Source organism: Aristolochia californica, unplaced genomic scaffold, assembly GCF_029961685.1.
Source record: "Aristolochia californica isolate CCGP_79_NKW_82.1479 unplaced genomic scaffold, dmAriCali1.0.hap1 SCAF_8, whole genome shotgun sequence".
In the NCBI taxonomy this organism is placed as follows: Eukaryota; Viridiplantae; Streptophyta; class Magnoliopsida; order Piperales; family Aristolochiaceae; genus Aristolochia; species Aristolochia californica.
The window spans coordinates 7091667-7235845 of NW_027182279.1; the positions used below are offsets into that span (position 1 = coordinate 7091667).

Genomic DNA, 144179 nt, shown 5'->3' on the forward strand with positions numbered 1-144179 from the left:
AGTCATCACACGAGCTGACATGAGTTGGAAGATGTGATGCACGAGATGGAATTAGTTGGAAGATTTGAAGATCAAGTGGAACCCACAAAGATAACCCCGAGCAGGTATCCTTATTACATGAGTAACAAGAGTGTTTTTTTTTCTTTCTCCCTCTCTCTGTTTTTTTTTCTTTCTCCCTCTTTCACATTGCTCAAAATTTCAGTAAAGGGTCCTAAATTCAACATGGTATCAGAGCATCAAATTTAGGATCCCCACGTCAAAAGGAATGCTCTACGAAGTTATGATCAAAACTAATAGAAGGCTCTTTGTGAAGCAAGATTGAAGCTCATGAGATAAGTTTTTTTATTATTCTTATTATTAATTCATGCTACTGGTTTTCGGATTTAGAAGATGGTTTAGAGATGACTTTATGGTTGTCTTCACCTTATGAGATTATTGAGATTTATGCATCTCGAATTAGAAAAGTTACCTAGGCAGTTTTGTCGGTTTTGAATTTTTTTTTATTGAAAACCAGTTTATGTTGAGATTTTATGCATAAAAAAAGTCATAATTTTGTGGGAAAAAGATTTCCTGTTAAAGAAGATTGGTATTGAGCCTATTATGAGTGGTTATTTATTCATTGGATTTCAGAAATATGATTACTTAGCTTCTATGCTAATCCTCTCCATTAACCGAGTTGGTTGAAGAACTCTACTTTTTTTTTATTATTTGTTGGAGAATTTTTTTACATTGAATTACCTATTATGGCCGAAGAAAACATGGGTAACAAGAGTGATATACTCAGAATTACTACTATACCCTTGTGAAGGGTATCAAATTTCATGAGCTGGTCCACATCGGTTCGCCAATTTCTTATAAAAAAGGACCTACTTGGTCATCTCACCAAACTTGGACCACCTATTGATGAAGAAGATATTTCTTATAATAAGTGGTTAAAAAATGATACTTTGGTTATTAGTTGGCTCATCAACAACATGGAAGAACATGTCTCCCACAATTTTATTCATCTTGATAATGCTAAACAAATTTGGGAAACATGTGCTAAGTTGTACTCTAGCTCCGACAACTTACACATGCCATATGATAGTCTCCAAAGAATGTTCAACACTAAACAAAGAAAAAATATCCATGAATATTTGGCTCATTTTAGAGTTCTTCAAGAATGGAAAATAGCTCAACCTACCTCCACGGATGTCTCTATCCAAGATAAGCAGAAAGAAGCCTTAGTAATTTCCATTTGCCTTACAAACATTAAACCATATCTTGAAGTTGCTAAAATTCAACTTCTTAGAGCCTCTATTATTCCCACTTTTTATGATGTATGTGCCACATTACTCCGTATTCCAGACACTTCTTCTTCTATTACTGAAGTATCATCCGCTATGTACTCCAGGTATAGGGGAACATCATCCGACTATGGCCGAGGTCGTGGAAGAAATTATAAAGGAGGATGAAGAAGAGGTGGAAGGAATGGTTTTTTCAGAAAAGATGGCAAGGAATGCACTCAATGTGGGAGATATGGCCACACCATAGATAAGTGCTATTATAGGGAATGCACTCACTGTGGAAATTATGGCCACACTATAGAGACATGTTATAGATTCCATGGCAAACCGGATTGGATGAAGGCTAATCAATCCTTAGTAAGTGAAAAAAAGGAGGACCAATCTACCACATCAACAGAAAAGAAAACCCTTACCAATGATGAGTGTGACTTATTCCAGAAAATGAAAGAAATTGATGGTTTCTTCTCCATGTTGCTCCCCAACTACTGCTGCCACCACCGCTTCAAGTATGCTATCTGGCTCCTCTTCATCCTGGATAATTGACTCAGAGGCCTCTGAGCATCTCACAGGTAACAAAAATCTACTACACTCAGTTTCTCCTTGCTCCCACATAAATTTGTTACCATAGCTGACGACTCTCAAACTAAAGTTCTAGTGAAAGGATGCACTTCTGTTACACCATCACTTCTGCTCACATATATTCTTTTGTTCCTACTTTTCCCTTGAATCTTTTATCTGTTAGTCAACTCACAAAATATTTTAATTGCTCCATTACCTTCTCACCCACTTCTTGTGTGTTTTAGGATCTTATAACAAAGCAGGTGATTGGTGGAGGCCGTGAACAAACTACCTTGACGTGCCTAAAATAAATGCCGTTTCAACCAGTGAAATTGAGACAAATCTATGGCACAATCGGTTGGGACATTCATCTGCACAATCTCTTCATCGTCTTTTTCCTACTCTTAAAGAAAGGTCAAAGTTAAATTGTGAAGTCTATCAACTAAGCAAACACCAGAGGACTACATACTCACCTTGTCCAGAACTTAAAAGTGTTACTCCTTTTTCATTAATTCATACAGATGTATGGGGACCCTTGAGCGTCTCAAATATTTCCCGAGTCATGTACTTTGTTAAATTTATTGATGACTTTACTCGTACCACATAGTTATTTCTCTTTAAAGAACATTCTGAAATACCATCCATATTTAAATCCTTTTATGCTATGGTACTCACTCAGTTTGGTCAGAAAATAAAAGTACTTCGGTTTGATAATGCCAAATAATATACTTCCAAAGACCTTGACTCTTTTTGTCAAGAGAATGGCAAACATTGTGTGCCTACACCCTTCAACAAAATGGTGTAGAAGAACAGAAGAACCGTCATCTTCTTGAGGTAGCTAGCAGTTTACTGTATACCATGAAAGTCCCATACTTTTATTGGTCGCATGCCATCCTTACTGCATGATTTCTGATAAATAGGCTAACCTTTTCCGTTCTTGATTATAAATCCCCATAAAACTTATTGTTTCTAGATGGTGATCCTTTTTCACTTCCTTTGAAAGTCTTCAGTTGTCAATGTTTTGTTTGTATTACCTCCCCAAAATATAGTAAACTTCATCCCAAATCTGTCAAGTGTATCTTGTTAGGATACTCTTGCACACAAAAAGGTTTTATTTTCTATAATCTCACTCTCCAAAGGTTACTTGTGTCTAGGGATGTAATTTTTTTTTAAGATTCTTCATATTACTCTGACAATGCTCCTCCATGTCTATCTTTAGTACCAGCTTCTCCTCGATTGGTTATGTGTTGTGCTACAGAATTTGTGCAACCCTCAAACACAGTGGCTGACACCTCACCTACTGAGTTTATGGATCCCACCGAGGTAAGTCCATCTTCTCCTATTGTTTTTGGCCCACAATATGATATTTGTTCCATTGCCTTGCAAAAAGAACCCAAAACTTGCACTAGATCCTCTACTTCTCACCTCATATCCAATTTTGTGTCTCACCATCGTTTATCTCCTTTATGTTGTCAATTTCTTTCATCTATCTCCTTCATATCAGTTCCACAGTCCTATCAGGAGGCTCTCAAACATCCAAGGTGGAAGGTGTTAATGGACGAAGAAATGCAGACACACTATGAAAATCTGACATGGGCTCTTGTTCCTCTTCCATCAGATAAGGAACTTGTTGGTTATAAGTGGGTTTTTACTGTGAAACACAATTTGGATGGGTGTATTGCTCGCCTTATTGCTAAAGGCTATACACAGTGTTATGGAATTGATTGTGAGGAAACATTCTCTCTGGTGGCCAAAATGAACTCGGTACGTATTTTATTATTTTTGGCTGCTAATTCTTCTTGGCAGGCATATCAACTTGATGTGAAAAATTATTTTCTTAATGCGGATTTAAATAAAGAAATTTATATACAATAACCACCTGGATTTGTGGTTGAGGGCGAGTTGGTATGTCGATTGAAGAAATCTCTTTATGGACTGAAACAGTCTCCTTGTGCATGGTTTGATAAATTTAGCCAAGTACTCATACATGTAGGATTTCACAGATGTTCTATATATCACTCCGTATTTATTAAAAGACACACCCAAAGGCAATGAGATTTTGGTAGTATATATTGATGATATTGTCTTATCCGTAGTGATCCTAAGGGTATTCAGGAAACCAAAGAAAAGATATGTGCAGAATTCAAGACAAAAGATCTTAAACTACTTAAATATTTTCTAGGTATTGAAGTACTACAGTCCAAACATGGAATTGTACTATCTCAAAGGAAGTATGTCCTTGATCTACTAGAGGAGATAGGAATGTTGCGGTGTAGACCAGTGGAAACCCCTATGGACTCAAATACAAAATTATTTGCAGGTACTGGAGCAGATGTGGATATTGGAAAATATCAAGTCATTTATCTTTGTGTAACAAGGTTGGATATATCATATGTATTAAGTGTGGTGAGTCAATATATGCACAAGCCACAACACAATCACTTACAAGCACTAGAAAGGATATGGCGATATTTGAAAGGAGCTCCAAGAAGAGGGCTTCTCTATAAGAACCATGGTCACTTCAACATAGAAGGATGCTCAGATGTAGACTGGGTTGGATCCCCGGATGACAAAAAATCTATTTCAGGATATTGTATAGTGGTTGGAAGGAACTTGGTTAAATGGAGAAGCAAGACGTAGAATATAGTTGCAAGGTCTAGTGCAGAAGCAGAATACAGAGCCATGTTACACACAGTTAGTGAGCTTCTATGGAACATATCCCTTCTCAATAAACTGGGATTCTATAAGGAAGCTCCTATGAATCTATATTGTGATAATCAGGCAGTAATACATATCACATCAAATCCGGTCTTCCATGAGAGAACAAAGCACATCGAAGTAGACTGCCATTTTATACGAGAAAAATTCCAAACCAGCATATTATCTCTCAAACATATATCTTCACAAAGCCAAGTTGCAGACATTCTTACCAAACTAGTCACTCATAAGATCTTGTCCACCATCTGCAGCAAGTTGGGCATTTACGATGTTTTCTCACCCCCAACTTGAGAGGGAGTTACAATGTGGGACCCACCATGGTTGCATGAGATGATGGACCCACCATGAGAACATGAGATGACATGATGAGTCATCACACGAGCTGGCATGAGTTGGACAATGTGATAGACGAGCTGGAATGAGTTGGAAGATTTGAAGATCAAGTGGGACCCAAAAATATAACCACGAGCTGGTATCCTTATCACATGAGTTGGAAGATCAAGTGGGACCACAATGATAACCATGAGCTGGCATCTTTATCATATGATCACATCCTCATAGAAAAGTTTTAGTTTTAGTTTGAGTTATGTCAGTCTTCTAATTATGTTGAGTTATTTTATTATGATAGACTTATCTTTAAGAGTTATAATTTGGATGTAATTAGGAGAATGATAGTTTAATTGTACTTGGACTCTACTACTTTCCTCTACTATAAATAGAGGTTCTTGAACTCGAATTAATAATAAGAAAGTGAAGTAGTTCTCCACTTCTCTCTCGTGAAGACTTCCTCCCTTCTCTCTCTCTCTCTCTCTCTCTCTCTCTCTCTCTCACCTTGCTCGAGATTTCAGTAAAGGGGTCCTAAATTCAACAGTAGCATATGTCATAAGTGTGGTTAGTCAATACATGCATAAACCACAAGTTATTCACAAGCAAGCTCTGGAGAAGATTCTTTGATATTTAAAAGGAGCTCCAAGCAAGGGACTTCTATATAAATATCACGGTCACATAAACATTGAAGGATTTGTGCACGCAGATTGGGCTAGAAGACTTGATGACAGGAAGTCGACTTTTGGGTATTACACTTTAGTTGGAGGGAACTTGGTTATATGTAAGAGTAAAAAGCAGAATGTGGTTGCAAGATCCAGTATTGAAGCAGAATACAGGGCTATGGCACAAGCAGTCAGTGAGCTTTTATGGATCAAATCTCTCCTTACTGAATTAGGGTTCCACAAAAAGACTCTTATGGAACTCTATGGTGACAACCAGACAACCATCCACTTTATATCAAATCCGTCATCCATGAGAGAAGAAAATATATTGAGATAGATTGCCATTTCACATGCGAAAATTTTTAAGTTGGCATTATATCTCTCAAACATGTTTTATCTCAAGGACAAACAAAAAATATACTCATAAAGCTGGTCACATCCAAGATGCAAACCACTATATGTAGCAAGCTGGAAATTTATGATGTTTTCTCTCCCCCAGCTTGAGGAGTATTGAAAGATGTTACCCATGTATAGTGGCAATGATGTTAAATGTCTTTATTTCTTGTCCGTTTTCCTCCCTTCTTAGGGTAAAAAGGTGTTGATGTAATTAGTAATTTTTAAGATGTACAATGCCATAAATACATGTTGAGAGGGAGGATTAGGAATCACTTAACATAATCCTTCTTCCCCTCCTCCTCTCGCACTCACTCTTGGCCGACCCTTTTCTCCTTTCACTCAAGCACCTCTTCCTTCTCTCTTAACCTAGTTCATTTACTACAAACCTCATTTGATCCAAAATCTAACAAAAGAAATAAAAATTCTAGAAAGAAAGTATGATCCCAATATCGACTAATTTATGTGACAAATAACTTAATCAATAATATAGAAGGACAATAATCATAAGAAAATAAAAATGAGAAGTTAAAACCAAAAAAATAATTTTTATATAATTTTGAGAATGTTAGACTAGGGTTTCATATTTGAGTGGTTTAAGAAAAAGGAGAAGAAGAGGGAAGAAGTAGAAGAAGAAAGAAGAAGTAGAAGAAAAGAAGAGGAGCTGAAGTAGGAGGGAGGAGTGGCATTACACAAGGAAGAAGAGTAGCTCGAGTCTCAACCTCACCACATCATGATGTTTTACTTATAATCATGGGTAGTGTTGAAGAGCAAATAGGGAAGAGTCTTACATGACTCTCACAATAAGAAGTCTTACAAAGCCAAAATTATTATGGAAGCAGGTCTTACAAAAGAGTTTCAGTTTAAAGGTGTTTAAGTTATGTTAGTCTTCTATTTATGTTGAGTTATTTAAGTATCTTTAAGTGTTAGATTTTGGGTGTAATTGGAAAACAGATAGTTTAATAGTAATTGGACTCTACTACTTTCCTCTATTACAAATAGGAGTTCATGTACTCTGATTACAACAAGTAAATGAAGTTTTAATGTTTTCCATAAATTCAAAATTGTATCAGAGCAGGTTCTGTGAGTTGACTCGGTCAACCCATAAAAATAATGTGATCCTTTTCTGATTTATTATCTCTAGCAGTTTAGGTTTGTATTTATCATTTTTCTCTCTTTTTGGTCCCTATACCCATTGTTTTCTTTGCATTTTCAACTCTATAATGAGTTTTTCATATTGCATATTATATTTTGACAGAAATATATTTGAGGCTACTTTCTAACAAAAAAATAATTTTTGAAATCAGAGTTTTATACAAAGAGAAATAAATATTTAAAGCAGAAAATATCAGATTCCAAGAGAGGTTCGAGCAACAACAAAAAACTTCAACTTTTGAGCTATTTTATGCTATCAAGAACTAGACTTTATATGGATAATTATATATGAAAAGAAATATCTATATGTTTTTTTATTACTTATTCAACCAATTCTCGATCTGAGTTTTTTATATGTAGATATTGATCTTGGAAGTGTCAATGGTCATGCTAGCAAAAGGAGAAAGAGTACTTAGTTCAGCCATATTACAAAACTAAAATCTATCAAATTATTTATCTTAAAAGAAGTATATTTTATGAAGATAAGTTAAACTTGGATGAAATTTATTTAAGTCTAGTTTCATAAGGATAAATTTTCATATCAATTTGATCTATATTTAAGGATATATTCGCATTGGAAGAATCAAAGGTCATGATGGTATCCTGTTGCATTGAAAAATCCGAATTTAAGCCGAATTTTTTGTGTCACTTTTGGAGTTTCTGTTATTGATCAACAATATCAGGAAAATACTCACTTACCCCTTTTTTTGTGTCACCTTTCTCCTACCATCTTTTTTTGACTTTCACATACCCCTTTAGGCCAACCTCTTCTGTCTTCTTTCAATTGGTTTACCTTTTTATATATATGGGTGTTTTAAGTCCATTGAGACTTTTTATTGGTACCCGTGGGTCTTCTATCACAGTCCTGTGAATCACATGCATTACCCAATTTAGTGATTATTATCACTATATTTTTTCAAAATCCTTTGAGTTTGGTTTCAACTTGTGTTTTAGCACCCATTTTTACCTTTTGAGAATCTATGTTCAATGTCGTACTTATCCTTGGGACACCATGATGGAGGAGATTTTTACTACATCTATTTAATTGTTTCAAGCTGAGATCACTACCATTATCTCCCAACTTGAAGGGGAAAAGTAGAAGAAGAAGCACAAGAAAGAGGTATTTTATTCCATATGTTGTGGTAATTTTTATGTGACCAAAATATTCAAGAAAAGGAGAGCACAAAAGACAAAGTTTTTGCCTCTATGAAGAATTGTATTTGTGAAGATTTTTTTTTTGCAAAATAAAATTGAAGACCCAAAATCCTTTTCATTGCAAGCTAAAGTTATAAACTCCAGCTTGAGGAGGAGTATCAAAGAGTTAATATGAAAGATTCTTACATGACTTTCACAATAAGAAGTCTTACAGAGCTAAAATTATTATGGATGCAAGTCTTCAGTTTAAAGGTGTTTTAGTTATGTTAGTGTTCTATTTTATGTTGAGTTATTTAATTATGCTAGAACTTATCTTTAAGTGTTAGAGTTTGGGTGTAATTGGGACAAAGGTAGTTTAATTGTAATTGGACTCTACTACTTTCCTCTATTACAAATAGGGGTTCATGTACTTTGATTACAACAAGTCAACGAAGTTTTTTTTCTTTTCCAAAAATTCAACAGGTAGAAGCCCTAATACATAGTAAAGATAAAAGAGAACTTAAAGAACTTAAGTAGTTACAAGGTATACCTCAATCATTTAATTACATGATATGTCATTATTGCTTCTTCAATACTCCCCCTCAAGTTGGTGCAAAAATATCACACATACCAAGTTTTGTATAAGTAGTACCAAATGGTCCCGTTACAATGCCTTTTATGAAAATATTTAGTTGAGTTTATGAAGGAATATATTTCATAGATATGACACAAACTTCTAGTTTCTCTTGAACAAAATGACAATCAATTTCAATGTGTTTTGTTCTTTCATGAAAAACCGTATTGGCCACAATATGAATAGTTGATTGGTTGTCATAGTGAAGTTGCATGGGTTTGGTTATTGGAAACCCAAGTTTTGGCGTTAGGGCCCTAAACCACTACAACTCACTATATGTGCTATGGCCCTATATTTTGATTCCACTTTGGATCTAGCTACCACACTCTGTTTTTGCTTCTCAAAGTGACCAAGATACCTCCAACAATGGCGTAATGACTTGAAGTGGAATTTTTGTCATCAAAGGAGCTAGCCCAGTCTGCATCTACAAATCCTCCAATATTGGTGTGTCTATGATATTTATATAATACATTTTGACCTGAATTTTTCTTTAGATACCAAAGGATTTTTTCTAGTGCCAACCATTGAGATTATTGCGGTTGATGTATAAACTGACTAATAACATTGACCAAGTAAGAGATGTCCGGTCTTGTAGCTATGAGATAAATAAGTTTTCCAACCAATCGTTGAAATTTTCTAACATTTACATTATCATCGAAATTCGGCACATAACATTTGGTTCTTTAGGAGTGTCAATCAGCTTACATCTAAGAATGTACTTCGATTGATAAAAAAAAAAAAAAACTATGCCATGGCTAGATTGAAGAACTTTTATATCGAGAAAATATTTTAACAAACCAAGATTTGTGGTTTGAAACACATTATCCAAATTCTCCTTAACTTTTTGAATGTCCAAGGAATCGCTTCTTGTGATGATAATCTCATCTATATAAATGGCCATAAGTATCATGCCCCATATTTAATTTTTAGTATCATACGGAATGATCACTTCACATAATTTAATACCAAGTTTTACCACAACTTTGTTAAATTAATCAAACCAAGCAAGACGGGATTGTTTCAACACATAAGTTACCTTTCTAAGGCAACATACTGTTATGAACACAATAACATTATTATTTTACTTTATTTTATTTCAGTTTTAGGCCACATGGGTATTTTTGGATTAATTTATTTATAAGGGTATTTTTATAATATTTTATTTATAGGGATATTTTTGTAATATTTTTTATTAAACCCTAACAGGGTGAACCCTATTTAAGGGGTAAGAGTAAAGAGAAAGACAAACATTGAGAATTAGGTTAAATCTACCGTAAACAGGCTTGAGATCACCTTCTTGATCACGAGGTTAGGGTTTTCCTCAAAAACCCACATATTCTCTCATCCTCCATTGATCTTCGTTTTCCCCATCTCTTTCTACTATCCCTACAGTAATGTATGAAAGACCCGTAACCCGTGACAGATCCCAGATCCTCCCAAAGAATCCTTGTGTTAGATCCAGGACCGTAACAACTGGTATCAGAGTTGAAACACAATAGGTTATTCCCCAGAAGAATGGATGGCAATGCACAGAGAAATATCCTAGAAGAATGGATGGTGATGCACAGAGAAATCAAAGAAATACGGTGGATCAGTATTGAAGAGAAAAAAATACAAGAATGGCGTGCATCCTACGTGAAACATTTTCTTGTGAGGAAGCAACTGGCTCCTGCAAAAAAGGTCACGCGATGAGATGAGGGACAACCAGCCGAGTCCAGACGGCACGCCCACACGCCCACCACACAGCTCCAGCACAAGAGAAGGCAATGCACATACGGCAGAGGAAGCACGTATGGCAGCCATTCAAGTTTGGGAAGCAACGCCAGCAAGCCTAGCGCACAAGGCCGAGCCAGTCGCACGCAAGGCAGAGCACCAACAGACGTGTAGTGGCGGGTCAAAATGGGGTTACATGCGGCCAGGACTCTAAGCGCACGCGCGCAGCAAGGACTCCATGCAAGGCGCGCGGCAAGACTCCAGACGGGGAGCGTGGCAAGACTCTAGGCGGGGCGCCCGCAGGACTCCAGGTGGTGCACGCGGCAAGAGTCCAGGCGGGGCGCCAACAGGACTCCAGACAGGGCGCACGGCAAGACTCCACGCGGGGCGCCCGCAGGACTCCAGGCGGGGCGCGCGCGGCTAGGCGCCAGGAGACTCCAGAAGACTCCTGAAGGCACCAGAACGCGCCATAAGTGGAAATCTCTGGAACTAATGGAGTTTTCTGGGCACCTCTAGAAATTTATAGAGGTCAGGGACAACAACCAGGTTTCTAGGAATTTCTAGAGTCTTCTAAAGGCAAGGGAGGAGGCCTATAAATAGGAGGGGCCTCTCCCATTGTAAAGCATTCTTTGCATTCTTTGCTCTTCAAGTGTATAGAGAGTTTTAGCCTTCAATAGAGTTGAGCTTTTCCTTTCCATCTCTTTGATCTTTCCATTGTTCCTTTGTTTAGCAACATCGAGTGTGGGAGGTTGGGAAGAAGATCCGAGGCACAAGGAGGCTGACTAGTTCTTGGGAAGAGCTAGGCCGCACGGGGTAGATATTCCGCTTAGCTAGACGGACTTAGCCAAAATCTAACTGCGTGACAACTGGTATCAAAGCAGCATTTCCAACCATGGCATCCACAAGTGGCGATGTAGCAGCAAGAGGTATGGAGTCACCCTCTGAAAACAATGTACGTTTTTGCGATTTCGAGTCCAGACTTGCAAGCATGGAGGATCAGTTTTCAAGACTGGAAGAGTACATGAACGACATTGCACATGCACGGTTACCTGTCCTGGAATGGTTCCAAGGGTACGAGGACGACGTGCATAGTGCTATGGCCGTGATCCGAGCCGAAATTAAGAGGGTCGACGAAGAGGTCAAGACCATTGCGGGAGAAGTTCGGGCGAGGCTCACCCTATGCAAAAGAGCCCTTGCGAATGGAGGAGGTTCGCAAGGGGGTGCAAAGATCAAGATACCGGAGCCGAAAGCCTTCACTAGAAAATGCGACCCAAAGGTAATAGACAATTTCCTTTGGCAAGTGGAACAATATTTCAACACTTCGAAGTTGACCAATGAAGAAGCCAAAGTCAGCACTGCATCTATGTTCCTTGCGGAAGATGTTGTACTTTGGTGGAGGAGAAGGACTTCGGGCGAGCAAGGAGATGAAACGCCGGAGGAAACATGGGAGGGCTTCAAGAGAGAACTCCGACGCCATTTCTTTCTGAAGGACGTAGACTACCAAGCTCGGAAGGAGTTGCGTGCCCTCAGACAAAAAGGTACGATCCGAGAATACGTCCAAGCTTTCACTTCTCTTATGCTCTGCATTCCTCGTATGTCCGACGAGGATATGCTCTTTTCCTTTCTGGTCGGGCTAAAGCCTTGGGCTGAGACCGAACTTCGTAGAAGGGAGGTAAAGTCCTTGGCTGCAGCCATAGCCACGGCTGAAAAGTTGACCGAGTACGAGCAAAAGTCGAAGGACAATGCTACTCGGCTAAGCAAGGACAACAGCTACAACGGCCAGAAAAAGAAGAAGAAGCCAGAGAAAGAAAGGGAAAGGACCGAACCCAGTGACACCCGCCACACCAACAACAACAAGAAGGATGACAAAGGTAAGTCCTTCAAACGCCCTCTTAAATGTTTCATTTGCGAAGTGGAGCACATGGCAAGAGATTGCCCCAAGAAGAAATTGTTAAATGCTACCCAATTCGAGAGCGAAAAAGAGGAACCGCAGATGGGGGCGCTATCCTTGCTCAATGTTGTTCGTTCGAAGGAGCCAAAAGCGAGTGTCAAAGAGGCAAGGCTGAACCGCAATCTTCTCTACTTGGATGTCATATCAATGGATTCCAAGTTAAGGCCATGGTAGACACAGGGGCTACTCACAATTTCGTCTCGGAAGAGGAAGCGAGGCGTCTGAAGCTCAAGGCTACAAGAGATAGCAGCAGAATGAAAGCCGTGAATTCTGCAGCCAGGGAAGTCTCAGGGGTAGCAAAGGCCATGTCTGCCAATGTTGGAGAATGGGGTGGGAAGTTGGACTTCACCATCGTACCCATGGATCACTTCAAGGTCATTCTCGGCATGGACTTCCTCACAACTTGTAAGGCTTTCATTTTACCATCATTAGGCGTAGTAGGAATTCTCGACGAGGGAGGGGCTTATATGATCAATGGTTTCAAAACCAATGTAACCGAAAATATTAAATCAATCAACGCCCTCCAGCTTAAGTGGGGTCTTAAGTAGGGCTATTCCACCTACTTAGCGGCCTTCTGTGAGGTGAAAGAAGACGTGGCCCAAGTGATTCCCAAGGAGATGACGGGAGTCCTGAACGAGTTCAAGGATGTCATGCCAAAAGAGTTACCCCCTTGTTTGCCACCAAGAAGGGGAGTGGATCATAAGATCGAGCTAGAACCTGGAGTGAAACCACCCTCAAAAGCCCCTTACCGCATGGCACCTAAGGAGTTGGAGGAGTTGAGGAAGCAACTAGGCGAGCTGCTTGAAGCGGGGTTCATTCAGCCATCCAAGGCTCCTTACGGGGCACCAGTCTTATTTCAGTGCAAGAAAGATGGTTCTATGCGCCTATGCATCGACTACAGAGCTTTGAACAAGATCACCATCAAGAACAAGTACCCCATACCATTAATTGCCGATCTATTCGACCAGCTCAGAGATGCTCGAGTCTTCACAAAACTTGACTTGAGTGGCTACTATCAAGTCAGAATTGCGGAAGGAGACGAACCGAAGACGACTTGTGTCACCAGGTACGGATCATACGAATTCCTTGTGATGCCATTCGGTTTAACTAACGCAACAGCCACGTTTTGTATGCTTATGAATGAGGTCTTCAAAGCGTTCCTAGACAAGTTCGTGGTAGTGTATTTAGATGACATTGTCATCTTGAGCCGCACAATGGAGGAGCACTTATAACACTTGCGTGAAGTGTTTCGAGTCCTGCGGGAGAACTCCTTGTTCGTGAAGAAGGAGAAGTGCTCCTTTGGCCTAAAGGAGGTGTCATTCCTTGGCCATTGGATTGGAGGAGGTCGCATTTAGATGGACGAGGTGAAACTGCAAGCCATCAGAGAATGGACTGAGCCAACCAAGGTAAGAGAACTCCGTAGTTTCCTTGGTTTGGCTAACTACTATCGCAAGTTCATCAAGGGGTTCTCAGCCTTAGCGGCTCCCTTAACGGACCTCCTGAAGAAGGCGCAAAAGTGGCACTGGACGGACAAGTGCCAACGTGCTTTCGAGTCACTCAAGCAAGCCATGATGGAGGGACCCGTCTTCCAGCTTGCGGATTTCAGCAAAGCGTTCCAGGTGCATACGGACGCATCCGACTTCACGATTGGAGGTGTCTTGGAGCAGGATGGCCATCCCATTGCCTACGAGAGTCGGAAGCTGAACGAGACAGAGCAGCAGTATACAGTCCAAGAGAGGGAGATGACCGCTGTAGTGCACTGCTTGCGCACATGGCGCCACTATTTGCTCGGGTCAAAGTTCGTCGTTCGAACGGACAATGTGGCATCAAGCTACTTCCTCATGCAGAAGAAGTTATCCCCTAAGCAAGCAAGATGACAAGATTTCTTGGCGGAATTCGATTTCGAGATGTTATATAAGTCAGGAAAGACGAACGCGGTGGCGGACACCTTGAGCCGGAGGGCAGACCATACAACCCCTATGGAGGCGGGCATAATACTTGGTGACGACTCCAACACTACTTCTCGTTTGCAAGGTGTTGCAGCTATCAGCCAAGTAAGTATCCCTATCCTTGATCGAATTCGAGCTGGCCTACGAACGGACACGCAGGCCTACAATCTTGTGCAGTCAGCAGCACTTGGAGAAACTCGGTGGTTTTGGTTGGAGGATGGTCTACTTAAAACCAATGGGGGCAGACTATATGTTCCAAAGCACGACAACCTGCGGAGGGACCTATTGCGGGAGTGCCACGATACCCTTTGGGCTGGCCATCTGGGTAAAAAACGAACCCTAACACTGGTGTCTAGGCAGTACTTCTGGCCAAACATGGAGCAGGATGTGGAAGAGTTCGTTCGCACCTGCTTGGTGTGCCAACAAGACAAGGTAGAGCAGAGAAGACCCGGAGGACTCCTGGACCCGTTGCCGATACCCGAAAGACCATGGGAATCTGTCTCCATGGACTTCATTTCTGGCCTTCGCAAGAGAAATGGCTTAGGCTCGATTCTCGTCGTGGTAGACAGGTTCAACAAATACGGGACGTTCATTCTAGTCTCCAACAATTGCACCGCCAAAGAAGCTGCTTGGGCCTTCATGGCCCATGTGGTTAAACATTGGGGAGTGCCGACCACGATTATTAGTGACCAAGATCCACGGTTCACAGGTAAATTCTGGACAAAATTATTAAAGTTGTTGGGCACAACTTTGAATTTTTCTACTAGCTTCCACCCTCAGACCGACGGACAGACTGAGCGGGTGAATGCTTTGTTGGAGCAATATTGGCGTCATTTTGTTGATGCAAATCAGAAAAACTGGCCAGAGTTGCTAGATCTGGCCCAGTTTTCTTACAATCAGCAGCAAAGCGAGTCAACCGGACATAGTCCATTTGAACTCACAACCGGGCGCCAACCGTCTATGCCAATGAGCATCATTCTAGACGTATCTGGAAAAAGCCCAGCGGCACACCAATTTGCCAAATGCTGGAAGGAGAAGCAAGAGATGGCCAGGGTCTGTCTTCACCGTGCAGCACGGAAGATGAAGAAGTATGCGGACTTGAAAAGGCGAGCAGTAGAGTTCAAGGTAGGCGACCTTGTCTTGATCAAGATGCAGACAGAACAATTCCGATCCCTACGCACCAAGAACAAGGGTCTCATCAAAAGGTATGAATGACCTTTTCCTATCACCAAACGCATTGGGAAGCTTGCATACCAAGTCCAACTACCAAATAGGCTTAGGATACACAATGTCTTTCATGTGAGCAACCATAAGCCCTACAACAAAGACCCCGACCCGGGACATGTTATTCCTCCCCGACCACCCATTGATGTAACTACAACCTTTGAGCGGCACGTAGATTACATCATAGCCGACCGACAGTTAAGCCAAAGGGGGAGACCACGACTGACAGAGTACCTCGTCAAGTGGAGGGGCCTTCCAGAAAGCGAAGCAACATAACATGAGGCAGCGGAGCTATGGCAATTCGAACCAGCGGTGTTGGCATACCGTGATGGCACGCAGACGAGGACGTCTGCATTATGGCGGTGGGAGTATGAGACGAGGGGCAACCAACCGAGTCCAGACGGCACGCCCACCACATAGCTCCAGCACAAGAGAAGGCAATGCGCACACAGCAGAGGAAGTGCGTATGGCAGCCATTCAAGTTTGGGACGCAACGCCAGCAAGCCTAGCGCACAAAGCCAAGCCAGTCGCACGCAAGGCAGCGCACCAACAGACACACAGAGGCAGGTCAAAATGAGGTTATGTGCGGCCAGGACTCCAAGCGCACGCGTGCAGCAAGGACTCCATGCAAGGCGCGCGGCAAGACTCCGGACGGGGCATGCGGCAAGACTCCAGGCGGGGCACACGGCAAGACTCCAGGTGGGGCGCCAGTAGGACTCCAGACGGGGGGCGCAACAAGACTCCACGCGGGGCGCGCGCGGCCAGGCGCCAGGAGACTCCAGAAGACTCCTGAAGGCACCAGAATGCCCCAGAAGTGGAAATCTCTAGAACTAAGGAGTTTTCTGGGCAAGGGACAACAACCAGGTTTCTAGGAATTTCTAGAGCCTTCTAAAGGCAAGGGAGGAGGCCTAGTCTCTCCCATTGTAAAACATTCTTGAGCATTCTTTGCATTCTTTGTTCTTCAAGTGTATAGAGAGTTTTAGCCTTCAATAGAGTTAAATTTTTCTCTTCTATCTCTTTGGTCTTTCTATTGTCCCTTTGTTTGGCAACATCGAATGTGAGAGGTTGGGAAGAAGATCCGAGGCACACAAGGAAGCTGACTAGTTCTTGGGAAAAGCTAGGCCGCACGGGGTAGATATTCTTCTTGGTTAGACGGACTTAGCCAAAATCTAGCCGCATGACAAACGACCTTAAGTATCCGACCATGAAATATACGCACAAGCGTAGGTAAGAGAAGCTATCTGAGACGGGCAGAGCGGGCAACGGCCAGAAAATTCAAAGATGCTTTTGTTTCTGTACCCGCCGACGTCCCTGCAGAAGTGGCAGACGCTGTTTTGGACGAGCAGAAATGCTATGCCTCGGAAACTCGGAAACTTTCAAAATTTCCCCGTAGGGAGCCGCACAGCGGGCACCAAGATTTGGGGCATTCGGTAGGGTTTTCTGTCAAAACGTTATCGATGGCCGACGATACTGGTGCGACCCCAAATTCAACTACGGGGGCCTTAAAAATCTCCAAGAAGGACCTTGGAAATCAGAAATAGGAGGGGTATGGGAATCGGTAAGGGTTGATTTGGGTTCATCCTCAACAAACCCCTCCTCACGGCCAGCAAAAGCGATTCGTCCGACAAGGAGGTGTTTCCGAGAGCCCTCGGACTCGAAAAATACCCAAGAGGCGAAGCCCCAAAGGCCTGCCCTTCACCACCGGTCACAAAGGAGGTTCCGTTGGCCCCTTAAAAAAAAAACCCCGGTGGGATTCGACTTCCGGCCACCACCTCCCACTGGCAATCCACCTCTCGGCAGAAGAGAGCAAACACTTGTTCCAAATTGGGGAGGGGGGGGGGGGGGGTAAGGGGCTTTGTTTTTCTGTGGATGAGCACAGTACTGTGCGGATGCGAATCTTCGAATTGTAGCTGTGTGGTTTAATTTTCTTGATCCCTTGTATGCTGTTCGGCCACGAACTTCAATTTCGAATTTTTTTCCTGGTGAGTTTCTGTTCTGGGAAGCAGAGAAACACATCCGGCATCGTCTTGGCAAACTTACAGTTGGTGTGTATGAATTTCGAGAGGGAAATTTTCTGGGGATGCCGGGATACATGGAAATTTTTTTTGGGGACCTCTGAATATTTTTTTGGGGTAGTTGGAACGACTGCAAAGCTCCATCGACCACGCACACAATGGTGATGCGGAGAATATTGTTCCAGATGGGGCAATTGTGGCAATCACAGATCTTCAACAGCACATGTATTTTGCGGTTGACGCAGGGGAAAGCAAGTATCGTTTAGTGGGTGTAGTTCATTATTCTCTTTTTTCGGTGCGGTATCAAATTCAGAGGAAGTGGTGATCACAAGCCTTGTGGTTTTCCTTGATATCATTATATGCAAAGAATTACAAAGGGGACTCATTACGCTTGAACTTCAGCCCCAACTCATCTTTTGTTGATATCTCCAGCACTGATGATAAAAGGTGTGCTTGCTGGCTAGCATCTTCTTTTGAGCCCACTGGTTATATGGGTGATGTAATTGCAGTATTTGACTACCAGTCCTCTAAAAGGGCATTTTCCTCGTGAATCAGAAGAGTAACTATGTTGTTGCCTACCTTGATGGGGTTCCAGAGTTAGTGAAGAAGCCAGGGAACCCATTCAAGATGAAGGTGTTTGGTGAATTACCTTGGTCACAAGAAGTTGTGAGAATGTCTGCCTTCAAGGGTGACACTGGTGAAATATTTGAAACAGATCCTTCGGGAAATAACACTTACAAAGAGGTGTCTATGCTCTCTAAGTATTTTCCTCTGGTGGTGATTACATTTGATAAGGTTACTTTCACAGTCCATGATGAAGTTTCAGTGAATGATGAAGAGTTCTCACTACTTCAGGGGTGCATCAATAATTTTTATTCTATATTGCAACTCTCATCTTCAAAAGTCATGTCTATAAGCACCCTAACTACTGCACTTTATCACTTCGATGCACGGAAAGACTTTTGGAGGGAAATTGTTTCCCTAGTTCAAGCATGCATATTATACTGCAATAAGTTTGTGTTGCAAAAATCAGATGATGCCCGATGCAGACCATCTGTTAGCTTATATTTTGGGACGAACCAGGTGGACATATCTCTGCATGAGCTTTCCTTGGATATCCTGCTCTTTGTAGTTGGAAAATTGAATCTAGCTGGTCCATATGAAGTTCAAAGTTCAAAGATTTTTGCTAATAGCTGCAAGGTAGAAAATCATTCAGGAATTTCCCTTCTTTGCATTGTTGACAATAAGAAGGATTTTGTAGTTGCTGGAAGGCATTTTGCCTTTGTGTTCTTGAGGCATGCTCTATTAGCCAACCAGCCTCAAGAGAATGCAGGCTTGCTGTCTGTGTGACTTGCTGAACATGGAGCTTTTACAATGTCTCCGATTCAAGTCTCACTTGTAGATGCTCAAGTGTTTGCTTGGAGAACAAGGGTCATGTCCTTAAAAGATTCTAGAACAATTCCTGGACCGGTAATTGTGGTGGATATTTCAGGAAAAGCAGAGGAGGGGGTATCAATTGTAGTCTCACCAATGATTACAAAGTGGATTTCCCATGGAGGTTCGTTTATGCCGGCCACAAGAAACAGAAGCTGAGTCCGCTTCTGTTTTGGTTGAGAATGGGGACACAATTGATGACTCAATGGCAATGTTTGATGCTTTAGGCCTATCTGGAGGCTAAAAAAAGGCAATCATGTCTTTAAGTCTTGGGAACTTCCTCTTATCATTTAGGCCTGAGATCCTTGAATGTTTAGCACAATCTGAAGGAATGGTTAGAAGCTCATAAAGGTGGAAAAGCCATTCGTCTTTCTGCAATATTTGACAAATTAAATTTCAAACTGCAGAGGGCCTTTAGTATGGCTACAGTCAAATCTTCTTTCAGCACTACACACTGTTTCATTAGTATTTCAGGTCAATCTTTCAGTAAACTCCATTTTCTGATTCAAACCCTTAGCAGAGATGTGCCTCTTAGACAGCCTAAGAAATTTGGAGATACATCAGATAAAACATCGCAGCCAGTGGCATTACATGAACAGAAAGAAATCTTCATGCTTCCCACAGTTCAGCTCACCAATCTCTTGCAGTTGGAGATACTTGTGGTTTTAACCGAGAACTCTGCTAAAGGACTTGACTTGATTGGCAAACAGGCAGCCATTACTTGTGGATCAAGTGCATATTTATATGCAAATCCTGCCTTGATAAAAATCACAATTACTTTGAACGAATTGAATTTATCGTCCAACCTTGTATGTAGTGGGGATTGTGTGAAGAAGTTAAACAAACACAAATCAGATGTTCGTTATTTGGATATGGAATTCGAGTCTCATCAAGTTGCTTCTACCAAAAGAGGAACAGGCATAGGCTTTCTTTTAGGTGATGTTGTAGCAGCCCAAGGTGCCTTCCAGTATTTTGGCCTTAAGGAGGCCCAGGTGCCTCTCATTTTTCTACAACAAGAAGAGGGCCAGAAATTCCTCAAAGCAAAGTTGGAGCCTGATCACATTGCTTCTTGGTTGAAAGCATACACGGAAGGTAAACTTGAGCCATTCAGAAATTCAGAGCCTATTCCAGACTTTAATAGTGACCCAGTCAAAGTTGTTGTTGCTGATAGACTCCATGAGATGGTTCTAAACTCCGGGAAAAATGTTTTGTTGGAGTTTTAAGCACCGGGGTGTGGGCATTGCAAGGCTCTAGTACCTATACTGGATGAAGTGGTTGTCTCCTTGCAAAATGTCAAGGATGTTGTTATTGCCAAAATTGATGCCACTGCGTATAATATCCCAACTGGTGCCTTTGATGCGAAGGGCTACCCTACTTTGTACTTCTTGTCCTCCAGTGGCACAGTATCAAATTACTAGGGTAACAGATCAACGGCAGATATTATTGACTTCATTTAACAGAATAGAGATCTGGCTATAGAACAAGATGTTGCCACAACCCTACTTTCGAGTTTGAGGGCAAGCTCGTTCTTCCAGGGGGTGTAATGTTATGAACACAATAACATTAGTATTTTACTTTATTTTACTTCAGTTTTAGGCCATAGGGGTAATTTTGGATTAATTTATTTATAGGAGTATTTTTATAATATTTTATTTATAGGGATATTTTAGTAATATTTTATATTAAACCCTAACAGGGTGAACCCTATTTAAGGGGTAAGAGTAATGAGAAAGACAAGTATTGAGAATTAGGTTAAATCTAGCGTAAACAAGTTTGAGATCACCTTCTTGATCTCGAGGTTAGGGTTTTCCTAAAAAACCCTCGTATTCTCTCATCTTCCATTGATCTTCGTCTTCCCCATGTCTTCCTACTATCCCTACAGTAATGCATGGAAGACTCGTAACCCGTGGCAGATCCTAGATCCTCCCAAAGAATCCTTGTGTCAGATCCGGGACCGTAACACATACTTTCTCCCCCCCTCAACCACATAAGCAGATGGTTGAATCATGTAGACTTCCTTCGACAAGTCACCATAAAGGAAGGTCTTTTGAACATAGAGTTGAAAATCTTGCCCTTTGAAATTATCGACAAGGGATATGAGAACACATAATGAATTTCACTTAACCATTGGTGAGAAAGTTTCATCATAATCAATACTATATGATTGAGTACACCCCTTGGCCAGTAACTGTGCTTTATATTGAGCAATTGTTCCATCTGAATTATATTTTAAGGTAAACACCCATTTGCAGCCCACTGGTTTTTTGTGGATGGAAAACACTTAAATCTCAAGTGTTATTCTCATATAGTGCTTGCATCTCCTCGTCTATGGCAGCTTGCCACCTTGGATCACTTTGAAGCTTTTTTATAAGAGGTATGTAAACGAGAAGAAGTCAAGACTTCCAAAAAGGCGCAAAGGGATGAGAGGTAGAGAACAATAGGTCTAGTGTCATATGGTGGGCAAACACAATAGGAGAAGATGAAAGGAAACTTACCTCAAGTCCATTAGAGGACTCCATAGGAGAGTGATCAGCAATGGGAGTGGAGATCTTAGTGGGCTGGTCATCATGTAGAATAGGTTAATTTGGTGGAATAAAAGGTCTTGGTAACCTTGTGAAAGACTCGAAACCAAACAAAGAAACACTAAAGTAGAAGGGTTGTTCTTAAAAAAAGTGACAACTATTGAAGTAAATACTTTTCATAGGCAGAGAATACTAAACATACCCTTTTTGAGCTTTAGAGTAACCAAGGAAGATGTGTTTAACAACTTTAGGACTGAACTTATTTGGATATATAAAGTGTTATGAAAAAATAAAAACATGAAAAAGATCAAACACATTAGGAGTAACAAAAAGGAAGATAGATTTGCAAATGACCTAGAGAATGGTGTTTGACTTTGTAAAACACTAGATGACATCTGATTAATAAGAAAATTAGTAAGAACTGCATAAGGCCAATAATACTGAGGAATATTCATGGATAACATAATAGTTCGTGCAACCTCAAAAGGATGCATATTCTTCCTTTCAGACACACCATTTTGATGAGAGGTGTAAACACAAGAAGATTGATGAATAATGACCTTCTTTTGACACGAGGACTAAATCTAAGAAGATAAATACTCCTTGGCATTATGTGATCTAAAAATCTGAATCTTCTTGTTAAATTGATTTTCAACCATAACACAAAAAGATTAAAAGATAGATAATTTTTTTTATCTATCCTTCATTAAATAGAGCCTAGTCAGTCTGGAATAATCATCCACAAAAATCACCAAATTACTTAGATTAGAAAATATTTATATATGAGCAGGTTCTCAAACATCAAATTAAACTAAAGAAAAAAAAATGGAAGCTACTTTATCTTGCCTAGGAAGAAACACAAAGCGGTGATGCTTCCCAAGCTCGCAACACTCATAACTTAACTGAGTAATAGATTTAAGTGAAGGAACCAATTTTTGTAAATTAGATAACATGGGATGACCAAGCCTATTATGTTTACTCTCTCATGGCCACTACCAATAACTTGTTTCATCGTGATCTCCTAAAAAACACAATGAGAGAAAAAAATATAACAAAATAGTTTGGTCAATTGACTAACTTACATGAGGCTTAATGGAAACTATGAAACAAATATAACTATTATTAACTAATAGTGAAGAGGATATATGAGAGTTATCGGTACCTTGAACTTTGCTTTGGGACCCACTTGTAATAGATACAAATCAATCTATAACACAAGGGGATAAGAAGGTTAAGACTTTACTAGTAAGGTGTTTAGAGGCGTTGGAATCAATGATCTAAGGTGATAAACTAGACATAAAATAAGAGAATACGTATACTTGTGGTAGCAATAGTGGTTCTATGTGTATTTGAAAGAGCAACCATTAATGTCTTGAGCTTCTGTAAGAAACCACAATCCACCTTTGTGAAAGTTACTTGCCCTTTAAAAGGCCTATTTACTAGTTTATGTGGTTGATGTGGATACATGATTACTCTTTTAAAAATCTGGTATCCCATGTATATTCTAGCACTTCTCAACTACATGGTTATTGAGGCCAGGAGAGTACACTTTCTATTTTGAGCATAATTTGAGGTAGTAATAGAATCACCACCTCTTCCTCGCCTTCTACCACCAAAATCGACCTCCTTTTCCTCATCCGTGACAATAGTTGTCATTCCCCCTACCTTGGGAGATTACGGTTGAGTGTTTTAAATGCTCTAACTAAGATGTAGGTTCTTTGTTTGGGATCCTGAGCATTGTTACACAAACATCATAAAAAACAAGGTTTGGAAGATGAGCGAAGTACCTAGTTTTTGTAACTTCAAAATAAAGCTTTAAGTTGGTAAGGAATATCATAGAAACCAGTGCTTCTCTTTGTCTTTCATGAGTTTCAATGTCAGTAGAATATGGTAGTGCAACTTTCTACTCTTGTAAGAGACCTCAAAATCTAGCAAAGTACTCATTAAGATTGTTACCTTGGTTTGTCATATATATCCCTTAGAAATATTATAAATTTTTTGAAGATTATCAGGAGGGGAATATAACTTAAAAGAAGTATCCCAAACATCTTTAGTTGTATCTAAGTGAATAAAATTCTTAGCAACGGATTCATCCATGCTATTGACTAACCAGCTGACAACTAAAGTGTCTTCCTTCAACGACTTATGATAGGAAGAGTCATCTTCTTCAACAAGTGGTTGTGTCAAGTGCCGAACAAGATCTCTTATTATAAGAAACATTACAATAGATTGGGACCATAATAAATAATTTCTTAGCCCCTTTACTGGAATGCTAGTGATTCTTAGAAAATCATGTTCATTGAATTCAACATAGGAAGACGCAGCTTTTTGCGAACCTTCAGCTATTAGACAAGCCACAAAAAAAAAAAAAAAATGTTTTTCAATTGCTCAAGAGGAAGAAGAATAATACAATTAGATAACTAGAGAAACCATCTTGAGAAAACACAAGTGCTGAAATCAATTAGATGTATGAAATTCTAGCACTTGTAAGAAAGCTCAAGTGCATGAAAAACACCACAAATGAGTTATAGAATATAAAAACATAATAGCTGAAGCAAAAAACTTCACTGAATTATCCCTTTGATTCCCACAAAATTTAAAGCATGAAATATTGTTTAAAGACTTGGAATCAAGCAATTTCTCATCCAGCCATTAGCTTCAAACCCTAACTTAGAGTTTAATGACTATGAGATAATAACACTCCTTCAAATTCTAACAACTTGTGATTAGAATTTTGAAAGGAGTTTTCAAAAAATTTTAGGGTGATTTTGTGGCATCAATAACTACTAAACAAAAAACTCACTTTCAGCCCTCTTATAGGTATCAAAAACTAATTTTTTAACACTTGACTTGAGAGATTAACATGATTATTTTGATAACAAAAAATACACAAAAGGAACACCTTAACAAATTAGTTTAATTATAAGGTCTTGGTGGAATTTTTCAACACATTGTCACTTTAAAAATCAATGGATAACTCCACCCACCCATCACCCTCCCATTCTTTCCATGCTCTTTTGTATAACTTTATAGCAGCTTAAAAAAATCCTAGAATTTTTTCTGTGATACCATGTTAGATTCTAGGGTTCCATACTTGAAAGAGGAGAAAAAGAAGAGGGAAAAAATAGAAGAACAAAAGAGGAAAAGAGAGTTTAAGGAGAGAAGCTCTAGTGGGAGAGATGTTTTAGGCAATGAAAGAGAGGAGCTTGAGTATGAGCATCCCTTCGTCATGACGTCTTGTTTATAATCAAGGATAGAAACCCTAATGCATGGTAAAGATAAAAAAGGACATTAAAACACTTAGTAATTATAAATTGTGCCACTCGAAGTAAGCCTTCAAATTTTCCTAGCAATTTCGCCAATAAAAAAAATTAAGTTGCCCTTTGAACCCAATTAAGGTGTGTTGCACAAACATCGTTACCACATGGATAAGTTACTCGAGCATGTATGAGGGTCAACTTTTCAATTTCAAAGAGATAGCACACAAAGAAAATTTGGATCAACATCATAAACGTTTACTTTGCTAATGCTAGTTGATCAATGTAGGCTTACAACTTGATATGATGTCACCATAAAACCCAAAAACATAAGACTTGCATCCAATAGAATTTACTCCAATCATTTGCAAACGTTAATAGAGCGATATAATTTATTCCATCTTTTACCTTTAGTTTTTATAATTTTGAGCCAAAACCTAAACTGAAGAGAATCTATATTCAATGTTTGCAAATTGACTTTCCTTTGAATCTTTCTCTGACCTTTGTTGTAGTTGTTTCAAATGCATTGCAGAAAGAGTATAGTAATCAGAAGTTCAAAACCAGGACAACCTTTGCTGCTGCATTTTAAGTAATGTACACGTATAAATTCATGAGCGTTCTCCATTATTTGTCCTTAAATAATCTAAGTTTTTTGTGATAGGGTATAAATATAACATCATTTAAAGTACAGATTAAAAAAAAATTAAAGGGTTGGGGGGGGACTCACCCTAAAGCTAACGTAACATCCTGTTGGGTATCATATCAGAAATCTTGAAATCTAATATAGAAATAACAATTTTGAATCACTAATCATTAAAAACGTGGAAGATAGACTTGTCAATGTACATAGAGGATATTACCTCCATATACTCATAAAATTTCTACAATCAATAATGCTCTTTAAGCACAAGAAGAAGTATAAAAAAAAAAAAAAAAAAAAAAAGAGCCCCCATTATGAAGGTATCAAAGACATTTTGTTCATGATGCACAATATTTTGCCGAATAATTCAATTTTGTAGTAGCTAATTCTAGAAATTAATATTCCAATGAAAATATCATGCAACAAGAACCTAAAAAAGATATTAAACACATTTTCAAACTTTCCTCAAATTAGAAGAACTCCTTAGTTCCACCATATAGCACAAACCTCTCTTAGGTCTGCTTCTCTGCATGCATATTGCATAACTTTGAGTAGCTTTTCCCATTTGTCTGTTTTAAAACTAATCTCATTTTACAATAATTGAACATAAGACAAACACCAACACAAATGTCTCCTTATAAACAATAATTTCCTCCCGCTCAGCCTTCCTCCCCCAATTTTTTTCTCTCCTCTCCCTCTCGACCTCCGTCATAGAGCATGGGAGGCCGAGCCTCTGTCGCAGAGCCTCTCGGCCTCCCAGCCTCACTTCTCTCTTAGCCTCCCTCTCTTCTCCCTCTCGGTGTACCATCAGAGCTAAAGTTGAATAAATTCATTTAAGATGAAGGGGTTAATCTACAATGAACTTGAAATGAAGTAAAAAATTCAATTTATCTTAAATGAATTGTTTCAACTTCAACTCATCCTTGGGTGTTAGTATAGACAAGTCAAGTGCACTGGAAAATAGATTCCAATGTTAGTGCCCCTAAATGAAAAGTATGATATATACAAGAGAATGAGTAACCTTTTATAATATACTTAAATAGAACATATACCTAAACAGATAATTAACCAAAATAAACATGGTTACTACACTTATAAGTGATTTAATGTGTAGTATTAAAATATATTAATATCCTAATTAATGAAAAACTGTATTATATTACTTAATGATTATAGTTTATTATAAATTAACACAATAATTACGTGTGACTAGAATAAATTATTAAAAATAAATAAATAAATAAATAAATAAATAAAATAAGCGAATATAATAAATCAATAAATATTTTTTTAATAACATAAGATATGTTTTAACATTAAAAACCACTAATTTAATACAATAATTAAAATATTAATATAATATATATATTTATCAATAACATAATATATATTTTTATGTATTATTAATTAATAATATATTGTCACAAAATTTAAAACCATTAGTTTAATTAATCATAATAATGGGATAATTAAACCAAAACAATTTATCAAATATTTTTTTAACAATATTTTAATTATGACTATTAAATCACTAATTTAATATAGTAATTATAAAATGAATATATTAAATAAATAAAAGTAGTTATTTTATAAATAAAAAATAAAAAATTTTATTTTTATGATGATGGTTTATTTTTTCCTAACTTAGGAAAAATTAAACCATCGTCTTCCTCACGACACGTGTCGTCTTCCTCAGCGGCGGGGGACTACGGCGGGCTAGCAGACAACGGCGATGGAGGCGGCGGGCCAACGGGCAACGACAACAGAGGCGGCGCTCCGACGGTACGCCAAGAGAGAGAAGAGAGGGAGACCAAGAGAGAAGAGAAGTCGGGAGGCCTAGAGGCTCGGCCTCCCGTGCCAAGGGAGAAGAGGAAAAAAAAATTTCGCAAGGGAGGTGGGGGTGGGGACCGAGAGAGAGAGCAAAGCGCCCCCCACGCTTCAAGTGATTGATTCGGAAAACAGGTCCGAATCTAAACTCCCCCTTTTTTGCCTGAGTGAATGAATTGACATGATTCACTTGAAGTAGAATTCATTCTACACTAACCACTTAATCTAATGAACTAAGTAATACGCGAGTACCCCCACGATATGCAGTTTACATCAGCATTATCATTTAGTTAATCAGTTAGAATAAGGACAATTGGAATTTCAATAAACGCCAATAATTGACAACTGAATTGCTCACAAATTTGAGATGAAACCATTGCAAAACCCATTAAGCTGCTGTAATAACAATTTTGGTAAGAAAGCTTAAAGAAGGAAAAAAAACATAATGCAATGACTAATAACGATTTCAGGAAGAATTTCATCCAAAAGAGAGACAAATGCATGAATGAGCATTCAAATTTGAGCTAAACGTAATGTAGGAGTGAAACAAGAAAATGGCCAACACGCCCAGTACAAATTAATTATCAAGAAAGTGTAAATACATTTCTTTCCCCAAATCAATCCTCACCCACAATCATAAATTCACAAAGCTCAGACAAAGGAACATAAGTTGAATTACTTAAAAGGCTGAAAGAGAGCAATATAGTTGATGGTGTTGTTGTGTAGTGGAAATGAATAAAAAGATAATGGAATCAGGTCGTATAGCAACAAGAGAGCACAATCAGAAAAAAAGAATTGACAGAGATTGGAGCAACTTATATAGCAGGTTAACAGGGACGAATGGCAAGTGAGCAACGAAGGGCAAAAGTGTGAGCAATAAAGTTAGGGATTCTACTTTACCATTTTCGATGAAGGGGATAGGAAACCGGTTTCCCACTGTTTAAGCGATAAGTCAAACGAATTTTCCGATGTCTAAAACAGGTACAATGAAGGAAATTTTTGGTCAATTTTTTTTCTTTCGAAAGGTACTATATTCTTAATACAAACACACCCCAGAGCCACAAATATTTCTATAAGCTAATGTGCAGAGTCCAATTGTCCCAGTAATAAGGAGCAATAATGTATTCCCGGGGAGCCACTGACAATCTCTGGAGGAAGTAAAGTCACGAGAATTCTGCTATTTGTCATTGGGGGCGACTGGGATTTGGTGATCATCTCTAATTTGGAACTCAAAGAACTGGCTCCAAACTTACAAATGACCGAGTGTTACCTTCTTGAAAAACTGCAAATGTCAGCACCATAATGATGCCAGAGTTTGAGCTATGTTACATTGCATGTTCATCAAAAAACACTTGAAGGATAAGTAGCTGGAGAAAAAAGGTGAAACTGGAACGGCAACAAATCGAGCTCAAAACATTACGACTCAAAAAAAAAAAAAAAAAAACTGGTTGGTTCCCTTGTTGACTGAGGAAGCTGTACAAGTTTAGATAAATGGTCTAGCAGGGAATCGCCCTAATGACAAAGAGCAACAAAAGACATGCTATGAACATGTCCCAGTTCAATGATTGCGTCTGAGGACTGACAGGAAGCCTCCTGATGACTTTTCTCTGTGTCGATCCTCTCCCTCATCAGCTATCTGTAAAAAAACAAATCACAATTTACAATCCAGTACACAGATTATGGCTGACCAGATTTGAGTCTTGGATTTTCACCTCTTTTGCTATATGCTGTAGGATCTCTATGATTTCAGAGAAATCAGGTCTTGGAGTTGGGTCCTGCTGCCAACACCGTTCAAGAAGCTCAGCTAGCTTTGGATGTGTAAGCTTGGGAATAATAGGACGTAAACCCTGAAAACCAAAAAATAAGATTAGTTTTTTCCTTAAAAGTAATTACATGTGCGTCACAGATTACTTAAAATGCCACAAAAAATACAAGTTCACAAAGAATATCAAGATACTAAAGCATTAAGAAATTGAAGAATACAACTAAATTATAAAACTAAGGTTTATATCACATTGGAAGCATCACCACATTGACGTAAAAACATGAACAATTCTATATTGAACAATATATACCTAAATCAACAGGTCGATTGTTTGTGAAAATTATAGATTAATTAACATGCACGGTTTGAAAATAAATAAACAACTAAATTTCTATCAATAAAGCAATACCAACTTTTTTATAAAGACAAAAAGGCAATACGGACTTCAAAAACATTAAGTTCACAAAGCCAAGATCCCAAAGTGAGTACACATCTGGATATCCAACAACTAGGTCGAAAAGATGTTTATCGCAATTTGGTTGTGTTTGAATTGTAAGTCTGTTACATCGTGACAATATGTCCATTCAGGAATATAATAAAATAACAAGAGAAATAATGATCAGAAAAGTTCAGTTCCAAATCACAAAGCAGTCACTTGAGATAATTTTGTTGCACTTGAGAAAACACGATTTTTTCCGAGACATACGAAAGATTTGATAGTTAATAAACAAGAGTAAGAATCAATCTATAAATTATGAGATAAGACTAGCCGTTATACTGTGTCCATGTTCCAGTTGGAACAAGAAACATAGGAAATAAATCAAAGATAGAGGCACTATAAAATAGCTTTTATTGTTTTGTGGCAACTGCTCAATCTTTAAACTGCTGACTACTTTTTCCTGAAAACTTCTTGCTCAACCAGCATAATGATCAGAATAAAAAAGAATAGGACTGTTGAATTTAGGATCCCATAACAAGGTCCTCAACCAAGGTAGTGAAAGAGGAGAGGAAGAAAAGGAAGAGAAGACAGTTGGAACAAGAAACATAGGAAATAAATCAAAGATAGAGGCACTATAGAATAGCTTTTATTGTTTCGTGGCAACTGCTCAATCTTTAAACTGCTGACTACTTTTTCCTGAAAACTTCTTGCTCAACCAGCATAATGATCAGAATAAAAAAGAATAGGACTGTTGAATTTAGGATCCCATAACAAGGTCCTCAACCAAGGTAGTGAAAGAGGAGAGGAAGAAAAGGAAGAGAAGAAAGGAGAAGAGAGAAAGAAGAGAGAACTTGGCTAGCGAGATGGAGAGAGCTTGAAAGAGGAGACAATTCTAAGGACGAATTTGAGAGGGGAGGGGAGACTTAATAATCTACCCCATACCTTGAGCCTCTATTGATAATTGTAGAAGGAAGTTTACAATGACTACAATGCCCTTATGGTTATAAACTTTGAAAAACGAAAAGACATAAGTAAACACACGTCTTCTTAGATAATTACCTCTTGTGCCATCCTTATGAGAAGACATTTAAATTACCTCATTTGCCACCTCCTTGACGTAGGGAAGTACATTGATGCCACCTCGAGATGTCTTCAAACACTCCCCCTCGAGTTGGGGGAGAGAAAACATTGTAGATACCCAACTTACCGCATATAGTAGTTAAAATTTTGAATGTAATTAGTTTCGTAAGAATGTCTACCACCTACCCTTGTGATGAAACATGTTTGAGAAATAAGATACCATCTTGAAATTTCTCCTGTACAAAGTGCCAGTCTACCTCAATGTGTTTTGTCTTCTCGTGGAAGACAGGATTTGAGGTGATATGAAAAGCCGCCTGGTTGTCATAATATAATTCCATAGAAACTTCTTTATAGAATTCCAATTCAGTAAGAAGGGATTTGATCCATAAAAGCTCACTAACTGTGTGGGCCAGAACTTTGTATTCTACTTCTGCACTAGACCTCGCAACAGCATTCTGCTTTTTGCTTCTCCATGTAACCAGATTACCTCCAACTAAGGTACACTACTTGAACTGGACTTCCTGTTATCAGGTTATTCAACCTAATCTGATCTGAAAAACCTTCTATGTTGAAGTGGTCATGATTCTTATAGAGAAGCCCTTTCCCCGGAGTTCCTTTTAAATATCTCAGTATCCTCTCCAGGGCTTGCCAATGGGTAAGTTGCGGTTTGTGCACATACTGACTCACCACACTTACTGCATATGATAAATCTGGTTTGGTTACTATGAGGAAAATGAGGTTTCCCACAAACCTCTGATATTTACCTATATCAACATCTTCTGTAGAGCTCGCACATAGCATTGTGTTGGCATCCATTGGGGTGTCTATTGGTTGACACCTCATCATCCCTGTGTCCTCTAGTAAATCTAAAACATACTTTCATTGAGATAATATAATCTCATGTTTTGACTGGAATACCTCAATACCTAGAAAATATTTTAGAAGCCCAAGATCTTTTGTTTTAAATTATTTGCTTATCTCCTCTTTGACTTCTTTTATGCCGTCTACATCACTGCTGATTAAGACGATATCATTTACATAAACTGCTAGTAATACTTTTCCCTTTCAAGTATTTTTTACAAAGACATAATGATCTACTGAGCACGGGTTGAATCCAAACCGCAACATTCCTTGGCTAAATTTGTCAAACCAAGTCCGAGGAGACTATTTAAACCCATATAAAGACTTCCTCAATTTGCATAATGACTCCCCCTCAACCACAAAACATATATATATATATATATATATCTTCTTTAATGTCTCTATTCAAGAAGGCATTTTTTACATCCTATTAATATATCAGCCAAGAGGAATTAGCGGCTAGAGATAATAAGACGTGTGTCACGTTTAATTTAGCCATTGGGGAATATGTTTCCTCATAATCTACTTCATAACACTAAGTATACCCCTTGGCAATGAGTCAGGCTTTGAGGCGAGTAATAGAACCATCTGGATTGTGGTTGATAGTGAAAACCCATTTACTGACCATAGATTTCTTGTCGGGAGGAAGAGGAACTAATACCCAAGTCTGATTCTCATATAAGGCATAAGGCATGCATTTCTTCTTCCATGGCTACCTTCCATCCTAGATGTCTCAGAGCCTCCTGATATGACTGTGGAACAAATATGAAAGAAATAAATGCAAGAAATTGATAGCCTAAAAAAGATAATCAATGGTGAGAAACAAAAATGGATATAGGATGAGAAGTGGGCCTAGTGCAAGTCCGAGACTCTTTCTGTAGAGCTATGAGTCGAGTATCAAACTGTGGGACAAAAACAACAGGGAAAGATGGGCTTACCTCAGAAGGATCAGTAAACTCCACAGGTGTGGTGTTCACCAAGGCTTCAGGGGGCTATAGTAGATTTGCATCAAGTGGCACAACGGGCTTCGGAGCAATCTAAACTTATGAAAGACCCGGAGTAGCATATTTTGAAGAATAAAAAGATGTGTCCTAAAAAAAGGTAACATCCCTAGCAACAGTTAACTTCTGAAGAGGAGGATTATAACTGAGATAACCTCTTTGGGTACGAGAGTAACCCAAAATAATACACTTAAGAGACTGAGGTGCAAGCTTACTCTTCTGAGGGGATGTGATATGAACAAAGCATGTGCAGCCAAATACTGTCAAAGGAAGGGAGAAGGGGTCTTCAACTAGAAATAACAAGAGTAAGGGATTTATGGCTAAGTACTGAAGATGGTAGTCTATTAATAAGGAAGCATGCTATAAGAATGGCATGAAGTCAGTGTTAAATTGGGTCCAAGGCCCACCCAAAATGACTAGCCAAGGAAGTCTCTTTCCCAACTAATAAACTCAAGATCTTTGTACTCACTAATCCATATGGGACTATTCCTTAACACTTCCCCTCACGTGTAGACCCTCTTTTTGTCGCTCTACAAGTGGATAATTTAGGAGAAGGCATTTTAGGTGTAGACCCTCTTCTGTGGCTCTACAAGCGGATAGTTTAGGTGTAGGCCCTCTTTTGTGGCTCTACAAGTAGATAGTTTAGGTGTAGGCCCACATATGAGTACCTGCTCTAATACTATGTTGATTTTGAGGACTCTAGAATTTAGATGGAGAAAAATGAGAGAGACACCATTGGGAGAAAACTGGAGGAGAAGAGGTTATGGACTTGATTATCCTAACCCTTCCCCTAAAGCTCAATTTATAGATTAATACCCCCGAACTTAGGGTTTAGGGTTTAACCCTGGAACTTTAACCTAATTACATCAATGCCATCTCTAATTACTCCTGGCTCTTGGATGCTGATTTTGATGTGCGGTTGAAAAACTGGTTGTCAAACTTACTGGCTTGGGGTTGTCCAGAGTGGTCTCTTCCGATAAAGCTCAAACTCCTTAAAAAGATTCTTAAGGAATGGTCCTTCCGGTGTCTTCAAACTGCTAGAGAAAAGAAATCCTCTCTCCTCAACTACATCGCCGAATTGGATTCTTCGGAAGAGCAAATCTAACTCATTCTGAATTTTCCACTCGCCTTTCACTTCAAATGGAGCTGCAAACTCTCCTAGTTCAGGAAAGAATCAGCTGGAAGCAAAGAGCCCGTTTTAAATGGCTAACTGATGGAGATGCCAATACAAAAATTTTCCACTCCCTCACATCGACGAGGAAGAGATCCAACCAAATTACCTCCTTATGCATCACTAATGAGGTAACGTCGGATAGGATCCATATTACTAATGAGCTGCTCAGTTTTTTCACAGATTTATACACTGATGATAATATTAACCGGCCCAAAATCCAACAACTTTATTTTGGGCATCTCCCCCACTCTGCTTCATCTATTCTCGAAGCTCCTTTCTCCCAGAAGGAAATTGAAAAGGCAGTACTGGGCATGGCTTGTGACCGGGCCCCGGGCCCAGATGGATTCAACGGTGAATTCTACCACCAGGCTTGGCCGATTATCAAGGAAGATATTTATAGGATGGTTGAGGGTTTTTACAAGACAGGCATCTTCTTTCGCAGCATGAAGGTGTCATTTATCTCACTGATCCCCAAGAAGAGAAATGTTGAGACCCCTGGTGACTTTCGTCCTATCAGTCTAATCTCAAGTACTTACAAAATTATTACTAGACTCCTTGCAAACAGACTCAAAAGAGTTCCCCCTCTTATTATCAGCCATGGTCAGAGTGCTTTCTTGAAGAGTAGAAACATTTTGGACTCCACTATGGCGGCGCATGAGTTGTGTGACCATTTTTCTCGTTCGAAGGATCCAACTTTTACACTTAAGCTGAATGTAGAAAAGACTTTTGATCGGGTAAACTGGGTACTTTTGGACGACATCATGATCCGGATGGGCTTCGGAGATCGTTGGAGATATTTGATTAGGAGCTGCCTATCCTCCGTTACGTACTCTCTTGTCTTGAATGGTACAACTTGCGGATGTTTCAATGGCTCAAGAGGATTGAGACAGGGAGATCCTCTCTCCCCTCTCATCTTCAACATTATGGGTGAATGCCTCTCTGCTATGCTATTTTCGGCCAATGAATGTGGATGACTTCATCCAACCAGCAGCTCCTTGACTTTCAATATTCCTCTCCTTCATTATGCGGATGACACTTTGATATTTGGAGTAGGAACAATGGCCAACATCAGAAAAGTAAAGGCGGTTTTGGGACTCTTCGAAATCTGCTCAGATCGGAAAGTAAAATGGAGTAAAACTTCCTTGATTGGGTTCAATATCAACCCAAACTCCCTCTCAGAAATGGCGGAAGTGCTTGGTTGCTCAATCTCATCCACCCCTTGTACTTACCTCGGTCTTCCTCTGTTCACGGGCCATATTTGTAAAGATCTCTGATCTCTAGTTATTGAGAAGATGGAATTGTGGTTTGCTTCGTGGAAGGGTCGGTTGCTTAGTAAGGCTATAAGGTTGACTCTTTTAAAATCATGTATTGCTGGCATTCCAAACCATTATTTATCCTTTATATCAAGTACCATTTGGTCAGTTGGGAGGAAGTCTGCCTCCCAAAGAGCCTCTGAGGTCTCGGAATTCGGCTCTTCAAAGACATGAACCGAGCCTTGCTCCTTAAATGGATTTGGAGACTCAATGCATCTGCTCCAAACCTCTGGAAAAATATGGTACTCTCAAAGCTCGACATTTCCTCGAATTGGTGAACTGAAGGGGAAAACATAAGGCAATTATCTCCTATATGGAGGTCTCTCTATCTCCTTACTCAAATTTTCTCATCGACAGTCCAATACTATGTGGGTGATTGCCATCATATCAGATTTTGGGAAGAATGGTGGTTAGGGGATATGCCTCTTCAAAACACCTTCCCTAGCCTCTACAAAATTTCAAGATTAAGGAATATTACCATTTCTGAAATCGTTGATAATGGGGGATGAACATTCAATGTCGTCATGGTCTATTTGAGCTTGAAGGTCTTGAATCCAGCCGCCTTTTGGACGCTTTGCAGCCAGCCAGAATCCAAGCTAACAAATCAAATAAATTAATCTGGTGGCCTGATAAAAGTGGCACCTTCTCAGTCTCCTCTGCTTACCTTGTTATTTGAGGCGGGATTACTCGTGGTCCCAAGCATGCAGTGGAGTTCACATGGCGTCTCAGCCCCCCACCAAAAATAAAATTCTTCATGTGGAGTGCTTGCCGCAACAAGATTCTCTCAGCTGACAATCTCAGAATTCGTGACCAGCTCAGAGTTGACCCCATTTGCCCTTTCTGCCATGCAAATGAAGAAACTATTAGCCACCTGCTTCTCTTGTTCCCTTTCTCTTGGGGGATTTGGACATCTATTATTAGCAGAATTGGGCTACATCTCTGCTTCCTAGAAGACTTGGCCCCCGCCTGCCGAATGCTTGCAGGGACCCCTGTCCCCGGTCTCGGAAAATTGATAATCTCTACCCTCTCCGCATTCATCCCCTGAGCTCTTTGGCTAGAGCGCAATCAAAGGAAATTCAATGCCAAATTCAGCACTCAAGATAGAGTCATTGAATCCATCTCAGGCAATATTGCTACTTGGCTTTCTTTCGAAAAGCCTTCGCCCCCTTCTCGGGATCTTCCATCAGAAATAATTGGTGGTGCCTTGCTCAACTCCACACTTTTTCAAAGCCCCCCGTTATTTGTGAGTGGACCCCGCCACCTGCTAGTGTCCTTAAGTTAAAATTTGACGGAACTTCTTGTCGTAACCCTGGTTTAGCGGGTTTCGGCTACGTGATTCATGATTCTCTTGGGTACTAGATCATCTCCTTCTCTGGCCCTCTTGGTATTGCGGACACCACGACGGCCAAGCTTCAAAGCCTTCTTAATGGGCTCCGTGTTTTTCGCGATCATTGCTCCAGGCCCATCCTGATGGAAGGAGACTCTAAGATGGTGATTGGTTGGTGTGAGAAAGCCTCTGCGCCTCTATAGCACCATAGGGATACCTTTTTCGAAATTTTGGATATTGTCAATCTTTTTGACTGTTTTTGGTCTCTCATTCTGAGATTGGCAAATTCTATGGCTGATGCTTTAGCCAAGCAAGGAGCCTCCTTGCAATCTCTTGTTGTTAGGAGTTAGCTCCTCCTCTTTGCTCTCTTAACAAAATCACATTTCATAAAAAAAATATGACAAACTGCTCCAATGTATCTTCTTTTGAGTATCTACATGTACAATTAAAGAAGTATTATAGAAAACCAATTTCCACTAGTTACACAAGAAAACAGGATTCTGTTTTACAAAAAGAAGCTTTGGAAGGAACATGATCCATAGCCATCAAATAACAAATTATAAAGCAGTGGAGGCCGAAAGTCCAAGGGGATGGAATAAAGAGGTTGAACTTCATTGCAGGAACACAAGGACTTTCTCAAGCCATTTAGTGATCTCACTCACATACCGAGAGTAAGACAAACTCACATACATTTTATCTTTATTAATCTTCAGCCTCTTAGCTTAAGAGATGAAAATACTTCTTCATAATTCACAAATATAGTTTGGATCAAAGTTGATCAATACATACCTTTTGGACAACACCAACAGCTGCTTGTAGTGGCGTTAAGTACTCATAGGGAAGCTGAGGAAGTATAACAGATGACAATAATAGAAACTGTCGTCAGTCTATAAACATGTCAGTAAGAAAAGAGACTAAATCCTTAGGTTTGCAATGGTGTGCACCTTTCCCGTGAGTAGCTCCCATAGAACAACCCCAAAACTGAAAACATCAGCCTTGTGATCATATGGCTTGTGTTCAATAACCTGCAAAGTAAACCAAGACCACAAGAAGATTAGGAAAGAGCAACCTTCTATCTCAACATGGCCAAAAAGATATGCTGTAATGCAAGAATTCAATTTTTAATGGTGCAAAAGTCGCCAACTTGGCCAAAACTCAAGATAGAGTCATTGAAACCATCTCAGGCAATATTGTTACTTGGCTTCACTCTCAAAAAACCTTCTCCCCCTTCTTAGGATCATCCATTAGAAATAATTGGAGGTGCCTTGCCCAGCTCCACATTTCTTCGAAGCCCCCCATCATCTGCAAGTGGACCCCGCCTTCTACTGGAGTCCTTAAGTTGAATTTTGACGGAACCTTGGCTTAGCTGGTTTCAGTGGCGTGATTCGTGATTCTCTTGGGAACCAGATCGTCTCCTTCTTCGGGCCTCTCGGTATTGCGGACTCCACGACGGCTGAGCTTCAAAGTCTTCTTAATGGGCTTCGTGTTTTTCATGATCATTGCTCCGGGCTAATCCTGATCGAGGGAGACTCTAAGGTGGTGATCGGCTGGTGCGAGAATGCCTCCTCACCTCCGTGGAGCCATTGGGATGCCTTTTTTGAAGTTTTGGATATTGTCAATATTTTTTATTGTTTTTGGTCTCTCATTCAGAGATCAGCAAATTATGTGGCTGATGGTTTAGCCAAGCAAGGAGCCTCCTTGCAATCTCTTGTTGTCAGGAGTTAGCTCCTTTTTTGTTCTCTTAATAAAATCACATTTCATAAAAAAAAAAGTCGCCAACTTTTCTTTTATCCTATGGTGTTTCATATTTAGAAAAAGACTGAATCAATTTATACCAAATGTGCAGTGCTTTCCCACAATCCAGTTTATCTTTTTCTGGTTCCCATCATTCCAACCAATTTCAAAAAATTCAGATTCAGTTTCAAACCCACCCACCGTGCCACATTTCTCAAACATTGTAGTGCTGGTCACATTTGAGTTTGATACAAGTTAGACAGGCCACTTTCCAACTAAACCACAAAAATAATCAGAAGAAAGAACTAATATTAAAAATGCTGAGAGAGTTATACCACAGGTGCACTTTCAAAAGTTGGGTAAATCCTAGTAAAAAAGAATAAAATGAACACAAAATATTAAACAGGATACAATAAGCATTGAACACTCATGTGATCAAAATAGGACAAATTGAGAAAGAAAAATAATTTCAGAATTAAAAATCCCCAGAAAATTGTAACCTCAGGAGCCATCCAACGATATGTTCCAGTTTCTGCTGTCATAACTCCAGACTGAGCTTGTACCCTTGCAACCCCAAAATCAGCAACCTTGACAACCTGAAGCATAGCAGCAAAAGTAGGTCACATAACTTAACGGAAATTTTTAGTAATGTTAATTTGTAATTGCATGTCACCAGATGAATGCCAAAGAAATTCACAAACACCACAAGTAACGTGTGAGAAATTGAGTGATTTAGGATTGAGAGAGAGAGAGATGAAGAGAAGGAGAGAGTAGAGCCAGAAAACTGAAAAGAAAGTGATTCTTGATTAGCAGGAAGAGCATGACCCCTAATCCCTTTTATTGACTTGAGTGGGTGTAGAGAAAAATACCCCTATAACTAATACACTTTATATCTTCAATTATACAAGTCCAAAAATTCTGAAAATACTTCTAGACTTCCTGGAACTAATGGCACTCTTCTAGTTACAATCAGAACCCTATGAAATTACCAAACTATCCTGCAGTACATTTAACACTCTCCCTCAAATTGAAACATATATATTGTTATAAAATCAGTCCAAGGACATTTTGGTCATTTCACACCATTAATAGATTTATTTTTCCAAGTAATATTGTTACACATGTTGAATTATGTGTATGATTAAAATTTCATGTACATAGGACATGTAGAATGGGAGATATAAGGAGATAAGGTTTACGTATTAAGAAGAGGTATTTTGGTTTTTTTTTTTTTTTTAAGTGGTGGGGTATTTTGGTAATTGACAAAGCCCTCTTAATTAAATAGAGAGGGTGTCGTGTCAATGAACACTCTTTTGAGCCTCTCTCCTCTTTCTCGTCCTTCTCCTTTCTCTTCTCTCTCTCTCCTACTCTTCTATCTTCAGTTTTTCATATATCAAGTATCCCAAGCTTGTTACAAAAAGTGTCAATCTCTCGCTTACCCAAAACATTAGTTAATATATCACCAAGCTGATCACCTGATCGGACATAAAGGGTATCGATTTCCTTCTTCATAATTGCATCTCGAATGAAATGAGAAACATCCTTGACATGTTTGGTCCTTCCATGAAATATTGGGTAGCAATCAAAATGGCAGCCCGATCATCGCAATACATTGTCATTGGTACATGGACCTATAGATTCAGTTCTTGGAATATTGATTTCACCTACTTCATTTCACTGATAGTGTGTTAGGAATTAGATGCCCTAATTCCAAACTAATGAGAGTAATATTAATAATCGCAGAAGAAAGGAAAAGCAAGCATGAAAAACAACAAGATTTATACAGGTTCACCTCAAGGTGAGACTACGTCCTGTCTTCCGCCGCTGTAGTAATCCACTATAAAGATGAAATAATTTACAAGAGAAATCACGTACACTTACAAGTGCTTTCTCTAACCTCTCTCGGGCTACAACTCCAACTCCCTCGATGATAATAAAACCATAATAATAGCGCCCCTCAATTATAAAGAGAAAATTATGGTAACCGCGATACAAAAGTAAAATTCCCAAACTGCCCTTAATGAAACAACATTTAATATATCGTGGACCGAGAGGGAGCTCCGCCCCCATACCCCTGGGAAGGGGGGGGGGGGGGGGGGGGGTTACAACGACCTTACCGCAAAGGTTGATCTGTGTACCAACTCAGCATAGGGCCTTGATTAGGCACCACAACTTGAGCGAGCTACTACATTTTATTTCTTGCTTTTCTAGTTGACTAGGTTTCCTCCCACAAACACGCAGTAACTAGTGGTAGACTTCCTATCAATTTTCAAGCATGCATATCAGCATCTTAGAAGGCTTCTATTTTCACATAATTGTGGGTTTCTCTGAGTTGCTTCTAAATGAATTTTGCATGGGTGTTCCATGAACTGCCTAACTACACCTACTAGAAAAGATATATTTGGTCTTGTGAAAGTTGCATAGATCGGTTTCTCAACTACTCTAAAAAACACAATTTTGTCCCTATGTTCCAACTTCCATGGCTATCTTTATAGGTTTGGCACTTAGTAAACCATACTCTATGTAGCATGTTCGTAACATATTTTCTCTGAATTAGTATCATGCCAGTCTTGCCTTTGGCTACCTCTATTCCAAGAAAGTGTTTTAGAGATCGATCCCAAATCCTTTGTCTAAAAATGCTTTGCTAACATCACTGTCAGACAAAACAACATCATTAACATACACAAGTAGAACCTGGCATGGAAGCCCAGTATCAATGGCTGATTCACAATTGCTTCCGCCTACTCTCATATTAGAAAGCAAGACTACAACATGTATGAGCACAAGGCAAACCTGGCATGGAAAATTTTCGTGTGGACGGCCATCAAGGATTAGATCCTCACGTCTGACCACCTCTATAAAAGAGGTTTCATCACCCTTGATCGTACTTGTCCCCTTTGTGGTGTTTGCGATCAGACAGTTTAGCATGTTCTCTTACATTGTGGATTTTCTTGGCAAGTCTGGATGAAGATTTTTCAAAAGGTTGGACTCCAAATGGGGCTACACCAAGACCTCTTCGGCACCTATGAGATGGTTATGGGGATCCGCCTTTCCAGGTTGGGCAAGTTAATTCTCTTGGCATGTCTTGGGCATGTCCCATGGTGCCTATGGCTCGAGTGTAATAACCGGAGATTCAACTTCAAGGCTAGAACCCCAGACAATACAGCTTCTCATGTAGTGGGCCTTATCTCGAACTGGCTACATACCTGGAGTTTGCCTTCAAGAAAATTGGAGTTTGATAGCACATATGGCGGGCCCTTCCGGGACTCCGGTTATGGCCACCTGGGATCCTCCCCCTTGCGACTGCATCAAACTCAATTTTGATGGCAGTGCTTTAGGTTGTCCAGGGCCAGCTGGAGCAGGTAGTATTTTTAGAGATAGTAGTGGAAACCTTATTCTATCTTATGCTGGGCCTATGGGCATTGCTGACTCAAATACTACTGAAGTAAGTGCTCTTCTATTTGATCTCTAAATCTTCAAGGACCATCTCCATGTCAAGCTGCTTATTGAAGGAGACTCAAAGACTCATCAATTGGTGTTCTAAAGATAGCTCCCCCCCCCCTTGGTGCCACTGGCCTATCACCGATTGTATTGCTGATATTGTGTCATCTATTCATTGTAGTTGGAATCTCATTCCTAAATCAACCAATTCTTTGGCTGATAAATTGGCAAAATTCGGAACCTCCCAGCAATCTCTCATTGTTTGGGAAGGCTTCCCTCTTTGTAATCTGCTCGTTTGAGCTTTTGTTTTAATAAAAATTCAGCATCATTTAAAAAAAATAAAAACATACACAAGTAGAACTATATTGCCAAATGATCTCTTCATAACAAATAATGAATGATCATATTGACTCCGAGAGAACGCAAAAGATAGTAATACTTGACCGAATTTGTTAAACCACACTCTGGAATTTTGTTTGAGCCCATAATTTACTTTCTTCATGTTACATAACTTGTGAGTTTCACCCTGAGGAACATACTCCAGAGCTTGCTCCATATACACCTCCTCTGATAGGTCACCATACAAGAATGCATTCTTAATATCAAGTTAACAGAGTGGCCACTTCTCATTAACCGCAAGTGAGACAAGTACACAAACAGATGTTAAGCGGGCAACTAGAGAAAGTATCAAATACATCAATTCCATATCTCTAAGTGTACCCTTTGGCAATTGATCAGGCTTTGTATCACTCAGTTGACCCATCTGCTTTATATTTCACTATGTAGACCAATGACACCCCACAATTGTTGCACCAGAAGGAACATCACACAAACTCCACATACCTCTATCCGTCAACTCCATCTTAACATCCATTGCATGCTTCTACTGAGGAAACTGCAAAGCATCTTGCATAGAGGAAGGAATAGTACGTGGATAAAGACAAGGCAAACTGCTTCTACCCAATAAATAAGGAGTCAAAACGAAACATGATTAGACAAAGGATGACAAGTAGAAGAACAAACACCTTTACGAAGAGCAATAGGAATATGTAAATTAGTTACCTCAGGATCCGGCGATGAAGGTGTTGGAACTGGCGAGAGAGGGAACTATAACTTGTTCGAAACCTTGCCTTCGGGAAAGGGCTTTTATGCAATAGTTAATTGTGGCAAACTAAAAACATCTTCAAACAGAGCAAGAATAACAACACCAAGAACAGTTATTGAAGAAGAAGTGATTGTATCAGAAGGAGAAAAGAATGGTACATCCTCAAAGAAAGTTACGTCAACGAGTAACAATGCTTTGCGGAGAGAAGGACAAAAATATTTATATCCCTTCTATATCCTAGAATATCCAAGGCATTGAAAGAAACCCACATGTGTAAGGGTAGCATAGCTAGTAAATAAGGAGAACTTCCATAGATATGGCAAATAATTGTAATTATGCAAGTTAGCATATGTCCCTTTATGTCTTTTTCCTTTTGAATCATGTAGCCCTAAATACATTGTAGTAATTGTAAACCCCTTCCCACAGCTATAAATGCAACATCAAGGAATCGGGTAGAGCATTCTTCTTCCTTGTGGCTCAAATTCGTCCAGACACCTCTCTCTTCATTGCCCTTCTTTCTCTCCCTTGGTTTCTTCTCTCCTCTCCCCCAAGAGCTACAGTTCTTCTCTTCTCTCCTTCCCTTGAGATCTCTTGTGTTTATGTGAGATCTCTTGTGTTTATGTGTTGGCCCTAGAAATCTACATGGTATCGATGCGGAAAAAGTTCTAAGATGGAAAAAGGAGAAGAAGATTTGGAAGAAAGGGAGGAAGAAGAAGAAGAAAAAAAAAAAGAGAAAAAAGAGGAGTTTCTCATACCCTTTAGTTTCTTCACAATTTATGTTTTTATTAGTTTTTTCACCTCATTTACCATATGTTTTATATAGCTAATTATGTACCGTTGGAAAGATATTTGAGTCTAGTTTTCAACTGAAGGATTGTTGGAATCAGATTTTTCTAGAAAGAGAAATCAATATCTGAAGGAGCAAAAGTCAAGCAACTTAAAAGTTTTGTGTAGCAATAGAAAGCCTCAACTTTCTAAACGGTTTGTACTAACATTACTAAGGATTTATATTGAGAATTATATATCAAAAGAAAACTATGTGAGTCTACTTTTTTTCCCAATAAATTGTTTCTCAATCTGATATTTTCTTGAGAGAGATATCCACATTGGAAGAATCAAAGGTCATGTTGGTATCCTGATGCATGTGAAAATCCAAATTTAAGTCAAATTTTTTGCTTCACTTTTTGAGTTTATAATGTTGGTTAAGTTTCCTATTTGTTTTCACTCTAGTCAAGATTTTACCAACTTTGAGTATCTTTCCTACATTAATTTTTTTTTTATCTTACATCACGTTAGTTTCCTTAAGAGAAGTCTTTTCCTATATGAGTTTAGTTTTTTTTTTTATAAAGTCTGAAATTTTTTAATCCAAAAAATTTGTTTCCTAATTCTTGATTCCAAATATTAGTGTCCTAAATCTCCATTATTCTAGAATTTATCTCTTGAATATTTTCTTTCTAAATTGGTCAAGTAGTGTTAAAACAATAATTGCCTTAGATGAGAAGTCTATGTTTAGAAAGTTTCCATTATTATGTTCCATCTCAAAAGTTTCTTATTGGAATTTTTTTTAAAGTTTCCTCAATTATCATGTTCATAAATGAATTAATTTTTATCTCCCTCTTGGGTCATACTTGGTCAAATTTGTTAAGTTATTTAAATATTACTGTTACAGTCTCCTTGTTATTATGGTAGTGGTTATTTTCTCTTCCTTTAATCCCCCATTACCCTTTTACTCGGTTGTCTTTCTCCTACCATCCTTTTTTTTCTCTCATTTACTCTCTTAGGCCAACCCCATTGAGAGTTTTCCATTAGTACCCTTTGGGTTTTTATCATCGTCTTTTAAGTGACAGACATTATCATTTTTAGTGATTATTATCACTATTTTGTTCGAAATCCTTTGAGGTTGGTTTCGACTCATGTTTTATTAGCCATTTTTTTACTTTTTGAGAATTTGTGTCCAATTGAGTACTTATTCTTGGGACACCTTGATGAAGGAGATAATTACTATAACTATTTTTTTTTGTTTCAAGCTAGGATCTTTGCCATTACCTCCCAACTTGAGGGGGAGAATAGAAGGAGAAATATGAAAGATAAGATTGGAAGTTGAGTGTTGCAATGGTTGCACCTCCTTTTGAATTGAAATATGGGTGTTGCTATCATTTGAGAAGAAGCATAATCTACAATGAAGAATTCCAGTATTGTGGTAATCAAATTTTATGTGACTAGAATATCAAAGGAGGGAGAAAAAGATGAAAATAAGATGAAGACTACAAGCAAGATATGAACAAGAGCAAGATGAATAAAAGAAATGCAATCAAAATTTCTTTTTCAAGCACTCAAGTTTCTTGGCCAAAATTATTTACAAAGTGGATAACAAATACCAGCTTGAGGAGTGTTGAAAGACTCTCACATGTGTAGGGGTGACATGGCTAGTAAATAAGGAAAACTTTCATAGAGATGACATATAATTGTAATTATGCAAGGTGGTATATGTCCTCTTATCTTTTTTTCCTTTTGAATCATATAGCCCTCAAGGCATTATAGTCATTGTAAACACCTTCCCACAACTATAAATACAACCTCAAGGAATGGGGTAGGGCATTTAAGTCTCTTCGTCTTGGCTCAAATTCGTCCATACACCTCTTTCTCTCCTTTCCTTTTCTTTCTCTCCTTTGGTTTCTTCAGTCCTCTCTCCCAAGAGCTAGAGTTCCTCTTTCCTTTCCTTTCATTGAGATCTATTAGAATGTACTTGAAGAGTAGGAAAAAGTTGAAATTTATTAGAGATGACCCTCATGTTCCTCAGGATGATGATTGGGAAGGCAAAGACAGTCAAGTGATGATATGGCTTGTCAACAACATGAAATCTAATATCAGGAGCCAGGTTATGAACTTTGAAACTACCAAGGCTATGTGGTTGTCCTTGGAAGCTCTTTATGGACAAGAGAGCAATCTTTCCAAGGTTTTTTTGGCATGAAAAGGGGTAACAGAACTATGACAAACTACTATAGTTATCTTTTGAGTATCTAGCAAGAAATTAATGTCTTTTATCCTTTTACTACTGATGAAAGAGAACTTAGAAAACATCAAAGTCAACTCCTTGTGGCGAAATTTCTAGATGGATTGGGTGCTGAATTTGACAGCATAAAGGCACAAATTTTGACTTTAAATGAAATACCTAACTCTCTACTACCATTAATAGGGTACAAAGAGCTGAAAAGACTTGTGCCTAGAGCTGGAAAAGATACTAAAGCGGGTGAAGCTACTGCCCTTAATGCATCGGCTACAACATCTACTTCTATTGAGGCAGAGGTAATTCTGGTAGAGGACAAGGCCGAGGAGGTGGTAAATTTGAGCGCAGGTGTGTTCACTATGGATGCACCAATCATTACTCAAATAGATGTTGGGAAATTTTTGGGAAGCCTGCAAGGGCAAATACTAGTACACATGAAGGTACAACACGAGGGTCTAAAACTACAATCCCGCATGGTGCTTCAGATGAATTAAAAAAATTGATCCAATAGCAACAACAGATCCCACAACAATAGCAACAGATTTCCCAGCGTATGGCACAACTATCTATTCCCTCTGCATCCTTGGCACATACGACCATCCTACTATAGGTATGTCTGCACTCTTAGTGTCTTATTGACTCCAGTGCTACAAAACACATGTCAGGTATGTCCTCACTATTTTCTAATTTAAAAGAGTTTGTTCTCGTTAAACATGTTAAATTTGCTGAAGGGTCAATTTCACCTGTATAGGCAGTGGGAAATGTTACCCCTACACCTTTTCTTTCACCTCACTTTGCACTATTAGTTCCAAAATTTCCTTTAAATATGTTGTTTGTCAGTCAGGTGGCTAAGTCTACGAATTGTTTTCTCACGTTTTACCCTACTCATTGTTTCAAGATCTCATGACAAGGAAGATGATTGATTCCGATTCCGCTAGTGAGAGAGGGGGACTATACTATCTGGACAGCCATAATCTAGACAGTACTTTACATGCCTTACACACAGCTAATTCACCTCTTCAGTGGCAACTCAGACTTGGTCATCCGTCTTCAGCAAAACTGATTCAAGTAGTTCCAGATCTTCCTTCTAGTATTACTTTCCAATGAGAGTCATCTCAACTAGGCAAGCATGACCAAAGCTCCTTTCCTATTTCATCTCATAAAACTAGTAAACTTTTTGAACTTATCCACTTAGATGTCTGGGGTCCAGGTATTTTATTTCCTTTATTGATGATTTCAGTAGATGTACTTGGATTTTTCTCATGCGAGAAAAATTTGAAGCTTTTGACGACTTTCAACTATTTTTTAATGAAATAAATAATCAATTTGCCACTTCTATCCACATATTTCGTACAAACAATGGTCTTGAGTTTATAAATTGTAAATTTGGCTTTTTTTGTCAGTCACAAGGAAGCATTCATCAGACTTCTTATGTGTTTACTCCTCAAAAAAATGGAGTTACTGAATGCAAGAATTGCCATTTACTTGAGGTAGCTCGTACTATGTTGATTCACATGAATATACGTAAGACTTATTGGGCTGATGTTGTTTTTACTGCACGCTTTCTGATAAATAGAATACCGTCTTCTGTTCTTGATGGCAAAAAATCCCTATTCAGATTGATTTACCTACTAATCCTTTGTTTCCAATGACAACTCGGGTCTTTGGGTGTGTATGCTGTGCACATTTTTTTATCAATCAAATGATAAGTTGTCTTCACGGTCTATCAAGTGAGTCTTTCTGGGGTATTCTTGAACACAGAAAGGCTACAAATGTCATTGTCCATCTATGAGAAAAAACATTTGATTCTACTGATGTTACCTTTTTTTTGGATGTTTCCTTCTTTGAATCTTCTAAATCAAAAATCGGTTCCACCTGAACCCTCTATACCTACTTCGATTATTCCTCTCCCAGTTGATGAATGTGCTCCAGCTTCATGAGATGCTCCTACTGAAAAACCACTGCAGGAATACCAGTGCCAATAACAAGCTTCTCATTCTGATCCAGACCCCCTCCACACATCCGACCATGACTCTTCATCGTCTCCTGATCCTAAGGTAAGTGATTTGCACCTTCCTATTGCCCTTCGGAAAGGTGTTCGTAAAGGTACCCGCTATCCTTTATCTCATTTTGTCTCCTTTGATTCCTTGTCTGATAATTATTGTAAATTTGTTTTGTCCATCTCCACTTGCAGTATTCCTTCTTCAGTGCAAGAGGCCTTGTTGCAACCTCATTGGAAGAATGACATGGATGTTGAGATGGAAGCATTAATAGATAGAAGGAGTTGGGAGTATGTATCATACCTCCAAGTGTTGCTATTGTGGGATGTCGATGGGTCTATACTATTAAATATAACTCAAACGGATCAGTTGAACAGTATAAGGCTCGTCTTGTCGCAAAAGAGTAAACACAAACATTTAGTGTAGATGTTTTTGAGACTTTTTCTCTAGTTGCTCGCATGTCATCTATTCATATACTTATTTCTGTTGCAATCCATCATAACCTATCTCTATTTCAGCTAGATATTAAAAACACCTTATATGGTGACCTTGAGGAAGAAGTCTATATGGAGCAACCTCCAAGGTATGTTGCTCTAGGGGAGACACGTAAGGTATGTCGACTAAACAAGGCTCTTTATAGCTTAAAACAGAGTCCCCAAGCTTGGTTTGGAAAATTTAGCCAAGTGGTTATATCAATGGGATTTCGTATAACCCATTGTGATTACTCATTATTTATTCTGAAACGATCATCTAGAATTATTATCTTACTGGTATATGTAAATGATATTATTCTATCTGGGAGTGATAGATCAGGTATTGAAACAGTTAAATCCCAATTGGCAAATCACTTTTAGACTAAGGATTTGGGTCAGTTAAAATATTTTCTAGGTATTGAGGTAGCAAGAAGCAAAGAAGGAACAACACAGACTCAAAGGAAATACGTTACTGATATGCTTCAAGAATATGGTCTTCCGAGGGCTAAACATGTGGATACACCTATGGAAGTAGGACTTGATTTTCATGATGGTCAAAGTCCAGAACTAGAAGATAAAACAATGTATCGAAGACTAGTGGAAAAAATCATCTATACTACAGTTACTAGACCACATATTTCATTTGCAGTGAGCGAAGTGAGCAAGTTTTTTTTTTTTTTTTGTATAAAGAGCTAGTTCATGGAGCATTCATGTACAATTCATCTAGAGGTTGCACAAAGAATCTTGAGGTATCTAAAGGATGCACCAAGAAAAGGTCTCCTTTTCAAATCTAATAATCACTTGAAGATTGAAGCTTTCTCTGATGCTGATTATGCAAGCTCCAAGCTTGACAGGAAATCAACCACAGGATACTGTGTATTTTTGGGAGGAAATTCAGTCAGCTGGAAAAGTAAAAAACAAAATGTTGTTATTTGGTCCTGTGCAGAAGCGGAATATAGAGCAATGACCCACACTGTCAGTGAACTAATGTGGATAAAATTTGTTGTCTAGGAGTTTGGCATTGATCAAGAAGATCCTATGACTATGTATTTTGCTAACTAGGCAGCAATCTTCATTGCAAATAATTCAGTATTTCATGAAAGAACAAAACATATAGAGGTAGATTGTCACTTCATCCGAGATGCAATAATGAGGAAAGAAGTAACTACTCCATATGTTCGGTTTGGTGATCAACACGACGATATCGTAACTAAAGCACGGGGAAATCGTGAATTCCTGAATTTTTGCGGCAAGCTGGATTTGTTTGACATATACTCTCCAGCTTGAGGGGGAGTGTTGAATAACAAGTACAAGGGCATTTTTGTCATTTTACTTTGTCGTCATTTATATTTTTTGAAGTAATCTTGTTCTACATGTCAAACTATGTCTATGGACCAAATTGCATGTAAAGGGGACACTTAGAATTGGAGATATAGATAATTAGGGTGTTCACTTCAAGTAGGGGCAATGTTGTAAATTGACCCTACCTACTCAACCCTAAATCCATAAATAGAAGCTGGAGAAAGTCCAGCCACGAATTTTCAGTTTCTTTTCTCAATTTCTCTTCTCCAAGCTCTTTCCTTCTCATTCTCTGTCTTCAACCTTTCTTCTTCTTACTTTTTATAGAAGCTTAAACAAATTAAAAGCAAAAGTAAAAGACTTGATAAACCCTCTAATTCTCAAATACTGCTGATATTATGCCCCTCATGATGGATAATATACAAACTAATTTTTTACTTAGTTCAACCTTTTATATCCCCTTTGAAAACAAGATGACCGAAAAATTCTCTAAAAAATAATATCCTTTTCAAATTCATTAAGAAACTTCCAGAAAGCAAACTGGTAATCCAAATGAAAATATGTACTAAATAAAGAGAGCAGCATTCACTTTCTTTGAGCTTTAATATCTGACTATACATAAATTTATGGCATTCTGTAAAACATTTCATCCAAAAGAAGTACAGTCATATATCCAGGAATATCTCTAATTGCAACTTCTAAACAAAAGCAGCACAAAAATGAGGCAAATGACTGTAAATTTGAATATCAGAGGTAAATTTGAATGCCAAGACATGAAACCAATCTAAAATGTATAGACCAAATATTTCTGGAGTATTCCACTCTCAAAAGCAATGAAACCAAGGTTAGTTTCACATAGATACTGAGGAAACAATAAAGACTAGTAGTACAAGGGTTCGGGCCACCTGCCAGACATGCTACACGAGACTGTCTATGAAATCAAGTAAAACGGATAGTGCTTTGTGCTTTATTCTTTATGTTTTGTGCTTTATGCTTTGTGCTTTGTGAGCTGTGCTTTGTGCTTTCAGCAGTTATTCAAGTGGTGATTCACATTTACATGCTAAGAGCAAATTTTTTTTATGCTGCTGAACTGCTAACCTTCAAAATCATTGAAAGTGACATGCTACTTACACAAAGAACACTACTTGAGTATCGAGAGATGGCTTTTTCACATGCATCAATATCTTGTTTGATCTCAAACACCACAAAATAAAATAAACCAATTGATAACACTTAAAACATTTCTTTTGCATGTGACAGAATTAACAAGCTAGTTGTTTCAGATTGTTTCTTACCTCATTTTCGTCCATAAGAAGATTTGCTGCTTTTAAGTCTCTGTGAATAATATTATTTTGGTGCAAGTAACTCATCCCTTTAGAAACATCAATTGCAATTTTGAGTAAGGATGGGAGCTTAAAAACACTTTTCTGTTTGTGGATGAAATCATACACGCTTCCGCCAGACATATATTCTACACAAGTAACACGCAAAGAAAGAATCAATACAGACTATTGTCAGCCTTTAAAAAATATCACCTGTACAAAAGACATTTTTATGTATGTGGAAATTGAAGCTCAGGATTCCTCAAGCAAGATTTCATGGATAGCAAACTAGGAGCCAATTGGTGTGACCAATTATCTGAATCAGATTTTCTATAAAAATCCCAAATGAGTTTTTCATAGGGCCATTTGGCTTTCCAGATAAGCAGGAGAAACATCAGAATCAGATTTCCGGTTGAAATCTCAACTCAGTTTTTGAGCTGGCTATATTTCCTCCCTGATGATAACAATAAATATCCGAATCAGATATTTGATCTGCCATGTTGCTTTCCACACAATCATATCCATGAGATTCTCCTTCCACGAATCGAAATCCTCAACCAAAAGGCTACAACTATAAGTGGCAAAACAGTTTGGGAAGGTAATGCGACTCTACACCTGTTACAATGTACAAGCTTGGAGGTCGAGTACATGCACCAATAAACTGCACAACATTCTTGTGACGAACTTTCCTGCAATAAGAAAACAAAATCTAAGATGTTCCTTAAAATGTAGTCTCCTCATAATTTAAAGAGTCAATAACTTCAAATACTGCAGAATGAAGTCTTTATAGGCATCTATGAGAAATAATGTCTACCCTATTTCAAAATAATATATTTTGCTTTTGAAAGAATAGAATGAATAAATACAAGACGTTAAGTTTAAGTGAACCACTACAAATATGGACATAAACATTAAAAACCTCAAACTTAAACACTTAAGAGAAGTTTTGTGCAGAAAGTATCGTCTATTATTTTTGGATTAAAATTACTTAGGAATAATTCCTCATTTCAGCTAGTCAATTTGGAAAGAACTAGCCCAATCAGAGTCTTCTACACTAACATATGTATTCTACTAGTCTAAATCTCGAATATAATACTGTTAAAGTTGTAAGTGTCAAGGGTATTTTGGGTGTACACACTTGATTTTCCCTTCTAGGGTTAGGAGAGTATTTGCCTATTTATAATGTACATTGGAAATATTATTTGAGGCTAGGAATGCAAATAGGACAAACTGAAGGTGGGTTTTGCAAAACATGTTAGGGAAAGCTACTGTAAAAAGTAAGAGAAGAGAGAGATGAAGAGAGAATGAGAGAGAAACAGAGAAGAAAGAGAGAAGGGCTCAAGAATGAGCTGCATTGGGGTCGTGCACAACCCCCAACCTATTTAATTAAGAGAATTTTCTGAATTACAAAATTGCCCCTCACTTAAGTGAAACCCTAACCTCCTTATATCACCCATTCTGTATGTACCATGTACATGAAACTTGGATTATAGACATAATTGAACATAGAGAACAAGATTATATCAGAATATAAATATGAAGATAAGGTGAAATGTACTAGTTTTTCAACACTTCCCCTCTAGCTAGAGTGTATATATTGAAGAGACCCAACTTGCTATAGAAGTTCATAAGTTCACGCTTCCTCAATGCTTTAGCAAAAACATCACCAAGCTAATCACCAGATCGAACATATGGGGTTATCACCTCCTTCATCACAAAATCCCGAATGAAGTCACAATCTACTTTTATGTACTTGATTCTCTCATGAAACATTGAATTACTGGCAATGAAGATAGCTTCCTGGTTATCATAGAATATAGTCATAGGTTCCTACTAATAGAAACCTAACTTGTGGGTGACAGATCTCACCCACATCAGTCCACTTACTGTGTAGGCCATTGCTCTATACTCCGTTTCAACACTAGATCGAGCAACCACATATGTTTTTTACTCTTCCAACTGATTAAGTTTCCTCCAAGAAACATACAGTACCAAGTGGTTGATTTTTTTTTTCAGTTTTGAACTTTGCTTAATCAGCATCAACAAATGTTACAATACTCAAATAATCACTAGGTCCAAAGAGAAGACCTTTCTCTGGTACTCTTTTCAGATATCTTAAGATTCTCTATGCAGCCTCTAGGTGAATATTACGTGTATGTTCCATAAACTAACTCACTACACTAACTACAAATGAGATTAAGCAGGGGTTTTTAAATATGTATTTCATCTGCCAGTTACTCCGTTTTTCTCAACGGGACTGTATGCGGCTATTTTAGGGGATCCCGGGGAATCAGACAAGGAGACCCCTTATCTCCTCAATGTGGTGGCAAAATACCTCTCTTCCCTGATTTACTTGGGCAAGGATTTGGGATGGCTTCTCCCCACGACTAATTGTGTGGTCTTCTATATTCCGATCCTCCAGTTTGCAAATGGCACCATTTGTTTTGGTGTAGGTACCATGGATCAGATTAAAAAGTTGTGTGCAGTCTTGGGCTTATTCGAGTTGGCTTCTGGGCAAAATATCAATTGGAAGAAAACCACCCTTCTTGGTTATCACATCAATGCCACAATGCTTCGTTGTATGGCAGATTACTTGGGGTGTGCGATAGAGAACATGCCAGCTACATATCTGGGTCTCCCCCTTTTTGACTCTCAGCCTTTGACGGCGCTCTAGTCCCCCCCTTATTGAAAAGTTCGAGAAGAGATTGGCCACTTGGAGGGGCAAATCTATCCTCAGCGGGTCTACTTTCCCTTCTTAAGTCATGCTTAACAGAGCTGCCAAATTACCTCTTGTCATTCATGTAGTGTCTGGCTTCGGTTTGCTCCAAGATTGATGCCATTCATCGGCGCTTTCTTTGGAGAGGCTCCGAAGACACCTTCAGATACCTTCAGATACCATCTGGTTAGTTGGAAGAAGGTTTGATTGCCTCGCAATAGAGGTGGTTTAGGCATCCGGCCTACGAAGGGTATGAACAGAGCCCTCCTGCTCAAATGGATCTGGAATTTTAATGTCAAACACAATAACTTATGGAGAGATATGGTTAGGTTCTACCTACAATTTTTTGGGTATTGGTGGAGAGAGGGTGGAGCCACCCGTTACTTATCCCCGATTTGAAAACCAGTATACAAGCTGCTCCCCGTCTTCAGGGCTGCAACCTCTTTCTCCACTAGAAATGGAAGGACTCTCCTCTTCTAGCCAGATGAGTGGTGCGGCCCCTCTCGAAGGGCTTCCGGGGGCTATCCAGGGTGGTTAGGGACCTTACCTGTTCGATGGAAAATTCTTGAAGCAATCAGTCTTGGAGTCTTTCATTCCGCCGGGAGCTGAACAATGAGGAAGCCACAGATTTTGGTCTCTCCTCTTCAGTCTCAGTGGTATCACTATCCGAGAGCATGCGCCTGATAAGCTGATATGGAAGCCTAGCATTAATGGTATATTTGTTGTTGCCTCAACCTATTCTCACATCAAAGAAGATGATCTCAGCCTTCCTGAGCATAAGGCAAATCTAGCATGGAAGCTCTCTGCACCTATCAAGATCAAGTTTTTCATGAGGACTGCCATCAGAGTGCAAATCATCACTTCTGACAACCTCCACAAGAGAGACTTCACTGCACCTGTCCTCTCTATGGGTTTGTGTAAGGAGTCCCTCCAACATGTTCTTCTTCACTGCGGGTTTTCTTGGCAAGTTTGGATGGTGATTTTTTAGAAGATTGGTATTCAAGTGGGGCTTTATCAAGACCTTTTCGGCACTTGTCAGATGGTGATGGGGTCTCGCCTACCTAGATTGAGAAGTTACTCCTCTCGGCATGTCTTGCTCACATCCTGTGGTGCCTATGGCTAGAGTGCAACAACCAAAGATTCAACTCCAAATCTAGCACCCCGGATAGCATGGCTTCTTATGCAGTGGGCTTGATCTCTAGCTGATTGCATACCATAAAAGAATTTGCCACTTTGTCGGGTATACCCCTTTGTGGAAATTGGAGTCTGTTGGCTCATATGGCAGGTTCCCAAAAGATGCCGGTCATGGCTGTTTGGGAACCTCCCCCTAGCTACCGCATCAAGCTCAACTTCGATGGCATTGCATTGGGTTGTCCCGACGGGTGCAGGTGGTGTCTTCAGAGACAGTTGCGGGAAATTGTTCTCCCTTATGTGGGGCCGGTTGGCATTGCTGAGTCCAACACTGCTGAAGTGAGTGCCCTCCTATATGGTCTTCAAATTTTCAAGGATCGTCTTCACGGAAGCTGCTGATTGAAGGAGACTCCAAAGTCGCCATCAGTTGGTGCTCCAACTCATGCTCCCAGTTGGCGTCCCCACTCAAAACTACGAAACAGTAACAAACACAGCTCATTTGTTCCCATTTTGTTTCAAAACAATATTTTTTCCTTAAGTTCTCTACAGTACTCCCCATTTCATAAAAAAGTATAGCTTCGAAACTTTCCCTTTTCCCCTCTCTTATTTGAGAACTATGTAAACCAGGAAAGTCTATTCTAACTGGGAAACCATGTTTACTAGGGAAAGACTCCCTCATATGCCCCTTACAATCGAAGTATGAAATTGTCCTGCATAGAGCTTGTTATGTCAGAAATCTAACAAATAAATGAGAGATTTTCTTTCCTTTTTTTTTGGTGCTTATTAACTTTTCTTTTTCTTATTTCCTAAATCAGCCCATCTTTTTCTAAGTAACTTCATCAATATATCTAGTTTACATAGGAATATTTCGTTAAGGGGCATACAGCAATCTCACACAATATAGACAGTAAACCTTTAACTAGACAGCACTGAAATATTTAATATGAGTGATTGCCCTGCATGGCCATGTTAGTTATTAGGTTGGACCTGCATTTGCACCTCGTGTGGGAATTGACATCAGATGATGCCACCCATCTTTTTTTTTATTTGCCTTTTACAAAGTTTCTACCACTAAATAGGACAAAAATAAAAAAATGCAACTTTCTCAAAAATCATTGTTCAGTGACAGCATCACAAAAAATAAAGAAATTAGTATTTATGTAAATAGACCTCATAATATAGACTTCTTGGGCGAATTCCCGCTGCATATCTGCATTTACACGCTCAGGTTTAAGGGCTTTAATCGCCACATCCTGACTACAGTAGGTTCCCCGATAACTGGAACAGTTAAAACAAGATTCAGCCTCATAGCCACAAGTATGTAAAACAGAGAACAGCTAAGTAGTGTATTAAGATAAACTCACAGATCACCATAAGATCCAGAGGCCACTTTGTTCTCAAATTGCAATAGCCTGATGTCTATTTCCCAGACATCAGTCCCATCTGTAGGTATTTTAACATGCTCAGGTACAGATGCAATGCTGGTTCGGCCTTGCTCCTTAACAGCAGCTACCTTATGAGACTTCACCCAAGCTTGCTTCTGCAGAGCATTCAGAGACTAATATTTTAGCCTGTGCTTGGACTAAGATGAACAAAATACTTGTTTGGAAACAGGAAGCACAGCACCGAATGAATTTTTTTTTTTTTTTTTTAATAATGATTAGTTTTTTATTGCTGGAGAGGGGCACAAGACCCCTAAGATACAAGAGGGAGGGAATTTCCCACAAGTAAAGATGAGCAGGAAACACCCTCCTTGGCCAAGGAGCACTGAGTTAAGTAAAAACTCAAAAACAAAATGTAAAAAGACCTAAAATTGGATATGATCCCTTGGTCATTTCTTAGAGAAGCATAAAAAATGGTACGGAAGTTTGCACCTGGCTACTAAGTGCTTATTCTACTCCAGTTCCTAGGCTGAACGCAAGACATTTACATTAGAACATTGAGTAAACAAATTAAAAGATGGCTTTCACAATTTCTCTCCACCAAGTTCTTCTGACATATATTCACCACAAGAAGATTAGACGGAAGCACATACCCAGCATTCACATCACAAAGCCACTTAGCCTCATCATACGTGAGGCAAAAGTGTGCAGTGCCACTCTCTTAGTTTATCATATGAAGAGAAGGACCACAATGTGTTTTGGAAACATTCTCCTGTCATTTTACTGTAACCATCTCTTTCTAATATGCAAGTGCCAGCAACCTGGAAATTTTCATCAACCAAAAGTAACTTCACTAGTGAGGGTCATTTATGCAGGAAACAGTTCAATGAGTTGGACCACTATGAAGGATAGTTGAAGTATTTTGGTTGAGCTGAAACTTCTGTTTTTCGTTTCTAGTAGCAAAACTTGTCTATTTTTGCACCAAAAGTGAGTAGCTCAGCATAAAGGTGGGACTCCCAAAACATAATTTTCATGGTTTTAAGCTCCACAAAAGCCTGAATAGACTGGAAATCTCTGGAGCACCATTTCACCCAGGAGCAGAGCCAAATGAAGCCTAATGGACTTCATATTCATTACAAAGTCCATAGAAGAAAAAGTGCAAATCAAAATCTTTCAGTTAGTTAATAACAATTTTTAGACCACAAAATTACCTATATATACAGATACTCATAGAATTTGAAGCACAGGAATTTTTTTTTTTTTTTTTTTTTTGAAAGTATTTATATTAACAAGAGAATTACAAAAAAGGAGGGAGCAGATCCCTGACAACATAGGAAATTATGCTGTCATTGATTAACATCTGAGAAAAAAAAAAGTTTGAAGTCACAGCAAGATAAGAATTACCTCAATATTTACAATTTCCTTCTCCAGGGCATCTCTAAGATGCTGAGTTTCCTAAAGATTTTGAAACATGAGTCAGTTACGCACTTTGGTTCCAGCCAAAAAATGTCATCATTTCTACAGCTCCACCAGAGATATCATATGCATTGTAACAGAAGTATCTTATCAATGTTGACTATGAAGTTCCATGGATCATGTCTTTCAGAAAGAATATCCACTGATTTGTTTTTGATAATGATGAGAAATAATTCATTAAAGTGAGCAGAGAGAAAATACAAGGTGCCCAAAATGGAAGATATAAAACAGCTAAAAATAAATTAAGAAAAAGCACAAAGAAAATCAAAGGATAGTAAAATGAAAATTTATAAAATTAATTTCTAGTGAAGACAGAAAGACTGAATGGTTAACTCGGAAGAGATCCCAATTGGTGAATTTCAGGGATAATAAAAAACAGTACAAAAGAAATTGTCATTATTTCAAATAAACATGAAGAACTTATAAAGCCATCGCAGTTAGTAGAACAAGGGACTTGGCAATACCTCATAGGCCCAACCATCTACAACAAACACATCCAGGGAGTATCCATCACTTGTTGAAAATGCATGTGCCTCTTGGATGTTCAGGCCAATCTCCGCAAGCAAAGAAGTTAACTGAAAAACTTCTAAGAATTAGTACGAAATGCTGGAAAGGAAACTGGTTGGAAAGAGATTTCAAAGTCCAGAATCATATGAGGGATTTACCTGACTGAGAAGCTTTGGCTTGTCATCTGTTGAAAAAGTGATTTCATGCATGGGTCTATATCATTCTCAAAGAAAGAAACATGGGTCAGAAGTAGATGCATTTAAGGATCTAAAAGACAACAAGGCCTCAGCATTTTCGATAAAAAAATAAAGCCAGAAAGAAGACGAAAAACAAGAATTGTAGAATGTGAAGAGCATCAAACTGTTGACAAATTTTATGATACAGTAAATTCATGTATAGTATATATTTTTACCTTAAATAGTAAGAAAATGATTCGTGAATAGGATAGTTTAAAAAGTCAGACATCTAAAGTTTAGAAAATTAATCAATAGCAGAAACTGCACACGTGTACATCTCATAAGCAAAATGTACATACATGAGCTATACCAATTCCAAAATTAGGAATGGCAGGCTACCTAGAGAAGTAAACTGCACTTTCAAGACAAAGTAAATTATTTTTGTAGTGATTTCAGGGTCACTTTACTGATGCAAATCCATGCTTCGTCTTAATGTAAGATAAATAGCACCAGCACTTTAAAAAGTTGAGAAGAATCAGTATATTTACAAGATAAGGATTTAGATAATAAAAAATTACCTCGCATAGACGGCACCAGCATTTGCAACACTATCTCCATCTTGAATGTTCTTGTTGGCTTCAAGAGCAAGAGCTTCAAGATTAGGTGATGAGCCAAAGGAAGGAGGAGGGTGACTGCCAACAAAAGGCAAAAGATGTACAAACAGGATTAAAGAAGCTAAGGAAAAAGGCTAATAGATCAACAAAGACAACAGATCAAATATTAAGAACTTTCATGACAAGGACTCCATGAATGAACAATAAAACCAACTACCTTGGTATGCTAAAGTTACTTGAAGAACTTTGACCATCTCCTTGCCCAGGAGAGTAAGATTCTAAAGAATCAATTTGGTTTCCATCAGAAGCTGGAGAAACCTTCATAGAAATAGCAGCATTCGAGGATTAAATTGGCCATAAATAAAAATTATAGGCCTAACATTCTTCAGTGTGTAACAGCACAAATGATGGCAAATCTATTACACTGGATAAAACATTGTCACTCATATCTTACACGTGATGTTAGGGAATACTTCTTAGAGATCTCTCTGCCTTACATAGACATCAACCTATTTTATCTAGTAGAAAAACATCCAAGCATACGCATCATCTTTTCACAATTACTGATCTAAATATAACAGCACTACCTTTTGATCAAAATATTGATAGGTACGGAATCAAATTTAACAAACTAGCTGTAGTAACAAATTTTATATTAACAGTAACAGATTAAGTTACAGAGCAAGTGAGATCTAAAAACTATGCAATAAATAAAAATCATGGACATCATCAGAGATCAAAAATATATAAAGTTCTATAATTAAACTACCTAACTTTTTTTTTTGAGAGGGGCGTGGCGCGATTCGAACTCGCAACCTGACACACCTGATGTAAAGAGAATACCACTAGACCAAACGGCCTTAGGTATAATTAAACTACCTAACTACAATAGCGTCTATCAACGGAAACAGGACATATCTCTCCAACCAGCTCTTAGAAAGGTTAAATGATTTCACCAAAAAGAACAACCTGACAAGGTGGCAGCAGGCAGTTGAAACAGTTTCATCCCACTTAATGCAGAAAAGATAGGACTTTCAACCCGGTGCTTCAATGAGGTGGGTGGGATTGGGTTTTGACGAACACAGCCAATGGGGTTTTCTTACATTATTACTCTTCTTAATTTTAAGAAAATAATAATCATTTCCTCAAGCATAACAGACAAAAAAGCCTTCCTCAAAGTCAAAACATCAAGAAATTACACAAATACTTGAAATCCTAGATCTAGAAAACAACTCTCCCACTTCTTCCACAAGAGTAAGCCATCCCTCAATCCATCATTACTGGCCTGTCCTCATCTGTGTGGATCGTTAGGTATGGAATGACTCATGATAAAAACAGATGACTTTTGTCTTCCTGAATTACCCTTCACTCACAGATTTTTTACACAATACTAGATCTGAATTCATGCTTGGTTCCACAAAATGTTGTTATTTTTGTGAACTAATCACTCAATTTCTCATTCCAATTCAAAAAAAAAAAAAAAAAAAGAGGCAGAGCAACATGAGGATGAAGTGGGACAGGGCAGTGACCAGGTAGGAATTAGAACCACAGGGCTGGATGACGTTAAGAAGAAAACCCGTAAAGAGAGGTACCAATGTCTATGCAGTTTTTCCACAGGCAGGGACCAGGTAGGAATTAGAACCACAGGGCTGGATGGGGGTTAAGAAGAAAACCCGTAAAGAGAGGTACCAATGTCTATGCAGTTTTTTCCACAGGGCTGGTTCATGTTTTTCAAAACTCACCAAATGCCATCACTATTGTCTACCTTAACAAAAGCCTGGTAACATGTATGGAATTACCCCTTGCATCATTCCAAAAGCACTTGTTGCAACAAATCTATATGTCAGCAACCAGTGAAAGGTTTTCCCATCCATCAAATCCTATATTCCAAACTCTCAAAAACTTCAAATCTATTAACTTTCTCATAGTGAAAAATATGGTAACAGTCAAGAAGACCAGGATGTAGGAATAAAATTCTTACATCAGATTCCCTAATCCGGAGAGGTACCCATGTCCCAGACCTTTTATGCCCCTTCTGCCAAACGTCCCCAGAAACAACTACCCATATCCTTTTACATTGCAATTATGCCCATTTTGTGTAGATCAGCCTCCTCAACAAAATCGGTCTCCAATACTGCCTCTCTCAAAATCTCCTCTCTCAAAATCTCTCATCTACCATCTTCTCAGTTACTAATGTTAGCCTCCCAAAACTCGGAAAATTATTAATCTCTTGTTGTGTTGGGCATCTCATTTGGGCATTATGGAAATAAAGGAATAATCGCAAATTCAATCTAAAATCTATTCCTGCAAATACATTGGTTGAAAAAATTATTGGTCAAGTCACTACGTGGATCCTTCTGCATAAGGAATTCAGAAATCTAAATGGATCTAACTTTCGTGAGAACTGGCGGATAATTGCTGGTATGTCTTATCCACCTCACCCCCCGATTATGGCAATTTGGTCCCCTCCCCCAATGGGCCACTATAAATTGAAATTTGACGGAAGCGCTTTTGGATGTCCAGGTCCAGTGGGTTTTGGTGGCATTGTTCATGACGGAAGCAGTGTTCTTCTTTTTTCTTTTGCTTGGCCTAGTGGAAATTCAGATTCAACCACTGCTGAACTATCCGGATTACTAAATGGACTTCGGATTTTCAAAAGTCGTCTTACTAGGCCCCTTTACATTGAAGGAGACTCAAAAATCGTCATCTATTGGTGTGCAAAGACAGAACGTCCTCCCTGGCGGCATTGGAACATGTTTTATGATATATGTAATTTAACCTCTTCTTTAAATTGTAATTAGAAGTATAAATTGTAATTGGAAGTATATTCCTAGATTAGCTGATCATTTAGCTGATGCTCAAGCTAAATTAGGCGTTTCACTCCAACTCCTTGTTGTGGAGGAAGGGCCTATTTAGCAAGGTATTATAATTTCCTTTTTTTAATAGCTTATACATCTTCATTAAAAAAAAAAAAAGTCAGGAAGACCAGGATTCTGTTTGGAGGTGAAGTTTCATGCTAGCAGATTGCATAACTTACTGAAGAAGCATAAATTAGACAAAAGGGATCAAACTTAGAATCAGCAAAAGGAATAATGAAATGTTAAATCCTATGACTCTCGCACCTTTAGCTTCCTTTGTAGAATCTTGCCAAATGTCAGAAATGGGCAGGTCACCACAGGACAATAGTATAAATAACAGGATCACAAACAATAAAAAAAACTCCAGCATAGTTAGAGTTGGACCAGGTTTATTAAAAAAAAACTGACAAGACCAAAGAAAGTGATCTACATTGTCTTTGATACAAAGTGCACAAACAAGGTTTTCATTCCAAATAACTTAGTGGATTAAGTTAGCAACTAGTAGAGCTTTCCTTCAGATGCAATAGAATGTAGAAGAGCTACAACAAATCTCTGAGGTTCTATCAGCATCGGACAGAGGTAGAACAAGTGGGATCCACTGCAACACATGATTGTGAACTGTCAAATGAATATATAAGTCTCGAAATCCTTGTTAACATCAACTGAGCATAAAGGTTGGAAATTGGTAACTTGTTTTATTTTTATTTTTTTGAAATGATGCTGATTTTTATTAAGACAAACGCTCAAAAGAGCAAATTCCAAAGGAGGGAAACTTTCCCAAACAATGAGAGATTGCTGGGAAGTTCCGAATTTTGCCAATTTATCAGCCAAAGAGCTGGCTGATCTAGGAATGAGATTCTAATTACAATGGATAGAAGATACAATGTCAGTAATACAATCTATGATGGGTCAGTGGCGCCAAGGGGGGGAGCTGTCTTTGGAACACCAACTGATGACAGTCTTGGAGTCTCCTTCAATGATTAACTTGTCATGGAGACGTTCCTTGAAAATTTGGAGGCCGAATAGAAGAGTACTAACTGCAGCAATGTTAGCATCAGCAATGCCCACCGGTCCAGCATATGATAGAATAGGGTCTCCATTGTGACCTCTTAAAACACCACCTGCTCCAACTGGCCAAGGATAGCCAATAGCACTACCATCAAAATTGAGTTTTATGCTGTCGCAAGGGGGAGAATCCCAGATGGCCATAATTGGAGTCTTGCAAGGGCCAGTCATATGGGCGATCAAGCTCCAATTTCCCCAAAGGGAAACACCCAATAGAGAGGCAAATACCTTCCTTGTATGAAGCCAGCTTGAGATGAGGCCAACAGCATGTGAAGCCATGTTGTCCGGGGTGCAAGCTTTGAAGTTGAATCTCCAATTATTTTGCTCGAGCCAAATGCACCATGGAACATGCGCAAGACAGGCCAAAAGTATTAACTTGCCCAGCCGAGGAAGGTGAATCCCTCTAACCATCTCAAAGGTGCCAAATAGGTCCTGATGTAGCCCCATTTGGAGCCCAATCTTCTGAAAAATCTTCATCAAGACTTGCTAAGAAAATCCACAATATAAGAGGACATGTTGGACTGTCTCATCGCACTCACCACAAAGGGGAGAGGAAAGATCAGGGGCAGTGAAGCCTCTTCTATGAAGGTTGTCAAATGTAAGGATCTGTTCTCCGATGGCCGACCACACGAAAAATTTGATTTTGCTTGGCGCCGAGAGTTTCCAAGCCAGATTTGCCTTGTGCTCATGTACACTGTAGTCTAGCTTTCTGATATGAGAGAAAGCAGAGGCAACCGTGAATCGGCCATTAATGTTGGGCTTCCAAGTCAGCTTATCAACTGAATGCTCCCGAATAATAGTGCTACTGAGTCTGATAAGGAGAGAGCAAAAAGCCAAAGATTCCTCATCATTTAGTCCCCGACGGAACAGTAGACTCCACGACTGATCCCTCCAAGAATCAAACACTGAGCAAGATAGGTCGCTAGCCACCCAATACAATCCCGGGAAGTCCTCCGAGAAGGAGTGGGGGCCACACCATTCATCCGACCAGAAGAATACGGTCCTTCCATTGCCCGTGTGAAACAAGGTAGCATCTCTAAATACTGGGAGGAGCTTATAAATCAATTTTCATATCGGGGATAGGAGGCGAGCAGCATTACCCTCTCCACCAGGCACCCGAAAATTGAATGTAGAATTTGACCATATTCCTTCAAAGACTGTTGTGCTTGGTGTTGAAGTTCCAAATCCATTTGAGGATAAGAGATTTGCTCATTTCCCTCATAGGTCGGATGCCTAATCGTCCCCTTATGAGGCAAGCAAATATCCTTCCAACTAACCAAGTGGTATCTGAAGGTGTCTTCTAATCCTCTCCAGAGAAATCATCAATGGATGACGTCAATTTTGGAGCAAACAGAAGCCGGACAGTGCATAAATGATAGCAGATAATTTGGCAGCCCAGTCAAACAAGACTTGAGGAGAGTGAGGCGTCCCGCTGTAGATAAGAGCTTACCGCTCCAAGTGGCTAGCCTCTTTTCAAATTTCTCAATGAGGGGGGACCATAGTGACGCCGAAGGCCGAGAATCAAAAAGTGGGAGCCCAAGATATGTAGCTGGCAGATTTCCCACAGAGCATCCCAAGTAATCTGCCATATCCCGAAACTCAGCTGGATTGATGTGGTAGCCAAGAAGAGCGGTTTTTCCCCAGTTTATGTTCTGACCAGAAGCCAATTCAAATGATCCCAAAACAACACGCAGTTTTTTTATCTGATCCATAGTACCAACCCCGAAGCAAATAGTATCATCTGCAAACTGGAGGATGGAATATCAAAGGTTGTGCAATCTGTGGTGGGGAGGAGTCATCCTATGTTCTTGGCCGAGTAGATCAAGGAGGATAGATATTCTACTTCCACATTGAAAAGCAAGGGGGGAAGGGGGTCTCCCTGTCTGATTCCCCTGGTTCCCTTAAAAATACCAACAAACTGTTCCATTGAGAAGGACGGAGTAACTTGCAGAGGAGATGCAACTTTGAATCCAGAAGCGCCATTCTTCCCCGAATCCCATCTTCCCGAGGAGGGTATCAAGAAAATTCCAGTTAACTCTGTCAAATGCTTTTTCGAAGTCAAGCTTGAGAACGAATCTAGGGAGTTTGAGAACCTTGAAGTGGTGGATAAGTTCGTGACATGCCATGGCCGAATCAAGAATGTTCCTTCCCTTAATAAAAGTACTCTGGCCATGGTGAATGGCAATAGGGAGGACCGCCCAGAGGCCCTAGTAACTTGTTTTAGAAACTAATTGAAAACTTCTCTCAAGTTTTATCGAAAACCCTTCAAGACTTTACAAAAGTGTTTTGTAAACAATTATGAAACTTTTAAGAAGCTTTTTTTTTTTAAATAAGGTGTGAATATATATTGCAAGATGAAAAAAGTATACATACCTAGCTAAGGTGACCATCCTCCACAACAAGTTGTTGGAGGGAAACGCCATGTTTAACCTAATTATCTGCTAAATGATTAGTAGATCTAGGAATATAATTCCATTTACAATGCATTTGGGTAACAGAAGTGCAAATATCCACAAATAATTCCCAATGTCGCCAAGGAGGTTTCAAATAATTCATACACCAATTGATAACAACTTTTGAATCGCCTTCAACATAGCGAGGGCCCTCCATCTTTTGCTTGAAGAGTTTTAACCCATTGTACAACCCGTGTAACTCAGCACTCATTGAATCAGATATACCAATCGGTCCAGTGTATGATAAAAGAAGACTCCCTTTCTCATCATGAATCACTCCACCCAATCCAGTCGGCCCAGGGCAACCAAACGCACTTCTGTCAAAATTTAATTTGAAGTGTCCCAATGGTGGTGGAGACCAAGTTGTCATAGGAGGAGGACGTGACGGGAAAGACATTTCCACAATAAGAGGCCAGTTTCCACGCAAATTTGATCCTTTTAAGTTCTGAAATTCCTTCCGCATGAGTACCCAAGAGGACACTTGCCCAATGATTCTATTGCACAAAATTTTCCAGGGAAGAGATTTTTTATTAAATTTTCTATTGTTTCTCTCTTACCATAGATTCCAAACAATGTAACCCACACAGCAAGAGATTAATATTTTCCCAAGTTTGGAAAGATGAGCGCTAGTAACAGTGAGTATTGTGGAAGCTAATGATTGAGATGGGCAATATTGCAACCCAATTTTGTTTATGAGTTCGATCCAAACCAAATCAGCATACTCGCAATGTAAAATGATATGATCTGCGGTTTCAAAAGAGGAATGACAAAAAGGACACAAGGGGTCCGAAACACTATTTCCACGTCGAATTAATGAGTCGGAGGTTAAAATATTTTTTCGGCATGCGGTCCAGATTAAAAACTTCGCATGAGGTGGAATGTGTAAGGACCACGCAAAAGCAGCTGGATGGATTGGTTGATTTGCTTGGAGAGAGATCAAGAAGTGATAGGCAGAAGCAGCAGAGAACGTACCTTGCCTGCACGGTGTCCAAATGAGTATGTCTGGAGAGTTTTTTATTCTTACCGTTGAGAGACTTGAGACAAGATCTGCAGCTTCAAGGGCTTCAACGTCTGACAATGCTCGTCGAAGATCTAAGTTCCACTCACCAAAGGTAAGCCTTTGCGCAAAAAAGGTCGCATCTTGTTCTCTTGCCAGGCGATAAATACATCCATGACTAACCTTGAAACTGCTTGGACCAACCCACCAGTCTATCTAGAATTTTGTTTGGCTACCTGAACCGATGTAGCATTTGACAACATTTTTAAAGGCAGGCAGCAGTTGCTTCCACACAGGAGATAATTTGTAATATCTTCCGCCATCAGTCGACTAACCAGAAACTTTCCCTGCTTTGGTTTCAACAATTTTCCGCCATAACAGAGTTGATTGCATATTAAATTTCCATATCGACTTCAACAGTAAGGCAAAATTGGTTGTTGCAATATCCCAGATCCCGAGACCAATTTACAAACATCATCCCATTTTACAAGGTTATATTTTCTTTCCCCATTTGGCCTACCCCATAAAAATCTCCTCTTAAGGAGTTCTATTTTATTCCTGACGGAGGCTGGACAGCGATACAAGGAAAGAAAATAAGAGGGTATGCCATGTAAACAGGATTTTATGAGTACAAGCTTACCAGCTTTGGACAGAAATCTTCCTTTCCATGATGCAAGACGGCCTTCGAGGTGCTCAATGACAGGGTGCCAGGCGCTTTTAGTAGGTAGGACAGGAGTCAGTGGAAGACCCAAGTATGTGCCGGGGAGAGATGCAACTTTACACCCCAAATAGCTGGCCATTGAGTTTAATACAGAGGGATCAATATCAAATCCAATGATAGAAGATTTAGCCCAACTTACCTTTTGACCAAAAGACAATTCGAAAATGTTGAGCAAGGCTTACATGTGGGAAATCTATCTCATAGAACTTTCTCCAAAAAGAATAGTGTCATCATTGTACTGCAAGATCGGAATATCTTGGTTCGGGTCTTCAAAGACAGGACTAAGTAAATCAGACTATAGAAGCAAGGTGCTCCCCAATGAGAGTAAATAGAAAAGGAGACAAAGGGTCACCTTGCCTTATTCCCCTTGTTGCTTTGAAGAAACCGGACGGCTTTCCATTAACAAGGACATAATATGATGTGGTGGAAATACAACTTCTCATCCAAAATTTCCACCTATTCCCAAAACCCATTCAATCAAAAAGGTGATCGATAAGTTTCCAATTTGCTCGGTCAAATGCTTTTTCAAAATCTAATTTGAGGACGAATCTGGGCTGGGAAGATTTTTTGAAAGAGTCTAATAGCTCATGAGCAGTCATGGAGGAGTCCAAAATATTTCTATCTCGAATGAAAGCACTTTGCCTGGGATTAATGACTTTCGAAAGGTGGGCTTTTAGCCGATTTGCAAGAAGACGTCCAATGATTTTATAATAACTAGTTGTGAGGTCGAAAATCTTGGGGTAGGGCTGTGTTGGATTTTTTGGGGATAAGAGCAATGAAAGATGCTCCAACTGCCTTATGGGTTATACCGCCTTGGTAGAAATTGTGGACAAAAGCATACACATCACTTTTGATTAAATCCCAAAAACAATGGTAAAACTCACCGTTAAAACCATCAGGTCCAGGAGCTTTATCTTTCGGAAGGCCGAGGGCAGCCAAATCAATTTCTTTAGTGGTGAACGGCTTTTCTAGATCTGATGCGTTCGTGGGAGAGATGCGCAGAAGAGATGCGCAGAAATTCGAGCTGCAGCAGCTTAGGTCTATTGTAGCACACCTCAGTGTACAAGCCTGAGAAGAACTTCACCAGAATATTAGAAATGGAGGAACTATCCGTTATCACTTGGTCTCTATGACAGAGAGTAGTGATCTGGTTAATCCTCCTCCTGGCCAAGGCGATGGAATAGAAAAACTTTGTGTTTCCATCTCCCTCAGCCATCCAATGGAATCTAACACGTTGTTTCTAGAGGATAGATTCAAAATGAAGCAGATTTAAATATTCCAAATTTAATTGATTACTAATAAGCAAATCAGGAATCAATAAAATTAGATGTTGTGAGTGAGGCGAGCGTACGATTTTGGGCGATTTCGAGCGAAATTTCGCTTAACGTGTGTTGTTAATCATCGTAACGTACGCCTTTAGCGATCATATCGTGCGTCGTCTATTTTGAAATTGCTAACGTGCGCAAAACCCTCAAATGAGAGAGAGAGCTCTCCAGACGGCTGCATCCCTACGGCTGGTGACCGGACCACCCCCATCGACCAACGCTACTCAGGCAAGGCTACTGTGAGCCTTTCCGACGCTGACAGAGGGCTCGGCGATGCTGCGACGAGAAGAAATGGAGGAAATGTCTCTCCACGACGAGGAAGAAAAACTCACAGACAGTCGGATCCGTCCAGCCACCACTCCGGCGAGCTTTCTGAGGCTCCGACGAAGGAATACAAAGCTCGCTAGATGACGGTCTCTCACCGGAAGAAGCAAACTAGTATTTTCCGCTTCAGCAATGAAAAATGCAAAGTTATCGTTGAGAGAGTCTTCCGGAAATCAGGTCCAGTGATCCGTATCTCCTCAGCCGACGGATCAAAACTTTCATTCATCTGTGTCCCAGTAGAAGCGATCCACAACTTCAGGCTTCAGTTCCAGAGAGCTACTTCGGAAACTGAAAAATCCTGTGAGCTCTAGTCACGGGACTCGATGTTCCTCTTCTCGGCGACTGCCTTCCGTGGTCGCCGGGAATATCGGATCACCCATAGAAGAGGAACCTCCATTTTAGCCAGGCTATTCATACCTGCGGCCACAAACTCGGGTTTTGGCTGGAATGAGCTAGCCGATGCACTCCAGAGCCTCTCCCGGTGCTAGCCACAGCAGAAGAGCCAATCCACCCAGGTGATGCCAGGGTAAGATTTCCACCTCTTTTCCCAGCAACCTAGCGTCACCAACCCCCCCCCCCCCAACCCTGACATCCCCTCCTACTCTCCTCCCCGAAAATTCCTGATTTGCCCCAAAACCATGTATCAGTCCCCCCCTACCCCCACATAAACACCCGAAATCATCCAAATCCCACCAAACCTTCTCCATGATGGGCGCAGAATTTTGACTCGCTCCATTCTTCTCCAAACATCCCCCGAAGTCATCAAATCCAACATTCTTCATTGGCTGATTGATGCACTTCACCTCCCTTACACTCCCAAAATCTCCTATCTCAGTCCCCAAACTTGGCTCGTTCATTTTGGAACCCAGCAGGAGTCTTCTGCTACTCTTGCCATCATACCCCACACCAGCTCTGGCATCATCGGGGTCTCAGAGTGGATCCCCTCGGCACCCTCCAGCCAATACGGCCAATGGGTCATAGTTACAGGGCTTCCAATTAAGCTATGGCAAAATGCGGTCTTTTCGAGAGTCGTATCTAAGTTTGGCTCTATCATTGCTTTGGACCCACTCACGGAACACTGGCACCGTCTGGATGAGGCCCGGATCCTCATCAACCGTCTTCACCCATGTGAAGGGCAATATTTCAGATGCGTTATGGTGGATAAAGCGTGATACTGGATCCGTATCAGCATCGTTGAGATGGATGATTTTAGAGATGTGGTCCCCGAAAGCACAATCAAACCTCGGAAAATCTCACAGCCAGCCAATGTGATGGGAAGTGCACCTCTCGACTCTGCCCCCTCCCAGTAGTTGCGATCCCCTCTAGGCAACTTTATAGCTGGCATGGGAACTATACTCGCTGACCCCCCGGCATTCCCCCCCACTTATCCGACACGCCACTCACCCACCCACACAACCCAGTCCCCCACAAAAAAATACCATTGGCCTAGATCCAGATGCCGTTCACCCCTCTGTCTTAACTCCAGAAATACCCTTACCCTCACCTTCTCCACCCCCCATAGAAACCCTCACAAACCCTCCCCCAAATCATCCCCATAACCCCCACACTCCACAAACTTCCCCCCAGACATTGGAATCCCCCCCCCCCCCCCCCCCCTAGCTCACCCCCGAGAAATCCCCACTCTGAAAATTACCTCTCCGACGCAGAGTCCGGAAGAAGTGAGCGCGCTCCTCGTGCCCACAGGGAAAACAATTCTCCCCCTCCCGTTGTAACCTACCAGCGTTGGGCTAGAGGGCAGCAGAGACAGCTTCTACAGGGAGGACCCAGTGCCACCATTCGATACCCCTGCAACCCAGAGACGGGAGGCTTCATAATTCCAGAGTTGGGCGAACGAGCCCAACTGTTGGTGGCAGCTCTTCAGTCAGAACAACACAAATATGACCCAAAAACCTGGGCCCATATAGTGGAACTTGCCAAGGTGATAACCACCCATCTGAGAAGTCAAAAAAGATGAATAATGATCAATGATCATCCTCTCATGGTATGTCCGTGGAATTGGGTCCTTGAGTCACCGCGCATCCATTCGGGACCTCCTTGCCTCTACCAAGGCAAATGTTGTTGTTCTCCAAGAAACCAAGGCAGCTTCTCTACCCCTTGGATACATCCGTGAGTTGTGGCACCTAAAGGAGCCCGACTGGGCTTCAGTGGATGCAGTGGGATCGGCAAGCGGTATCCTACTGATGTGGGACACCTGTACTACTGAGGTGCTTGATCGTTGCAGTGGATTTTACTCCCTTGGCATCAAGCAGCGAGACAGAGGTTCGGGGAACATTTGGTGCCTAGTTGGTGTCTACAGCCCTACCAGACACCATGAGCGCCACCTATTTTGGGAGGACCTTTCGAGGACTTGTCAGATGTGGCCTATTCCTCTGATGCTTGTGGGTGACTTCAATGTCACTCATTCTGCCACAAGAAATCCCTGCCGTCCTGGAGAATCACAACCTCCATGAGGCTATTTGCTGATTTTATTGGCAGTTGGGACCTGGACGAGATTGCCCTATCTGGGAAGAACTTCACTGGGTCAAATGGCGGACCCCTCTTTTGATCTCTCTCCAATCCTTTTGGGAGAATATGACCGTTGCAAGACCGAGAGAGTGGGCCTTCCCAATCAAGCTCAAGATGTTGAAGCCGCTACTAAGGTCTTGGGCTTCTGAAAAGAAGGCCTCTTCCTCAACTGTGAGAACCGATGCCCTTACTCAGATAGCCGTTCTCGACTCGGAGGAGGAAGTCACTCTTCTCCGGAAATCTCTCAGAGGTATGCCCTTCAAGGGCAATTGCAGTCCTTCGCCCACAACGAGTTAGTGCACTGGAAGCAACGTGCAAGATTCAAATGGCTCTCTGATGGGGATGCTAATACTAAATTCTTCCATGCAATCGCCTCTGTACGAAAAAGGGCCAACCGCATTGCCACGCTCAGCATCAATGGTGGGATCACCTCGGATCGAGCCCTTATTTCTGACTCACTGGTGAATTCTTTTGCAGATTTATACTCTGATCATCAGCCATTTCGGCCCTTCTTCCAAAGGGTTAACCTTCAGGTTATTCCATCAGCTGCAGCTAGTCTCATCGAGCTCCCCTTCTCTACGCAGGAAATTGAAATAGCAACCCTTGGTCTTCCTTTGGATCGTGCTCCTAGCCCGGATGGATTCAACGGGGAATTTTATCGTCATTGTTGGCCCTTCATCAGAGAAGACATTTCCAGCATGGCCCACTCCTTTTATCAGCATGGCATCAGATATAGGAGTATTGAAGCCTCTTTCATCGCCCTCATCCCTAAAAAAGATGGGGCAGATCTCCCATCCGACTTCCGGCCAATCAGTCTCACTACCAAATTATATAAGGTGATTGCGCCCCTCCTTGCTAGTCGTCTCAGGGCAATCCTTCCTATTGCCATCCACCATGGACAAAGTGCTTTTATTAAGGGAAGAAACATTCTTGATTCAGCCATGGCATGTCATGAACTTAGTCATCATTTCAAGGTCCGAAAGCTCCCCAGATTCACCCTCAAGCTCGACTTCGAAAAGGCATTTGACAGAGTTAACTGAAAGTTTCTGGACACCCTACTGGGGAAGATGGGATTCGGAGAAAAATGGCGCTTCTGGATCTAAAGCTGCATCTCCTCTGCAAGCTACTCCGTCCTTCTCAATGGAACAATTTGTGGATACTTTAAGGGAACCAGGGGAATCAGACAGGGAGACCCCCTCTCCCCCCTGCTCTTCAATGTGGTGGCAGAATACCTATCCTCGATCTACTCGGCCAAGAACATGGGATGGCTACTACCCACGACTGATTGCACAACCTTTGATATTCCGATTCTCCGGTTTGCAAATGATACTATTTGCTTCGAGGTTGGTACTATGGATCAGATAAGAAAATTGCGTGTCATGCTAGGATTATTTGAATTGGCTTCTAGTCAGAACATAAATTGGGGAAAGACCACTCTCCTTGACTATCACATTGATCCAACTGGGCTTCGGAATATGGCGGACTATCTGGGATGCTCTGTGGGAAATATGCCAGCTACATATCTTGTGCTCAGACAGTTTTGATTCTCGGCCTTCGGCATCTCTATAGTCCCCCCTCATTGAGAAATTTGAAAAGAGGCTAGTCACTTGGAGGGGTAAACTCTTATCAACAGCGGCGCGTCTCACTCTACTCAAGTCTTGTCTGGCGGGGCTGCCAAATTATCTATTATCATTCATGCACTGTCCGGCCTCCGTTTGCTCCAAAATTGATGCCATCTGTCGACGATTTCTGTGGAGGGTTCAAAAGATACCTTCAGATACCATCTAGTCAGTTGGAAGGATATTTGCATGCCTCATAATAGGGGAGGATTGGGCATCCGGTCTACAAGGGAAATGAACAAAGCTCTTATACTCAAATGGATTTGAAATTTCAACAATAAGCATAACAGTTTATGGAAGAATATGGTGAAATTCTACCTTCAGTTTTCAGGTGCATGGTGGAGAGAGGGTGGCGCTACTCGCCGCCTATTCCCGATATGGAAATCAGTTTTCAAGCTCCTTCCAGTATTCAGAGATGCTACCGCATTTCACACCGGCAATGGAAGGACCCTTCTCTTCTGGTCGAACAAATGGTGTGGCCCCCGATCTCTCTCAGAGGACTGCCCGAGGTTGCATAGGGTGGCAAGCGACCTCTCTTGCTCTGTGGCTAATTCATGGAGTGATCACTCGTGGAGTCTTCCGTTCCGTCGGGGATTAAATGATGAGGAATCGTTGGCTTTTTGCTCTCTCCTTACTAAACTCAGTAATACTATTATCCGATAGCACTCAGTTGATATGCTGATTTAGAAGCCCAGTAATAATGGCCAATTCACTGTCACTTCGGCTTACTCTCATATCAGAAAGCAAGACTCCAGTCCTCATGAGCAAAAAGCAAATATGGCTTGGAAACTCTCAGCACCAAGCAAAATCAAATTCTTCGTGTGGTCAGCCATAAGAGAACAAATTCTTACATCATACAACCTTCATAGAAGAGGCTTCACTACCCCCGATCTTTCTTGTCCCCTTTGTGGTGAGTGCGAAGAGAGTCCAGCATGTCCTCTTACACTGTAGATTTTCGTGACAAGTTTGGATGAAGATCTTTCAGAAAATCAGGCTCCAACTCGGGCTACATCAGGACCTCTTTGGCACCTTTGAGATGGTTCGAGGGATTCTCCTTCCTCGGCTGGGCAAGTTAATTCTTTTGGCCTATCTGGCGCATGTTCCATGGTGCATCTAGCTCGAGCGGAACAACTAGAGATTTAACTCCAAAGCTAGAACCCCAAACAACATGGCTTCTCATGCCGTCGGCCTCATCTCGAGCTGGCTTCATACAAAGAAGGATTTTAACACTATCAATGGGTTCCCTTCGGGAAAATTGAAATTTGATCACTCACATGTATGGCCCTAGCAGAGCTCCTAGAATGGCTATCTAGGATCCTCCTCCTTGTGACTGCATAAAACTGAATTTTGATGGTAGTGCTATTGGATGTCCTGGTCCAGCAGAAGCAGGTGATGTATTCAAAGGGCACAATGGAGACCCCATTCTTTCTTATGCTGGTTCGGTGGGCATTGCCGATTCTAATACTGCTGAAGTTAGTGCTCTGCTATTCGGCCTCCAAATCTTCAGGGATCGTCTCCATGGCAAGTTAATCATTGAAGGCAACTCGAAGACGGTTATTAGTTGGTGTTCCAAAGATAGCCTTCCCCCTTGGCACCACTGGCCCATCACTGATAGTATTGCTGACATTGTATCTTCTACGCATTGTAATTGGAATCTCATTCCTAGATCAACCAACTCTTTGGATGATAAATTGGCAAAATTCGGAACTTCCCAGCAATCTCTCATTGTATGAGAAGGATTCCCTCCTTTGTAATTTGCTCTTTTGAGCTTTTGTCTTAAAAAAAATCAGCATCATTTCAAAAAAATAAATAAATAAGCAAATCAAGAGGAGAAATAGACCTTGTTCTTCGAGTAGATCAAGCTCAGATATGCGACGATGAACCCGATTCTTCCTGGGAAGCAGCAGCAGCACAATGATTACTAGCCCATAAACGGATCTTCGCTTTAAACGCATTGATTTTGAGTGGAAGTGCCCAGCCCGGATTGGGATGACTCTCCTGCTCTTGCCACCAGCCAAGAAGGGATGAAGTGAATGCTCAACAAAGATCCAGGAAGTTTCAAAGCGGAGATGGGGGGGGGAGGGGGGGGGAGGGGAGGGGGATCGCCCCCAAGCAGGTGGGCAAGTGTTGATTTGTATAGGCCAGTGATCACACCCAACTTTGTTGAGGACTTGGCCAGAAATGTTAGGAAAGAGTTGACATCATTCATTGTTTGCAAAGAAACAATCCAACTTAGAGATGACGCCGGGGGGACTGACCATTGGTCCAAGTGAATTTTTTTCCAGAGAGGGGAATTTCAGAAAGCCCGAGATTGCCAATGAAGTTGGAGAAGGCTCTCATGTTGGACGAAGTTCTGATTGCCAGAGGGCTTTTTTCTGAACAAAGTAGAATGGCATTGAAATCTCCTGCCAAAAGCCAGGGCAGATCCCATAATTGAACGAGTTGAAAAACTTCCTCCCAGAAGGAAGGCCGGTCGTGTTGCCGAGTAGGACCATAGATACCAGCCAGCGCCCAGGAAGTTCCAAGAGAGTGATCTTGAAAACGCAAGCCAATAGAGTATTGGCCCGGTTGAGAGAGGGTGGCGTCAACTGCTTTTGGGTCCCAGATGACAACGATGACAAAGTTTCCGAAAATCCGATTTATTTTCTGAAACGAAGGATCGAAGAACCATAGCTGATTTTTTGTTCGATACATAGGTATAGAGATTTAAAACAGAAATTACAATAATACCCTTAGAAATATAGATATTTAAAATCTCGTCCCTTATATACGATAACATCCCCCCTCAAATTAATGCTGGGAAATCAACCAACAACAATTTGCCAACCAAAAATTGATGCTGCCGCTAAGTCATTGCTTTAGTGAAGACATCGGCCATTTGGAGATCCGAAGAAATGTAAGGAAGAGAAATCACCCGACTATCCAAGCTATCGCGGATAGAATGACAATCAACCTCAATATGCTTGGTGCGTTCATGGAAAACAGGGTTGGTGGCAATCTGAATAGCACTAGTGTTGTCAGCATGAAGAGGGGTAGAAGTAGTCTGAGGGAACTCAAGTTCCGCAAGAAGACTGCGTAGCCATACAATCTCATAACAAGCAGTAGACATGGCACGATACTCAGCTTCAGTAGAAGATTTAGAAACACGATCCTGTTTCTTACATTGCCAAGAAATTAAGGCATCACCTAAAAACATACACCAACCCGTAGTAGAGCGACGGGTATCCGAACACCCAGCCCAATCAGCATCACTATAACCAATAAGTTGAAGGGAGGAGCCTGTAGGAAAGAATAACCCACGAGTGGGAGAACCTCGAAGATAGCGGATGATACATCGAACGACAGCAATATGGAGATGACGAGGAGAGGACATAAACTGACTGACCTGATGAACGGCATAGGAGATGTCAAGCGAGTAGTGGTCAAGTAGATGAGACTCCCAACCAAGCGCCGATAGATAGTAGGGTCATCTAGAAGGTCCCCTTTATCTTTCCTGTACTTGACATTGACCTCCATAGGAGTATCAACAGAAGAAGTGTCCTCCAAACCAGCCAAGGTAATAATATCTTGAAGATACTTATACTGGTTTAAGAAAATACCAATGGCCCGATGATGGACTTCCAGGCCTAAGAAGTACGTGAGCTGGCCAAGATCTTTCATATGGAAAGTGGCATGTAACACCTACTGCAGCTTGGTAAGCAGTCCAAATTTAGTGCCAGTAATAATGATGTCATCCACATAAACCAGGAGAATGACCATGCCCGCGGTAGACTTATGATAGAATAGAGATGAATCATACTGACTCTGTGTAAACCGGTGGAGAATCAGGGTGCCACAAAATTTCTCAAACCAAACCCGGGGGGCTTGCTTAAGCCCATACAGAGGACGATGAAGCTTGCAAACCTGATCGGGAGAGGAGGTAGGCATACCCGAGGGGAGCTTCATGTATACATCTTCCTGGAGGTCACCGTGGAGAAAGGCATTCTGCACATCCATCTGATGTAGCGGCCAAGACTGAGAGGATGCAATCGCGAATATAGTACGGATCGTGGTCATCTTGGCAACCGGTGTAAATGTCTCCTCATAGTCAATCCCATATTCTTGTTTGTTGCCCAGAGCTACTAGGCGAGCTTTGTACCGATCCAAAGAGCCATCAGAGCGAAGTTTAACCGAGAAAACTCATTTACTGCCAAGAGGCTTAATCGGAGGAGGGCAAGGAACAATATCCCAAGTGTGATTCTCCTCAAGTGCTTGAAGTTTTGTTTGCATTCATGCTGCCAACACTCATGTGTCATAGCTTGTTTGTAACAAGTGGGAATGGAAATAGAGGATAAAGTAGCGACGGGAGATACAGTGGAGGAGAAACCATACCAATGAGGAGGCCGAGAAGAGCGAGTAGACCGGCAAAGAGCGGTGGAAGCTGGAGCAGGAGGAGGATCAGGCGCCAGGACAAGATCGGGAGGGGGCACAGAGGAAGTAGAACCAAGCTCATAGCCACTACGTCTGCCATACACAAAACCAGGTTTGAACCGTTCCACAACTGGCGGAGAACCATCAAAGCAAGGTAGAAGAGATAAAGAGGCAGACGGCTGCTCAACATGAGATTGAAAAAAATATTGATTTTCAAAGAAAACCACATTCCGAGAAACACATAGGCGATGAGCAAGTGGATCATAACAAACATAACCCTTTTGAGGGATAGCATAACCAAGAAAAACACATTTAATTGATTGGGTTGTAAGTTTATGTCGTTCGTGAGCAGGAAGATGCACAAAACAAACACAATCAAATGTCCGAAGAGCAGAATATGAAGGAGAACGGCCAAACAACTTAAAGAAGGGAGAAACATGATGTAATATAGGAGAAGGTAAACGATTGATCAAATGAACCGAAGTAGAAAGCGCTTCATACAAAAAAGGCGAAGGAACAGAGGATTCAAGTAAAAGGGTGCGGACCACATCAAGATGATGACGATTTTTCCTCTCAGCAACACCATTTTGTTGTGGTGTCGAAGGACAGGAGCGCTGAGAGATAATCCCTGTGCTTTGAAGAAAGTCTTGAAATGCATGAGACATGTATTCGCCGCCAGAATCAGAGGGCAAGACCTTGATTTTGGCAGAGAATTGAGTCTCTAGAAGCGCAAGAAAACGCTTGAATGCTAAATTTTTTCTAATGCATGATACCTTGGTTGTGGGGGATTTTTAGGTGTTTGGTCAGTTGTTTGAGGATTTGGTGAAAGATTTTCCACCCGAGGCCAGAATTAGAGTTTTGCGGTAGGAAGATCCATCGAGTTGCATCTTTGAGTGATGACGCATTCGAGGAAGCCTCCGTGGTATTTGGTATGGAACTGGAATTCCAATTTTTCGGTGAAGAGTGATCGACCGAAGCTTCGTCCCGTTTTGCCTTTTTGAATCTTGTCAAAGATGACCAGGAAAGAGTCCACCGTGGAGATCGGGAGGGAGATGTAGGATTTTTTCACACCGGATTGTGAAGGATCCTCCACCAAAATTGGTCATCGTCAAGTTCGAGATATGACAATTTGCCAATTCGCTTATGTGCCGTCTCCAAGGCCATTGTCTTCAACCACTTGTCGCTCTCGCCTCTATTGCTGCTTCTCCAGACTTGCTCGGCTTTCGCCCCATACTGTGCAGTGCCCCACTCGAAGAGGTGGATCAGACAGATTGGTAGTCGGGGAAGAGTTACTCCGTGCCTCGTTTGGGGGGGGGGGGGGGGGGGGGTTACTTCGTGTCTTGATCGTCGTTCCACCATCTTCTTTTAGGTTCTTACTAGGAACAGGCAAAGTTAGTAAAGCAAAACAAGCAAAGATTTGTAAAATGTGCTTCTCCTATAATGTTGAAGAGTATTGAAAGAAAAGGTCATGCCTGATGAATCCCATGCGTACTAACTTTTAAGAAGCTTGAACTAAGTTTAATTGAGAATTACATTAAATTACATGAATCTACATAAAGAAAAACATGTTAAGATACTCTTAAATAAGAGGTTAAAAATGAAAAAGTAAAGTATTGGTTGAAATAAATTAGTTAATATGTAAAATCTTATATGCCAGTTAACTACTCTACAGTATCTGACTACTACTCTGTGAAGTGATGTCAATCCACTTTTTTTCTCGCACTGTCTCTCGTGCTAGTCCCTCTCTCCGTCAGATTTTCTTTTTCACTTCTATTCTGCTGCTATTGTCATAGAAATTTGAGAAGACCTGTCCGCTGCCCACAAGAATGAGTAACCCTCTCTCCTTCTACTTTTTTTTTTTTTTTAATGATGCTAAGTTTTATTAAATCAAAAGCTCAAAAGAGCAAGATTACAGGGGGGAAGCCTTCCCAAATAATCAGAGATTGCTGGGAGGTTCCGAAATTAGCCAATTTATCATCCAAGGAATTGGCTGATCTAGGAATGTGATTCCAAGTACAATGAATTGTGGAAACAATATCAGCAATACAATCAATGATAGGCCATTGGCATCGGAGGGTGGAGGGGCTCTTTCTTTGGAGCACCAACCGATGACTACTTTGGAGTCTCCTTCAATAAGCAGCTTTCCGTGAAGACGGTCCTTGAAAATTTGAAGACCGTATAGAAGGGCACTCACTTCAGTAGTGTTGGGGTCGGCCTGCATAAGAGAGAATAAAATCCCCACTACTGTCTCTGAAGACACCACCCCCACCCATCGACCCAGAACAGCCCAAAGCACTGCCATCAAAGTTGAGCTTGATGCAGTCACTTGGGGGAAATTCCCAAATAGCCATGACCGGCATCCTGCGGGGACTGGCCATATAAGCTAGCTAGCTCCAATCGCCACGAAGGGAAACATGCGATAGAGTGACAAATTCCTTTCTGATATGCGACTAACTAGAGATTAAGCCCACTGCATAAGAAGTCGTACTATCCGGGGTAATGGATTTTGAATTGAATCTCCAGTTGTTACGCTCTAGCCATAAACACCACGGGATGTGAGCAAGGCATGCTAAGAGGATTAACTTGCCCAATCTAGGCAGGCGAGTCCCCATCACCAACTGATAACTCTGCTTCTGCTTATATAAAGTATTCAATGTTTCAACTATTAACATAGTTAATAAATTTAAAGTATATGTAAAAAACAGCCTCGAAATTGAGACACCTCGCCTAAGCAGTATGCGAGGTATTATGGAAGTCCACTGACTTGTTCCACCAAAGCCTTTTCAAAACATTGACCGGAGATATGCCTCAAAAGAAACTCTGACTGCAACTTATGGATTATTGTGAATAGAGTAAACCATCGAAATCAAAGTACAATGTATGAAATCGTGGATTTGTCTAGAAATTTCATCTTCCCATAGGATGAAGGCAGCAATTGCACTGAATAAACTAAGCAAGAGCAAATACTACTGAATCTATACAAACCTTGACATCTAAAATACTGGAGGATGACACCAAAAATCACATTAGACTACTATACAAGGAAGGAATTGAAACTAAAAAGGATGTCGCTCCTACACCTAGCAGTAAAAAGAGGCCCCTCTTGCACCAATACTTCCAAAGAGCAATATATACACTCCAAGCATTTCCCTGATCAAATATTTTCTACAATATGGTCTTACCCCACACATAGTAAAGTTGTTTAAGAACCAACACTATCTTTTTTCAATACTCAATGGAGTGTTTCAACGTGTTAGTCATATTTTAGAGCACAAAGAAAGCACAAAAAGGGCAAAAAGAATAAGATTTAAAAGCAGCATAAGGAACAACCAAGTGGTATATCCTCACGAACCTTATTACAAGCTTTTTAATTAGCATAGTTTCAAGTAGTCAGATGCCTGAGCAACTGATGTCGAGGTGGGACCATAGAAGAAGAGGAGAGGTGTTACCAGAGGTGTCGCAGCTCCTCCGGGACGTTGATGCCACTGGTCTCGGCGTCATACATCCAAGAGGGACCTTCATCCTCTTCGCAAGACCTTTGGGTGTCGTGTTGCCTATCATACTCGTTGAACTTCCCTGCGTTGTCGGAATCAGAAAGTGATGCTTCAGGAGTCCTCGAACCAGCATCCTCTGCTATCACAGGGTACTGTCACCTGCGGAAGGGGAGAAAAATCACTTAGACTCCATCCACGGGAATGACGTCGAGGCTGGTCTTCCCGACCGGAAGGAGTTTCCAATCGGGAACGGCGATTCCTTCCCCCACTCCGGCGTCGATGGGATCTCTTTCCTCGGCCTGGTCTTTCTCAGCGAAGGTCTCGTTCGCTACTCGACAATCCTTCTTCTCTCGTCGAAGTTCTCTCGAGTGCCTTGCCTCTCGCGTCAATCCTTCCTCTCTCGCTTGATCAATTCCTTTCTCTTTTTGCTCGCTAGCTCACACTTCTCTCTCGCTCATCGCATATCACTCTCGCTAATGTGAATGGGGAAGGTGATGATTTAATAAATCATCGGATCTGCAGTCTAGCCGAACTGATCTTCTATTCAATTAGCGGTTGAGACAGAGAAGATCCCAAAGGGGACTTCTCTCATACCAATTGATAAAAACCGACTTGTGAAAGGTATTTATTTTTTCTTAAAAGTGCAAGGACGAGTTGAAAGAGAGGTTAAGAGGGCTGGAATAAGAGAGAGGGGAAGAAGAGAGAACTAAAGTAGAGGAAGAGAGGGAGATAGAGACAAAGCTACAAGGAAATGAGAGAAGGGGAGAGGAGAAAAGAGAGGAGAGGTGCTAGGGCACAAGTTTGAGAGGGGAAAGAGGCAAGAGAGATTTTGAAAAAGGTTTGACTGATTTTTCCTTCAGCCAACACCCTTATTTATACTTTTCCCATTGCATTTTTTAGGAAACTCCTCAATCAATTAAGGTTTCCTAATGACATAATTGAAGGAGAGATTGTAGAACATTAAAGATTACATCAATCTAGGAGAAATTATAGAATTTGGAAGATTCCATCAATTAAGAGAAAATTATTTCTAATCCAGTAAGATCCTATCTTTCCAAGAAGAGGCAAATATTACTCCAACTTCGACCAACCCCTTGAAGGGAAAATTTACTTTCTTACCCTTGAGCCCCACGCTCCTTTCTTTCTTAGAGGTGGTGCCACCTTCACTTGCTCTTTTGTGGTGGCACTGCTTTCTATTGCCCTTTCTTATGTTCTTTTAATTCTTTTCTACTTCTCTTCTTCCTTGGGAGTGATCTTGAGTCTCTATCATTCCACCCCTCTTGACTATCAACCTTGTTCTCAAGGTTGAAGAATAACCTTGTGAGTATCAACTGAACCATACGCTGATCCAGCTACCGAAGCTCATTAGGTGCACCAAAAAGAATGACAACCATACCAATAGACGAGAATTGTCTACCATTTGTAACTCTTGGGTTTGCCTAGGTAGGCTTACCAATCCCAATATCTGTGTAATGGTTTGTACGCCCACAATAAGCACACATCCTCTCACTACTACTTTCTCCACAACATCTACCACAACCAAAATTATTTGTACCTCAAGCACAACCACCTCAGCCACGTCTATTGGCAGTGTCTGAGCATTGTTGTGCAGGCCGAGTAATAAGTCCAGCAATTGCTCATTAGAAATCAATTAAATTTGGAATATTTAAATCTGCTTCGTTTTGAATCTATCCGCTGGAAACAACGAGCTAGATTCCGCTGGATGGCCGAGGGAGATGGAAACACAAAGTTTTTCCATTCCATCACCTCGGGTAGGAGGAGGTCTAACCGTATCACTACTCTCTATCCGTTCCTCCATATCTAACATTTTGGTGAAGTTTTTCTCAGACTTATACACCGAAGTGTGTTACAATAGACCTAAGCTGCCGCAACTTGAATTCCAGTGCATCTCTCCGCGAACGCATCAGATCTGGAAAAGCCGTTCACTTCTGAAGAAATTGATTTGGTTGCCCTCGGCCTTCCAAAAGATAAAGCTCCTGGACTTGATGGCTTTAACGGTAAGTTTTACCATTGTTTCTGGGATTCAATCAAAAGTGATGTGTACACTTCTATCCACAATTTCCACCAAGTCGGCATAACCCATAAGGCAGTCAGAGCATCCTTCATTGCTCTCATCCCAAAAAAATCCAATACAGCACTGCCCCAAGATTTTCGATCTATTAGCCTCACTACTAGTTATTATAAAATCATTGGTCGTCTTCTTGCAAATCGGCTAAAAGCCCACCTTCCGAAAGTTATTAATCCCAATTAAAGTGCTTTTATTCGTGATAGAAATAGTTTGGACTTCTCCATGACCGCTCATGAGCTATTAGACTCTTTCAAAAAAATCTTCCCAACCCTCCTAATATTAGATTTTGAAAAAGCATTTGACTGAGCAAATTGGAAACTTATTGATCACCTTTTCCACCGAATGGGTTTTGGGACTAGGTGGAAATTTTGGATGAGAAGTTGTATCTCCACCACATCATATTATGTCCTTGTTAATGGAAAATTGTGCGGTTTCTTCAAAGCAACAAGGGGGATAAGGCAAGGTGACCCTTTGTCTCCTTTTCTATTTACTCTCATCGGCGAACACCTTGCTTCTATGATCCGATTTGCTAAATGCTCAGGTTGGCTTAGTCCTATCTCTGAAGACCCAAACCAAGATATCCCGATCTTACAGTATGTTGATGACACTATTCTTTTTGGAGAAGGTTCTATGAGACAGATTTCCCACATGAAAGCTTTGCTCAATATTTTAGAATTGTTTGCTGGTCAAAAGGTAAGTTGGGCTAAAACTACTATCATTGGATTTAATATTGATCCCTCTGTATTAAACTCAATGGCAAGTTATTTGGGGTGTAAAGTTGCGTCACTCCCTGACACTTACTTGGGTCTTCCACTGACCCTTGCCTTACAAACAAAAAGTGTCTGGCACCCTATCATTGAACACCTTGAAGGTCGTCTTGCATCATGGAAAGGAAATTTTTTGTCCAAAGCTAGTAAGTTGGTTCTCATTAAATCGTGTTTACATGGCGTACCCTCTTATTTTCTTTCCTTGTATCACTGTCTTGCCTCTGTTTGGAATAGAATAGAACTCCTTAAAAGGAAATTTTTATGGGATGGGCCAAATGGGGAAAGAAAATATAGTCTTGTAATATGGGATGATGTTTGTAAACCCATTGTAATGGGTGGTCTCGGGATCAGGGATATTGCAAAAACCAACTCTGCTTTATTGTTGAAGTGGATCTAGAAATTGAATGTGCAACCAACTCTGTTATGGCGGAAAATTGTTGAAGCCAAATCTGGGAAAGTTTTTGGTTGGTGGATTGATGGCGGAAGATATTACAAATTATCCCCCGTGTGGAAGAAGATTGCCCAACTGCTACTTGTCTTTAAAACTGCTGTCAAATGCTACATTGGTTCTGGTAGCCAAACAAAATTCTGGATAGACTGGTGGGTTGGCCCAAGAAGTTTCAAAGATAGTCATGGATGTATTTACCGCCTGGCAAGAGAACAAGATGCGACCATTTCTGCGCAAAGGCTTACCTCTGGTGAGTGGAACTTAGATCTCAGACGAGCCTTGACAGACGATGAAGCTCTTGAAGCTACAGACCTTCTCACAAGTCTCTCAATGGTAAGAATCAAAAACTCACCAAACACACTCATCTGGACACCATGCAGGCAAGGTACGTTCTCTACTGCTTCTGCCTACCACTTCTTGATCTCTCTCCAAGCAAATTAATCAGTCCATCCAGCTGCTTTTGCATGGTCTCTACACATTCCACCTCGTGTGATGTTTTTTATTTGGACCGCATGCCAAAAAAAAATCTTAACCTCCGACGCATTAATTCGACGTAGAAATAGTGTCTCAGACCCCTTGTGCCCATTCTGTCATTCCTCTCCTGAAACCGCTGATCATACCCTTTTGCACTGCGATTATGCCCATTTGGTTTGGTCCGAACTCATAAACAAAATTGGGTTGCAATATTGCCCTTCTCAATCATTACATTCCACAATATTCACTATTACAAGTTCTCATCTTCCCAAACTTGGGAAAATATTAATTTCTTGTTGTGTTGGGTACATGGTTTGGAATTTATGGAAAGAGAGGAATAACAGAAAATTTAATCAAAAATCTCTTCCTTGGAAAATTTTTTAAAATAGAATCATAGGGCAAGTGTCGTCTTGGGTACTCATGCGGAAGGAATTTTATCACTTACAAGGATCAAATTTGTGTGGAAACTGGCGTCTTATTGCGGAAATGTCTTTTCCGTTACGACCTCCTCTTATGAAAATTTGGTCTCCACCACCAGTGGGACACTTCAAATTAAACTTTGACGGAAGTGCGTTTGGCTGCCCCGGGACGGCTGGATTTGGCGGAGTGATTCATGACGAAAGTGGGAATCTTCTTTTATCATATGCTGGACCGATTGGAATATCAGATTGAACCAATGCTGAGTTACACGGGCTGTATATTGGGTTAAAACTCTTCAAGCAAAAGATGGAGGGCCTACTCTGCATTGAAGGCGACTCAAAGGTTGTTATCAATTGGTGTACGAAGCCTTCAAAACCTCCTTGGCGGCATTGGGAGTTATATGAGGATATACGTACTTTAATTTCCAAAATGCATTGTAAGTGGAATTATATTCCTTGACCTGCTAATCATTTGGCAGATAAACAAGCTAAACAGGGTGTTTCCATCCAACAGGAGGTTGTGGAGGAAGGCCACCTTAGCTAGGGATGTATTTTTTTCATCTTGCAATATATATTCACACCCTATTTTCAAAAAACCTCTCTTTATTTTTCCTTGCTGCTAGTAGGGACTACAGCCACTTCAGCTTGAATAACTCAATTAAACACCTTGGTAAGGATGGCGATGAGGCAAGAATCTGGGCCTAAACAACATCATACTCCGAGTCTAAACCATCTAGGAACTTAGCCACATATAACTCACCCCGCTACGTCACTGCTACTTTCTCCACGACCACGACACAACTAGATTTATTTCTACCTCGATCACGGCTACCTCGGCCATGAGAATTGTTGTGCTGGCTGAATAATAAGTACAGCAACCTTTGTCTCTTTAATTTCGCTAGTAGTTGGGACTACAGCCACTTCAGCTCTAAATAAATTGATTAAACACCTTGGTAAGGGATAGCACATCAATTGAGGCAAGAATCTGGGCCTAACCAGCATTATACTGCGAGCCTAGATCATTTAGGAACTAAGCCACATATAACTCACCCCGTTGCTTTCGAAGATTTGCTTCATTTGTAGTATATGGGTGATAAATCTCGATCTCCTGTAAAATCCCCCAATAGTTCACCAAAATAATCGATCACAGATCTATCTCCTCTTCTCAAAGAAAATAAATGGCATATAGCTGATATACTCACCATAGGTTGCTTTCAAAAGCATATAGTGACTCAATAACGGTCCAAATTTGCTTGGAAGTCTCACAATTCATAACTCGTCTTTTAAACCTCATTTCCATACTATTGAGAAGCCATGTCAAAACCTAACTGTCTTCAATTTCCCAATCATCTTTAAGTGGCTATGGATGATCGTCCCTCAGAAATTTTGTCTTCCTTTTTACAAATGCGGCCTAGCTCAAGAAGTTTGAACCACTCAACTTCTCTAATATTAATAATTGCATACTTTCTTTTGAATGAATAACATCTTTGACCGAAGTAATAACTTTTTCCAAACCAAACATAACTACCTCTTAAAACACCTCAAACAATCTAAGAGAAACTACAATCCATCAACACAACTGCAACAAGGAGCACATAAATACACCAAAATAGCCTTGCTCTAATTCTATGGACCCTGTTGACACAATTCTTCAATGCCCACAGCAAGCCACAATAAAAATTATAATAACATGAAATCAACTCAAACACACAATTCCATGCAAATCAGGAGATAACGAAGATCTAGGTACTGGTCTGGGAGTTCGTGCAAGCATAGGAACAAGGAAACAACCACTAACAACCCTTCAGAGGCACATGATACATAGATAACTGCTCAATAACACAAACCATCAGCCCTAGGGTTATGGCACAAAACTAGTAAAGAAGATCAGACCTTTCTCCAATCAGCAAAGAATTGGAGAAACATCCTTCCTGGAGATGATGCAGGATGAGAAGAAGAAACGACTAGAATGCCACTTCAGATGGATCTTTTGCTCTGATACCATGTAAAAATTAGAGAAATAGATAACATAGAGAAGAGAGAGAAAAGACAGAAGAGGATTCAGAAGTTTTGCAGTGTGTGGCACACTTCACGAGGTCAGAATGTGACCTATCTCATTTTTTTTAATGAAATGATTTCATCAATTAAACAAGAAAATAATACAAACTAAGGGAGGATTCCCCTAACAACAAGAGATTGTAGGGTGACTCCTTGTTTAGCCAAAGAATCAGCAACATCATCTATTGATCTTGGCACATGAGACCAAGTACAATTAAAATAAGATACAATTTTAATAATCTGATGAAAAATTGTCCAATGGCGCCAAGGGGGATCAACAGCTTTTGACCACCAGCCAATAACAATCTTGGAATCTCCTTCAATAATAAGAGGGACATTATAATGATCTTTGAATCTTGAAATTCAATCTCTCTCTTTATTAAATAGGTCACTTGAGTGAAAAATATGTACACTACCAGAAATGCCCCTCTAGACTAAACTACTTATCTGAATATAAAGCATATTAACCTGAAAATTGAACCTAACATCCACCATAACTAGACAAATACTCTCCTAGTCTTAGAAGGATACAACATGTTTGTAAAATGACCAAAATATCCTTAACACCCACAACTTTAATTGCCTGAATCCCACAAAATGTTGAACAAACTACCACAAAGGGATTAAGTTGTTCTTTCACCTGTTGATAACCAGTAGGAAGTTACCTCCACCCCAAAAGGGTTCTAAAATTTTTCCTAAAAAATACCAAACCGGCAAAGTAGCAGAGTGATTCCCCTTCAGTTGAGTTTGCGATGCCGACAGAAACCCATCATGCTTTTATCAAGGGATGCACAATAGCAGCTGAAAAAATGGGGCTACTTTTTCGGGAGATCCCCCCTGGCGGTATTGGCATACTTTTTGGGATATCCAGGACATATCCTCCTTTTTTACTTGTATTTGGACTCATGTTCCGAAATCTGCCAACTCCTTGGTAGACTCTGTTGCTAAGAATGGGGCTTCCTTACAATCCCTTGTTGTATCAGGATTGCTTCTATAATTTTGTTGGTTCTCTTTGTGCTTATTAATAAAGCTCATATTCTTCTTCAAAAAAAAAGGGAGGGGGGGAGGGGACGCACTATAGCAGCTGAAAAAACAAGAAATGTTTAAAATACTTTTAATTGGCAGCAAGTCTCCAGTATGAACAGTCTACCTAGAGATTCCTTTTGCAAGCTGGACTAGTGGTGAATTGGCTGATCTTGGGATATGGGACCATTTGACTTGCCATGAGGAAACTATTTCTGAAATCTCATCGAGTTTGTATGTTAGCCTCCGTGGGGACTCATGGGGCTTGGACATCCAGGTGATAACATTTGTTGAGTCCCCTTCAATAACTAGGGGATCTGAAAAATGGAGGGCATACAGACTGACTCCTGCAAGTAGGACCCTTGCTTTTGCTTCGGCAGAGTCTGAGACACCAATGGTAACAGACAAGAGGAAAGCAGAGCCAGTATGGTCTCTGATGAAGCCCCCACCCTGCTGGTCCGGGGTTTCCAAGTGGTGAACCATCAAATTTTAGCTTTAGAGAATTATAGGAAGTGGGGTGGCAAGGAAGAATGTTGGGAGGCTTGTGTTTTTTACATGAATGATTTGCTGCCAGAATTTTCTTATCATTGAGCTTGGAAAGGGGGGCATGTCATGAGGGAAGCAGGACCATAATAGTATGTCATGAATTGTTCTATTTATGACCGAGCCAAGTGAGTTTGCTGAATGATTAAATGTTCTATTCTTTCTTTCCAGCCATAAATTCCACAGTACTATAGCCATTGAAGTTTCATTGAAGTGCTGTACTTTGAGAAAGGGTATGAATGGTACTGCAATAGGAATTGAGAGAAAAAACTGAGGAAACAGATCGGAATACTGAATTTTCTGAGAACTGCACCCCACGGTGAGCTGTGTATTGCTAATTCTTCTTTATATCCACAGAGCTTACAGAAGCTACCAATGACTGATTGCCCATTTTAATCAATACATCAGAAGTTAGGATTTTTCCATGCACCGCTGTCCAAAGAAACTGAAGAACTTTCCTTGGCTGCAACAGATTCCAAGCCATGCTGGTACCAACACAGCGCTGGTCCTGCTGGATGGGCAATGGATGGATTGGACACTGTGCTAGAAGGCTACAAAAAAGTGCCCAGAAGAGCAGGGATCCCAGATAATAAGACCATCACCACTGTTTTTAATGAAAGACTTTTACAGCAAAGATAAAAGGCTGGTACGTTCAGCTATTTCCGACCTGGGAATATGGATCCAGGAGATGTCCAATCCCCTAGACATACTAAAACCCAGAAAATACAAACTAACTGCCACAAAGAGTCTTAAGTTGTTCTGGCACCTGATGATAACCACCAGGAAATCACCTTCCACCCCTAAGGGTTCCCAACATCTTAACAAAATTCTCAGTTTGCAAAGTAGATTTGGTGATTTCCCTTCAGTTGAATCCATGATACCAAGAGGAACCCAAAAATAATGATTCAGCATGAAGTAGAGTGACCATCTCAGCATGAGGGTCCAGGAATATACCTAGAACTCCATCAGAGTGAAGCTTGATACAACCCACTGAGAGGTCAAACAAAAGAAAACAAGGAAGGGAAGGACATAGGACATTTCTAAACCTATTAACAAACAGGACAAGATGTGGACAAAACAAAAAAAAAAGTAAATGCATGCATGCGCAAAAAGAAATGACATTTCCTAAAGTGCACAAAAACGTGTCACTTTTCCAATCATTTGGATCAAGTTATCGACACTCGAACCAAAAGGACTACACTTTTGGAGGGGAGCTAGATGAAAAGAATTGTGTAATTTTATCAAAACAGATGAGAAATGGCATTGTAAAAACCTAACTATGGGCTCTCTCTCCATTAAAATAAAGTATCAGATCAGATCTCACCAATTCTGAATCTGACAGATATAGTCTTTGTAACCTAACTAGGAGAGCCACCCAAGTCATTCTCCCAAAGACCAGATAACCAGAACTGGAAATGAGCTCACAAACAGTTGGCAGAGTGGATCAGAGAGAGATTCACAGAAACTTCTGGACAACTGGCCATTGTGAATACCTTAGAACCTCTTCTTCAAAAGGAAGATTTAAAACCATTCCAGACCAAAAAGGGACAAGATCGTACACTAACCTTTGGTCCACAAATTTTTTGGCTTCCTCTATTTTGGATGAAGATTTCATTAGCATTGACAAAACAAGATAACAAAAAACACATTTCCATATTTTGGAACCTTGACCTTTACAAATTGGAGGCCAAAACCACACATCCCACAGGACTTCTATGGGGACAATGAATTGATAGTAAAGAATGCCTCTCCTACTCATACTTGTGCAAAAATGATTCTCATTGCACTGATACTCACCAACAGCGTATGTCTGGTTACAGGTAACACGAGCATGTCCTTCATTACCTACTCTATTTTGTAGCTTTAAAATAAAAGCCATGTAAATAAGATCCACTTGTTAAACATCAAGGCCTTCTATTATATAATTAGAAAAAAAAATTTACCTTTCTGTGAAGCATGAGAAAAAGTAAAGAGCAGGATTTTAATTCAAACGAACCATAGATAATTAATCTCCAGTACGGAATTCTTTGGACAGACATATGATTACCATAACAATTCCCAGTTACGATGCTAAAATCAGCTGTTCTGGGATGATGCAAACAATTGTGAAAAAAGTTAACTTACCTGAACCAGACGAACATCAAATGCCGGCCTATTTACTGGATCACGCGCCAATTGAAGTAATCGTTTGTGTGTCAGAACATCTTCAGCCCTCTCCACATTCACATCCAAAGCGTATCTACAAAGAGCATTACAAATATTAATATAATAATAATTAAATAAACACATACGCAGACGAAGGAAAACATGCCAAGCGGAAAATAGCTAAACTCGTAGCACAAGTCATTCGCAATCATAATTCGCTTAAGTGAAGTCAAACAACAAGAAATACACTGCAATCTACAGGGTGAAGCAAACATTTAATATAAAAAGTACTCATAGCACATTGTATAGAACATCAAATTGGACGATCCAAATGACCGAATTAAAGCAAAACAATTGCTACATAAGCAAAAACCAAATAAAGAAAAAAAGGAGTGATAGTAAAAGCTAGGGTTACGATACCTCGTTGGCAGCCGATTGAAATGAGTCCATAGCTCGTCGTCGAATCCAGGACGATTAGCTTCCTCGTTCCCGGCTTCATTAAGCCGCCGGAGAACCTCATTAAAGACTTCTTGTTTGTGCCGCTGCTGCCTCGGATGCGTCAGCGACGATTCGATGGCTCTACTGCTGCAACTCTCGTTGTCTTCCACCGCCATTAGTAGGAGCCCAGAAAACCAAAATCCAGAAAAGTTCAAAACGAAAGCAAGAACACAAGCTCAACTGAAGATCCAAGGCTGTCGATGAAACCTAAGCAGAAGAGAAGGAAGTGAACTGTTGGCGATCTCTCATGCCTCACATGAAATGGAAGAATGGAGAAGAAAAAGAAAGAGGGAGTTGTAGTAGTCCGTTGGTAGCCAGCGTTTGTTTTTTTATGTTTTCTCTTTCGTCCGTGAGTCTAAAGCCAGTTTTTTTTTTTTTTTTTTTTTTTTTTTTTTTTTGCATGAAAGCTTCTCTCTCGTTTTTATGCAGGCTCACTACCAATTCCAATGTCCAGTTAGGCACAGAAGGTGTTTTAAGATGTCGAGCCAATACCGACGTAGCGGCAGAGCAGTTCCAGATCGCTGAAACTTCACCAGTTTTCGGCGGATTGTTTCATGGCGTGAGCGCCCATTCCTCGTGCCGACGAGGATTCTACCAATCTACACTCGGCATTTTGCAACTTCCCACTTTATATTTAACCCTTTTCAAAAACTCTTTGAGATCCGGCGGATGCGGCGATGAAGCAATCCCAACAATGTAAGTAATGAACGTATTTGTTTGTACATCGTATCTATCGCGCGTATCTTTTTCGAAGCGAAAATAGAGCCAAGAATATGCCGAGAAGGAGGGCCATGTCAGCTCCGCGTCAGCTAGCCAACCGTCAGATTCTCTTCGCGGGACATTATTTTGATAAGAGGAGATGGTGAGGATAAAAAAGGGCCATCTGCCAGCAACTGTTCGTATCTTTGTTTGGTTCATGGGAGACCAGAAGATAGACCAAATCCAACCACATGGACTGATTTCCATTTATTAATCCTAATGTAAGAAAATCGAAAAAGGTCAAATAATTAATAATTCAAGCTATAAGCACTAAAATTGAAAAAGAAATTACTACTTCACTTTCTTTTATTTTCTCATTTAGTCTTTACAAACCTCAAGGCCGTAAAAAACGAAAAACGAAAATGGGAATTGTGTCTATCTGTTTTGCTCCCTTCCTCCGGTCGGGATGTAATTATCATGGACAGGTGATGGAGCCTGCTGTGGTCGATAACGAGTTGGATGAGATAAAGAATATCTGGAAAATCTCCACGTTTATCTGGAGGTTTGAGCCTGCCGTGGTCCAAATCTCCACGTTTATCTGCCCTTTTCTAACAAATTAGGAATTATATTTTGACTTACCCTGAGCAGCGACTTTGTGAGAGAGACGCAATCAGCCACATGTAATTAGCATTAGCTGCAGAACCTGCCGAGTCAAAAAATAAATTAAAAAAACCGGCGACCCACACCGTTGATGGCGGAGCAACTGGGGGAGGTTGAGATGCGCATTCGCGATCGAATAAAATCCATGAAGGCATGCACCTAAGTCTTTAAGAAATACAAGTAATAAACGTAATCATGAAATGTATATGATAGGCTGACGTGGGGACTCCCAAAGTGGCTTTTGGAGGGCGTGAAAAGGCCCATCTCGTCTCGGGAGTTGCGGGTCCAGCTGGACCGTTTGTATGTGCGGCAGGCGGTCGCCGTTCCCACATCACGGATATTTAGACTGGGCCCAGTGATTTATTTAAATTGTCAGTTACTCGAGGGATATAGGTAACCGATTTAGAAAAATGTTTAATTGGATTTGAATGGAGCTGGCTTTGGTCCTCCGACGTGCTCCGGTCAGCCCAAAACGTGGTATAAACTAAAGGTAGAAAACAGGAAAGTACGAAATTCTGGGTTCACAGCAAAGAAATAAGTGCAACATTATTAGGAGTCTTCAAAAGTTAATAGGTTTAAATTGATTAAAGAATAATGGGACCACGGTACGAGTTGTAGGGAGGCCCACATGGTTTGCCGAGGGAAGGACACATCAGAATCATATCTAGTCAGAAATGTGTCAAATGTGCTTATCTTTTGGTTGGTTCGAGCTCACACGTGACCTTTGTTGAAAAGCTCCTTACCTATTCAGCTAACCTGGTCTTAGCTCTTATCCTAATGTCTAGGTGCATCCTCTACCGAGAGCAACTTGTTCATTAGATTTTACAGAATAATTTTCTTTAGAATATAAAAATTACAAGTTAGTGTCACTATTAGAGTTTCATTTACCAATTTAATGTTGTTTCAATTAATTAAATTTACTAGAGGATTTATATTAATATTTTAATCATAATAATAAAGTCTAATATTAATTTTCGTAGAACTATTTTTATTCGTATAATTGTAGTTCATTTATAATACAAAATAAACTAACCCAAAATTATTTGAGTTCCACAACCTTCATAGTTAGAAGTCCCCTATCGGTAATCACCGCACAAAAACCCTTGCTCGGGAAAATTCCATTAATTGCTCTAGTAGTTAGAAAATTAGTGTCTCAAAGAGATTCTAACTCTCTTTAAACCAATTGCAATACCCTATTACACTATTATAAATTATCCCAATGAGTTAAAAAACTAGATTCTAAATCTAGTACGTCTTCCTTTTTTTAGATTAGAGGTTATAGAAGACCTCTAATGAATTCCAAGTGACATACAAAAGAAAAAGAAAACTTACACATTTGAATGGGAGAATTAGCCTTCTCCTAGTGATATCTAAGTTTTAAACCCTTTGGACCACAAGAGAGCATTTGAAGGAGTTTGATATACAAGGATGTAAAGCAACTTTGAGAGATTTGAAAGGAAATGCAAAAGCAAGCTCTTTTCTCCAAACACTCAGTTTGAGTACGAATTTCAAGTAAATGGCTATTGAATGCTTTCAATTTTAAGTAAATGTCCAATCAATACTGTAAGGGATGTTTAATGGGTTACTTATAAGATTTTCAACCAAACTAGTCATTTGCAAAATGCTGATAAACACATTGATCGATCACTAAAAGCTATAATTGATCAATTGTGTGTAATGGCTATATTGATTTTGATTCCTTAGACTTGTCAATTGACCATAGCATTAATCAACAAATTTTCATGCCTTTAGGAAAAAACGTGATTGATCAATCAATCCTACCTGACTGATCAATCATGCTTTATAGCCCAAGTAGTACAAAAGTCGGTATGATTGATCATTATAAGGGATATGATCGATCATGCTTTATGTCCGTTTCTAGCATACTTTTGTTCAATCTATCAAGCCAAGTATTTTGATCAATTATGCTTCATAGTTCATTATGACTGTACTTAGTATGACCGGTTAATCCAATCCAGATTGTCGATCATACTTTATAACTCATTGTGGCGGGAACTATATGATTGATAAAGCTAGTTAGGTTGATCGATTTGACCAGTAGTATGATCAATCATGCCAATTGCCAATATTTTAAAACGGCTTCAAATTATGGTAAAAATTTTCCTAAGGTGTTCTAGCAAGTTTTAAACATTAACATGGATTAGCAAAACATGATTTGAAAAAATTTTGTCCTAAAGCCACAAAAATCTTGTGGACCTTTGGATTCTTATTCCCTTGTGATGTTTCTACTTGACTTGACTCTTGTCTTCAATCCTTCGAACTTCTTGTAGGTGCTTCTTAAGATGACTGGACATTTCTTTGAGCTTGAGGTCTTGAGATCAATTTTTTTATTCCTTTACAAAGACTATTGAAATTGTGTCTCTTGGAGGCTTAGAAACTAAAATGCTTAATTTTTAATTATTAGATCAATTAAGTTTTTTTTATCATCAAAATATGGATGTGATTCAACCTATGTCAACAGTCTCCCCCTTTTTTATGATTACAAAACCTAACTTATAAAAACTAAAATTAACAATTGCCATATGTATTTGAGTTTCAAATTCTTAACCTATTGATTCCCCTGAATTTGTGTGCACAAATGTTTACAAGATTCAGTGTTAACTTAGATTTTTCTCCCCCTTTTTGTCATACGTAAAAAAGATATGCAAAAGTGAGAATAGTTGTGCACACAAAAGATGGTTCAAGGCCTTTCATTCATAATCAAAATACAAAATAACTTGACAAGTAGATTCCATTCATAATCTATACCTTCTTCTTGGTTATATCTTTTGGCAAAGCTTTCTTTCTCACGATTTTATTTTCTTCATCGGCTTCGTTACTAAAGACAATTTGGTTCCGAATACTTGTTGATTTTTGGGTCTAGGTACTAGAATCCATAATGGATTTCTTTCAAATCGATTAAGTTCTTCTTGCATTGTCGTGATCCAAAAATCATCCTTTTGGCCCTAGGCAAAGCACCTAGACTTTATTTGAGAAACAAAGGCATTGTTGGCCATGAATTCGTGAGTTGTTCTTCTAGTTGAAATTTTCCTTTGGGGTCACCAATTATTTCATCTAAAAGGTGATCAACCATAAACCTATATTTCTTTGACATGATAGGAGGTTCCTCTTGGTTATCCACATCTTTTGGTTTCTCTTCAAGCTTTTAGTCTTGAGGTTGAGAAACTGGCGATGGATTAAGAGGGGCTTCCTTTTGATGGGGTTGACTTATCAAATTCAACATGTACCAACTCCATGACTCTCATAGACAAAAACTCTGCAATGAGATGTATAACCTAGGAATATTCCTATATCAGCCCTAGAGTCAAACTTCCCTAGTTTCTCCTTTGTCTCTCTTAATACATATACTTTGCATCTAAAGGTTCAAGAATGGGTTATATAGGGAAGGGTGCCCGTATACAACTTATGAGGAGCTTTATTCAGACAAGCCCAATGCTAGCTCAGTTCATAATATAGCAAGTTATGTTTATAGCTTCGACCCAATGAGGCAAGTTATATGCATGTAATATGGCTATTGTCCTTTCAATTAAGGTCATATTCTTTCTCTCCACAACACTATTTTTTTAGGAGTTTGAGGAACTGAAAATGTATGCTCAATGCCATGTTTAGTACCATATTCCTCAAAATGAGATTTCTCAAATTCTCCTCCATGGTCACTCCTAATTTTGACAATACTACAATCTTGATCCTTTTGTACTTGTTTATATAGTTTGGCAAAGGCTGGAAAGACATCATCCTTGTTGCCTAAGAGATCTATCCATGCGAAGTAGGAGTAGTCATCTACAACCACTAGGGCGAGACGCTTTCCACTTAAATTCAAGGTTTGGTAGGTCCCAAGTAAATCCGTGTGGATTAGTTGTAGAGGTTGAATAGTACAAACTACATTTTTGGATTTGAAGGAATTTTTTTGTTGCTTTCCAAATTGGCAAGCATCACAAAGTTTTTCCTTGATAAAATTTTGATTTTATAGTCCTCTCACTAAATTTTTCCTTGGTAACTTGTTCAAGAAATCTATTTCTATATGCTCTAACCTCTAATGCCATAACCAGGATTCATCTACGTTTGCACCTAAACAAATTATACTTGTAGAGGTAAGTCATAGACAAAATTACATAGAGCTTACATTGGCATACATACACTAGAAATTTATTTTGACCTTCAATTTCTTATTTTACCCCTTTTGAGAGAAAAATATAGCATTTTCTCAAATCATTCTCGCATCTCTCTAATCTCTTTGTGTCTCTTGCTAGGGACAAAATGCAAACACACGAGATTTCAAGGAAAGAAGAGAAGAAAGGAATTCTAGCTCTTGGGAGAGATAAAAGAAGAAACCAAGGGAGAGAGAGGAAAAGAGAGAGAAGTGTATGGACAAATTTGAACCAAGAGGAGGAGGCTTAAATGCTTGACCCCATGCCTTAAGGATATATTTATAGTTGTAAGAAGGTGTTTACAATGACTACAAATCCCTTAGGGCTACATGCTTCAAAAGAAAAAAGACATAAGAGAACATACACTAGCTTGCATAATTAGAATTCTATGTCATCTTTATAAAAGTTCTCCTTATTTACTAGCTATGCCACCCGACACACGTGGGTGTCTCTTAACACTTTCCCTCAAGTTGGTGGTTATAAATTCACTTGCAAATCATCTTGGTCAAGAAACTTGTGTGCTTAAAAAAGAAATTTTGATTGCCTAGCTTTGACTCATCTTGTTCTAGTTCACATCTTGCTTGTAATCTTCATCTTGTCTCCCCATAACTTGGATATTCTAGTCACATAAAAGTTGATTACCACAACATGTGGAATTCTTCATTGTTGGTTACTTTTGTTTTGTACTTCTTCTTCTACTTCTCCCCCTCACACTGGGGATCTCTTTGTTCTTTACCAAGAGACCCAACTTTCACAACTTTATACTTCCAAGTTGTGCAACAAAGTTTCTTCCACCAGTTAAATCACTCCTAGTTGTACAATAAAACTCCTTACACCAGTTAAAATGGTCATAGTCTGAAACACACTCTACTAATTTCAAAGGCCAAAAAATAGCCCAACTTTAGGGCACAACAAAGAGACTACTCACTTTTTAAGGGTAGCTCAAGCACAAGTCCCCTCTTGGGTGAGAATAAAAAACTTGACTCAAACTGGATGTTGAACACACTCCTATATTTTTAGGTAGTGGGCCGATAGGCATTGCTCTAAAGTGATTTTAACAAACATAAATTGAAGAAATTACTTTGAAGAATTAAGGGTGTGAATAAAAGATAGCACCTCTCATACTTCAAATGAAAAGACGCTCACAATGCAGATCTTCATACTTCCAAGTAAGAAGGAAGTGCTTTTAGACCAATGGATGGATAAAAAGTGACTAGGTTTTGCTCAAGAGGGAGAAAACAATGATTAAGGAAACTTTAAAAAAATCCAATAAGAAAGTTTTGAGATAGAACATAATAATGAAAATTTTCTAAAAATAAAATTATCATATAAGGCAATTACTTTTTACATAACTTGACCAATTTGGAAAGAAAATATTCAAGAGATAATTCTGGAATAAGGGAGATTTAAGACACTTATTTGGAATCTAGAATTAGGAAACACAAGAAACAAAACTCATAATGGGAAAGATTTCTCTTAAAGGAACTAATGTAATGTGAGATCAAACTATTGAATTTAGGACCCCATGAATAATACCTTGAGCAAGGGGAGAGAGAAAGAAAAAACAGAGAAAAAGAGAAAGGCTCTCGGGTAGAGAGAGAAGAGAAGGAAAACAAAGGAGATTAGAGAGAGAGCACTTCACACGAGAGAGGAGAAAAAAGAAGAGACTTGCTTGATTGATTTTCGAGTTACAATCACCTCTATTTATACTTGAGGAGATGATAGAGTCCATGTACAAGTAATCTTAGGACTCTTTATTACATTCCAACTAGAACTCTTTAAGATAAGTCTATCATGATAAGATTACATTATCTATGTAAGAGATTACTTTAACTCAACTTCTAACTCTTCTTTAATCACGTGAACCAAGATAGAAAGTCAGCTCGTGATCTTATCTTTGTGGGTCCCACATGATCTTCCAGCTCGTGGTATCTTTGTGGGTCCCACTTGATCTTCAAATCTTCTATTTAATTCCAGCACGTGTTCCTTATCTCTTAGCTTGAGCCACTTTGTATGAGGACTCTTGTTGACACCTCTCGAGCTCATGGTGGGTCACACCAACTTGTGTAGCCATGGTGGTTCCACATTATAACACAAATAAAATAAGCTTATAAGGAAGGAAAGATACTCAAGTTGGTAAAATCTTGACTAGGTTTTGAAAACAAATAGGACACTCAACCAAAATTAGCAACTCAAAAAGTAAAGCAAACAATTTGGCTTAAATTTCAATCTTCGCATGCAATAGTATACTGGCATGACCTTGGACTCCTCCAATGTATATATCTCTCTCTAAAAATATTAGATTGAGAAATAGTTTATTGGGATCAAAATTACACTCACATAGGTTTCTTTTGAGATATAATTCTCATTATAAATCTTCAATAATGTTGGTACAAACCGTTCAGGAATTTGAGGCCGTCAACTGCTACACAAAAATTTTCTACTGTTTGACCTTTGCACCTTCAAATGTCGATTTATTTTTCTAGAAAAATCTAATTTCAAGGATTCATCTTTATTTGGAAACTAGACTCAAATATATTTCCAATATATATTTCTATATTAAACATACGGTAAGAAAGTGAAACATCCAATGAAAATCAAGAATTGGGAAAGAAGACCAAAGGAAAATCAAGAAACTCCTTTTTTTTCTTTTTCTTTTTCTTTTTCCCTCCCGTATTCTCCATCTTCTTCTCCTTTTCCATATCAGATTTTTTCCTGCTTTGATATCATGTTGATTTCTAGGGACAAGCATAAACGCAAGATATCTCAAGGGAAGGAGAGAAGAAAGGAATTCTAGCTCTTGGGAGAGGAAAAAAAGAAACAAAGGAGAGAAGGAAGAGGAAACGGGAGAGAGGTGTATGGACGAATTTGAGCCAAGAGGAAGAGGCTTGAATGCTCTACTCCATGCCTTGATGTTATATTTATAGTTGTGTGAACATGTTTACAATGACTACAATGCCCTTAGGTCTATATGTGTTATGGTCCTGGGTTAAGTACCTATGTCTTCCACTCTTGACAGGCCGGTCTTTTGGGTAGTATTAGCTAGGTGCTTAATATTTGGTATCAAAGTAGGCTCCCAAGTCGCAAGTTCGAATCCTGGAGGGGGTGACCTAGCAGAAGGAGTGACCTAAGCGGAGGGGGCGACCTAGAGGCTAGATTAAAATTACTAGTAGGTCGTAGGAACTTAACCCGGGTCCGGCCAGTATCACTTGAGTGGGTCGTCGCTAGAGTGGGCCACCGTGGTCATCGGCTCGCGAAGGTGGGGTGTGATGTTATGGTCCTGGGTTAAGTACCTATGTCTTCCGTTCTTGACAGGCCGGTCTTTTGGGTAGTATTGGCTAGGTGCTTAACAATATGCTTCAAAAGGAAAAAAATATAAGAGGATATACACCAGCTTTGCATAATTAAAATTCTATGCCATCTCTATGAAAGTTCTCCTTATTTACTAGCCATGCCACCCCTACACACATGGGTATCTCTTAACACATAGCATCATTAGTTCCATCACACTCCAAACAATCTATATCTTGTTCTTAAAGAAGTGGAGGCTTGGATCTCACTTGGAGGATATCTATCTCTCTATTTGATGAGATGTAATTAGGGTGACATTGATGTAATTAGTTTAAATTTCTTGTTTCTTCTTCACTCTTATTGGGGTGATGGTATTTCTGGAATCTATAAATAAAGCTTATGGGGGAGGGTGTGATATCAACTACCCTAATTATTCTTCCTTTTTCTCAACATGCTCTCTCTCCCTCTCCTTGGTCCTCTCTTTTCTTTTTCTTTTTACTTCTCCTTCTTTCTTCTATCCGTTGCATAACAGTGTGATCTATGGAATCCTGAAAATTAACATTGTATTAGAGCAGTGATTTTCAGGATTCTAATTATTTTTTCCTACTCAAATTATGCTTCATGAAGGCATTGTTATTTTGAATAAAGCTGACAGAGTCTTATTCTGAGGATAGTCGTTTCTCTGTTTTGTTTACACTCTTATTTTGAGAATCGTCTTCTCCATTTTGTTTACAGCTGCTCGGTAGATGATCAATCTATCAATTTCTTTTGTCTTTGCTGTCGTGGATAAAAAAATATTTTCTGTCACATGTGGTAGTTTTTCTGCTACGTGTTTTCTTCATTGGTTTGTGAATGCTCTTGATTCAAATAATATTGTATCTTAGCTCATGGTTATCTGGGAGTATCTATGGCTGATCAACGTTCCTCTTTTTCAGGTAGTTACAACAATCCTTATGAAGTCCTTCTCAATTCAGCACAATAATTATTTTGATCATAAACTTATCAAATCAGAAATTTGAACTCATCTTGTCTATTGTCTTCTATAATCTTTTGTTTTCTGCTATTAGTTTTTTTCTTGGGTATAGTCGTTAATGTTGTTGTTGTTAACATTTTTATACTTATCATCGGCCATATCTTACTTGGCGGAGCCATTGGATTTTGAAATCACTCTATTCCTCTTTATCTTTCTGGATATATCAGCAGAGTAAAGGAGATGACTTTGCAACAACCATCTATTTGGTTTATGATCATCAGAGAGTCCTACAGCTCTTCTAGCCTTGCAAATTATTACACTTGAGCATTTGAGATTATCTTCTTTTTGTTGGTGTTGCTGCTATCTGCTGCTTACAGTAGTGATTATCTTTTTATTGTTGGCATTGCTACAATCTGCTGCTTACAACAGTGATCATCTTCTTGTTGCTGGCGCTCGTTATCCTTTCTTGTTGGAGAGGTATTTGCTGATGTCGATTACCAACAACATACTTTATACAGAACAAGATTTCTGTTTGGAGATGATGACGATGAAGTTTGAAATCCAAGTTAGCTGTAGAATAGATTTAGATTTCTCTTTGTGGTTCTATCTTTCCTAATTGGCAACAACTCTTGTTGCTATGTCCACCTGAATCCTGATGGTCGTTGCCACCAGTCATTGAAGATCCTATCAAGAGTCATTTTAATCCATCTTTAAGGCATGCTTATCAACATGTTGCTGCCATATTTCAACACATTGTTGATTATTCAGCAAAGCAAAACACATAGTCACCTGCTTTGATAAGATAAGTTGGTGCTGCCTTTTCTACTCTCTTGAATTCCATCACTTGGTCTCATTGCTGGTCATGTGCAATCCTGGTGTTTTAATGAATCATACACTTGGTGATGAGAAAATTCAGTGACATTGCTGCTGTTTTTTTGTTTTAATTAGTTGGTGAATCAGCAGGTAGTTGAGTTTCAAGTGTTCTTAAATCTATATCATCTAGCAAGTCATGTTGCAACCTCTTTTTAATCCCACCAAGATGGTTGTTTTATCTAGTTGGTGAGTCAGCAATTGTAATCAGCAATAGGTTTAATAAGTCTGCTTTGATTTATTGCAGAAACATAATTGCTGTTTTTATCAAGTTGGTGAATCAACAATGGGATTTAATCAGCACCTTCCCATCTGCTGTTTGACTCTAGATGGTCAATAATTACTCTCCATGGGGTATCATGGATGCACATGTGATTTCAGCATAGTCCTCTTACGGATTTTATTTTCTCACTCTTATGTTGATTATCATATGCTATTATCTAGTATATGTATTTGGGTTTTTTTATGTATTGATTATCAGTAGACATAATTCTGGTTATTATTGAAGGTTCTTGCTGTCCAAAAGGTTGTTGGTGTTTATTGGTGGTAATAAATTTGCATTTTGTTACATTGATGATATATTGTTGATACACGGATGTTTGTTGCTGGTGGGGGATATAAAGCCTGTCAAATTTGGACTATCTATATCAGACGATCAACAATTATTTTGTGAATATTGTTTGGATAAAAAAATTTGAAGATTACTGAATTGAATTCTCAGTGAAGAATCCATATTTCATGTTGTTTCTTATTTGCAACAAATCACTGGTTCAACAATTATCATCTAGCATCGCCTACTCAGTTTCATAACTCGTTTAGTTATGGAGTTATACCTCAACTTATTACTTGGTTCAACTTATTATTTCCAGTCTATTACTCAGATAGAACTTATTACTTGGGGCACCACTTCTTAATGGACTTGCTAGGAATTATTTCATGTGTCCTTATTACTCTTAAAAACTTCCATTATTTACTAGTTATCCACTGTCATACAACTGCATATTTGGTACATGTTATTTGGTTCAAGATAGGATCATTGGCATTATCTCCAAGCTTGAGGGGGGAGTATTGGAAGATATGATGTAATTAGGGTGGCATTGATGTAATTAGTTTAAGTTTCTTGTCACTTCTTCACGCTTACTAGGGTGAAGGTTATACTTGTAATATTGGTATTTTTGGAATCTATAAATAAAGCTTTTGGGGAGGGTGTGATATCAACTACCCTAATTATTCCTCCTTTTTTTCAACGTGCTCACTCTCCCTCTCCTTGGTTGTCTCTTTTTTTTTTCATTTTACTTCTCCTTCTTTCTTCCATCTGTTGCATAATAATGTGATCTATGGAATCCTGAAAATCAACACTCTCTATTACAAGAAAGTTGTAAGTTTGATTTTTATTTTGTATTTTAATTTTCTTTTTAGAGTTTTTCTAGTACCTTAAAACTTGAATATTTGGCCTTCTAGAGCTTGTAAGCTAGAAAAGGAGTGTCCCCTAGAGCCAGTGCAAGTTGTATTGAATATCTAGGGGAGAGATTGAAATTATGTAATTGGGATAAAACATGGCTTAAAGAGAGCCTTGAATCTCTTAGTATTTTTCAGCTAGTATAGCTTATTAGCAAAATTTCCCGAGCAATGGTTCTTTGGTAGTGAATACCATGAGAGGAACATCGATAAAAAAATTCTTCGGTGTTCTCTTATGGTTCTGTGTGCTTTAAGTTTATTTATCATTTATTTTGATTACATAACTCGAACGTTAGAGTTTTTAATTAAAATCACAATTCACCCACCTTCCACCCCCTCCCCTACAATTGGTATCAGAGTAAGCCTTAACTGATTGAAATCCAAATTTAACTTGATTTTGTTCAATCGATTTCGATGGTAACTCAAGAACCAATTATGTTCCAAGAGGATCATGATCCAAATTCTGCTCCGCTGCTTATTCATTCACTATACCAATGGTAGAGAATTATAATGAAATTATTTTTACAATCTATTGGATTTGAACTATAGGAAGCAATCACTAGTAAACCTTTCATCCCATCCCAAAAAGTAAAGGGGAGATCTATTCCAAATGAGTATGTGATTGGGATGACCTTGACAGTGCAAAAGTTGATGGCAATGCTAGCACTATGGAACTCATTCTATGTCACTTAGGTGATGAATTACTAGATTCTTATTCATCTTGTAAATCAACCAAGGATTTACGAGATAAACTTGAATAAGATTTTTCTTGGAACATATAATGTAGCTCTTCAATCTCCGAATGCAGTACATGTAGTGGCAACATAGATATTGAAGATCGTATGCACTTAAGTTTAGTAGGAAACATCAGATCAAACCGAGATGAAACTTTTGAGAGTGACATCTATGGGTTATTGGACAAAGAATAACGTATGAGGCCATTAGAAGAGTCCATGTCTTCACTTAGGGGAAAAGAAAACAAAAAAAAGAAATTGAGAAGGCAACTTTCAAAATTAGAAAAGGGATTTGAATCCTTGAAAGCCGATTGCTACTCCAAGCTACAAGAGCTTAGAAAAGAATGTTTTAGTCTCATCACAGAATGTGATAAACTTGAACTCCATCCTTCAAACATTCTTGAGTTGATAAATGAAAAAAATATCATTCACTCTAGGATTTAAGAATGTCTAGAAGAGAATAAAATGCTAAAACCCCACAAATGGTTAGCTAAAGGAAAAACCTTTGACTTATCCCATTGCTTAAAGATAATTTAGGGAAAAGTCACTATGAATAATCAAAATGTCATATTCATATTGTGAGAAATTTGGAATTTAGTGTTAAGGTCCATGAGACTAGAAGAGAATGAAGATTTAGTAGTTCTCATAGGGCAAATGTGAAAAATATCACAACAACACCTACGTATAATGGTTCATGTTATAAATGTGGGTTTATAAGCCAATATGAATTTGAGTGCTCAGATAGAAGATCAAAGTTGAATGTTTATAGGCCAATATGCATTTGAGCACTCAGATAGAAGATCAAAGTTGAATGCAGTGAAGAAAGTTTGCATTCTCAAGGGAAACCTAAATTTATCTTAAAAAATTGAGATGGTGGGACCTAAACAAAATTGAGTGCCCAAGGGCATTTGATCTTTGAAGCAAGGAGTGGAGTTTTTGAGTCAAGCTATATAATACATGAAAATTACCTAAATATCTTGTGGGAAATGAATTATGTAACATGTTTATGTCATTTCAAATATTTTTTGTATGGGACATGGTTTTCAAGATTAATTCAATGATAGTTTCATCATTTAACCTCATATACCAATCCTTGTCTAGTTTATGTGACTTGAAGTTTTGATGAAAATAAAAATCCTATATAAACTAGCACTTTAGCATCCATTGACTTAAGAAATAATAGATTATTGTTAGCCAAGGACATATCAAGCAAAGATCATGTTAGTTTCAAACCCAATCTAAATTTATGTACATATGTTTGAAATAGAATTGGTTGTTCGTAAGTAAGGTTATGCTCATTAGTTGTATTGTGAAAAGTCTTGATCCATACGTCTTGCTGGATTAACTGGTTCACTCATGTCAACATGGACATTTCAAACTCATATTTTGAAACCCAAGTCCATCGTAATCACTACATGGGATTCTCATGAGTCCACCATGCCTAACTAGAACAACTAGTCTTAAAGGGATAAGACCTACTCACTAAGACATAGAAGATAAACTCTTTAAATGAGTAGCCTTCTTTGCTCATACGTTGAGGCATTCCCTACCTTCTCTTAGTTTTGAACAAGAATACATATATGAGTAAGGATCATACATCTTGTCTTTTGGAATATCTAGATAGTATATCAAGTCACTCTTGGATAATAGATATCATCTATCTTATGGTATTAGTGATTGGATTTGGTCTTCAATTGCAAGCAACCACTTTCATCAATCTAATAGATAATGCCTTTGAACTCCAAACTTGCTACAAATGATGTATAGGATCTTCTCATATAAAATGGCAATCTTCCATATCTTCCAATACTCCCCTCACATTGGTGCTCTTTTCCATGAAGCCCAACTAGCATAAGATAAGTGAGAGTAAAATCACTCCAAGTCGTATGGCATAGCTCTATACTCCAGTCATAACCCATGTTGGATGTAGGGCACACTTCTATCATCCTCAGGTACTTGCACTCCTATCTTTCGTAGGTAGTGGGTCTATACGTAGTGCTCAGAAGTGTAGTAAAACTCCTCCATAACCGTGTCCCTCCATAGGACAACGACTCTCAAGTGGTAGGACTAATAAATGCTAATTAAGGGGGGGGGGGGGGGGGGGGGGGTGGGGGGTAACGTATATATTGTAATAAGCTCCTCCATCAATGTGCCCCAACCCGAGCACCGACTCTCATAGGTAGAAATGGTTGATAAATGCCTATCATTCACAAGACAGAGATAAAAGATGTGATACATGATAAATGCATGTCGCACACAAGACGACAATAAAAGACGTGATAAGTGGGTAATGCCTGTCATTCACAAGAATATGATAAAAGACCCATGGGTATATCGATATATATATATATATATATATATCAATATATATACATATACATATATATATATATATATATATATATATATATATATATATATATATATATATATATATATATATATATATATATTTAAGTCTCAATGGACTTAAAACACCCAACCAGGATGAACTTAAACTCCCAACCGTAGCAACACGCAAGAGGTTGGCCCAAAGAAGTATGTGAGAGTCAAATAAAGGATGGTAGGTGTAAAGTTGTCAAATAACGAATAGGTAATGGGTACAGAGGAAGATAGGATGCTGAGGTCACCACATCTTCAATAATAATATCTCATCCAAAGAGAAACAATATTTGCAGTTGAAATGGGCCCATATAACACGACCCAAAATAATAAAATCCTTGTAAAAGAACCCATGAAATAATCCAATGCGAGTATCTGTACCAAATAATATGTTGACCAAGGAATATGTTGCGAATACCCCAAAATAATAATCCAGCCAGACAAATAGAATCGAGTCAAACCGAGTCAGGTATCACCAATTATTACTACAATTATTACTGCTAGTCAGGATTCTTGATCTTCATTTTTCTTTGCTGCTAAAAAATTCTTCTTAGATGCAAAGGCTTCATCTTTTGTGCTCCCCCTTTCTTGAATTTTTTTTCACATAAAACTTACAACATAGGGAATAAAATACCTCTTTCTTTTACTTCTTGTACTTCTCCCCCTCAAGCTGGGAGGTAATGCCAGTGTTCCTATCTTGAACCAAATAACATAGATGTAGTAACCGAGAAAGGGGTAAGTGTGGTATTTTCTTGATATAGTTGATCAATAACAACAACTCTGTTGGAAGATGGGCTCAAGCCCACGAGCTCAAGACAAGAAGCCCACCCATCAAAGGAGTGGCATATGTGTAAAATATGGTACTTTCCATAAAGATGGCATAGAAGTGTAAATATGTGTTCCTTTTATGTCTTTTGTTTTATCAAGCCGTAGCCCTAAGGGCATTGTAAAGCTATAAATAAAGGCATTGGCTAAAAGGTAGGGCATTGAAGCACTCTCCTCTCTTTCCACAAATTCGTCCAGACCTCATTTTTCTTTTTGACTCAACCCTCTTCTCCCTTTATCCAAACTATCTTCTTCCACGTTCTTCTTCTTCTCTTCTCCTTCTCTCTTCTTCTTCTTCTTCATTCTTGTTGATCTAAAGTTCCTTTCATGAGATCCTAAATTCTACATGGTATCAGAATAAGGAGTTTAGGATCTCTCTTCATGGAGTTATTATGAAATTTGTTCAAGAAGTTATAAAAGGAGTTCGGTCATGAAGATATAACTTCGTGCTTTTCTTATTTACTTTTTTTTGTTTCCTTTTCTTATTTACATACTCATTTTTACTGTTTTTCTTTACTTCTTGAATTTTGAGTCACATCAAGTCAAGATAAATCTTTATATGTTGTAAAAATTTATTTCTATGACTAAATTGATGTTATAATCTTGACTCCTTATAAATCAATTACAAGAGTGATCAAGATCATTTGTTGTTTGCATCTTATTAAGATTGATGGGTGAAATTCAATTACCTTTATGTAATTTGGATCCATCTCATTTGAGGTAGAATTCCAACTCATGTTGTTGTATCTTCTCCTACTTTAGGTTGCTCATGGGTTTGTGTTATGTTGTTGGATGCCCATTATATGTTTGATAAAATTCTAGCAGTCATTTACCCTTTGTAGTTCCGTTTTTTTTAACTTCAACAATTGAATTTTTTTTTACGTTGAAGTCTCCCATGAGTTGAAGATAAATCTCTTCCAAGTGTCTTGGTTTGCCATTAAATCTTCTCTAAATTTTTGTCTATTGCTCACTTGTGTTGGAGTTTGGATTAAGGCCTAATCGGTTGCATTTACTTTCTTCTCTTTGTTCTTATGAATACAAGAGAAGTTGAGTGATGGTTGGATGTTATTATCACTTTCTAAAGGCACAAATTTGTTGATAATTTGGTTCTTGCCCTCGTGAAAGAAATTGGTTCTTGTTCTCTTTTGTTGGTGACTGATTTGGTCTACGTGTTATTTAAATTACGTTGAGTAATTATTCTTTGAAGAAGGCCGTTTTCCCTTGACCTCCATATTTTACTTCCCTCATAATGGAGATTGGATACAATAGTAATAAGAGTGATATACTCTGCATTACTAAAATTCTACCTAGAGGTCTCTCCAATTACATGAGTTGGTCACAATCGGTTCGAAGGGTTCTTATTACTCGTGACCTCTTGAGCCACGTTGTTAACTTTCCTCTTCCGATTGATGAAGAAGATGCATCCTACCACAATTGGGTTAAGGATGATAATATGGTGATAAGTTGGCTCATTAATAGCATGGAAGAGCAGGTGGCCAACAATGTGGTCCACTTGGAAACCGCGAAGCACATATGGGACACTTGTGCCAAGCTTTACTCAAGCACTGCTTCATTAAAAAAAATATATGATGTCTTACATAACATGCTTCATACGAAACATGGAGATAATATTCACGAATTTTTGGCATGGTTTCAAGGTCTTCTTCAAGAATGGAAACTAGCTCAGCCATATTCCACTGATATTTCCATTCAAGAACGACAAAGAGAAGCTTTGGCAGCAGCCATTTGCTTTTCGAATATTAAACCATACCTTAAGGTGGCCAAAACTCAGATTCTAAGTTCTTCTGCTCTTCCATCATTTAATGATATTAGTATTACATTACTTCGAATATCGGATTCATCCCCTCCTCCTATTGATGCTCCATCGGCGATGTTCTCTGGCAATCGGGGAACATCTTCCTCATCCCGAGGAAGGGGTAGAAATATGCGAGGGGCTAAAAATAGAGGTGGTAGAATGGGTCAGAATTCTTTCCGTACTGACCCTCAAATTTGCACTTATTTTGGTCGTCAGAACCACCTTGTGGCATCATGCTGGAAACTTTATGGCAAGCCTGATTGGGCCACAGCTAACCCAGTCTGAGTAAACATTGAGAAAAATAAAGATAATGCTGAATCATCATCCGAAAATGTGACTCTTACGGCTGAGGACTATGCTACATTTAAGAAAATGAAGTCCTTCATGGAATCATCTATTCCCTCATCATCTACTGCTGACACTACTATTGCCTCATGTATGCTTTCTTCCTCTTCTTCCTCTTCCTCTTGTATCATCGACTCCGTAGCCTCAAAACATCTATCAGGTAACAAACACTTGTTGCAGTCCTTATCTCCTTGTTATCCTCATAAATTCGTTACTATTGCTGATGGTACCCAAACCAAGGTCCTTGGCAAAGGTTCCTCCTCTCTTACTTCATCTATTCCTCTTCAAGATGTTTTGTTTGTTCCTCAATTTCCTTTAAATTTCTTCTAGGTTAGTCAATTGACCAAACAATTAAATTGCTCTTTCACCTTCTCAATATCTTCTTGTGTCTTTCAAGATCTCACTACGAAGCGGGTTATTCTTGGCGGCCATGAAAAGGGGAGTTTGTACAACTTCACTCCTCCACTATTGGCTGCATTATAATCCACTACATCTGAGGCCCAACTTTGGCACAACCGACTTGGTCATCCGTCTACCCCTTCACTTCGTTCTTTGGTTCCATCTTTAAAAGGACTTTCTAATTTCAGTTGTGAGGTTTGTTAATTAAGTAAACATGTTCGGAGTACATATTCTCCTCATCTTACAACTACAAGTACTGCTCCATTTGAGCTAAAACATTCTGATGTATGGGGCCCTTTATGTGTCTCAAATATTTTCCAAGTTAAATATTTTGTCATTTTTGTTGATGATTTTACTCGAGTGACTTGGTTATATCTATTTAAAGAGCATTCCGAAATTCTTCATTTGTTTAAAAATTTTCATGCTATGGTCTTGACACAATTTAGGAAGAAAATTCAAACCCTTAGATCTGATAATGCTAAGGAATACATGTCTCATGACTTCAAATCATTTTGTGAGAGTAATGGGCTTATTCATCAAACATCATGTGCCTATACTCCTCAACAAAATGGTCTTGCTGAAAGGAAGAATCGTCATCTTCTTGAAGTTGCTCGGGGCCTCCTCTACTCCATGAAGGTACCCTATTTTTATTGGCCTCATGCTATACTTACAACATGCTTTCTAATTAATAGGTTACCTTCATCAGTCCTTCATCATAAAACTCCTTACTCTGTGTTATTTATTGGTGAAGATCCTTTTCCTCTTCCTTTGAAAGTGTTTGGATGTACATGTTTTGTTCATGTTACATCCCCACATAAAAATAAACTTGATCCTCGATCTTTGAAGTGCATTTTTTTGGGGTACTCTCGCACCCAGAAAGGTTATGTCTTTTACAATCCTACCCTTGGGAGGATGTTTATCTCTAGGGATGTGACTTTCTTTGAGGACACCCCCTTCTACTCCTCCCATGGTGCTCCTCCAGGATGGACTTGTCCTTCTACTACTCCTTGTCCGCTTGTGCCATTCAATCTTGAAGTGGATCCATCCCCTGATGCACCGGTCGTACCTTCACCTGTGGAGTTGTCGGATCCATCCGAGGTAAGTCGTCCTCCTATGGATGGGCCTGAATTTGATACTCGACCTATTGCTTTAAGAAAAGAACGTCGCTCCTGTACTACTTCACATCCTATCTCAAATTTTATGTCTCACCATCTCTTGTCTTCCGAGTGTTTTCAGTTTCTTGCGTCCCTTTCTTCTACTTCCATTCTGCAGTCGTATCAGGAGGCCCTGAGACATCCTAGATGGAAGGTGGCTATGGATGAAGAAATGCACGCCTTATACGAAAACCAAACCTGGTACTTAACATCACTCCCGAAAGGTAAAAGACCAGTTGGTTGTCGATGGGTTTTTTGGTGAAACATAATCCGGATGGATTGGTTGCTTGTCTTAAAGCTCAACTGGTTGCTAAAGGCTATACGCAGTGCTTTGGGATAGATTATGATAAAACCTTCTTTCCTGTTGCAAAATTGAATTCGGTACGTATCATCTTATCTGTTGCCCGTCTATCAGTTGGATGTTAAAAATGTTTTTTTAAATGGTGATATCAGTGAGGAAATTTATATGGTTCAACCACATGGTTATGTGGTTGAGGGGGAGTCAGTATGCCGGTTAAAAAAGTCTTTATATGGGCTTAAGCAGTCCCCTCGGACTTGGTTTGATAAATTTAGTCAAACACTCCTACGGTTTGGTGTTCATCGGTGCTCAGTTGATCATTCCGTATATTATAAAGATACGGTCAAAGGGAAAATATTATTGGCTGTATACGTGGATGATATTATCTTAACCGGTGATGATGCTTTGACACACTTATGGATTCAAATGTAAAATTATGTGCCACAAATGAAGAAGATATTGATATTGGCAAATATCAAAGACTCGTGGGAAAACTGATTTATCTGACGGTAACTAGGCCAGACATATCATATGTTTTAAGTGTGGTGAGTCAATTCATGCACAAACCACAAATTACCCATTGGCAGGCTTTAGAGAGAATATTACGTTATCTAAAAGGATCTCCAGGAAGAGGATTGCGGTATAAAAAACATGGGCACTTCAACATAGAAGGCTTCTCAGATGTAGATTGGGCTGGATCTCCTGATGATAGAAAATCTACATCAGGATATTGTACTCTAGTTGGGGGAAACTTGGTTACATGGAAAAGTAAGAAGAAAAATGTGGTTGCAAGATCTAGCGCCAAAGTAGAATACAGAGATATGACCCATACCGTTAGTGAACTTTTATGGGTCAGGACCCTTCTTACCGAACAAGGTTTTTATAAAAAGGGGTCCATGAATCTGCATTGTGATAATCAAGCAGCCATGCATATCACTTCAAATCCAGTTTTTCATGAAAGAACTAAACATATTGAGGTGGATTGTCATTTTATACAGGAGAAGTTTCAAGCAGGAATAATCTCTCTCAAACATGTGTCATCTCAAGAGCAAGTAGCTGATATTCTCACTAAACCCGTTACATCTAAAATCCTATCGTTTATATGTGGCAAGCTGGGTATTTATGATGTCTTTTCTCCTCCAGCTTGAGGGGGAGTATTGGAAGATGGGCTCAAACCCAAAAGCTCAAGACAAGAAGCCCACGCATCAAAGGAGTGACATATGTGTAAAATATGGTACTTTCCATAAAGATGGCATAGAAGTGTAAATATGTGTTCCTTTTATGTCTTTTGTTTTATCAAGTTGTAGCGCTAAGGGCATTGTTAAACTATAAATAAAGGCATTGGCTAAGAGAGCACCAATGTGAGGGGGAGTGTTGGAAGATGGGATGACTGCCATTTTATACAAAGATATTCTATACATCATTTGCAGCAAGCTGGAAGTTCATGATGTTCTCTCTCCCCCCACCTTGAGGGGGAGTGTTAGAAGATGAGTTCCAACCCAAGGAACCAAGGAACCAAGGAAGGCCCACAAGATGGGCCCAAGCACAGAAGAAGTAGGACCCACCATGATTACCAAGAGCTAACATCCTTATCACATAAGTTGGAAGATCAAGAAAGACTCACAAAGATAACCACAAGCTGGTTGGAAGATCAAGAAGGACTCGCAAATATAACCACGAGCTGACATCTTTATCTTAAGGTCACATCATAGAAGATTTCTAGTTTGAGTTATGTTTGTCTTCTATTTATTTTGAGTTATTTAATTATGTTAAGGCGTATCCTTAAGTGTTAGAGTTTGGGTGTAATTGGGACAAAGGTAGTTTTATTGTAATTGGATTCTACTACCCCTTTCTATTATAAATAGAGGTTCATGTACTCTCATTATAATAAGTTAATGAAGTCAATGAAGTATTTCCCTTTTCCTTAAATTCAACAATTGTAATTAGGGGTTCATGTAAAATATTAGTCTACTGGGTTCATGAACTTATATTCAAAAAAGGTCAATAAACTTTCTATTTTCCATAAAGTCAACATGGTATTAGAGTAGGTTTTGTGAGTTGACTCGGTCAACCCACATAGATAATGTGATCCTTTTCTGATTTATTGTCTCTAGAAATTTAGGTTTGTATCTATTTTTTTTCTCTCTTTTTTGGTCTTAAGAATAACCCGTTCGGTGATGACTATAGGAGAAAAACTCCTACATTATGTGACGATGCAAGGAGAAAATTCCTGTAGAATTTAGGATCTCATAAAATAAACTTTAGATCAATAAGAAAGAAGAAGAAGAAGCAGAAGAGAGATGGAGAAGAGAAGAAGAATAACATGGAAGAAGAGAGTTTGGATTAAGGGAGAAGAGGGTTGCGTCAAAAAGAAAAATGTGGGTTGGACGAATTTGTGGAAAGAGAGGAAAGTGCTTCAATGCCCAACCTCTTTGCCAATGCCTTTATTTATAGTTTTACAATACCCTTAGGGCTACAACTTGATAAAACAAATGACATAAAAGGAACACATATTTACACTTCTATGCCATCTTTATGGAAAGTACCATATTTTACACATATGCCACTCATTTGACGTGTGGGCTTCTTGTCTTGAGCTCGTGGGCTTGAGCCCATCTTCCAACAATCCCCCTCAAGCTGGAGGAGAAAAGACATCATAAATACCCAGCTTGCCACATATAAACGATAGGATTTTAGATGTAACGGGTTTAGTGAGAATATCAGCTACTTGCTCTTGAGATGACAAATGTTTGAGAGAGATTATTCCTGCTTGAAACTTCTCCCATATAAAATGACAATCCACCTCAATATGTTTAGTTCTTTCATGAAAAACTGGATTTGAAGTGATATGAATGGCTGCTTGATTATCACAATGCATATTCATGGACCCCTTTTTATAAAAACCTAGTTCGGTAAGAAGGGTCTTAATCCATAAAAGTTCACTAACGGTATGTGCCATAGCTCTGTATTCTGCTTCGACGCTAGATCTTGCAACCTCATTTTGCTTCATACTTTTCCATGTAACCAAGTTTCCCCCAACCAGAGTACAATATCCTGATGTAGATTTTCTATCATCAGGAGATCCAACCCAATTTGCATTTGAGAAGCCTTCTATGTTGAAGTGCCCATGTTTTTTATACAACAATCCTCTTCTTGGAGCTCCTTTTAGATAACGTAATATTCTCTCTAAACCCTGCCAGTGGGTAATTTGTGGTTTGTGCATGAATTGACTCACCACACTTACAACATATGATATGTCTGGCCTAGTTACCGTCAGATAAATCAGTTTTCCCACGAGTCTTTGATATTTGCCAATATCAATATCTTCTTCATTTGTGGCACATAATTTTACATTTGTATCCATAGGAGTGTCAACTGGTCTACAACCCTTTATTCCTGTTTCTTCAAGGAGATCCAAGACATATTTCCTTTGAGACAATATTATCCCATGTTTGGATTGAAGAACTTCTATACCCAAAAAATATTTAAGCATACCAAGGTCTTTAGTCTTGAATTCCTGACATATCATCTGTTTCACCTCTTGTATGCTCAAAGCATCATCACTGGTTAAGATAATACCATCCACGTATACAGCCAATAATATTTTCCCTTTGATCGTATCTTTATAATATACGAAATGATCAACTGAGCACCGATGAAAACCAAACCGTAGGAGTGTTTGAATAAATTTATCAAACCAAGCCCGAGGGGACTGCTTAAGCCCATATAAAGACTTTTTAACCGGCATACTGACTCCCCCTCAACCACATAACCAGGTGGTTGAACCATATAAATTTCCTCACTGATATCACCATTTAAAAAAATATTTTTACATCCAACTGATAGACAAGCTATGAGGAGTTAGCAGCAATAGAAAAGATGATGCGTACCGAATTCAATTTTGCAACAGGAGAGAAGGTCTCCTCATAATCTATCCCATAGCACTGCTTATAGCCCCTAGCAACCAGTCGAGCTTTAAGACGAGCATCCGATCCATTCGGATTATGTTTCACCGAAAAAACCCATCGACAACCAACCGGTCTTTTACCTTTCGGAAGTGATGTTAAGTACCAGGTTTGGTTTTCGTATAAGGCGTGCATTTCTTCATCCATAGCCGCCTTCCATCCAGGATGTCTTAGGGCCTCCTGATACGACTACGAAATGGAAGTAGAAGAAAGGGACACAAGAAACTGAAAACACTGGGAAGACAAGCGATGGTGAGACATAAAATTTGAGATAGGATGCGAAGTAGTACAGGAGCGACGTTCTTTTCTTAAAACAATAGGCTGAGTATCAAATTGAGGCTCATACATAGGAGGAGAAGAACTTACCTCGGGTGGATTCGACAACTCCACAGGTGAAGGTACGGCTGGTGCATCAGGGGATGGATCCACTTCAAGATTGAATGGCACAAGCGGACAAGGAGTAGAAGAAGGACAAGTCCATCCTGGAGGAGCATCATGGGAGGACTAGAAGGGAGTATCATCAAAGAAAGTCACTTCCCTTGAGATAAACATCCTTCGAAGGGTAGGATTGTAACAGACATAACCTTTTTGGGTGCGAGAGTATCCCAAAAAAATGCACTTCATAGACCGAGGATCAAGTTTATTTTTATGTGGAGATGTAACATGAACAAAACACGTACATCCAAACACTTTCAAAGGAAGAGAAAAAGGATCTTCACCATTAAATAACACAGAGTAAGGAGTTTTATGATGAATGACTGATGAAGGTAACCTATTAATGAGAAAGCATGTTGTAAGTATAGCATGAGGCCAATAGAAATAGGGTACCTTCATGGAGTAGAGGAGGCCTCGAGTAACTTCAAGAAGATGACAATTCTTCCTTTCAACAACACCATTTTGTTGAGGAGTATAGGCACATGATGTTTGATGAATAAGCCCATTACTCCCACAAAATGATTTGAAGTCATGAGACGTGTATTCCTTAGCATTATCAGATCTAAGGGTTTTAATTTTCTTCCCAAATTGTGTCAAGACCATAGCATGAAAAATTTCGGAACGCTCTTAAAATAGATATAGCTAAGTCACTCGAGTAAAATCATCAACAAAATGACAAAATATTTAACTTCGCAAATATTTGAGACACATAAAGGGCCCCATACATCATAATGTATTAGCTCAAACGGAGCAGTACTTGTAGTTGTAAGACGAGGAGAATATGTACTCCTGACATATTTACTTAATTGACAAACCTCACAACTGATATTAGAAAGTCCTTTTAAAGATGAAACCAAAGAATGAAGTGAAGGGGTAGACGGATGACCAAGTCGGTTGTGCCAAAGTTGGGCCTCAGATGTAGTGGACGATAATGCAGCTAATGGTGGAAGAGTGAAGTAGTACAAACCCCCCTTTTCATGGCCTCCACCAATCACCCGCTTCGTAGTGAGATCCTGAAAGACACAAGACGATGGTGAGAAGGTGATAGCGCAATTTAATTGTTCGGTCAATTGGCTACCCGAGAGCAAATTTAAAGGAAATTGAGGAACAAACAAAACATCTTGAGGGGGAATAGATGAAGTAAGAGAGGAGGAACCTTCGCCAAGGACCTTGGTTTGGGTACCATCAACAATAATAACGAATTTATGAGGATAACAAGGAGATAAGGACTGCAACAAGTGTTTGTTACCTGATAGATGTTCGGAGGCCCCGGAGTCGATGATCCAAGAGGAGGAGGAAGAAAGCATACCTGATGCAATAGTAGTGCCAGCAGTAGATGATGAGGGAATAGATGATTCCATGAAGGACTTCATTTTTTGAAATGCAGCATAGTCCTCAGCCGTAAGTGTCACATTTCCAGATAATGATTCAGCCTTATCTTCCTTTTTCTCAATGTTAATTGAGACTAGATTAACTGTGGCCCAATCAGGCTTGCCATGAAGTTTCCAGCATGATGCCACAAGGTGGTTCTGACGGCCACAATAAGTGCAAAGTTGAGGCTCAGTACGGAAAGAATTCTGACCCGTTCTACCACCTCCATTTTCAACCCCTCTCATATCTCTGCCCCGTCCTCGGGATGAGGAAGATGTTCTCTGATTGCCTGAGAACATCGCCGATGGGGCATCAATAGGAGAAGGAGGGGATGGATCCGGTATCCTAAGTAATGTAACACTAATATCATCGAAGGATGGAAGAGCAGAAGAACTTAGAAGTTGAGTTTTGGCCACCTCAAAGTATGGTTTAATATTCGATAAGCAAATGGCTGCTGCCAAAGCTTCTCTTTGTCGTTCTTGAACGGCAATATCAGTGGAATATGGCTGAGCTAGTTTCCATTCTTGAAGAAGACCGTGAAACCATGCCAAAAATTCATGAATATTATCTCCTTGTTTCGTATGCAGCATGTTTTGTAAGACATCATATATTTTTTGTAATGAAGCAGTGCTTGAGTAATGCTTGGCACAAGTGTCCCATATGTTCTTTATGGTTTCCAAGTGCACCACATTGTTAGCCATCTGCTCTTCCATGCTATTAATGAGCCAACTTATCATCCTTAACCCACTTGTGGTAGGATGCATCATCTTCATCAATTGGAGGAGGAAAGTTAACAACGTGGCTCAAGAGGTCATGAGTACTAAGAACCCTCCGAACCGATTGTGACCAGTTCATGTAATTGGAGAGACCTCTAAGTGGAATTGTAGTAATACGGAGTATATCACTCTTATTACTATTGTATCCAATCTCCATGATGAGGCAAGTAAAATATGGAGGTCAAGGGAAAATGCCTTCTTCAAAGAACAATTACTCTATGTAATTTGAAGAACCCGTAGACCAAATCAATCACCAACAAAAGAGAACAAGAACCAATTTCTTTCACAAGGGCAAACTCCAAATTATCAACAAATTTGTGCCTTTAGAAAGTGATAATAACATCCAGCCATCACTCAACTTCTCTTATATTCATAAGAACAAAGAGAAGAAAGTAGATGCAACCGATTAGGCCTTAATCCAAACTCCAACACAAACGAGCAATAGACAAAAATTTAGAGAAGATTTAACGACAAACCAAGACACTTGGAAGAGATTTATCTTCAGCTCATGGGAGACTTCAACATAAGAAAAATTCAATTGTTGAAGTTAAAAAAAAATGGAACTACGAAGGGTAATGGCTGTTGGTATTTCATCAAACATATAATGGGCATCCAACAACATAACATAAACCCATGAGCAACCTAAAGTAGGAGAAGATACAACAACATGTGCTAGAATTCTACCTCAAATGAGATGGATCCAAATTACATAAAGGTAATTGAATTTCACCAATCAATCTTAATAAGATGCAAATAGCAAATGATCTTGATAACTCTTGTAATTGTAATTGATTTACAAGGAGTCAAGATTATAACATCAATTTAGTCATAGAAATAAATCTTTGCAACATATAAAGATTTATTTTGACTTGATGTGACTCAAAATTCAAGAAGTAAAGAAAAAAAAGTAAAAAGGAGTATGTAAATAAGAAAAGGAAACAAAAAAACATAAATAAGAAGTTGTTGAACTTATCTCTTTATGATTGAACTCTTTTTACAACTACTTGAACAAATTTCATAATAACTCTATGAAGAGATCCTAAACTCCTTGCTCTGATACCATGTAGAATTTAAGAGCTCATGAAAGGAACTTTAGATCAACAAGAAAGAAGAAGAAGAAAAAGAGAGAAGGAGAAGAGAAAAAGAATAACGTGGAAGAAGAGAGTTTGGATTAAGGGAGAAGAGGGTTGCGTCAAAAAGAAAAATGTGGGCTGGACGAATTTTTGGAAAGTGAGGATAGTGCTTCAATGCCCTACCTCTTAGACAATGCCTTTATTTATAGTTTTACAATACCCTTAGGGCTACAACTTGATAAAACAAAAGACATAAAAGGAACACATATTTACACTTCTATGCCATCTTTATGGAAAGTACCATAATTTACACATATGCCACTCCTTTGACATGTGGGCTACTTGTCTTGAGCTCGTGGGCTTGAGCCCATCTTCCAACAATTCCCATTCTTTCTCCTTGGCGTGCTTCCTGCTATGACCCGATTTTGGAATCAACATCGGATGCATCAATTACATTACTGATCGACGCTATGCCTTTCTCTATCTGGACTAGGCGTATGAGGAGGCACTTGGGGGACTGCGCAACCTATTCGAAGGGCTAAGATTTGTGCGGGTTTCACAGAGTGAGGAGCCCCACAGTTCTATGGTGACGCGCACTGTATTGGGTCTCTCATGCACGGATATCCTACTGGCGATGCAACACGAGCCAGAGATCATGTTTGAGACCCTCAAGTGTAGGAAGGAGGTGAGGGAAACCTAGTGGCAAGAAGAAGAGGGGCATCAACCTCATTTAGTTCGCCCATATCGCTGCCTGGCCATGCCATCGTGTCGCCCACAATGGTTACTCACCGACTGAGGCTAGCCTCGTTGGCAGCAGGTTCCTCACATTCATGCCACATGACTCCCCGCTCCTTTGATTCTTCCTCGGAATGGTGGCTTTAGTGATGGACCTGGCAGCTATGAGAGGGGTGGGAGAAATGGCGGGTGGTCAATGGTGAGTGCCTCTGGCTGGAAGGGCTGGCTCCTCCGATACCGGCTTCGAGGCCGGAGGTGGATGTGGTTTTCAAAATTTCGGTGAATTAATGCAAAGTAGATGGTGATGGAGAGGCTGAGAGGTATGTCCAGGAGGTTTTACCCGAAGACAATGTTGGCTTCAACGTGAAGAAAGTTGTTGTCAAGGATCTCAAGCGTGGGTTCGTTGCCTCCAACTCCAAGAATGACCCTGATAAGGAGGCTGCTAACTTCACATCCCAGGTCATCATCATGAACCACCCAGGCCAGATCGGTAATGGATATGCTCTCGTCCTAGAGTGCCTCACATCTCACGTTGCTATGAAGTTTGCCAAGTGTTGAATTTATGAAAAAAAAATACTTTATTGACTTGATGTAATCAGAGTACAAAACCCCTATTTATAATAGATGAAAGTAGTAGAGTCCAATTATAAATAAACTACCCTTGTCTGAATTACACTCAAACTCTAACACTTAAAGATAAGTCCTAGAATAATTAAATAACTCAACATAAATAGAAGACTAGCATAACTAAAACACCTTTAAACTGGAACTCTTATGTGAGACCTATTTCCATAATAATTTTGGCTCGATAAGACTTCTTATTGTGTATGACTCATCATGCCATCATTGTATGGGCTTGGGCCTTCTCCTTGGTCTATGAGCCTTGTGCCCATCTTCCACATCTTTTGGATGTGTGGGCCTTCCATGGTCTTATGGGCTTGGGCCCATCTTCCAACACACTTGGATATGTGGGCCTTCATTGGTCGTGGGGGGGGGGAGCACTTGTGCCCGTCTTCTAACACTCCCTCTCAAGTTGGGGGTGAGAGAATATCATGAACTCCCATCTTGCTGAAAAAGGTGTATAAGATTTTCTCATATAAAATGGCAGTTCTCCATATCTTCCAACACTCTCCCTCACGTTGGTGGTCTCTTCCATGAGGACTAGCTGACATAAGATAAGTGAGAGTAAAATCACTCCAAGCCGTATGACATCGCTCCATACTCCAGTCATAACTCATGTTGGATGTAGGGTACACCCCTATATTTTGTAGGTAGTGGGTCTATACGCAGTGCTCAGAGGTGTAATAAAACTTCTCCATCACCGTGTCCCAACCCGGGACACCGAATCTCAAGTGGTAGAAATAATAAATGCCAATTAAGGTGAATAACGGGTAATTACCTGAAAGATAATATTTTGGGGCCACTTTGGTTTTCGCCATCCATCAAAATAGCTAATGCAGATAAAAATCAGCAACTGAGAAGTCTTTCTTTAATAATAATTTTTGGAAGATAGGGCCCAAGCCCACACGACCAAGGAAGTATCACATATCTAAGAGTATTATAAGATGGGCCACACGATCAAGGAAGGCCCATAAGATGGGCCCAAGCCCATAAGAAGTATGACCCACCATGAATACCACGTGCTGGCATTCTTATCACATAAGTTGGAAGATCAAGAAGGACTCACAAAAATATCTTTATCTTATAGTCACGTCCAAGAAGAGTTTTAGTATGAGTTATGTTTATCTTTTATCTATATTGAGTTATTTAATTATGCTAGGACTTATCTTTAAGTGTTAGACTTTGGGTGTAATTGGGACAAAGGTAGTTTTATTGTAATTGGACTCTACTACCTTCCTATATTATAAATAGAGGTTCATGTACTCTGATTATAATAAGTCAATGAAGTATTTTTCTTTTCCAAAAATTCAACAATAATGTCTCAAAAAGTGACCCAAAATTTCTGCTTAAATTCGGATTTTTCTATGCAATAGGATACCAACATGACCTTCAATGCGAATATATCCTTAAATATAGATCAAATTGATATGAAAATTTCTCCTTATGAAAATAGACTTAAATACCTTTAGTCCTAGTATAACTTTTCTTTATAAAATATACTTCTATTGAGATATATAATCTGATAGATTTCAGTCACTATAAACTAACCGAACTAAGTACTCTTTCTCCTTTTGCCAACATAACCATTGACTCTTCCAGGATAGATATCTCCATATAAAAAAACTCAGATCAAGAGTTGGTTGAATAAGTAAGAAAATAGACTTATAGATATTTCTTTTGATATATAATTCTCCATATAAAGTCTCGTTCTTGATAGCGTTAAATAGCTCAGAAGTTGAAGCTTACTGAAGCAGCTCCAACCACTTTTGTAATATGACATTTGTTGCTTCAAATATTGATTTCTCTTTGTAAATAACTCTGATTGAAAAAAATCATTTTCCTTGGAAAGTAGACTCGAATATCTTTCCATTAATATATAATATGAAATATGAAAATCTCGTTATAGAGGTGAACACGCAAAGCAAACAAAGGGTATAGGGACTAAAAAGAGAAACAAAGATAAATACGAACCTAAACTGCCAGAGATAATAGATCAGAAAAGATCTCATTATATATGTGGGTTGACCGAGTTAACTCACAGAACCTGCTCTGATAACATGTTGAATTTATTGAAAAGTGAAATACGTCATTGATTTAATGTAATCAGAGTACATGAACCCCTATTTATAATGAAGGAAAGTAGTAGAACCCAATTACAATTAAACTACCCTTGTTCCAAGTACACCCAAACTCTAACACTTAAAGATAAGTCCTAGAATAATTAAATAACTCAACATAAATAGAAGACTAGCATAACTAAAACACCTTTAAACTGAAACTCTTTTGTGAGACTTGCTTCCATAATAATTTTGGCACTGTAAGACTTCTTATTGTGTAGGATTCATCATGCCATCATTGTATGGTCTTGGGGCCTTCTCCTTGGTCTATGAGTCTTGAACCCATCTTCCACATCTCTTAGATGTGTGGGCCTTCTTTTGTCTTATGGGCTTGGGCCCATCTTCCAACACACTTGGATATGTAGACCTTCCTTTGTCATGTGGGCTTGGTGTTAGGAATTAGATGCCCTAATTCCAAACTAATGAGAGCAATAATAATAAATGAGGAAGAAGGGAAAAATAAGCATGAAAAAACACAACAAGATTTATACAGTTTTAACTCAAGGTGAGACTACATCCTATCTTCAGCCGTTGTATTAATCCACTATGAAGATGAAATACTTTACAAGAGAAAGCACACACTTACAGGTGTTTCTCTTTAACCTCTCAGGCTGCAACTCGAGATGATCCTCGGATTAAGATGTAAAACCCTAATAACGGTGCCCCTCAATTATAAAGAGAAAATCAGGGCAACCGTGATACAAGAGTAAAAATCCCAAACTGCCCCTAATGAAATATAGTTAATATATTGTGGATCGAGATAGATCCAAAGAAGGAGAAGGGTCCACCTCCGTCTTCCTAGCCTGTGAAGTTTGGCGGAGGGAAATAGAAAAAGAAGAATTGGAGCAAAGGAAATTGAAGGAGAAGTTGAATAATATGATCCTTTTTTTATCAACCGACCTATGACAAACTCCTTTCTGAAGTTCACAAGCTGATCATTTCATTCCCAGAGGCAAGTGTGTGTTGAGTGGAAATACTAGTGCTCCCTTCTAGCACCAGTATTGAAGATCATGGTGGAGCTTATGGGGTACGTATGTTTCACGTGAGCTGGGGTGTTGGTGGGAGTACCGATTTGGCTGCCAATGGATCAACATTTGATGCTACGATGATGAGTTTTTCTCCTTCAGTTTTCAAGGTAAATTGTCAAGCAATTGCACAGTCCTAGGTGCAATCTCTCACTTGGCCAAGCTCTTCATGCTCCGGTGGAGATGCCGTCAATGGGACTACATTGGGGTCAGAGACCTCACATATTGAGGACTAAAGGATAATCAGAACTTGGGTACAGTTGATTCTATATTGAGAAGTTTGGGTAATTTACGTCTGGATGACAAAATTGATAGGGCCTCAGATCAGAAGAATGAGATGATTTTGAATTTTATGCATCAGATTAGGGAGTTGGAAGTGAAGATGAAAGAAAGGAAGGAATGGACACACCAAAAAGCATTGCAAGCTACAAGAAAGCTGAGTAGTGATCTTACTAAATTGAAGACGATGAGGGTTCGAAATTAAACCCGCCCAAACTTAGGGAGTGGGATGTAATTTCTGTTGAATTTATGGAAAAGGGAAAAACTTCATTGACTTGATGTAATCAGAGTACATGAACCCCTATTTATAATAGAGGAAAGTAGTAGAGTCCAATTACAGTTAAACTACCCTTGTCCCAATTACACCCAAACTCTAACACTTATAGATAAGTCCTAGTATATTTAAATAACTCAACATAAATAGAAGAGTAACATAAGTAAAACACCTTTAAACTGAAACTCTTCTGTGAGACCTCATTCTATAATAATTGTGGCTCTGTAAGATTTCTTATTGTGAGAGTCATGTAAGAGGCTTTCATATCTTCTTTTCAACACCCCCCCCCGTCTAGCCGGAGTTTATAACTTCAGTTTGCAATGAAAAGGTTTCTTGGTCATCAATTTTCTTCGCTACAAAAATTTCTTCTTAGATGCAAAAAACTTCATCTTTTGTGCTTCCCCTTTCTTGAATATTTTTGTCACATTAAAATATCCACAACATATAGAATAAAATACATATTTCTTGTACTTCTTTTTCTACTTCTCCCCCTCAAGCTTGAAGGTAATGGCACTAATCCCAGCTTGAACCAAATAACATAGATGTAGTAATAAGCTCCTCCATCATGATGTCCCAACCCGGGAATTGACTCTCAAAGGTAGAAATGGGTGATAAGTGGATAATGTCTTTCATTCATAAGATGACAATAAAAGACCCATAGATATATATGTACGAAATGTCTCAATGGACTTAAAAACACCTATATATTTGTATATAGGTAAACCAAAGAAGCAACACATAAGAGGTTGGCCCAAAGGGGTATGTAAGAATCAAATAAGGATGGTAGGAGAAAGGTAACCGGAAAAAGGTAAGTGAGATATTTTACTAATATATTTGATCAATAATAGCAACTCAAAAAGTGACGCAAAAAATTCGGCTTAAATTCGGATTTTTCAATGCATCAAAATACCAGCTTGACCTTTGATTCTTCCAATGAGAATATATCCTTAAATATAGATAAGATTGAAACAAAATTCTCTCCTTATGAAACTAGACTTAAATAGATTTCATTAAAGTATAACTTCTCTTCATAAAATATGCTTATTTTGAGATAAATAATCTGATTTATTTTTGTCTCTGTAATATGGGCGAACTAAGCACTCTTTCTCCTTTTGCCAACATGACCATTGACCCTTCCAAGAATTTAATTGGTTGAATACGTAAGAAATTAGACTTACAAATATTTCTTTTGATATATAAATCACCATATAAAGTCTCATTCTTGATAGCATAAAATAGCTCAGAAGTTGAAGTTTTCTGCTGCTGTTCGAACCTCTCTTGCAGTCTGAACTATGCGGTTTCAAATATAGATTTCTCTTTTTAGAAAAATCCGATTGAAAAAATTAATTTTGCATTGGAAAGTAGACTCAATATATTTCTGTCAATATATAATATGAAATAATAAAATCTTAGTATATAGGTAAAAATGCAAACAAATCAACGGGTAAAAGGACTAAAAAGAGAAAAAAAATAAATACATACCTAGGCTGCTAGAGATAATAGATCCGAAAAGGATCATATTATCTCTGTTGGTTGACCAAGTGAACTCATAGAACCTGGTCTAATACCATGTTGAATTTATGGAAAGGAGAAAAACTTCATTGGATTGATGTAATTAGAGTAAATGAACCCCTATTTATAATAGAGGAAAGTAGTAGAGTCCAATTACAATTAAACTACCCTTGTCCCAATTACACCCAAACTCTAACACTTTAACATAAGTCCTAGCATAATTAAATAATTGAATTTAAATAGAAGACTAACATAATTAAAATACCTTTAAACTAAAACTCTTCTATGAGACCTCCTTCCATAATAAGTGTGGCTCTGTAAGACTTCTTATTGTGAGAGTCATGTAAGAGGCTTTCATATCTTCTCTTCAACAATTTTGAAGACCATGACTCAAACCGAATCGGACCAAACTCAAATTGGACCGGATTCAAACCTGACTCAACTCAAACTAGACTAGATCAGACCAAACCAGATTTAGACCGACATTACTATTACGTATGTGTTAGGAATTAAATACACTAATTTTAAACTAATGAGAAAAATAATAATAATCACGAAAGAAAGGAAAAGCAAGAACGAATAAGCACAACAAGGTTTATACAAGTTCGCCTCAAGGTGAGACTACACCCTGTCTTTCGCCGCTGTAGTAATCCACTATGAAGATGAAATATTTTACAAGAGAAATTGCACACTTACATGTGTTTCTCTCTAATTTCTTGGACTGTAACTTGAGATGCTCCTCAGATTAAGATGATTAAGCCCTAATAGTAACACCCCTTAATTATGAAGAAAAAATTAGGGCAACCGCGATACAAGAGTAAAATTCTCAATCTACTCTTAATGAAATAACAGTTAATATAACGTGGACCGGGCGGGGGTTCCACCCCCACACCCCTGGGAGGGGGGCGCACGGTGACCTGACTGCGCAGATTGATCCGCGACTAGATCAGCATAGGGCATTAATTAGGCTCTACAACATAATAGTATGTTGATGGCATTGACACCTCCCAGGTGTATCATCTCCGGTGACGTGTGACACCGATGACTATCTTGAAATATTCTAGAATAATATCGAGGGCCTCTGGCATGAAATAGACTTCCGTTGACCGTCGATGGAGTGCTCAAGAAGAGTAGGTATATGACATATTTTGTCTTAGACCAAGACCAATACGCAATAAGAAATTCTACAAGTCAGTTGCCAAGTTGGGTGCACCAACTTGAGGGGGATTGTGGGTGTGAACTGTCTTCCAGAGGAGGAAGTGAAGTTTATAGGAGCCTCAGTTTATAGGTATTTTATTTATATTAGTCTTCTACTTATGTCGAATTTTTTAATTATGCTAGGATTCATCTTTAAGTGTTAGAGTTTGGGTGTAATTGGGACAAGGGTAGTTTCTCTTTTCCATAAATTCAACACTTCGCCGAAATTTTTCATTCTCTGGTGTCGCCTCTTGTGACTGGATTCGTATTTTGAGAGGTTTCCTTCTCTGGCATTGACTCTCTGGTTCATCGCTATCCCGCTCTATTCGGAAGCGGGGAGGATGACTGCCAAATTGAATGTTTCCCTAACGAAACTTATTTAATTGGACAGTGGATTAAACCCAAACCGAGTTGAGATTCATTTGTTTCATTGAGTTAACCCTGTGGGCGGGCATTGACTCATTCTGTTTATGCAGTAGGTTAACCTAGTTGGGTGAACTCGGACTAAGTCAACCCAGCTTGGGTCAACTAAGACTGAGTCAACACAACTTGGGTCAACTCAGACTGAGTCAACCCAGTTTGGGTCAACTCGGGTTTGGGTCAACTTGACTCGGCTCACTTGTTTTCTACCGGAGTTATACTGGTCCAGCTCCCAAGTTTTATACATATTTCTTTCGTGACTCGGCTATATTGGTCTATTATGTGACTCAGCTTGACTCGGTTCCTTGTCTCTGGCTGGATTATTATTTTGATGTATTGGAAACATATTCATTGGTCAACATATTATTTGGTGCACAACCTTTTGATTTACTTGCAATGGATTAATTTATGGGTCCTTTTTTTTGAAGATTTTCACTGTTTGGTATGCGTTATTGGGCCCAGGCTCATTTCAGCTACTGCTATTGTGTCTCTTTGGTTGAGACATTATTATTGAAGGATTTCTCTATTGCTGATTGTTGTAAGCATTGGCTATTTTGATGAAGAAGAAAACACATGGTGGCCCCAGAATATTATGTTCCGAGTGATAACCCGTTTCCCCCTTAATTGGCATTTATTATTCCTACCATTTGAGAGTTGGTGTCCTATGGAGGGACACACGGTGATGGAAGAATTTTATTACACTTCTGAGCACTGCGTATAGACCCACCACCTGCAAAAGATAGGAGTGTACCTTACATCCAACATGAGTTATGAACAGAGTATGGAGCAATGTCATACTACTTAGAGTAATTTTACTCTCACTTATCTTATGCCAGTTGGGCCTCATGGAAGAGACGACCAACGTGAGGGGGAGTGTTGGAAGATTTGGAGAACTGCCATTTTATACGAGAAGATCCTATACAGTATTTGCAACATGTTGGGATTTCATGATGTTCTCTCACTCCCAACTTGAGGGGAAGTGTTGGAAGATAGGTCCCAGCCCACACGACCAAGGAAGGCCCACACATATCCAAGTGAGTTGGAAGATGGGCCCAAGCCCATAAGACCAAAGAAGGCCCACACATCCAAGAGATGTGGAAGATGGGCTCAACGCCCATAGATCAAGGAGAAGGCCCACAGGTTTATTCAATGATGGTAGGATGGTAAATAAAGAGTCATCTCATAGAGATGTAATTAGGTTAAATTTTAGGGGTATTAATGTAATATTGTAGGTTTAACAATCTATAAATTGAGCTTAGACGAAGGGTTAGGACATCAAGTCCATAACCTCTTTTTCCTTATGTTTTCTCCCAATGGGTGTCCTTCTATTTTTCTCTATGAGTTAAGCTCATGGAGTCCTGAAAATCAACACAAAACAACGCTCCAAAAAAGTTGGCCCAAAGGGGTAAGTGAGAGTAAAATAAAGGATCGTAAGACAAAGGCTGCCAAATAATAAAAGGGTAGTGGGTAATGAGGAAGATAAGATGAAGAAACCAGGGTCTTCATGTGCTTTATTCTTCATCATATGAACTAATGAACCAGTGCCAACAATAATTAGCAAATGATGAACCCAAGGGAAGCAACTGATTTTTTCTTCTTCAATAATAATGTATCAATCAAAGAGACCCAATATCAGCTACGGTAATGAGTCGATGACCAAATAACACATACAAAATATGTTGTTATATAGCAGTGAATAGTTGGTAAATAGTAAAAGTCCTTAAGAGTAATAAGGACACTTGAGATAATCTGCAAAAAGTCCATCCTTGAATAAGGAAGATGTGCACCAAATAATAAGATGAAACCGAGTAATAAGCTGCCAATAAGTTGAATCGAGAACTAATCTTCTAAAAAAGAATAACTAAACTTAGTGTTGCTAGTACCGAGAGAAGCTGCATGGTCTTCCCAAAAATAAAGAAGAGTGAATAAAATTGTAATGGATGTTGCTTCCACGATTACTGCATCAGTGATTAATTCAGATACCAAACCTAGAGCTAGCCATATTAAACCAACTAATTAGCAACCAATGACATAAGTGCCCAATTATAGCTTGAAAGGATTTCACCAAGTGATAGCTTGAGCGAGGTTGTACACTTTCATAAGAGGATAAGTACATTGAGTACTGATCCAATATACTATTAATATGCTACAAGGTTTTCTCATAACTTGAGAAGAAACACACATTTTGAATCTGATCCTAGATCAGAATCTCCTTACATAAATACTTCTGTAATTTTCAGCATTAAATCAAATACCTAATTATTTGAGAAGTTGCCATAATTCAGAATAGGAACATTTTTTTCTCTTTGACAAATAAATCAAGGAAAGTTTCTAAAAATAAGAAGTTCTTCTAAATATTCTTTCCAGATATTGTAAGTTACCAAATGAAAATTTTCTAGCTCGATTATGAAATACTTTCCTGAGATTGTTCATCAATAACAACAACTAAAAAAGTGACACAAAAAATTTGGTTTAATTTCTGATATTCACATGTAATAGGGTACCAACATGACCTTTGCTTCTTCCAATGCGAATATCTCCTTAAATATAGATCACGTTAACATGAAATTTTCTCATCCAAGTATAACTTCTCTGCATAAAATATATATATCTTTTTAGATAAATAATCTGATAGTTTTGGACTTTGTAATTTGGTAAAACTGAGTACTCTTTCTCTTTGGCCAACCTGACCATTGACTTTTCCAAGATCGATGTCTCCATCTAAAAAAATTGGAATGTGAATTGGTTGAATATGTAATAAAATACACTTACAAATATTTCTTTTGATATATAATTCTCCATATAAAGTCTTTTTTTTTATGGCATACAATGGCTCAAAGTTAAAACTTTCTACTAATGCACGAAACATTTCTGCTGCTTAACCTTTGTTGATTTCTCTTTCTAAACAAAATGATTTCAATAATTTTTTTTGGGTTAGAAATAGACTCAAAGATCTTTCCAACAGTCTATAATTTGCTATATAAAAAGTATGACAAGAGACTAAAACATTCAATGAAATAAAGGAATTGAGAAATAAGACAGGGAAAAACGAGAAACTCCTATTTTTCTTCTTCTTCCTCCTCCCTTTCTTCTACATCTTCTTCTCCATATTCTTCTCTTTTTACATTTTTTATCATTGCCCGCTCTGATACCATGTTAAAACTTAGGATTCCATGATGCATAATTAAAGTAGAAGAGGATTAAGGGGTGAGAAGAAGAAGGAGAGTTGTGGAGAGAAGGTTTAGGAGGAGAATAAAAAGAGTGACAAACTTGGAGAAGGAGAAAGAGGTTGGAGAATTAGGGTTATGGACTTATTCCACATCCTCTCTCTTAAGCTATATTTATATATGATAAAATTAGAATATTATAATTATACCCTTCACCCTAGTAAGAGTGAAGAAAAGACAAGAAACATAAACTAATTACATCAATCACACTTTAATTACATCATATCTTCCAACATGGTGTATAGGATCTTCCCGTATAAAATGACAGTCCATCATATCTTCCAACACTCCTCCTCAAGTTGGTGGTCTCTGATGAGAATGAAAAATATCATATTTTTATTACTTAATTCTTAGAATTTTATAATTATTTGGGGCCTAAATATACTCATTATTCTTATATTTTGATTTAGGATGTAAATGGAGGCATTATGTGCAAAATGAAGTTAATTGGGCGATTTTGGACAGTTTCAATATTGCATCATAATCTGGGCATAACTCTCTTATCCGAGCTCCGATTGCTATTATTCAAGATCCTATGGAACTCCAAGAAAACATTTTAAAACTTTAATGTTTAGTATTTTGAGAGATACAGGCTGCATCTAGGTCGAAATTGGACTTGAAATCGCGACACGTGCACTGTCCAGACCTGATGTATGAAAAAGTCAAAAACCCTAATTATAAAAGGAGACACAAAGAGAGTTTGGGAGGAGGCCCCCACTTGGTATCTTCTCCAGATTTTCATCCTCTTTTCTCTAGTTTTTCCCTCAACTTTCTTCATAGCCCTGCATGGCTAAACTTTCAGACTTGGTCAAAGGAAATTGAAGCCATTGGAATAAATACAACTGTGAGATCTAATATGTTTTCATCGTTCAAATTATGTTTTGAGTATCTGATGTTCTTCTGTAATTTTCTTTCATGATTGTATCATTTAATCACTAGGAGGCCTACTAGTTTATTACTCATTGCAATTGTGATAAATGCCTGACATTCACAAGACGACAATAAAAGACGTGATAAGTGGGTAATGCCTGTCACTCACAAGACGTCGATAAAAGACTCACGAGTATATCTATCTATCTATCTATCTATCTATCTATCTATCTATCTATCTATCTATCTATCTATATATATATATATATATATATATATATATATATATATATAAGTCTCAATGGACTTAAAACACCCAACCATGATGGACTTAAACTCCCAACTGAAGCAACACGCAAGAGGTTGGCACAAAGAAGTATGTGAGAGTCAAATAAAGGATGATAGGAGTAAGGTTGTCAAATAACCAACAACCAATAGGTAATGGGTAAAGAGGAAGATAGGATGCTGATGCCACCACTTCTTCAATAATAATGTCTCATCCAAAGTGATACAATAACTACAGCTTAAATGGGCCTGAGCCCATATAACATGAACCAAAATAATAAAATCCTTGTAAAAGGACTCATGAAATAATTCAATGCAAGTATCTATACCAAATAATATGTTGTGAATACCTCAAAGTAATAATCCAGTCGGAGAAATAGAATTTAGTCGAGCAGAGTCAGGCATCACCAATAATTACCACAATTATTACTATGAGTCAGGATTCTTGAAAAGAAACACAATAACTACAGCTTGAATGGGCCAGAGCCCATATAACATGAACCAAAATAATAATGTAGCCGTTGAAATAGAATTGAGTCGAGCCCAGTCAGGCATCACCAATAATTACCACAATTATTACTATGAGTCAGGATTCTTGATCTTAAATTTTCTTTGCTACAAAAAAATTCTTCTTAGATGCAAAATGTTACGGTCCCGGGTCATGGATCGAGTAACACGGCGTGGGAGTTGTGAATCCAGCATTGGTACTGAGTTGCTGGATTCGGTTAGGAGAGTTAAAGATCCTTTCTTTGGATACTCTTCCACCAGTGATCAATCTCCCTTTTTGTGGTCTCATTCTAGTGCTAAAGTTATAGCTAGAATGGAAGTAATTCAGGTGGAGAAAGAATGGAGGAATACCTATTCTTGCTCACGTTAATCAAGGTTTCAACCTTGATTTGATGCAGCTCGTCTAGGACTTGAAGGCCTACCTTGGGGGGGGGGCAGCCTTGGCTCACGTTGATGGCTGTCCTTGCTCTGTTTCCGTGATGAATTCCCAACAAGAAGAGTTGTTCTAACCCTTCACGTGAAAGAACCAAAATTCTTCCTCTTTTGTTGCTCGTCAAGATGGAAATTGATCCCAACTTGTTGTTGACGCTGGTGATGAGAGAAGATCCTCTCTTTGGGCTCGGAAAAGGGGCAGGAAGCTCCTCTTCTTAGTATGGATGATGAGGGATGAATTTGGGTGAAGATGGATGGCAACGAAGGGTGAGGGATAGGTTGGATTTTTGGAGTAAACCCAAAACTCGAGATCAAGAGGTGATCTCAATCTGTTTAGACTAGGTTATTCTAAAATATCTAAGCTTACCTATTTCATTCATACATTTCCCTTAAATAGGTCACGTCAAGGAGTTTTAGGGTTAGGGTTACAATAATTCCCCATAATGCCCTTACATATAAAGTAATTAGAAATAACTCCTACTTAAAACAATATAAGAAATAAATCCTACTCAAAGAAATATAAGAGTTAAATCCTATTGAGTGAGTAGTTGTTGTCTTCTTCGTTGTGTGACTCGGTGTGCTTTGAGTCAACAACATCTGAGTTCCAAATAAAGGAATTTTTCTTGAGTAGACTCGTCAATGGTGCAGCCACTGGCCCATAGTTCTGAATAAATTTACGGTAGTAACCCGCAAGACCCAAAAAACCCCCATAATGCTGAATACGACTGTGGCTGCGGCCACTCGTGAATAGTTAGGATCTTCTCGAGATCCACCGTAACCCCCTCATGTGAGATAATGTGTCCCAGATACCCCACATGTGAAGCCGCAAAAGAACACTTGGAAAGTTTCAAATAGAGCTGATGTGCTCTTAACAAGTCGAAAACAATCCTCAAGTGTGCCAAGTGCTCCTCAATTGACTTGCTATATATCAAATATCATCGAAAAATACAAGAACAAATTTTCAAAGATAGGGGCTAAATACTTCGTTCATCAAAGCTTGAAAAGTGGAGGGTGCATTGGATAACGTGAACAGCATGATGACGAACTCAAAGTGGCCATGGTGCGTGCGGAACGCCATCTTCTCTATATCAGAGGGGTGCATCCGGACCTGATAGTATCCCGAATGGAGGTCGAGTTTAGTGAATAACCATGACCCATGTAACTCATCCAGAAGCTCATCCACTACCGGAATTGGGAACTTGTCTTTTACTGTCTGCACATTTAACTCCCGATAATCCACGCAGAACCTCCATGTCCCATCATGTTTCTTCACAAGTAAGATGGGTGAAGAGAACGGGGAGCGGCAGGGATGAATAAGACCCTGTTTCAACATCTCATGGCACTGACGCTCTATCTCGTCCTTCTGAAGGTGTGGGTAACGGTATGGTCACATGACCACTACCTTAGAACCTGGTTTCAGACAGATCCTGTGGTCATAGTGCCTCATGGGAGGCAACCCCGAATGCTCCTAGAAGAGGTCAGAGAACTCCTCAACCAAACCATCACTAGTACTGTCAGGCTGATCCTGTGTCTGCAAAGTGTGCATGCGGTGGGCCCTGTCCACCTGACAACCCTGTAAGAGCACCCGACTTCCAGCCAAATCAAAGCTCATGGTTAAAGCCGAAAAGTCCCATAGAATTTGCCCCAATGTTTGTAACCATTTAATGCCTAATACCATATCAAATCCCGCCAGGGGAATAACAAAAAATTCCTCATTAAATGAATTAAATCCAATGGAAAAAGTTACCGCCTTACTAATCCATAGCTAGGGACCTTCTCACCATTGGCCACTGAGATGGTGGCTGTCGGATGAGTGTGTATTTGGAGCTGGAGATGTTGTCCGGCTATCAAACTCAGAAAATTGTGTGTACTCCCTGAGTCGACTAGTCCCACTAGTTCTCGGTCGATGACATGAGCTCGGACTTGCATTGTAGTAGGCGATTTCTGCCCAGTAATAGCATGCAAGGATATCTCTGGCTCCTCTGAATCATCCACCTCTAGCCAAAACAATCGTTTACATTGGTGTCCAACCCGATATTGCTCATCGTAGTTATAACATAGATTTTTGGACAGCCTTTCTGCCTTCTCCGCACTCGTCAATTTTTTTATAAAGCTTGGTAGGGAATTACCAGGGCGGGGATCGGCTACCCTAGTCATAGTCGAAGTGTGTCTAGATGGTGCTGCTGTAGATGCTCCCTGAGATGAATTATAGTGGCACCCTTGCCACGTGGAGGAAGTGTTCCTCTCACTCGACCAACCTGGCTTACGTTGCTGCAGTTGTTGTCGTTTTTCCATTGCTTGGGCCATATTCATGGCATGAGCTAGATCCGTAGGCATAAAAAGTTCTACCTCTAGCCGTAAATACTCATTGAGACCTGCTATGAATAAGGAGACCTATTGGTCAACCAATACCCTCTTACTAGCACGAGCCAACTTTTCCTAGAATATTTTTTGATATTGTTCCACCAAACCCGTTTTTCTCTATAGGACTAACTCTCCCAGGGGGTTGCTGTTGGCGAGAGACCCAAATCTAACTGGGCATAGATTTTTAAATTCTCCCCAAGTCATTCCTGGTCTCTCTTTCTCTACTTGAGTCACCCATAACATGGCTTCATCTGTCATATGGAAAGAGGCTAGTTTCACCTTATCCCATTTAGTAGTCCCTTGGTTCAAATTTTTTTTTTCACATCTATGCAACCAAATTAAGGGATCCATAGAACCATTGAAAGAGGGAAACTCTAACTTTGTGTACCTTGGGACTGTGCCTCCATGCTGAGGTCCTTGGACAGCAGTACACCCAGGCCACAGCTCCCCTCTTCTGTGATATGGTTGAGCAACCTCTCTCACCTCTGGACTCTGATGTCTCTCTGTCCTCAACTCTTGTAGCATGCTGATGACTCGACTCATCTCTTCTTCCAAACCACAAACCTTTCCCAACACTGGTTGTGTTGTTTCAAGGCTATCTTCTATCTTTTGTATCCTGATTTGGATTTCTTTATTGCTGATATTATCCCCCATGTTACCCTGCTCTGATACCAAGTTGTTATGGTCCCGGGTCATGGATCGAGTAACATAGCGTGGGAATTGTGAATCCAGCACTGGTACTGAGTTGCTGGATTCGGTAAGGAGGGTTAAAGATCCCTTCTTTGGGTACTCTTCCACCAGTGATCAGTCTCCCTTTTTGCGGTCTCATTCTAGTGCTAAAGTTATAGCTAGATTGGAAGTAATTCAGGTGGAGAAAGAATGGAGGAATACCTGTTCTTGCTCACGTTAATCAAGGTTTCAACCCTGATTTGATGCAGCTCGTCTAGGACTTGAAGGCCTAGCTTGGGGGGAGGGGGGGGGGGGGCAGCCTTGGCTCACGTTGATGGCTGTCCTTGCTCTGTTTCCGTGATGAATTCCCAACAAGAAGGGTTGTTCTAACCCTTCATGTGAAAGAACCAAAATTCTTCCTCTTTTGTTGCTTGTCAAGATGGAAATTGATCCCAACTTGTTGTTGACGCTGGTGATGAGAGAAGATCCTCTCTTTGGGCTCGAAAAAGGGGCAGGAAGCTCCTCTTCTTAGTATGGATGATGAGGGATGAATTTGGGTGAAGATGGATGGCAACGAAGGGTGAAGGATAGGTTGGATTTTTGGAGTAAACCCAAAACTCGAGATCAAGAGGTGATCTCAACCTGTTTAGACTAGGTTATTCTAAAATCTCAAAGCTTACCTATTTCATTCATACATTTCCCTTAAATAGGTCACGTCAAGGAGTTTTAGGGTTAGGGTTACAATAATTCCCCATAATGCCCTTACATATAAAGTAATTAGAAATAACTCCTACTTAAAACAATATAAGAAATAAATCCTACTTAAAACAATATAAGAGTTAAATCCTATTGAGTGAGTTGTTGTTGTCTTCTTCATTGTGTGACTCGGTGTGCTATTGAGTCCACAACACAGAAGCTTCATCTTTTGTACTCCCCCTTTCTTGAATATTTTGGTCACATAAAACTTACCACAACATATGGAATAAAATACCTCTTTCTTGTACTTCTTGGTCTTCTCCCCTCAAGCTAGGAGGTAATGGCAGTGTTCCCAGCTTGAACCAAATAACATAGATGTAGTAACCGCAAAAATTGTAAGTGAGATATTTTTCTGATATAGTTGATCAATAACAACAACTCAAAAAGTGATGCAAAACAATCGGCTTAAATTTGGATTTTTTATGAAATTTAATTCTTCCAATGGGAATGTATACTTAAATATAGATTAGATTGACAAAAAAAATTCTCCTTCTGAAACTAGACTTAAATACTTTTCATCCAAGTATAATTCATCTTCATAAAATATACTTCTATTGAGATACATAATCTGATAGATTTCGGTCTCTACCGAACTAAGTGCTCTTTCCCCTTTTGCCATCATGACTATTGACTCTTCCAAGATCAATATCTCTTATAAAAAACTAAAATCGAGAATTGGTTGAATAGGTAAGAAAATAGACTTATAGATCTTTCTTTTGATATATAATTCTCCATATAAAGTTTTATTCTTGATAGCATAAAATAGCTAGGAAGTTAAAGCTTTCTGCTGCTGCATGAACCTCTTTTGTAATCTGACCTTTATTGCTTCAAATATCGTTTTCTCTTTGTAGATAAATTTGATTAAAAAAATCATTTTTCCTTAGAAATTATACTTGAATATATTTCCATCAATATATAATATGCAATATGAAAAACTCAGTATAGAGGTGAAAACATAAATCAAATAATGGGTATAGGGATTGAAAAAAGAGAAATACGAACCTAAACTGCCAGAGATAATAAATCAGAAAAGGATCACATTACCTCTGTGGGTTGACAGTCAACTCACAGAACCTGCTCTGATACCATGTTGAATTTATGAAAAAGAGAAATACTTCATTGACTTATTGTAATCAAAGTACATGAACCTCTATTTATAATAGAGGACGGTAGTAGAGTCCAATTACAATTAAACCAATAAATCAATAATAATCAACTCTTTGTAATTGTCAAACCAATAATAATCACATAGAGATAAATCCATGAGATACCATAGCATCATTCTAGGAGGAGACTTCCGAAAACAACAATGAAGACGTATAACTTGCTGGACAGCCAACCTAAGGCAGGGGAAGGCAATGCCGGATAATACCATATCAAAGATACCAATTGATGATTGATTTGTAGAATCCAAAGATCAATCTTTATATAATACGAGTTTGAATTGGAAACAATAAACTAGGACAGACAAGATAGGATTCATTGAATATTTGGCGAGCTTGTTCAATCACTGAAGCAATTTTCGGAAAGAAATATCAGATGATAGCGCTCGAAAAACACTGCAGGATAGTTGGTTAATCTCCAATGAAGAGAAAGTATAGTAGCTTTCGAGGAATAATCAGGCTGGATAAAATGAGCCACGCTTCTCCAGCCAAGGTCCAACCGAAAAGACATTCTCTCTCTATTGTCTCTTCTCTGCTCTGCTCTGGAAGTTGAAAGCCATCACAACCCTGGGTAGGTGGCAATTCAATTTTGGGGTTCCCATCACCTTGTGTGATTACTGTAATCCGCTTGTGGGCTGTTGAAGCCTTGGACAATTGAGAAATCTTCAAGGTGATCTCCCCAACATTATCAATCTCCCAACCATGGACTAGAGAAAAGGTTCTTACATCAGTTTCATTGCCAAAGACATAATCCATGTACAACAACAGTTTCTCTTGTTCTGCTTTGAAGAATTCATAGATAAAAGAGGCAGAAAGGTTCATCATACATACTTTTTTTTAGCCATAGCATGCTCTGTTGCAAGAAGAATGGATTCTGGGGACATTGTGAGGAAAATCCTGCAATATAGAAGTATTTGGCCTTTTCAACCAGCTCATAGTTTTTTGGTCTCTACAGATGTTCCGACTTATAGTGGATAGCAGGTGATAGGTTGGCAATCAAGGACTGCATCGAATTGGAATTCAATCGAATCATCTCTAGAGCTATTTCTTGATCTGGTTGTTGACTGGTCCTTCTCTATGTTAAGTTGTGGTGCCTAATTAACACCTTACACTGAGTTGCTCGCAGATCGACCTTCGTGGTAAGGTCCTCATGAGGGTTGGAAAGGGGGCGGGATGCCCCCCTCCTGGGGGTGTGAGGGCGGAGCCCCATTCTGATCCACGATATATTGACGGTTGTTTCATTAAGGGCAGTTTGAGAATTTTTCTCTTGTAATACGGTTACCCTAACTTTCTTTTTAAATTGGGGGGCACCGCTATTAGGGTTTTATGATCTTAATGCGAGGAGCATCTCGAGTTGCAGACCGAGAGGTTTGAGTGAAACACTTGTAAGTGTGCTATTTCTCTTGTAAAATATTTCATCTTTATAGTGGATTATTGCAGCTGCGAAAGACAAAACGTAGTCTCACCTTGAGGCGAACTGTATAAATATTGTTATGGTTGTTCGTGCTTATTTTTCCCTTTTTCCTTGTTTATTATTATTGCTCTCATTAGTTTGGAATTAGGGTATCTAATTCCTAACACTCTGTAGCAATTCCTTCAAAGAAGCCTTCACTTTCCAGATTTCTCTTCTCCGATATGGCAATGTAAATTCTTGGTGGAGAAGACAATACTACAGAGAAGGTTGACAATAGCCATATACAACTTGGTGGAAGCTTCATGAATTCCTGAAGACATTATCGGCCAGTTGAAGATAACAGAATCAATAGATTAAAATGAGAAGAAAAAAATAGCAACAGATTTTCTGAGTAATAGATTGTGGAAGAAAATAACCGAACAATTTGGAAATCTAAAAACCCATAGTTATGAGTCCTGAAAATCAATGATCTGATACCATGTTGATTTTCAAGACTTATAGATTTTGCTCATGGAGAAAAGGAGAGACGACATGTTGTGAGAAAAAAAGGAAGAAGAAAAGGGTTATGGAATTGTTTCCTCACCCTCCCCCGAAGTTCAATTTATAGATGAATAAGATTATAATATTATAATAATACCCCTAAAACTTAACCTAATTACATCAATGTTATCTTTATGAGATGACTCTTTATTTACCATCATGCCACTACTGTGTGGGCTTGTGGGCCTTCTCCTTGGTATGTGGGCTTGAGCCCATCTTGACCACTCTTGGATGTGTGTGCCTTCCTTTGTCTTGTGGGCTTGAGTCTGTCATCAACACACTTGGACATGTGGGTCTTCCTTTGTCGTGTAGGCCTGGGCCCATCTTCCAACAAACGATATTCATTTTTACTGACAATTGTTGTTTTTTTGCGGGTTATTCTTAACCAAAAAATTCATCGACAATACTTTTATTGGCAAAAAAGTTGGCTTTTCTCAATAAAAAATTTTAGTGAGGAAAATCAAATTTCTTGTAGTGAAGGTTATGAGTGCTACCAATACAACTATTTTCACCTTAGTTGTAGGAGTAACTGTGTTTCAATAGATCCTTAACTAGTTTTTGAGATGACTCAAGTAATTAGTGAAAACTTACAAAATCTAGGGAGATGATTAGATGCCAAATCTACTTAATTGGGCGACTTACACAACTCTTGTACCTGATAACTAAGTATATGATAATGTTTCATTCATGGTGTGGCCAAAGGGACCAAATTAATTAAGATTGCTCATCTTGTTATGTTATGATTATAGCCATAACGAAGATTCAAGAGGGCCATTCAAAGTGGTCGTACCCCACCCATATTTCGTAGCAGTTGCTTCACTTATTGTTTCATTCTCTTATGGAAAATGGAATTAATTCCAATATCCTTTTGTAATCCTCAAAGCTCCTTCACACATACAAAAAGGAGTAAATGGGTAAGAGATGAAACTGGTAATGGGTATTTTGTTACCTGCTCCATTTATTTTATACATATTTTGTTGCCCATTTTGATTGAAAAGAAACAATCTATTCTCTTATCCATTTGTTTACCCAATTACCCGTGGATAAATTGTAAATGGGCATACAAATGGGAAAAATATTTTAAATTAGTACAACAATCAAAATAACTACACAAACATGTTACATTAATAAAAAGAGATAGTTAATATATATAAATATTGGATAAAATAGAGTGAGCCATCCCACCTCTCCTTGCATAGCAATGTTTTTCTTCTAATTTTAATAAAATAAAATGGTAAAAAAGCGGTAAGCATTTCACCAACATGGTGACTTAATGGGAAAAACTCACCCGCCTAAAATTAAAATTATAAAATTATCTTTAAATATTATTAGGTACTTAAGATAAACAGTGTGAAATAACTATTATCCATATCATTTCTATTTAATAAGTGGTAAATGGAAAAGCAGATAAAATTACCCGAATCATTGATTGGGTAAGGATTTTTATTCCATAGCATCTAAGACAAACGGATAATAATAAAATTTCCACACCTACTTTGGCATCATGAATGTTACACATGAATCTTTAAATTTAATACCAAATGTTGGAAGATGGGCTTCAACCCACACGACCAAGGAAGACCCACATATCTAAGAGTATTATAAGATAGGTCACACGACAAGGGAAAGCCCACAAGATGGGCACAAACACATAAGAAGTAGGACCCACCAGGATTAACACAAACAAACATCCTTATCACATAAGTTGGAAAAACAAGAAGGACTCACAAAGGCTTATTTATCTTATGGTCACATCCCAGAAGAGTTCTAGTTTGAGTTATGTTTGTCTTTTATCTATATTGAGTTATTTAATTATGCTAGGACTTATCTTTAAGTGTTAGAGTTTGGGTGTAATTTGGACAAAAATAGTTTTATTGTAATTGGACTATACTACCTTCCTCTATTATAAATAGAGGTTCATGTAATCTAATTATAATAAATCAATGAAGTATGATTCATTTCCATAAATTCAACATGGTATTAGAGTGGCTTCTGTGAGTTGACTTGGTCAACCCACAGAGATAATGAGATCCTTTTCTCTAAACCCTAAACCCTAAGTCTAGGTTAGCAGTTATTTTTTTTCGGTCCCTACACTCGTTGTTTCTTTGCATTTTTTACCTCTATACTGAGCTTTTAATATTTAAAATTATATATTTACAGAAACTTATTTGAGTCGAATTTCTAATAAAAAATGATGTTTTCCAATCGGAGTTATCTACAAAGAGAAATCGTTATTTGAATGAGCAAAGGTCAGATTGCAAAAGAGGTTCGAACAGTAGTAGAAAGCTTCAAACTCTGAGGAATGTTATGCTATCAAGAATGAGACTTTATAAAGAGAATTATATATCAAAAGAAATATCTATAAGTCTATGCTCTTACTTATTCAACCAATTCTCAATCTGAATTTTTTATAAGGAGATATTGATCTTGGAAGAGTCAATGGTCATGCTAGAAAAAAAAAGAAACAATACTTAGTTCGGCCAGATGACAGAGACCGAAATCTATCAGATTATTTATCTTCTGATAATTATATTTTATGAAGATAAGTTATACTTGGATGAAAGGTATTTAAGTCTAGTTTGATAAGGATAAAATTTTATGTCAATTTGATCTATATTTTAAGATATATTTGCATTGGAAGAATCAAAGGTCATGCTGGTATTCTATTGTATTGAAAAGTCCGAATTTATGCCCTTTGTTTTGCGTCATTGTTTGAGTTGTTATATCAGGAAAATATCTCACTTCTCCCTGGTTGAAGGGCTTATTACTGCATCTATGTTATTTGGTTCAAGCTGGGATCACTACCATTACCTCCCAGCTTGAGGGGGAGAAGTAGAAGAAGTACAAGAAAGAGGTATTTTATTCCATATGTTGTAGATAAGTTTAAGTGACCAAAATATTCAAGAAAGGGGGAGCACAAAAGATGAAGCTTATGCATCTAAGAAAAAAATATTTATATCAGATTATGATTCTTTCATGGGTCCTTCTACAATGTTTATTATTTTGGTTCGTGTTATATGTGTTGGAAGATGGTCGTGTTACATTACAGCTACTGCTATTATGTCTCTTTGGATGAGACATTATTGTTGAAGAAGCGGTGGCCTGAGTACCTTTTCGCATACCATAATTTATTTGACTCTAAAAAATATCACGGATTGGACACCATGAGAGTTTGTGCCCGGATTGGGACACCATGATAAATTTAACTCCAAAAAATATCACGGTTGGGATACCATGAGAGTCGGTGTCCGGATTGGGACACCATTATAATAAACCCACAACCCCCCCCCGTAATGGATTTTATTACTCCTACCACTTGAGAGTAGTTGTCCTGTGGAAGGACACGTTGGTGGACACTTCAGAGCAATGCCGATAAACACACTGCCTACAGAAGATGAGGTGTGCCCTACATCCAGCATTAAAACTATAGTATGGAGCAATGTCTTACCAGCTAGGAGTGATATTTACTCTCACTTATATTATGCCAGCAAAGCCTCATGGAAGGACAGAACAGCGTGAGGGGGAGTGTTTGAAGATGAAGACATATTGGAAGATGTGCAATTTTATACAAAAAGATTATATACATCATTTGCAACAAGCTGGGAGTTCATGTTGTTCTCTCACCCCCCAACTTGAGGGGGAGTGTTGGAAGATGGGCTCCAGCCCACATGATCAAGGAAGGTCCACATATCTATAAGTATTATAAGATAGGCCACACGACAAAGGAAGGCCCAAGCACATAAGAAGTAGGATCCACCATGATTACACAAGCTGGCATCCTTATCACATAAGTTGGAAGATCAAGAAGGACTCACAAAGGCATATTTATCTTATGGTCACATCTTAGAAGAGTTCTAGTTTGAGTTATGATTGTCTTTTATTTATATTGAGTTATTTAATTATGCTAGGACTTATCTTTAAGTATTATAGTTTGGGTGTAATCGGGACAAAGGTAGTTTTATTGTAATTGGACCCTACTACCTTTCTCTATAATAAATAGAGGTTCATGTACTCTGATTATAATAAGTTAATGAAGTCAATGAAGTGTTTTTTCTTTTTCATAAATTCAACACCAAAGCATCCCCCATTAAATTATTTCAAACTTAAGAGTAATCATGACAAAGACAACTGGAGTATAAGCCTACTTCAAATTTAATTGATGTTTTAAAACCTTTGCCCAAATACCAATTTAGTGGTGGACATGGGTTAGGTCAGAGTTGGGTTGCTAAACCTGAACTTGATCCAAAAACTCGACATTGAAATCTGATCCTTAAAAACACGAATGGTCCATGTCCATGTAATCCTAGCCCCTACCCAATCCTGACACCAAACACGAAGAAACATGAATAATCCTTACACTAAACACAAAAAACAATAATTTTTTTAAATACATACATTCACACACACACACACACACACACACACACACACATATATATAAAGTTATAATTTTTTAAAAAAGGTTATAAGTTAATTAAGTCATGATTAGGGTCGGTGTCAAGTACGAGTTACCGCCCAAATCTATGTAGGTTTTTTCTCCTACCCATCCCTGCTCTGGGGACTAAGGCCAAGCCTGAGCTTTTTGGTGGGGTTATGTCAGGTTCCCAAACTTAAGCAAACCTGATGCCCACCCTTTATGTACAATTACGGACAAATGACTAGACTTGAGATGAAAAACACCCTTGCTTCTTGTTTATCTTTTCTATTTTCTCATAGACCTATAAGTACCTATGCTTACCTTCAAGTACTATCATATTGAGTAGGGGTGGCATCGAGTTGAACCAAACTTGAACTTGCATATGTTCAATCTTGGTTTGATCTAAATACTTTGACTTCGAGCTCGAACTCGAACTTATCCTAGAACCTAAAATTAGAATCAAGCTCGAGCCCAAAAATTTTAATCGAGTTTGAGCTGGAGCTTGAGCAAGGTTCGAGCTCCAACCTGTATTTAAAACTACAAAATAAAAAATTTATAAAAATAAATAAAAAGAATATTATGATGAACTTAGTACCGTTGAACTACAAACTATCATAGAGGTATCGAAGACTTTCCAATGGAGCATACTAATGTATAATAACCA

General features: G+C 39.1%; 1 protein-coding gene across 2 annotated transcripts; it reads right to left on the minus strand.

Annotated features, from left to right (window-relative positions):
- Positions 1–28648: 28648 nt before the first annotated feature.
- On the minus strand, positions 28649–91619 carry LOC137938684 (serine/threonine-protein kinase STY46-like). Of its 2 annotated transcripts, XM_068783673.1 has the most exons (16): positions 90921–91619; positions 90480–90594; positions 58960–59060; positions 58707–58820; positions 58111–58165; positions 57910–58020; positions 57374–57424; positions 55952–56127; positions 55758–55865; positions 51356–51429; positions 50714–50889; positions 38594–38689; positions 37304–37384; positions 37149–37202; positions 29112–29246; positions 28649–29035 (listed from the first exon to the last, which is right to left on the minus strand). In XM_068783673.1, exons 1-16 carry the CDS (start codon positions 91112–91114, stop codon positions 28958–28960), a joined length of 1719 nt encoding a protein of 572 aa, XP_068639774.1. In that variant the 5' UTR covers positions 91115–91619; the 3' UTR covers positions 28649–28957. The 2 variants fall into 2 exon arrangements, with proteins under 2 accessions (XP_068639774.1, XP_068639775.1); XM_068783674.1 differs by lacking the exons at positions 58960–59060; positions 90921–91619 and having other exon boundaries at positions 90480–90583.
- Between the last annotated feature and the right edge of the window lie 52560 nt (positions 91620–144179).

What these genes read in the sequence shown, in the direction of transcription:
- LOC137938684 (XM_068783673.1), bottom strand. Translation starts at nt 91,114, where the DNA reads ATGGCGGTGGAAGACAACGAGAGTTGCAGCAGTAGAGCCATCGAATCG. An exon ending in TTCAATCGGCTGCCAACGAG is followed by an intron (nt 90,595 to 90,920) that starts GTATCGTAACCC and finishes TGCTCTTTGTAG; the next exon opens with ATACGCTTTGGATGTGAATG. An exon ending in CTGTTGGTGTTGTCCAAAAG is followed by an intron (nt 29,247 to 37,148) that starts GTATGTATTGAT and finishes TTTGGTTTTCAG; the next exon opens with GGTTTACGTCCTATTATTCC.